The 137,798-nt window shown below is 42.6% G+C and overlaps 1 protein-coding gene across 2 annotated transcripts; it reads right to left on the minus strand.

The window, feature by feature from the left end:
- Positions 1-52,222: 52,222 nt before the first annotated feature.
- Positions 52,223-120,896, minus strand: TDRD3 (tudor domain containing 3). Of its 2 annotated transcripts, none has more exons than XM_087895555.1 (14): positions 120,580-120,896; positions 107,932-108,016; positions 102,531-102,596; positions 98,670-98,830; positions 95,624-95,765; positions 93,358-93,429; positions 92,907-93,056; positions 89,145-89,282; positions 88,207-88,363; positions 85,327-85,452; positions 76,800-77,626; positions 71,324-71,449; positions 54,363-54,488; positions 52,223-52,421 (listed from the first exon to the last, which is right to left on the minus strand). In XM_087895555.1, exons 1-13 carry the CDS (start codon positions 120,621-120,623, stop codon positions 54,369-54,371), a joined length of 2,214 nt encoding a protein of 737 aa, XP_087751681.1. In that variant the 5' UTR covers positions 120,624-120,896; the 3' UTR covers positions 52,223-52,421; positions 54,363-54,368. The 2 variants fall into 2 exon arrangements, with proteins under 2 accessions (XP_087751681.1, XP_087751682.1); XM_087895556.1 differs by having other exon boundaries at positions 102,531-102,592; positions 120,580-120,840.
- Between the last annotated feature and the right edge of the window lie 16,902 nt (positions 120,897-137,798).

Here is a 137,798-nt window from a genome sequence, read left to right on the forward strand (position 1 = left end):
TTGACTCTGTGCTAAGTTTGGCCTTGCCCTGTGTTTGGCAATTAGTTCTCTGGCAGCATTCCAAGGGAGATAAGGTGAGTGTTTGTAAACGCTCCCCTGATAGACTGTTTGAGAAGCCTTTCGGACTGGGAATGACAACAATTCACAGCCGTTTGAATTAAAGAGATTTGCTGGGACTACGTTTGCGCTGTATACTTTCTAAGGAAGCCTAGGTCAAAACAATAACAGATGGAAACTTATCATATGGAAAGTTAATAAACTTAATTTAAATTTAATAAAACATCAAACATCAAAGAAAGATCCAACCTGGAACAAAGAAGAAATTTCCTGATGTTGGGAATCAGTAGAACAGCTTGCCTTCAGAAGTTGTGGGTGCTCTATGACTGGAGATTTTTAACAAGAGACTGGGCATCCCAAAGGTGCTTTTTCAAGAGACAACTGGATTTTCTTCTTTTTTTCTTTTGAAGATGATTCACTTCTCATCCAAGTGGGGAATGGAAGGATTTATATTCCTTGCAGACAGCTGGTCATTTGCATCCTTTTAGAAGGTCGTTGAAACACTTGGAAGTTTATCTGTGTAGGAAGTTAGCACCCATCCCTTTCCTAGAGGAATGAAATATTTTGGGAAATATTAAAAAGGCAGTATATTATGTTTCCCTGGATGAGAAATGGAGAAGCATGTTTTAAAGATTAAGCAGCTCCCATCTTTCTGCCCCCACCCTTTGTCAATGGGTCAGAGGCAGAAACTCAATCTTTGTCAATGGACCATTATCTGCAACACACTAGGACCCATCTAGCAACATAAACTAACACAATAGGACCCATCTAGCAACAGAAACTAACACAATAGAACCCATCTAGCAACAGAAACTCACCACATGGCACCTGAGAAGATTACATCAGTTCAATTCTCACCAGGCTCAAGGTTGACTCAGCCTTCCATCCTTCCGAGGTAGGTAAAATGAGGACCCAATTTGTGGGGGCAATAAGCTAATTTATTGAAATTTATTCATTCAATAAGCTGACTTTGTATAAAAATACAAAAGTATGAAGGCTATTGCTTAACGCATTGTAAGATGCCCTGAGTCTTCGGAGAAGGGCGGCATATAAATCAATTTAAAAAAAAAAAAGATCTTATAAGGCATAATTAACAGCACAAATCTCGCCAGGCTCAAGGTTGACTCAGCCTTCCATCCTTTCTAAGGTAGGTAAATTGAGGACCCAGTTTGTGGGGGCAATAAGCTGACTTTAAAATATACAAAAGTATGACGGCGATTGCTTAACGTACTGTAAGCCGCCCTGAGTCTCTGGAGAAGGGCGGCATATAAATCAAATTTAAAAAAAAATAAAAATGGAGGTGGGGATGTCCACCTTGGAGGATGCCATCAGGATGCAGGAATGTAGGACAGAAACCAGAACAATTTATCTCAACAGAGACATGTGCAAAGTCCTTACATTTTTGGGTACAAAATGTCAGAAGCACCTCAGTGTAGGATTGGGGTGGGGGAAGACTAGTCTGAGCAGAATAGGGGGTCAACCTGTTTTCCAAAGCACCTGAAGGCCAGACAAGGAACAATGGATGGAAACTGATCAAGGAGAGATTCAACCTAGAAATAAGGAGGAATTTTCTGACAGTGAGAATCATCAACCGATGGAACAAAAGTTGCCTTCGGAAGTTGTGGGATATTGCCGGAGGCTTTCAAGAAGAGATTGTACTGCCATCTGCTAGAAATGGTGTAGGATCTCCTGCTTGCACAAGGGCTTTGTAGTAGATGACTTACAAGGTCCCTTCCAACTCTGTTAATCTGTATCAGAAGCAGTGGTGAAACCTAATTTTTTTTACTACCAGTTCTGTGGGTGTGGCTTGGTGGGAGTGGTGTGGCTTGGTGGGAGTGGCATGGGAAGGATACTGTAAAATCCGCATTCCCTCCCCACTCTAGGGGAAGGATACTGCAAAATCTCCATTCCTTCCCCCACTCCTGGGGGAAGGATATTGCAAAATCTCCATTCCCTCCCCACTCCTGGGGGAAGGATATTGCAAAATCTCCATTCCTACCCCACTCCAGGGGAAGGATACTGCAAAATCTCCATTCCCTCCCCCACTCCTGGGGGAAGGATACTGCAAAATCCCCATTCCCACCCCACTCTGGGGCCAGCCAGAGGTGGTATTTGCCGGTTCTCCGAACTACTCAAAATTTCCGCTACCGGTTCTCCGAACTGCTCAAAATTTCCGCTACCGGTTCTCCAGAACCTGTCAGAACCTGCTGGATTTCACCCCTGATCAGAAGTACATATGAAATGGATCAGAAAGTCCTGGTGGATCACAAAATGGACATGAATCAGCTGTTTGATGTAGCTGTGAAAACAGTGAATAGAACCCAAAGCTGCATCAACTGAAACACAATATCAACATCAAGAGAAATCATTGTTTCCCTCAATCCCGTGCCCAATTCTGCACACTGCATTTTAGGAAGGACATTTTCAAACTGGAGCACATCCAGAGGAGAATCCAGGCCAACGACTGGTCAAAATACTAATTAAAATTGATTGCCTGTAAAACAAGACACTTGAAATTAATTGATCAGTATGTGTATGGAGCAAGCCTTTTGATTTGAACACAAGAGACTCACAATCTCAGCATAAACAGGAGGAAGAGCAAGAGGAAGAATTAAGAAATGGAAATGCTACCCTGGGAAAGGAAGAGAAGAGAGAAAGAGGAACAAAAGTGAATGAACACAAGGAAAAAAATAAAAAAAGCTGGGTCGGGAGAACAAGTGAGCTAGTGGTAATTACAAGCATTCCCTCTAGGGCAGCCATTCTTACTCACACTACTCTCCAAAGAGATTTCGCTACTCTCCAGACTCTGCAACAACTGGTTTGTAGGCTTTGGTGCCTCTTGCTCAGCGTAAAGCTTTTAGAAATAAGATGCATGAAATCTTCCAAATTACCATTTGTTGTTTTGACGCAATTCTGTGTTTTTGGCTTCCCCCAAGCTAAAGGCAGGCTACGGAACATCACTCAGAAGTTAAACCATAAAAACATAAAATGCCAATATAAAATACAAAAACACCACCATGCACAGTAAGTAAACATAGATCAGCGCCTCCACACACTCAAAATAATAGTTGCCCCAAAGCGTCGCTAATCCATGGACTGCATAAAAAAAAAAAAAAACTTGGAAAACCAAATATATAGATATGTAGTGACACCGGAAAATAGAGCAATCAAATTCTAAGAAGAAATGGGCACGGGAGCATAACACCATTCCTAGATAAATGTCAAAATGGATAAATAAGCATTTAATATTTAGGTTGAAATGGTCTGTTTTTTCTGAAAGAGCATTTCAAATGGGGTAGGTCACCTTCTTTCTTTCTTTCTTTCTTTTTTTTTAATCTGCCATCAAGAGAAATTAAATCCAGGCACAGATTCTACAGACCTACCCACTGCAGGAGATGAAATCTTGACTTTCTAATGGTGTCAACCAGTGAGTTGGAAGATATAGATCAGGGCAGGAGTGCTATTCCGCAGGTTCTGACAGGTTCTGGAGAACCGGTAGGGGAAATTTTGAGTAGTTCAGAGAACCGGCAAATACCACCTCTGGCTGGCCCCAGAGTGAGGTGGGAAGGGAGATTTTGCAATATCCTTCCCCCAGGAGTGGAGAGGGAATGGGGATTTTGCAGTATCCTTCCCCTGGAGTGGGATGGGAATGGAGATTTTGCAGTATCCTTCCCCTGCCATGCCCACCAAGCCACACCATGCCCACCAAGCCACGCCCACAGAACCGGTAGTAAAAAAAAAATTGAATTCCACCACTGGATCAGGGGTGTCAAACTCAAGGCCCGCGATGTGGTTGGATCCGGCCGACAGGGCCATCCAGGTCTCCCCAGTGCGAAGAGGAAAGATCAGGCCATCCATCATTCCGAAGTCACCATTCAGAATCGAACTCCTGGAGTGAGCTGTGAGTTAGCCCTGCAGTACCGCATTCTAACCACTACACCACCACGGCTCTATGAGATAAGATGCAGTTTTAAGAGACGGGTCTGTTAGCGTGCATCTTATTCCTCAAAGGATGAATACCTTCTCTGATTCGGATCCCTCCTGGCATTTTTATTTATTGCGTCCCACTCAGCCTTTTTCATATACAGACTAGGATATATTATTGTCTATATTGGAGGCAAAAAAAAAAAATCAGGAATGTGGTGGAATCTATTAATAAAACAACATATTTTATTAAAAGGGATAAACATTTGTCAGCTGTAGCTCACTTCATTGAATGCACAAAGGGGATAGACTGGTGTAAGATTGAAATCTGTGTTAGATATTGAATTGTCTTATTAAATATCCATTTTGGATGGATCCAAATATCCATCCAAACCTTTTGATGTAAGCGTCTTCCACACTTTTTACCTTTTTTTTTTCCTGTTAAACACCTGTTTTTCCAAAGCAGTCACTCTGAGATCTGCTGAAATGCTCTGATATGTCCCCCACCCCTTTTGAATCCCAATATCAAATGGTGTTTATTAATTCTTTGGTACAAAATTTGTCCCATTGGCCTTATGCAGAATCCAGAGTGCCATTGCTAGCAGATGATTTTATATATCGCATTAGAGGAAAAGCATGTGAAAGCACTTCTAATCTTGTGTGCATTTGTTGTTGTGTGTACATTCAGAGTGCTATTGGTATAGAATAGAAAACAGAGTTGGAAGGGACCTTGGAGGTCTTCTAGTCCAACCCCCTGCTTACGCAGGATACCCTACACCACTTCAGACAAATGGTTATCCAATATTTTCTTAAAAACTTTCAGTGTTGGAGAATTCACAACTTCTGAAGGCAAGTTGTTCCACTGATTAATTGTTCTAGCTGTCAGGAAATTTCTCCTTAGTTCTAGGTTGCTTCTCTCCTTGATTAGTTTCCATCCGTTGCTTCTTGTCCTGCCCTCAGGTGCTTTGGAGAATAGCTTGACTCCCTCTTCTTTGTGGCAGCCCCTGAAATATTGGAACACTGGTATCATGTCTCCCCTAGTCTTCTTTTCATTAAACTAGACATACCCAGTTTCTGCAACCGTTCTTCATATGTTTTAGCCTCCAGTCCCCTAATCATCTTTGTTGCTCTTCTCTGCACTCTTTCTAGAGTCTCCACATGTTTTTTACACTGTGGCGACCAAAACTGGATGCAGGATTCCAAGTGTGATCTTACACTATACTATAGTGTGGCATTATAAAGTGGTATTAATACTTCATGTGTTCCATATTTTTTTGCAGATAAATTATAAGTCATTCCACCCACCTCCCGAAAAAAAGTTGCTAATGTTGAAAAAGGTTGTTTTTGTCTGAACTGCTGAACTCTGGGTCATCCCTTGGTTCTAGATTGCACAACAAGAATGGAATGTGACTCGAAGGAATATTTTCTTTACCGATGGTTTATGCATAATTTCAATTTCTAAAGTAGGAGTTGTGAATCTCTCTCTACAGAGATACTCAGTCATCCAGGTTATGGTTGTCTCAACCATGGTTGTTGTTGTGGCCCGTTAGCGGCCTCTGCAGATTGTAGCCAATTCCAACAACGAGGAGGCTAGTGTGGTGCTGCGCCAGCAGCCTATGCAGCTAGCGCTCAAGTCGGACAGTGAGAAGGCTGGAGAAGATGTGGTGCCAGAGGCAGGGATTCAGCCAGGGCCTTCAGAACCTCCAGAAGCTCCCTTAAGTGAAGAGGACAAAGAGGAGGAGTCTTTTCTCAATGCATGGGCGCGCAGAGCTGCCAAAAGGCAGGAGTGGCTCCTCAGGAGGAGGACTCCTTGAGAGTAAGGCTTGGGGCTAATTGGTCACTCCCTTAGCCTATTTAAGGAGGAATGCCGATTGCAGCAAGTTGTAGGGAACAACTTTAGTTCACTCTCCTTCACGTCTGGATTCTCTGCAAAATTGCTTCTGGGCTTTCTGCCAACTCTAGTAAAACTGTGATTACCTTACCTCAGAATTCTTGTAGGCTGTTAAGACAGTTTATTAACAGCCTTTGGTTGATAAAGACTGAATTATTTGAGTAAAATAAGCTTTGTATAGAGTTTGTGTGTGCTGCGTTCTTTGGGGTCCGTAGCTGGGGCAGAACAGTTGTTTTTTACTTTTATTGCAAAGATCACAACATAGAAGGAGTTGTTTGAGAAAACATGCCAGCAGTTTGGGGAATGGCGTCAAGCTGGTCATACCCACCCAGTTGGCCACACGTACCTGGCCCCCCGAGGTCAACCACATCCCTGATGTGGCTCAAGGTTGACTCAGCCTTCCATCCTTCCGAGGTCAGTAAAATGAGAACCCAGATTGTTGGGGGCAATGTGCTGACTCTGTAAACTGCTTAGAGAAGGCTGTCAAACACCGTGAAGCAGTATATAAATCTAAGTGTTATTGCTAGTGCTAATCCGCCTGTGTTTTCAGCTATCGCTTTGCTGGACAGCTCCTTTATGCCTGTGATATAAAAGAGAAAAGCTTTACATAAGTAATTTGAAGGCAGAATAGGGACAGGGAGGGGAGGGGAGGGGAGGGAGGGGAGGGGAGGAGAGGAGAGGAGAGGAGGGGAGGGGAGGGGAGGGGAGGGGAGGGGAGGGGAGGGAAGGGAAGGGAAGGGAAGGGAAGGGAAGGGAAGGGAAGAGAAGAGAAGAGAAGAGAAGAGAAGAGAAGAGAAGAGAAGAGAAGAGAAGAGAAGAGAAGAGAAGAGAAGAGAAGAGAAGAGAAGAGAAGAGAAGAGAAGAGAAGAGGTTTTATAGCAGGATTAGACACGCATATAACATGGCTAATCTCTGCAGCTGCAGAAAGAGTTATTTTAAGGAGTTGCAGACAAGTACTATCTGTTTTATGCCTCCACCTCTAAGTGATGCACAAGCCTAATGACTACTCTCTTAGACTCAGAGATGTGTCACTTCGCTACTCACTGGAGCAAGGCAAGTCTCCAGATTCATAATTTAATACATACCAGTATTTTCTGGTCTATACAGTCTTTTAGTCTACAGACCCCTTCCTAATTTTCACAAAGTGCCTAGTCTTCATTCAAAGTCCATAAACCATCATATTCCAATAGGACACGCAAGACCGCACAAAACACTTAGGCAACACCGGGCATCTAGTTTTCAAGCACCCCCCACCGCCTTCATTATCATATTCTTTCATTATGTAAAAAGCTTCCTTTGATGAGATAATTTGATCAAGTAAATTAAACCTATGCCTTTTAGTCGAGACAGCAAATCTTGGGTTGCAAGGATGAATCTATCAATCAAAAGTAGTTTCAAATTCCAAACCGGAATTTTTAAAGTTTTAAAGTCTTGCCTCAACCTTCCCCAAATCTGGTGTTCTCCAACCCGCAGATTTTCTCCTTGAAAGATTATTTATGGGTTTCAAACTCAAGTTAGTTGAAGTACTTGTTACACATTCTGTTACCTTCAAGCTTATGCTATCATTTTGCCTTGATTATGAATAGGGGTGGGTTTCACTTACCTATACCACCAGTTCATCCCATGGGCGCTGTCCGGCCTTGAAAATGTGCCTAAATAGCCCGACTTGGAGCTCACCTGTGATCGCCGCTACCAGTTCACACGAACCCATGCGAACTGGCTGAATACCATCTCTGATTATGAAGCCAAACAAGCTTTGAATTCATAAAAGATGAATCAAGAAAAGAATATATTTTGGAGGGAGGCTCTCAAGATATTTTAGTTTCACATCAATCCATTTTTGGATAGTATCCAAATGATTCATTTCACATCTGGAAATTGAATCATATTCATTCGCCATTGGAAGCATTTCCACTGACTGTTATAACCACCCACGATCTTAAATATTTTTGAGAGATGGTCTTTGATCCCCCCCAGGCTTAGGAACCTGTCCAGGATTGTCTCTTATAAATCTAAACAAAAATATACCCGCTGAGAGGAGTAAATGTCAGAAGACAGAAATAACAGGCGATGTAGATTTTTCTTTTTCATCTCCAGAAGGAAATCAATGCAAAATGCGTGAGAGTGAGAACATGTCTTTCGTAAAACCTTGGAAATATTTTTCAATTTATGATTTTTCTTAGGTTTTATTTTTTAAAAAAAAAAAAAAGAAACAACAACATATATACTGTAGCTCCAAATCTAGGTGTCATCCATTATTTCACAAAGCTGTCCAAGCAGAGTAGATATTGAATGTCACTAATCAGCTACAAACTAGTAAAACAACCTTAGAAAGAATAAATGTGCCTGCCACCGGTCTATGTCACCGGAAGAAATAATGTGGTAGCAGGGAACATTCCCTGCAAAAAGGGCATTTGATAAATCACTGACATAAAATCTGGCTGCTAACATGTCCAACTGAATTGTTGTCAAGTTATCTTTGCTTGTATCTTTCCAACATCTAAGCTTTTTGCATGAATTACACATTTCCTTGCTGTCTGAACTTGACAAGACAATGACATGGCCTATACAACAATATTTAGAGGTTACGCAAGGCTGATAGAAACATTTAAGGAGCATAATCATCCCCAAACGTTTATGGAACGAAAGATGAGAGATGCACTTAGACAAAGCAAATTATTACCAAGAAAGTCAGCACAGAAAGGTTTCCTGCAGACTTAAAGGAACTTAGCGCTTGACCTAAGGACATGATTAAGAATCAACAACTGTCATTTAAATAGGACGGAATGTATATCCTAGGCATAGAAAATAATCCAGTTAATAAAATCTCCTTTGAGTTAAGGTCAGACCCTGGGGTTTTCATGTGTTATAGTTCCCTTGGTCTTCTGACAACAACAGTGGCTTTATCATTGTCCCTCCTATGTATCCCAGCTGCTGAGATCTTGAGCTTCTTTCTAACTACTTTGACATATGCACGAGGGTGCAAACTTGAATCGGAAGTTGGCCAAGCTGCGTTAGCACTGTTGTTTTCTGCAACACCAGGTCCCCCTACTTGTAGGCTATTTGAAGTGTTTGCCTCCACTCCTACCTTGCTTCACACTACAGGAATAAAGCAGATGTGTGAACTTCCCTGTTACAGCAGGGTTGGCAATATTCAGTATAAGGTACTGCAGGCATTAATTAATTTGTCTGAAATGGTATAGGATTTCCTGCCTGAGCAGAGGGTTGGATTAGATCTCTTCCAACTCTTCTCTTCTCTTCTCTTCTCTTCTCTTCTCTTCTCTTCTCTTCTCTTCTCTTCTCTTCTCTTCTCTTCTCCTCTTCTCCTCTCCTCTCCTCTCCTCTCCTCCTCCCTTCCCTTCCCTTCCCTTCCCTTCTATTCCTTAGTCTATTCCTTAGTCTATTCCTTAGTCTATTCCTTAGTCTATTCCTTAGTCTATTCTCTTTTCATCTGTTCTATATTCTATTCTATATTCTATTCCTTATTCTCTTCTCCCTTCTCTCTTCTCTCTTCTGTTCTGTTCAGTGGTGGGATGCTGCCAGTTTAACAACTGGTTCGGTGAGCGCGCACATGTGTCTAAGGCGCTTGCGTGCAGCGCTGAAAATGGAGCATTTAGAAGCTCAGTTGCTTACCTTCCAAGTCAGCAATGGTAAGTAGAACAGTGAGGTGGGGGATCAACTATGCCACACAATTGAGATGAGATGCAAAGCAGGAGATAAAGGATAGGATAGAACGGGGTTGGGTGGGTGGGGCCAACTGATCGCTGGAGCTACCAGTTCACCCAAACCAGTCTGAACCGGCTGAATACCACCTCTGATTCTATTCTATTCTATTCTATTCTATTCTATTCTATTCTATTCTATTCTATTCTATTCTATTCTATTCTATTCTATTCTATTCCATTCCATTCCATTCCACTCCACTCCACTCCACTCCACTCCACTCCGCTCCACTCTACTCTACTCCATTCCACTTTCTATTTTCTATTTTCTATTTTCTATTCTATTCTATTCTATTCTATTCTATTCTATTCTATTCTATTCTATTCTATTCTATTCTATTCTATTCCATTCCATTCCATTCCATTCCATTCCATTCCATTCTATTCTTTCCAGTATCCAGAAGAGATAACCCTTCTGGTGATGAGGAACACGTTCCTAAAGACTTAATTTAATTATATTAATATTAAGTGGGTACAGAATACTCTTATGAAATCAAGAGACTGTAGTCAAACTACAGTCTGCAATTGTTATTGAAAATAATGGGGCTCGGGCTCACCTATCATAGACCCTGATTCCTCTGTGTTACTATATGTTTGAATGTCCTACCAAGAAGCAGGCAATTGGAGATAGCAGCCTTCTGCTACCTCCTCAAATTAAGACTTTTTGTTCCATTGTCCAAGCAGCCTAATGAGTTTCCTCTCTATGCCTCTGTGTTTCCTATAGCTTGTTTTAGAAGAAAGGCATAACTTCCTAAAAGTGCCTCCGGAGCTCCATGGATTGAAGGTCAACTCGAGATCATGTTATGCACCTTTGCATGCTCTAGTTCAATTGCCCAACATTTTATTACTATTTTGGACAGGTAATTAGGAAATGAGACTATACAGATTAAAAGCACTGAAATGACTCTTATGAATGTCCTTGTCGTTGAACTCTCTCAATTAGTCCTCATGTTTAAATAGTGCTGTTTCCATGTTCTGAAGTCTTGGTTCAGAGCATTTTTTTTTACTCAAAGCACCAGATTTAAAAATTTAAGCTAAAAAACGAAGAATCACTTTAGGAAAACAATAAAAATGTGATGCTGAAATTTCCAGTGCTATCCTAGCCATGGAAACTTCCCAGCCTTCCTGATCCTTTCTCTGCAGATCAAAATCCCATTTGTCCAATATTCCGATGGTTCAACTTGGTTTAGTTTAGTTGCAAGCATCTTCAGAACAATGAAGCCAATCAATGATTTCCTATGTTGTTGTTAGTAGCAAAGTCATGTCCGACCCATCGCGACCCCATGGAAAACGTTCCTCCAGGCCTTTCTGTACTCTACCATCCTCTGGAGTCCATTTAAACTCACGCCTACTGCTTCAGTGACTCCATCCAGCCACCTCTATCATCCCCTTCTTCTTTTGTCCTCAATCTTTCCCAACATTAGGCTCTTTTCCAATGAGTCCTTCCTTCTCATTAGGTGGCCAAAGTATTTGAGTTTCATCTTCAGGATCTGGCCTTCTAAAGAGCAGTCAGGGTTGATCTCCTCTAGGACTGACCGGTTTGATCGCCTTGCAGTCCAAGGGACTCGCAGGAATCTTCTCCAGTACCAATTCAAAGGCCTCAATTCTTTGACTCTCAGCCTTCCTTATGGTCCAGCTTTCACAGCCATACATTGCAACTGGGAAAACCATATCCTTAACTATACACTATTTCCTATCAGAACCAACCAAATATTTTTTAAAAATCCAAATATCAGAACAGGGACTATCCATATGACTATAATCAGGCAGAAACAACCTCTTATTTTCATTCCAAAAGGACAGTGATTAATGTTTTTGGTTCCTTAACTAAACAATGTCCATCTATTCAAAGATACGGTGGCAGGATTATAGTTCTACAAGTAATCATGATTTAAATGAGACCTTTCAGGAAAGGGCATCTTTTTAGCCAGCCATTCCACTTGAATTTGGTGCGGTAGCCTAGAGGTGGAACTCTCGCCTCACAATCAGGAGGCTGTGAGTTCAATCCTAGGTAGGGGCAGATATTTCTCTCTCTGGGCACAATGAGAATATATCTTCTGAACAACGCTCCACATTGGTGACAGGAAGGGCATCTGGCCATTAAATACTCAGCTCCATTCAGTTGCTAACAGTCCACCTCACAAGGGATTATGGGGTCATTAAAAGAAGATGATGATTCCGCTTAATTCTGCCAATGTGTGGAACTGCTTGTGAAAGTAATTATTGAGGAAGTAGTTTCATATGGAGATCCATCGTTCAAAATGAGTATTTAAAAAATCCCTGGTTCATACTGAAAATAAAGGAAAATGTATAGGCAGCTTGATAAAGCTTCTAAGAGGGCCCTCCAAAAAGAACAAGCAATCAGACAAAGATTTAAGAGAGGAATTTGGGAGGCAAGTCACACACACAAAAAAAGCATAGCAATTAAAGTATTGAAGCGCACTAGAGATGATGGATAGATGATTTTTTTTCTTCTTATTCTTGTTTTGATTTGCTTTTTTTCTTATCTTTCTTCTAAAGCATAACAACTAAAGTATTGAAGCGGGCAAGAGATGATGGATGGATGATTTCTGTTTTTTGTTGTTGTTCTAAGTTGCTTTTCCTTTTCTCTCTCTCTCTCTCTCTCTTTTCTTTTTTTAGGTAGGTGACATGATTAGAAGTTAAATAGGAAAGAAAGAAAAAGTCTCTTAACAAAGGGTGGTATGGTTAAAAGCTAGAATAAGTGAGAGAAATAACAGAAAGGGGGAATATTAGTGTATACATTTTTATATCATAAAATGAAAGTAATAACAAGAGAAAATGTGAAATAATTGAACAACGGTAGACTATAACTTAATACAAGTGTGTATTATTATTAGAAATACATAAGCGGATTGAATGTAATGATTATGATTAACCTGATTAGTTTTATTTGTCTTAGAATGTATGACACCCAGGTGCCACACTGTTCACGCATTGAGTTGATATTTTTATTTAAAAAAAAATAAAAAACTTAAGAACTAAAAAAAGAACAGGCAATCAACATATTATAATTCATCTGGAGACTATATGAACAACTACCTACAGCTACTTTGATTTCAGGAGAAGAAGGAAAAGGCAGAGGTTTCACCAATGGGAAATTTCCTGACTTATAATTTCAGAAGAGCCATGGAAGAAGTATCTTTGTAGTAGTGTTTCTTCTGAGGCAGCAGCTAAACTGGAAATGAATCCGTTCAGGTTGAAAGACTTCTGCAAGTGCTTTGGTATCATGGACCCAAAAGAGTTGATGCTAATCTTGTCTTAGCATTGCACTTATACGTAGAAAGGGCTTTAGTAGACAAAGGGTAAGTACTAGGCTCGTGATGGCGAACTATGGCACGTGTGCCACAGGTGGCACGCAGAGCCATATCTGTGGGCACACGAGCATTGCACTAGCTCAGCTCCAGCACACATGTGCGTGCCAGCCAGCTAATTTTGGGGCCTTCCGGGCCCACCGAAAGTTGGGAAATGGGCCGTTTCTGGCCTCCGGAAGGTCTCTTGGGGGGGGGAGGCCATTTTCGCCCTCCCCAGGCTCCTAGAAAGACTCTGGAGCCTGGGGAGGGTGAAAAATGGGCCTACTTGGCTCACCGCATGCCAAAAACAAGGGGAGCATGGGAGGTTGTGCACGCATGCGTGAGGCACATAGAATTATGGGTGTGGGCTCACGTGCACATGACACCCCCCCCCATGCTCCCCATGCTTTTGGCATGCGATGGCAAAAAGGTTAGCCATCACTGTACTAGGCCCTCTGGGGGAAATCGACCATGTAGTGGTAGCATTCTTGGAATTAAGGGATACTGAGTACAATGAAATGTGTACCTTGGATTTTTTTTTAAAAGAGCCATTTAAAACCATCTTAGAGCAATGGTGAGGATTCCATGGCAGGTTATGCTAATGAGAAAATGATTTTAGGATAGGTGGAGGTTTCTAATATTAAAATCACAAAGGCAAGCAATTTCAGTGAGGAACAGTCCATCATCCTCTTTTAATGACTCCATAATCCCTTGTGGGGTGGAGTCTTGGTAACTGAATGGAGCTGAGTGGTTACTGGCCGGATCCCTATCTTGCCACCAATGCGGAATTATATTCTCAGTGTGCCCAGAGAGAGAAATATCTGCCCTTACCTAGGATCGAACTCACAGCCTCCTGATTATGAGGCGAGTGCTCCACCTCTAAGCTACCACACCACTCAATGAGGAACAGTCCATCTGGAGTGAAAATTTAGAAATCCAAAAGGACACAGAATGGTGTAGAAAGAAGGAGAGGATGAAGTAGGCGTAGGCACAGGAGTGATGGAGATGGGAATTCAGATTGAGATAAGAATAGCAAAGGATGAAGAACCCCAAAAATGGGCTTATCCATACAAGTTTGACGTAAAAATAAGAGAAAGAAGAACACTATACCTGCCTTTCAGAGAAAGGCAAACAATTATGCTCCCAAGATCATTGTAGGAACTGGTGAAGAATCAGTAGATGCTAGTTCAAGCTACCCTGTTTCCCCGAAAATAAGACCCAACCAGAAAATAAGTCCTAGCATGATTTTTCAGGATGCTCGTAATATAAGCCCTACCCCCCAAAATAAGTCTCAGTTAAGATTGTCAGACAGATGGGTGCATTTAGTACCATATTTCTCTAAAAATAAGACCTAACCAGAAAATAAGCCCTAATGCATCTTTTGGAGCAAAAATTAATATAAGACCCGGTCTTATTTTCGGGGAAACACAGTAGATAGAATCATAGTGAAGGGTTAACTGCTAACCTTAAATGAATTCATGTCTCTAGAACAAGGGAGGTTGCATGCAAGGATATGAAAGGAATTAATTTATAGACTAGGAAAACCACCGTCTATTATCTTTGAGTAATACGGGAAAACGGGCGAGACTTCAGATAAGTGGTAAGAGAAAGTAGAGTTTGTATTCAGCTGAAATAAATTCCTCCTAGGAAAACATTACCAAAATGATAGGGATGGGATGGGAAATAGCTGTTTTGGTAAGAGACCAGGTGAAAATGCTATTATAAATAGAACTGATCACAAGCCAGGTATGACTCCGAAGTGTGATATGGATGATAAAACGTTTCACTTTTAGGCCTAAATATATACATTTGTTTTGAAGATGTATATCATTACCACCTGGCTCTATCAATGACTCTGTATAGTGTATGTTAATATCACCAATTGAAAAACCCGAAATGCAACAAATACCAACACTGTTAACATCAATGCATATTCTACTTTCCAAAAATATGATCATCTATCATTCTAAGAAGCACAATGGCTCAAGTGGTTGGGCCTCTGGGCAGGAGATTAGCAAATCCACATTCAAGACCCGTGTGCTGCCGTGGGGTGGAGCTGAGCTCTCGTCCTTCACTCCAGCTGCTGCCAGGGACATAAAAGGAGCCCCCAGGGCAACAGTGTTGTCACCAGTCACCTTTCACCTTTCACCACAGTGTTTCTGACATGAGTGATGATAGATAGATAGATAGATAGATAGATAGATAGATAGATAGATATAGATAGATGATAGATAGATAGATAGATAGATAGATAGATAGATAGATAGATAGATAGATAGATAGATAGATAGATAGATAGATAGATAGATAGATAGATAGATAGATAGATAGGTAAGTAGATATGTAGGTAGGTAGGTAGGTAGGTAGGTAGGTAGGTAGGTAGGTAGGTAGGTAGGTAGGTAGGTAGGTAGGTAGATGAGAGAGGTGATAGATAGATAGATAGATAGATAGATAGATAGATAGATAGATAGATAGATAGATAGATAGATGGATGGATGGATGGATGGATGGATGGATGGATGGATGGATGGATGGATGGATGGATGGATGGATGGATGGATGGAGGGAGGGAGGGAGGGAGGGAGGGATGGAGGGATGGAGGGATGGAGGGATGGAGGGATGGAGGGATGGAGGGATGGAGGGATGGATGATAGACGGCACGTGTTAGCCAGGGATCACTGAAGTGGCTGGTTGCCTCTGTGAAAGGAATTCTTTTCGGGTGGTGTTTTCTTACCCATGGGATGCCTGAATGCCAGTAGGCAATTGGGGAGGCTCCTTGCCTGTCCCTAAGCTGTTTATTTGCTCACAGGAATCGAACCGCCAAGCTGCCGACCTCATTGGACCGCAGGCTCAGCGTCTTACCACATGAGCCACCGCGGCTCCCAGATAGTTAGGTAGGTAGGTAGGTAGGTAGGTAGGTAGGTAGGTAGATAGATAGATAGATAGATAGATAGATAGATAGATAGATAGATAGATAGATAGATAGATAGATAGATAGATAGACAGACAGACAGACAGACAGACAGACAGACAGACAGACAGACAGACAGACAGACAGACAGACAGATATTCTTATCCAATATCTGGGTAGGATGAGATGGGACAAGTCTTTAAAGGTTCCTAAAGGCTAACAAGGTCAAAGCCAACCTGCACTTTGAGTAGGAGATCATTCCAGAGAATGATCCTGAGAGTTGTTTTGAAATCAAACATATTCCATTGTATTCTGCATTGACTAGGCACAATGTCCAATTCTAGGTGCCCTGTTTTAAGAAGTATCCACAGAAAGTAAACTTTGAGAAGAGGAGATGACAGAGGTGACAAAGGAAGTAAAAAGCAAAACAAGTCCTCGGAGAAAACACAAAGGGAATTGGATTTGTTTAGCCTCCAGAAAAGACTTTGGGCAGCTCTTGTTCCATCAAAGGTCACCAGTTGCTCCCAAGCCACCCAGAGTGCCAAAACAAGAGACTCTTAAGCTAAAAAGAGGGAGAGAGAAGAGTTTGCTCTTAGGGTTACAGTTATTGTTATTAAGAAGGCTAAACTGCTTAGACAGCTGAAGGGCCTTAGGAAGTACAAGTAGGAAAAAGGCAGCTTTGACTGCAAGGCAGGATGAAAAGCGAAAAGGAAGAATGTAAATGAAAATGTAAAAGAAAATATATCTCTCCCCTCCCTGCGGAGTATACTGTACAGCCAAGGATCTGCGAGAGGAGATAACACCAATATAAAATCCAAATCCATGTAAGAACTATCAATTTAAGTTTACAAGAACTCTTAGCAACGGCAACGAGACTTTAAAGGGTGTGCATTTATTCCCCAAGTAAATGGAGAAGGAATTATGTATGTCACCTCTGATCAAATGCACCCAATTTGGCCAAAGGCAAGTTCCTGAAGAGCGTTAGCAAAAAATTTGTTCAAAGGCTAAGCAATTTTGTAGCGGAATCAATTACAAAGGGAACTGAGGAATATATATAGGTGTAACACAGAGGTGGGTTCTACTTACCTTCACTACCAGTTCGCAACGGGATCGTGAACACCAGGTGTAACACCAGTGGTGGGATTCGAATAATTTAACAACCGGTTCTCTGCCCTAATGACCAGCTGGGTGGGCGTGGCCATGTTGGGCGTGGCCAGGGGGTATGACAGGCAGCATGCGGCCTCCTGCACCACCAACCTAGGAGCAAAAACATCCCGTGCCCCATTTTGGGCCTAGTAGGCCTCCCTGCAGCCTCCGGGGAATCAAAATGGGTCGTGGGGGGCCGCGCTGTACCCCCTCGCACCCCATTTTGGGCCTAGTAGGCCTCCCTGCACTTACCTGGGAGCCAAAACGGGGCACATGGGGACTCTTAGATGGGGCAGGGCAGGAAGGGGCGGGGCCAGCCAGCAATTTAACAACCAGTTCGCCCAAATTGGCATGAACTGACTGAATACCACCACTAAGTAACACATATACCTAGAGCTGAAAACCAGAGAAATTTTGCGCTCTCTTTTTTTTTTTTTTTTGGGGTCATATATTTAGGGTCCAGAAAGTTTGAATCAGTGGCATGACTTCTTGAATAAGAATTAGGATTACGTATTCCAAATTTCCAGAGATTTTGTCAGGGAGCAGTGTGGGAATAAAACCACCAACTAAATTGGCTGTGAAGTCTCCTTCTGTACCGATTTGATTAGAAAAAATAAGAACCCCATTAGAATCATTTCGGTTTTTCTTCACATATTTCCCTTCTCCTTTGTCCTGTCTCATATGGCTATTTTTTTTCCCCAGTTGGGAGAAAAAGCTGAAGCTGAAGAAAGAGCTGAAATTGCAGGGAAATTTGCTGAAAGCTTGGGAAATTATCTCCATTTTTTTCTGCAATAAAGGTGCATCAGAGATTCCTTCTAAATAAATCCTTAGGCAGCCGAACGAATAATTGTTTTTAAGTACACAAATACCCAATTTAGTGCTATCAGATCCCAGCCAACTGCCTCATTTTTCAGAGGCACATGATACTAATGGTTGCAAGGTGGGTTTTGAGAAAAACCTTGTTTTCTTCACTTTGGTGGCATCTGTTGGGGCCCGCCGACGGCCAGAGGAGCTGGCAGCAGAGCCGGAGGTTGAGGAGGTTGGGGAGGAACATGGGCCAGTCCTGGGGATGGGGGAAAACTCAGACGAGGGCTCTGCGTTAGAGGCAGAGAGGGAGCTAGACAGCAGTGAGGCAGAGGAACAGCTGGAGCCCGTTCCCAGTGTGTGCATGTGCAAAGCTGCCAGAAGACAAGAACAATTAAGAAAGCAGGATCAACTTGGCAGTAAAGCCACACCTTGGAGGTAAGGGTGGGTTCTACTTACCTTTACTACCGATTCGCAAAGGGATCGCGCGCATGCCTTGCTTCTGCGCATGCGAAGATTGCTGATGATGACATCCGGTGCGGTGAGTGGGGCCTCCCACCGGTTTTACTACCGCTTCTTGCAAACCGGTCCAAACCAGTGGCAACCCACTGTTCTGTCCCCGTCCCACACACGCACCCAACCAGCCAGCCGAGGATTAAATAAACTCTTCAAACACTCAACGTCAGTGATAAGGAACTTGGCAGCAACTCCGTGGCTGCCTGCCAAGAACTTTTACTCCGATAACACAGACAAAAATACACACAGTTTGAATAGTCCAGTTTGTAATTAAATCCACAGCAAATAGGCGTTGTGTCCAAAGGTGCAAAGTGACTCGCCAGAGATTAGCTTTGTCCATCACAGAGTCTGAAGGCCACCACACTCCCTTTTATAGCCTGTGGGGTGTGGTCCAGTGACTCAGCTTAATCTCTGACATGCCTCCTTTTCTGCTGCGCATGCTTGTCTCTCCGACGCTGGCGTGGGTCCAACCACAATGTTTCTTCTTCACTATCTGACAGCTCGGAAACACCTAGCTCCTGGCCAATCTCTTCTCCTTCGGGAGACACCTGAGGCATTGCCAGAGAGGAGGGTCCTGGAGAGGGAGGCCTGGCCGTCTCCTCTCCTTCATGTTCGGAGCCTTCTTCCTCCGATAAGATAGGCTCGGAGGACGGAGCCACAACACCCACCACTGCTTGGAGGTGATTGGTCCCTCCCATAGGAAACAAAAGAGGAGTGAACGGGGAGTGGGCTTTTGCAGGAAACAATTCAGTCGGTCGTTTCAAGAGTGGAAAGTTCTGTCCGTGAATCCCAGAGACTCTGTGTCAGAAGGTCGCCAATCACGTAACCATGGGACACTGCAACCGTCATAAATGTGAGTCAGTTGCCAAACCTCTGAATTTCGATCACAGGGCCATGGGGTCGTAAATGAGGAAAACGGTCTCAGTGAAAACTTTTTTCAGTGCCGTTGCAACAGGTCACTAAATGAACTGTCGTAGGAGTCAGCGTAACGTCAGCTATGCATTTTGTAGATTAACCCCGGAACAGATACACTTAACGACGGGGGAAAGAAAAGTCGTAAAATGGGACAAACTCGCTTAACAAATGTTACACTGAGCAACAAAAAAATTTTGGGCTCAATGGTGGTCGCAACTCGAGGACTTACCAGGACACCATTTGGTCTCTTCGCTGACCCTGAACGTTGCCTAAAATGGGAGCTTGTATTGTCCCCATTTATAATCTCAGGCATGAAATCAGATGTCAGCCTGGAGTTCAAAGAACGTCCTGGCCTAACACAGAAGCCCAGAAATCTTTGCAAGTAAATCGCAATGCTTAGAAGCCCTGGAAGAGGTGTGGGTGTGTCTGTGATTGAGGGACGGTTACTTCCCAAGTTAAATTGAGTGCTGTGGGAATTAACAGCCATCCTAGTATTTTTCATCATTAAAAGATTAAAAGCAAAACAAAAAAAAAAAATGATTGTTTTGGATCAGCCCAAGGCCTTACCGTGAAAAAGGGCATATTTAAAACTGATTTCTTTTTTCCTTTCTGGATAGAGCAAATCTCTATTGTAGTATGTGTGGAAATGTGTGAGCTGTCACTCTCGCACTCTCTCTCTTTCCCACCCTCCCTCCCTCCTTCCCTCTCTCTCCCTCCCCCCCTCTCTCTCCCTCCCTCCCTCTTTCTCACTCACTCACTCCCTCTCTCTCTCCCTCCCTCTCTCTCTCCCTTCCTCCCTCTCCCTTCCTCCCTCTCTCCCTCCCTTTCTCTCCCTCACTCCCTCTCACTTGCTCACTCACTCCCTCTCTCTCCCTCCCTCCCCCCCTCTCTCCCTCCCTCCCTCCCTCTCTCCCTCCCTTTCTCTCCCTCCCTCCCCCTCTCTCCCTCCCTCCCTCTCCCTCCCTCTCCTTCCCTCCCTCCCTCTCTCCCTCTCCCCCTCTCCCTCCCCCTCTCCCTCCCTCTCTCCCTCCCTCCCTCTCTCCCTCCCTCTCTCTCACTCCCTCCCTCTCGCTTGCTCACTCACTTCCTCTCTCTCCCTCCCCCCTCTCTCTCCCTCCCTCCCTCCCCCTCTCTCTCTCTCCCTCCCTCCCCCCTCCCTCCCTCTCTCTCTCTCTCCCTTTTGCCAGTTTCCCAGGTCAATATGAATTCTTAACTACATTTGTCTTTGAAAAATCTTTTCTTATTATTATTATTTTCGATCCTTCCGCAGAGATCATGCTGTTTTGACAGCTGCTCTTCTTTTGTCTCCATTGTACGGCGGGACGTCCAAGAGTTTGTTTTGAGGCTTCATTATCTCAGCTGCTTCTCTGGAAGAAACGCAAAGAAGATAGACACGCTGTCTTTCCTTCATTCTGTACAATAGGACGCCCACTATTGATGCGGGGATAAATGTTGTCATAAATGTTGTATTTAAAACTTTTACAAATAGTATAAAAACAAATGCAAAGTAATAAAACAGTAAAATAAAGGAAGGAGGGGGATGGAGGGATGGAGGAAAGAAAGAAAGAAAGAAAGAAAGAAAGAAAGAAAGAAAGAAAGAAAGAAAGAAAGAAAGAAAGAGGGAGAGAGAGAGAGAGGGAGAAGGAAGGAAGGAAGGAAGGAAGGAAGGAAGGAAGGAAGGAAGGAAGGAAGGAAGGAAGGAAGGAAGGAAGGAAGGAAGGAAGGAAGGAAGGAAGGTTGATTCTGGTTTCCTTTGCAGCAAATGTAAGTACAATTACAAAATTATCTCTTACTCTATCATTAGAAAAATACTTTCCTTTTTCCTATTATCTAGGGGTTTTTTTTTTCTCTTATTACTTGGGGAGGAGGGTTGCTGCCTCCTAATTCATGTCCAATGTTAGAAGGCAGAAACGTTTGAGATTTTATTTTGTTAGAAGTACAATCTATGTTTTCCTTCTCTTCTCTCAGCCTATATTCGTGCTATTCCATTTAAACATTCATTGTGCTGTCATGGATAATTCTACTGTGTATGATCTACTACCAGATGACAGTATCCTACAGGAAGAGTAATTTGCAATGTACCATATAATTACCCGAAACAGCAGAATGTACAGGAAGAAACAATTTCTCTGGCCCTTTTTAGAGGGAATGCAGCAATTTGATCAGTAGAGGAAAACGTAGAATAATGAAATGAACAGTTTATCAAGATTTGGATTAATTCAGCAAAAAACCTTGCAGACTTACCTGCTTTCTCCTTGTCTTTACTGCCCCGGTATTGGAAAAACTTCTGGGTCTTCCATAAAACTGTCCAAAAAAGATATCGCAGCTAACATCTTTTAAACATCCTGATATTCAACAGCGCTAACAAATCCTTGCTCCTTTCTGTCATGGACATTTAGAAAAACATTTTCTGTCCTCCCCTTTGACGTGATGTTGGTGACTTTTGTAGGGTAACTCAAGGTTTGATCAAATGATTTTCAAGAGAGCAGGTGAGGGACAGGCATTCATAGGAGGAGGATCCAGAGTTGTCAGTTACGACTTGGTAAGCTGAAAGACTCCACCTCATCTTTGATAAACCTTTTACACCAACCCCTAAAAACCTTGGGAAAAAAACCACTGTGTGACAAGCACTTGATGAATGGAAACAGCTCAGAGCTAAGAAAGTTTCAAGGCACCGAACTGGAAATCGTGAAAAAAGGAAAACACAACTCATCTTTCTTTTAACGTTGATGTAGAAATATCTCAAACACTTGCATGGCCAATAGAAAGATATCTAGAATTCTTAGAGACGTTTTGGTTGTGGTTCGCCAGCAGCCTGTGGAGCTGGCAGCGGAGTCGGATAGCAATGAGGCTGAGGAAGAACATGGGCCAGTCCTGAAGGCTGGGGAAGGCCCGGATGAGGACTCTGCGTCAGAGGCAGAGATGGGGTCAGGGCCATCTGGGAGTGATGTGCGGACTCCGGAGCCTCCAGAGTCGGACATCGGAGAGGCAGAGAAACAGGAGGAGCCTGTTCCTAGTGCATCTATGAGAAGAGCTGCCATAAGGCAAGAGCAGCTAAAGCAAAGAGGACGACTCAGGAGTAAGGCCAAGAGATGATTGGCCCCTCCCATAAGGCTTAAAAGACCAGCAACGGCTCTTGGCCTCTTTGTCGGAAAACAATGTTGATACTCTTGCTGCACTTATCTCTGGTCGGCGTCTTCTGCTTTTGAACTTTTGCCAAGAGAAGCCTTTGGCAGTTTGCCTAACTATACCAAGGTTGGTGATTAGACTGAAGAATTTATGTTATGAAGAGTTTGTTTTGATTTAGTTTGGACTACGCTGAGAATGAGTTAATTCTCAGCTGTTCTAATAAAGTCTGTTTGTTTTGGAACTGTTTGTGTCGATTACTACCTACTTGGGCCTGGGTCACAACAGTTTTGGCTTCTGGGATGTTCTCCAATATCAAGTCTGATCTCACCTGTGACTATTAGTCACTCTGACAGAGGTACTGTCAGAGTGACTAATACTCACAGGTGAGATCAGGTGAGAGACACTGGACTATTGCTTCCACACCTGACAAATGGCAGTCCAGTCTCTTCTTGAAAGCTTCCAGGGATGAAGCTCCCACAACTTCCGAAGGCAACTTCTGTTCTATGGGTTGATTGCTCTCACTGTCAGAAAATTTCTCCTTATTTCCAGGTTGAATCTCTCCTTCTTCAGTTTCCATCCATTACTCCTTGTCCAGCCTTTGGGTGCTTTGGAAAATAGCTTGACCCCCTTCCTCCTCTCTGTGGCGGCCCCTCAAATATCGGAAGACTGCTATCATGTCTCCCCTGGTCCTTCTCTTCACTAGACTAGCCATGCCCAGTTTCTGCAACCGTTCTTCGTATGTTTTAGTCTCCAGTCCCCTAATCATCCTGGTTGCTCTTCTCTGCACTTTTTCTAGAGTCTCAACATCTGTTTTTATAGTGTGGTAACCAAAACTGGATGCAGTATTCCAAGTGGGGTCTTACTAAGGCTTTATAGAGTGGTATTAGTACCTCACTTGATCTTGATTGTATCCCTCTGTTAATGCAGTTTAGGATTGCACTGGCTTTTTTGGTTGTCGCTGCACACTGCTGGCTCATATTTAGCTGGTTGTCCACTAAGACTCCAAGATCCCTCTTACCTGTTCCACACCTGGGCTAAAATCATGAAGAATTTGCTTTCAACTCCCCACTGCCAGCATTCTTATTTGCCTCTGCACTCTTCTATACCCATTGAGCAACAACATTTATCCACACGATTATTGTTTAAACTAAACTACCTTACAGAAACCGCAGGCCCAAGGTAGTTTAGGAAAACTGCATTTTCTCCAGTTGTACATTTTTGCACATTCGGACAAAGGAAATATAAGCGGGAAGAATTTCAGATAAAAATAAAGATCAGGGCCATCAAAGGAAGCTAAATTTGGATCAAGAAACATATCTCCAGAGAGACAATAATTAATTGCACAGTGATTTATTACTCATAGCACTGTCCAGCCTTCGCCATGACAATATATCATCCACGAAGACAGGTTGTGTATCTCCCCTGCAATCGCTGGCCAACATTGTGAGACACTATAAATCACTAGTGAGGAAATGGCCAATGATTGCTGTAAAAAACAAAATAAAAAAAATCCCAGTGTATTTTACCACAGGGTCATCATCTGAAGAAAAGAAAGCAGAGAATTTGGCAAAGACAAGTCCTTTACTAATTTGAGTAAATGGCCCTTTTTATTTTCTTAAGTCTGAACCTACCTATCTTCTAAGCACCCAAACTTTTCCTGACGGAACCTAACTCTGCTGAAAAAATACTAGAGGTTATGGTTCAGGACCAGAGGTGGTATTCAGCCAGTTCATACTGGTTCAGGCGAACCAGTAGCAGAGATCGTGGGTGGGCCCATACTCACCCATCCACCCACCCACCCACCCGCCGTGGCTCTATGCTGTCCTATATAGGCACAGTTTTGAGGCCGGGTCAGGGGTGGGTTCTACATTTTTTTACTACCGGTCCTGTGGCGTGGCTTATTTTGTGGGCGTGGCCTAGTGGGGGGTAATGTGACTGAGTGGGCGTGGCCAACTTTTTTTTTTTTACTTTTAAAAGCATTTTTTCTACAACCTTAAGAGGTTGCAGAAAACAATGCTTTGAAAAGCCTCTGCCTCTGATGAGGTGGGATAAGCGAGCGGCGACCGGGCCGGGGACCAGTTTGGGGGTGTGGCCAGCCAATGTAGTATTCTCTGAACTACTACAAATTTTTACTACCGGTTCTTGTGAACCAGTGTGAACTGGGAGGAACCCACCACTGGGCCAGACCTGTGCACAGAAGATGCGCGCGAGCTTGTGTGGAAGGCCGGGCAAATGCAAAGCGAGCATGAGCACAGTGAACCGGTAGCAACAAAATGTGAAACCCAGCGCTGTTCAGGACATCATTTGAATAACAGAATAACAGAGTTGGAAAGAATCTTGGAGGTCTTCGAGTCCAACCCCTTGCTCAAGCAGGAGACACTATACCATTCCAGACAAGTGGCTGTCTGGAATCGCTTCTTAAAAACCACCAGTGATGAAGAATCCATACCTTCTTCTCTTTTTTGCATGAAGTTCTTTTTATTTTATAATATATAAAAATTCCATTTTTGGTTAAACAGTGTGTTGTCTGGGTACAAATAGTTTCAGGAAATCATCATCAAAGTTTTTACAATGATGTTCGTGACATCGATATTCATTCTAGCATAATAATCATCATAATAATACTGATACTTGCATATCCATTTTTTTTTTAATTTGATTTATATGCCGCCCTTCTCCGGAGACTCAGGGCGGCTTACAGTGCGTTAAGCAACAGCCTTCATACTTTTGTATATTTTATACAAAGTCAGCTTATTGCCCCCACAAACTGGGTCCTCAATTTACCTACCTTAGAAAGGATGGAAGGCTGAATCAACCTTGAGCCTGGCGAGATTCGAACTTACTTTAATTGCAGACAGCTGATGTTAAATTACAGTGCTTTAGTCTGTAGATCTATCCAGGCTCCTTTTAACAACCCCCCCTTTTTTCATTGGTCCTTTTCTTATATTTCCATGTTTCTAACTTCTGTTTTTGTCAGCCAACCATTGCTAAAATAAGTCCCAAGTCAAAAAGTATTCCGTTTCTTTCTTTTCCTTAATTGTAAGTGTTACTCTATTGCTTCTCTCCTTGATTAGTTTCCATCCATTCTTTCTTTCCCTGCCCTCTGGTGCTTTTGAAAATAAGTTGACCTCCTCCTCTTTGTGGCAGCCTCTCAAATACTGGAAGACGGCTATCATGTCCTCTCAGTCCCCTCTTTTCTCTAGATTAGCCAACCCAAATCCTGCATCCTTCATATGTTTTTGTCTCATTGCTTTGGAGAATAAACTGATCCACTCTTCTTTGTGGCAACCCTTTGGCTATTGAGAAACATTGTTATCATATCACCCGGGTCCTTTTCATTAAACTAGACATACCCAATTCCTGAAAATGCTCTATATAGATTTTAGCTTCCAGTGCCCTACCAGAGGTGGGATTCAAAAATTTTAGCAACTGGTTCTCTGCCTGGTTCCTGGGTGGGCGTGGCCTATTTGGCCTCCTGCACCACGGCGGGGGAACGTTTTCACTCTCCTGGAGTGCCGGAGGCTTTCCTTGAGCCTCCGGGAGGAGGAAAATGGGCTCCCCTGGACTCCAGAGGCCCTCCTGAGGCCAGAAATTGGCCCATTTCCCAACTTCCAGGAGGCCCGTTTTTCACCCTCCCAGAACCTCCGCACAGGCGCTGTACTCACCTGGCATCCAAAATGGGCTGTGTGGAGATTCCTGGGAGGGGAGGGGCAGGGACAAGTGGGTGGGATCTATTCGGCCTCCTGCACCATGGCGGAGAAGTGTTTTCACTCTCCCCAAGTGCCGGAGGTTTTCTTTGAGCCTCCGGGAGGGGGAAAATGGCCTCCCTGGGCTCCGGAGGCCCCCCAGAGGCTGGAAACGGGCCCATTTCTGGACTTCCAGAACTTCTGGGGTGCCTATTTTTTGCCCTCCTAGAGCCTCCGCGCAGGCGCTGTACTTACCTGGCATCCAAAATGGGCTGTGTGGAGACTCCTGGGAGGGAAGGGGAAGATAGGGGTGGGCGGAGCCAACCAGTCCTTGCAACTACCGATTCGGCGAACCAGATGTAAAATTAGCATCCAGTTCCGTTGAATTGGTTCAAACCGGCTGAATCCCACCCCTGCCTAATCCTCTTTGTTGCTTTTCTTGATATAACATATGATACTGATATGGAAGGAGTAACTCTGTATAGAATGAGTAAATGGCAGAGACGGTTACTGGCTTTTCACAGAAACAAACTGTTAGTTGATCATTCAAACAGTCTGGTGGGGAGGGAGCAAAAGCATTAGAAAGAGACATTCCTAAAGAAAAGTTGGAGGCATCCTATCTTAGTAGTCAAGATTCTGCAATCGAACTCCAATTCTTGGCATTAAAATCTTGAAAAGACCATGTGAAATTTGCCTGATGGATTGTACACTACAGTTAAGGGGCATGATAAACAGAGAATCTCCAATGAGCCTTTGTAATGAAGCAATGACTCCTAATTAGACGAATTCATGGACTGTTGAAGCTCTCCTACAATTTAGTGTTTAGGTCAATTTCACTGAAGTTGGTTGATTGAGAAAACTTGGAAATTAAACAAATTACTGTCAACGTTCAAAATTTGGAATGCTGTCCTTTATGGAGTGCCTGCCAAAGGATTGGGTATTCTAGTTACTGCATATTATCCTCTCCCCAAAAGGACATTCAATGCAGCAAAGGGGCAATTTAGAACAAACCAGATGCTTTAAAACAATATGAATAGCCTATATACTGTAGCTCGCAGCCCACATTTCGTTTACATTGGGAATAAGGATTTATTCAGCTATCCTATAAATCAGCGGAATTATAAAGTAAGTTTTAACATTGGTCTGATAACATTGTTCTTGGCTGGGTTTTTTATTTATTTATTTATTTGCAGATGTTTTATTACCCAAACTTTGTAACATCATCAGTTCACTAGTTTGGATAATAAAATGTCTTGTGGCCTATCAGCCGCCAGCCCTTCCAGCAGCAGAATCAGAAGAGGAGGAGATGTGGGAGGCAGGGTCCTCATCAAAGCAATCTGAGAGCTTCGAGGGGGAAGAGGGAATGGAGCTGGCAGGAAGAGAGAGACAGAGGCGGAGCCTGGGCTGTCCATCAGTCCTCAGATGGAAAATTAACAGCCCTCAGGTCTGGAGGTGGCTGATGTTGTGACCTAGGCCCAAGTAGTTATTACCAGACACAATCAGTCCTAAACAAACATATTTTATTAGAACAGCTGAAAATTACTTCATTCTTAGCTTAGTCCAAATTAATTCCAAAACAAATTCTTCATAAACAGTCCTTCGGCCTTATCACCAACCTTTGTCTTCTTTGGCACCCTGCCAAAGGCTTTTCTTGGCAAAACCCCACAAAGTTCAGAAGCAAGAGACACCGACAAGAAACAAATGTAGCAATGTTGCTTTCCTACGAACATCCCAAGAGCCATTGCTGCTCTTTAAAGCCTTCGGGGAGGGGCCAATCATCTCCTGGCCTTACTCCCGAGTCGTCCTTTTTGCTTTAGCTGCTCTTGCCTTCTGGCAACTCTTCGCATGCGTGCACTAGGAACAGGCTCCTCCTGTTCCTTTGCCTCTCCGCTATCTGCTTCTGGAGGCTTCGGAGTCCGTGCATCGCTCCCAGATGGCCCTGGCCCCATCTCTGTCTCTGACGCAGTCCCCTCATCTGGATTTTCCCCTGACTCCAGGACTGGCCCATTGTCCTCCCCAGCCTCCTCACTTTCAGACTCTGCTGCCAGCTTTGCAGGCTGCTGGTGGACCACAACAGCTGATGAGGAAGAGGAGGAGCAGCTGGGTCCAGTGCCTGATGTGTGGATGTGCAGAACGCAGAGGAGATGAGAACAGTGGAAATCTATGGGCCAATCCTTGCGACAGAAGAGCCACTGTTAGTGAAGCCCCACCCTAGCTCTGGGGATAAAAGGCAGGGAGCGGAAATGAATAGATGTGGCAGATAACTATTCATCTCCCTGCCGGACAGACTTGTTAGCCTGCGTTGAGAAAGAAACTTTTGGCCAGGGCTGCTGGTGCCCCTAATAAAGGAATTATTGATTTAACTACAGAGGGTTTGCCATGTTCGGGGAGCTGAGTCAGAACATGTCTGCAAGAATACAACCAAGGACTCCGAAAGCACCAAGGACCCCCTCATTCCAAACCCTGGGCTACAAATATTGTCCTTTACAGTGGCTTTTATTTTGATAAACATTATCTTAGAATTAACTGAATTAAAAGGCACTCAAAACAGATTAGGCCTGCACTCCATGAGAATGTATGAATCATGAATAAATGCTTGAGACAGATGGACCAGTTGCTTCGACTAATGCTTGAAAAGATGTTTGGAAGAATTAGAGCCACAAGGATGCAAGAGATGACAACGAGAAAAAAGTTATGAAGTGCAGTGTAGATTTATGATAAGCAGGCAATGTGCAAGACAAACATTTTGCATTCAACCAATCATTGAGAAATATATGCATGTGAGAACATTCCTTGGTCCTTTGATTTAAAGGAAATGCATGATATATTATGTGGGTTTCAATTATAGGAAGTTTTACATGAATATAGAGTTAAGACTGGTTGCTGAGGGCAATAAGAATATGATATATGAGGAAAGTTTTTTTTTTTAAGTATCAGAAGATATCTGGTGGCCTTTTTTCAAATTAACCAATTTTATTAGAAACTTTGATGACCTATAGTCAATTACAGTACTGGGAAAGCAAGTGGGAAAATAAACACATACCGTATTTTTTGGAGTATAAGACACAACTTTTCCCCCCAAAAAAGAGGGTGAAAATCTGGGTGTGTCTTATACTCCGAATGTAGCCCCGTCCAGCTTCTCAAACAGAGGTTTCAGAGGCTGAAAAAAACATCAGAAATGAAGCTTCAGAAAAGAAGCCTCCAAACAGTTTCAGAGGCTTTTTTTTTCTGAAGCTCTGTTTTGGAGGCTTTCAGAGGCAGGAAAAAAGTTTTTTCTGAAATGGAGTTTCAAAAAAAAGCAAGGCACAGAGCTGACAACCAAGGAACCTGTTGCTAAAATTCACCTCTGGGAACAGCTGATTGGGGGTATTCCGGGAGGCCGATCCACCTGCCAATCAGCTTTTTTTCTTATTTTCCTCCCCAAAAACTAAGGTGTGTCTTATACTCCAGTGCGTCTTATACTCTGAAAAATACGGTAGTTAACAACAACTAGGACAAGGTTGTATGTATGATGTCTCCTTGGTTGTTTAATATATTAATAGATAACTGTATAATGAATTATTAGAGATATGCTGGAAAGGATAGAAAAGAATAGAGAAGAATAATGGTGTTACTATAAGCTAGATTTAGTTAGATTTTTTTCTCTTTATTTCACTTATTTTGCTAACTATATCTCACTCCTTTATTTTCAAGGGAAAAGCATCTGTATGTAGGTCGGTGATGGCTAACCTTTTCGGCACCGAGTGCCAAAAGCACGCACACGTGCACACCCATAATAGAATACGCATGTGACACTCCCCCCCCCGTGTGCATGCAACCCCACTGCATGCACCCTGCCCCAATGCATGCATGTGCACCCCCCGTGCACCCCGCCCCCTACGCATGTGCACATAACCCCCTGCATTTGCCCTGCGCTTGTGTGCGCATCGCCCACATGGGTTGCGCCCCCTGCACATACACGGCAGAGACCCAAAAAGCAGCTGGCCGGTGGCAGGCACGTGCGCATGCGTAGCAGAGCTGAGTTGGGGCGATGGTTCATGTGCCAGCAGAGAGGGCTTTGCGTGCCATCACCATCACGGATGTAAGATTGTCTGAATCTAGTCACTGTGGTTTGTAAACCCACAGACTGCCTGCTATGAAAAACTAGACCAGGGGTGCCTTTGTGTTCTGCCCCAGCTACGGACCCCAAAGAACGCAGCATACACAAAGTCCATACAAACCTTAATTTACTAATTAAAGACTACTAATAAGCTTTCTTAGTAGTTGTTCGAACACAAGTACAATAAATCAGTCTTTTCTGAACAAGGGCTGTCAATTTAACTTCATTAACAGCCGACAAGAATTCAAAGAATAATAACTCAATTCTGAGGCACAGTATTTCAGATAACCATAATCTTACTGTGGTTGGCAGAATGCCCAGAAGCAATTTGCAGGAAAATTGATAGGAGAGAAACAAGAGCCAAATCAAACGTTTTCTACAATCAAGACGCGAAGGAATTTGAACGAAGTTGTTTCCTGCAAATTGCATCAGTCGTCGTCCTTCCTTAAATAGGCTAGGGGAGTGGCCAATTAGCCCCAAGTCTTACTCGTGAGGAGACCTCCTCATGAGGAGCCACTCCTGCCTTTTCACAGCTTTGCGTGCTTGTGCATCGAGAAGAGGCTCCTCCTCTTCGTCCTCTTCACTTATGGGAGCTTCTGGAGGTTCTGAAGGCCCTGGCTGAATCCCTGCCTCTGGCACCACATCTTCTCCAGCCTCCTCATTTTCCGACTCGAGTGCCAGCTGCACAGGCTGCTGGAGCAGCACCACACCAGCCTCCTCGCTGTCAGAATCAGCTACTAACTGCACAGGCCGCTGACAGGCCACAACATTTTGGCAACCTTAAGAATTATGCCAAAAGTGCTTTTTTCAAGAGGCAACTGGACTTTCTGGTTTTTCTTTGAAGAAGTTTCGCTTCTTATCCAAGAAGCTTCTTCTGTTCTGACTGGATGGTGTGGAGAATGGAAGGATTTATACTTCTTGCAGACAGCTGGTCATTTGCATTCTTTTAGAGAGCCATTGAGGCCACTTGGAGATTTATTTATGTCTTCTGGGTCACCTGAGTGGTGCAAATAGGTGTGGAACCTCCTTGGAACTGTTGAAAGGACTGTATTGCATACTGGAGATAGATGGTGTGGCCTTAACTACTCTACCGTTCTTCGTATATTTTAGTCTCCAGTCCTCTAATCATCTTAGTTGCTCTTTTGTCTCAGAATATTTTTATCTCAGAATATTCTCATAGCCCGCAGTCTTACAGGCAAACATTCACTCCGTAGTAAGTGAAGCTGCCTTGAATGTTGCATGATCTAATGCTTTTTGATCTGATGCATCGCTAGCCATTACTTCTACCGCAGTGAAGGATGTAAGCGTAAAATGAAACCTATGGTGCCTTTGCGAGAGCAATTTTGTATTATTTAGACTTGAAAGATATGTGGGGAAGAATATCAATGGGCTGCTTAAGATGTAACCGAAGACAGTTTTATTTAGGATTGTGGTTCAAAACACAATCCACGGCGACAGAGAATGCCATGAATGCGGCAGGATATTTAAAAAGCTAATAACATGCCATAGATTCGTAGTGTAAGATGCTGGTCAATATTAATTGGCATACATAGACATTTAAACTAAGCATGCTGGGGACAGTCTTCACACATACTCAGTGATCGAATACACCACTGCATTGTGCAAGATAACAACAGTAAATAAAAGGACACTAAATATATCTACCCTGAAGAAATGTAAGAATTAATCAAATCGTCTTCTATAATGTCATGCAGTCTTTGGTGGGAAATTACTGTACCTCTCACAAGAGCAGGGGTGTCAAACTCAATTTCATTTCAGGGTTGTGTTTGACCTTGGGGGGTTGAGATAAGCATGGCCAGGGTGGGCATGGCCAGCCTGATGTCACCCGTGTGGGGGGCACCTGTGGGGGCCCAAGCGTTCGGCCACTGAAAATGGGCTCCCAATCTCCGTTTTCGGCTGGGACAGCCTCCTGCAACCCTCTGCCAGTGAAAATGGAGGTTGTGAGGGCCGCTTGTGGCCCTCCTGAGCTCCATTTTCACTGGAAGAACAGGGGTGAAATGCTCCCGGTTTGCACCAGATCGGCCGATCCGTTAGCAATGAAGGCGAGTAGTTCGGAGAACCAGTAGCAAAAATCCCTGCCCCCCACCCCAGCCATGCCCACCCAATCGCCGGGTCGCCCACTTGCCTGCTTGGCCGCTCGCTGCTTCTTTCGGGCTCACTCGCTTTTCCTGCCTTGCTTCGGCTGCTGCAATCCCTGCAATCAATTGCATCAGCTAGCAACTGAATCTGCCTGCCTGCAATCAATCTCATCGGTGAGCAACTGAATCTGCCTGCCTTGTGCCTTCAATTGGGTGAGTAACTGGCTGTTTTTTTGGGGGGGAGCTTAAAAAAAATAGTTAATTCGGGGTTGTTTTAGGAGTTTAATTTTTTTTTTTTTAGACATAGCAATTTAAAGTTAAGGAAGTTTTAAATTTAGCTGCTTTTATCTAAAAATGCAGATAAAATAAAATAATAAAATAAAATATTTGTACAGCTTTCTGAGATTTGGTGCGTTTCTGTAATGTTTCACTCTAACTACACAAACACACAAAATCTCACAAAGCTGTATGTGGCATTTTGTGTGGAAAAAGTGTGAAAGTTGGTTTTTGAGCTTTTTGTGGCTGTGTGAGGTTCCTGCTTGTTGCAGGGGCCATTTTGGGTCAAGTGCAGCTGCTTTTACATTGTGTGTGAGTCAGTTGTGTTGTGTTGTGTGTGTGTAAAGTGTGAAAGTTGGTTTTTGGTACCTCTTATTGTTTTGCGCACTTTGTTTATTATTTTTATTATTCATTATTATTGGCCACGCCTACCCGGTCACCTGACCACCAAGCCACGCCCACCAATTAAGCCACGCCCACCAGAACCAAATTTAGAGTTCACCCCTGTGGCAGAGGCACTGCAGACTGGCCCTTCACTGTTTCCAGGGTGGGCCAGATCCAGCCCGCGGGCCTTGAGTTTGAAACCCCTACACTAGGGGTACAAAACTGAGCTGCAAACATTGAGATTACCATTAGAGAGCAGAGAAGGATGAAAGGGGCTCTCTGCTGCCATCTGGAGGGTATCTCTCATTTTGCAGTTGGGTTACTGCCTATCAAGGATGAAACAGTACAATGTTTTCCATCCAGACCTGTCAGCCTCTTGTTAACACAATGGCAGCAGCAGTAACTGTCTTTAATTTGGCACACGTCATACCTTTTCTCTGGAATAAATCGAACAAGCACATTAGCTACATTAAAATGATGTGAAATGGAGTTTAACCAGAATGCCTGCAGATCTAAAATACAGAGGCATGAGAAATCACATTTCACAGATTGCATTCCCCCACTGTTGAATGTTTGGTTCCCAGTCTTGACTAAGGTATCTTCACAATTCTGTGACTGGCGCTAATCATCATTTAATATCCCGCAGTGCATTTATATCCCCACCTTCCTGGAACACCAAGCAAGCACAAATCTAACTCTGGCCGCCTTCGTATGAGGCGTAAAACTATGGCTGACTTTGCATAAGGGATTAAGCCTATGAATGAGGTTATTCACTGAATGACTGAATTCAGCCAGGGAGCACTTTTAATGTAGTCCAGAAAGCTTCAGAAAAAAAGCTGCCAAACAGAGCTTCAGAAAAGAAGCCCCCAAACAGAGCTTCAGAGGCTTTCTTTCTGAAGCTCTGTTTCGGAGGCTTTCAGAGGCAGGAAAAAAAGCAAGGCACAGAGCTCACAACCATGGAACCTGTCGCTAAAATTCACCTCTGGGAACAGCTGATTGGGAGTATTCTGGGAGGCTGAGCCACCTGCCAATCAGCTTTTTTCTTATTTTCCTCCCCAAAAACTAAGGTGCGTCTTATACTCCGGTGCATCTTATACTCTGAAAAATACGGTAAGTGGAACCCATTACGGGACCACACAGAACTCATTACACTCCATGTAAATGTCTCCTTCAAGCAAGGCAAGCTTCCCTCATCCAACTTCAATGCAGAAACTAAGGAAGGTTCCATCTGGAGAAAGTTAGTACCCGCCCCTCTCCTAGAAGAATGAAATATTTTGAGAAATATTTTTTTAGAAGGCAGAATATTATATTTCCCTGGATGAGAAATGGAGAAACATGCTCTTGGAAACATGCTCTTTCTTAATAGCCCTCAGCAGATGTCAGCACTGAAGAGATAAAGAGATAGGTAGCTCTAGTCATAGGCAAATACCCTCACTCAAGATACAGCAAAGGTAGGATTGGCCTTAAGCCACAACAGGAATTGCCCAACACTCCTTCACTGCATCACCCTCAGAAACTTCAACCAAACTTAGCTCAGACAAAATCCTAGGATTTGTATATAGCCCCATGGGAGTCTGACAACAGCCAATAGAATACATATTCTTCAGCAGTGGGTTTCAGAAATGCTTACCACCAGTTCACCATGTGTGCGCACATTCACGTGCGTGCCTTCCGTGCATGCATTTTGCTTCCACGCATGCCTTCCACGCATGCACCCAGCTTCGAAAACGTGGCTAAATAGGACTGTCAACTTGCAAAGCTTTCAAGTTGCCATGAGCAGGAGGGAGGGAGAACTGATAGAGCTGATTGATTTCCCTAACTGAAGCTACATTCCATACATTCTTCCTGACCGCAATCAGAAGGAGGGTGTTGGATTTCACAGCCAGCCAAAGTGGTTAATTGGAGAATGTGATTTATGACATGGCCAGAGAGGAGGGGAGAGGCAGGGTCATAGGGGAATGTAAATCTACGTGGGATTAGTTCTAACTGCATCTGAATATTGCCGAAATGGTGCTCCGAATAAATGACTGTATTTCTTTTGAAGTTCGGCTCATGGCTCATGAATTAATTAGGGCATCTTTCGGAAACTTCACAAGGACATCTTTACGCCGCTACCAGTTTTCCCGAACCGGTCCAAATACCACCTCTGATGTTCTTGCACAGGAACAGGAAGTTCAAGTGCAAAGCCCAAGAGAAGGTATAAATACCTCCCCCACTCTCAACTCTATGTGTTCAGCTGCACCAGAGAACCATGTGCTTCATGGTTCTGCTTCATCATTAAACCATCTTTCCAACCAGCCTCCATGTTTCCAGTGTCTTTCTCCCAGCTTGGAACTGAACCAGATGGATATTTCTTCCAACACATCTAAGCCTATTACCCCATCTGTTATCCAGCTGTGGGCTATGCTGTCTCTTATCTAACCATTTCCTCGGCAGAATTTCTTCACCCCCACCTCCTGAGGTTTTCCCCCCATCCCATTAAAGTCTCCGGCTCTTATTATAAATCAATCCAGTGCAATTACATTTCTTGCAATGGACAAATATTTCATTAAATCAGGCTGGTATTTGCTTGATATTGGCTTAACCTCCTACCAATAGCTATGTACATATAACCTGTATTTGGGGCCTCACATCAATTTTGCAGAATGCAAATAAGGTGGCAGCTATTCTTATAAGCAAAAAAACGGGTTCTTATGAAAGATTATCATCCTTTAGCCGACGTTAGTAATAGGTAAGTCGAGTTTTTTTTTTTTAAAGAAAAATGGTTATAGCTGTAGAATAGAAGATTCAGTGGCATCCTTGAGGTGAGCGAAATCAATTAGAATGGAAACCAAGGAGTGAATTTAAGGGGAAATATTTTTCACTCAGAGTTTAACCTTGACGAAATTAAATAAAAGCAAAATGGGGGATGCTTGATTAATATTTGTTAAAGCGGTTAGAACTGAGCTGCAAAAAAACCCCAAACATCTGTGATACAGAAAGCTTTCTTGCCTGCCTCTTAGGGATGGTTGATTCACCTTAAACTTGGTTAACTGGTTAAAAAAAAATCCTTGAATTCTCATCTTTAATTCATGATGATCTGAACCAAAAGATTGAATGGACCACGCTAGGGATATATGCAGGTCTTCCCATTTCCGTGGATTTTAGAAACGTGGTAGGATGTTGATGTTTGACTCGATCAATTAAATTTGTATATTTCATATATCAATAAAACAAATTGGTACAAAGTAAAGATTTCAAAATTTCGTTCGAAGAATAGTAAACATGGTCCTCCGGAGGGACAAGCACCTTCCTACAGAGGCATTCTGAAGTGTAGCAGAAAAGGCTCTTGATGGAACTCAAATCAATCAATCAATCAATCAATCAATCAATCAATCAATCAGAATAGAGCTGGAAGAGACCTTCGAGGTCTTCTAGTCCAACCCCCTGCTCAAGCAGGAGATCCTATACCAGTGATGGCTAACCTTTTTGCCATCGCGTGCCAGGAGTGGGGGGAGCAAGGGGGGGTCGCGTGCACACGTGCCCACACCCATAATTCTATGGAAGTTGGCAAATGGGCCATTTTCGGCCTCCGGAGGACCTCCAGGGGGGAAGCCATTTTCGCCCTCCCCAGACTCCTAGAAAGGCTCTGGAGCCTGGGGAGAGATAAATACGGGCCTTCCCCACTCCCACAAGGCCCTCTGGAGGCAGGAAACAACCTGTTTCCCAACTTCCCCACAGAATCGGTAGTAAAACCAGCAGGAGGCTCCGTCACTGACCCGGACGTCATCAGAAGCGATCTGCGCATGTGCAGAATAGCGTGGGCATGATGCGAACTGGTAGTAAAGGTAAGTAGAATTCACCCCTGGAGCAGGGGTATCAAACTCAAAGCCTGAGGGCTGGATCTGGCCCATGGGGTGCTTAGATCAGGCCCGTGGGGCTGCCCTAGAAACAGTGAAGGCCTGGCCTGTGGTGCCTCTGCCAATGAAAAGGGAGCTCAGGAGGGCCGCACACAGCCCTCCCGAGCTCCATTTTTGCTGGCAGAGGGTTGCAGGAGGCCGTCGCAGCTGAAAACGGAGCTCGGGAGCCCGTTTTCACTGGCAGAGTGCTCGGGCCACCACAGGTGCTCCCAATATGAGTGACATCAAGCTGGCCACCCACACACTGGCCACGCCTCCCCAACACCCCCCCTCCCCGAGGTCAAACACAACCCTGACGCAGCCGTCAATGAAATCGAGTTTGACACCCCTTGGCCTAGAGACTGGAAATAGATGAGTTATTTGCACTCAGTTAAATCAAAATATTTGCACGGTGACATAAGAAATAAGGGACATACCTGTTTTTGTTTTATTAATAAGAGGGGCTAGATTACAAGAAGTTGATTCATATGGGCTTAAATTATACAGAGGCGATTATGGAATTTGCCAGGTTTAATTAATGGATTCGGAATTAGCATACTCTACAAGGGCTCCTTTGGTTATTGCTGCCAGTCTCTGGCAACAAATCTGATCGCTACAGCAGTGAATTCTAATGAAGCCGAGCGCTGCGATCCATCAGCAGGGGAGACGTAGAATAAAAGGTGAGAAAGTAGACAAGTATAAAAACAAGACTTGGCAAACAAAACACACCGTCTTTTCCTCCTTATGCAGGTTAGGTGTCAGTAGGTAGAATTGTGTTTTCCTTCTTATTTAGGAACGTTAAAAGGCAGAAACAGTTGATTGAAACTTAATAAGCTTGCGTTGACCAAAAAAACCCTGGGAACTGGGTATGTTTAATTTGATGAAAAGAAGGACTAGGGGAGACATGATAGCAGTGTTCCAATATCTCAGGGGCTGCCACAAAGAAGAGGGAGTCAAGCTATTCTCCAAAGCACCTGAAGGCAGGACAAGAAGCAATAGTTGAAAACTAATCAAGGAGAGAAGCAACCTAGAACTAAGGAGAAATTTCCTGACAGTTACAACAATTAATCAGTGGAACAACTTGCCTCCAAAAGTTGTAAATGCTACAACACTGGAAGTTTTTAAGAAGAGATTGGACAACCATTATCTGAAATGATATAGGGCTTCCTGCCTAAGCAGGGGGTTGGATTAGAAGACCTCCAAGGTCCCTTCCAACTCTGTTACATTCTATTCTGTTATATTCTATATATAAATCGCAATAAATAAATAAATAAATAAATAAATAAATAAATAAATAAATAAATAAATAAATAAATATAATATTCTATTCTATTCTATTCTATTCTATTCTATTCTATTCTATTCTATTCTACTCTACTCTACTCTACTCTACTCTACCCTATCCTATCCTATCCTATCCTATCCTATCCTTCATTCCAATATTCTATTCTATTCTATTCTATTCTATTCTAGTCTAGTCTAGTCTAGTCTAGTCTAGTCTAGTCTAGTCTAGTCTAGTCTATCCTATCCTATCCTATCCTATCCTTCATTCCAATATTCTATTCTATTCTATTCTATTCTATTCTATTCTATTCTATTCTATTCTATTCTATCCTATCCTATCCTATCCTATCCTATCCTATCCTATCCTATCCTATCCTATCCTTCATTCCAATATTCTATTCTATTCTATTCCCCAGTTGTTTATCCTGCTCTTTGATTTATGTGGTCTAGTTCCATATTATTATTTTTTCCTTTTGAGTTCCTTCTTTCCAAACACAGCTCCATCCTTTCCGAGCCGTTAACACAGAGTGGATAGAGCTGGGGAGGACAATCATTAAAAAAAAAAAAAAAAAGAGTCACTTTGGAGAACAAGATATTTCTTGGATCCGCCATATAAGGTACGGTACTCCAAACTTCTCTCTTAGGATGTCCTTTAAAGACATCGGAGGGATTTAGCAGCTGACAGCGGGATGATTTACTGGCAGTAGCCTCCAACTATGTTCTGTTGGAGCCTTGGGTAAATTTTCTGCGGCTGACAATTTGAACGGAATGAAAGATGGCATTTTGTTTGTGATTCATTAAGTACCCTCAAGAAAAGTTCTGGAAATCAGCAACTAAATGTTGCATTCCCCGCCCCCCCGCCCCCCCCAAAAAATGCATCTCCAGCTTTTAGTGCAAACTAATTGGGAGAGAGAAAACAGCTTGAAATGGGGCGAGATGAATCATTGCCAATCATCTTTTTGGCAGAGACAAAGAGTCTGTTGGAATGACAGTTTGTCTCCTCTGGACTCTTGCTGAGTGTTTGCCTCCGTTTATTACATCAATGCAAGTGTCAGGTTTCTCATTGGCCATCTTCCAAGTCAGTCTCCCCAGCTTCTGACCTCACCCCACAGGAATGTTCCCCCCTCCCATCCCATCTCCTAGGGGATATTATCTACAGAGAAAATAAGTAGGTGGAAAGTCAAGCCTCGTCTTTTTATGGCAGCATCAGAATGCTGGCATCAAGTTTCAGTGCCACCTGCATTGACTGTGTGAAGAACAGCTGGTAGCCTCTGAGTTATGACACAGATAACATCCGAGAAGAGAGGAGGAAGGATACACCGTGGTAGAAAATGGGTGGGATTAGTTATGGCAGCAAATTTAAATTCTTTGCCTGTGATCAAAGTTTTTTTGGGGGGAAGGATGGACAAAGCAGAAGTGTACACAAGTGTCCCCATCAATTTCGTTCTACTCAGGTAAAAATGAACCCCAATGAAGGGTTGAAGTCACCACCCCTAAATAATCAAGTTCATATTCTAGGTTCATATCAAGTTCATATCTATTACAGGACTGGAGGCTAAAACATATAAAGAAAGGTTGCTGGAATTAGGTATGTCTAGTCTAATGAAAAGAAGGGGAGACATGATAGCAGTGTTCCAATATCTCAGGGGCTGCCACAAAGAAGAGGGAGTCAGGCTATTCTCCAAAGCACCGGAGGGTAGAACAAGAAGCAATGGGTAGAAACTAATCAAGAGATTTTGCAATATCCTTCCCCCAGGAGTGGGGAGGGAATGGAGATTTTGCAGTATCCTTCCCCTGCCACGCCCACCAAGCCATGCCCACAGAACCGGTAGTAAAAAAAAATTGAATCCCACCAGTGTGGTATAGGATCTCCTGCTTGAGCAGGTGGTTGGACTAGAAGACCTTCAATGTCCCTTCCATCTGTATTCTGATTAATGCTTTTTTCCTCCCACTTTATCTAACCTAATGTGGCCTTGAACAAGGGATTAATACATTTTTGCATCTTAACATACTTTGGGTTGACTTCTGGTGACTAAACAAATCCCTGAAGTTTTCTTGGCATTTTTATTTAGAAGTGGCTTGTTGTTGCCGCCTTCCAAAGGCTAAGAGTGAGGGACTGGCCCAAGGTAACACACTAGGTTTTGCACCTAACGTGGGACTAGAACTCACCATCTCCCAGTTTCTAGCCAATTGTTGTGGCCGGTCAGTGGCCTCTGCAGCTAGTAGCTGATTCCGACAATGAGGAGGCTGGTGTGGTACTGCGCCAACAGCCTGTGCAGCTGGCACTCGAGTCAGACAATGAGGAGGCTGAGAAGATGTGGTGCCAGAGGTGGGGATTCATCCAGGGCCTTCAGAACCTCCAGAAGCTCCCATAAGTGAAGAGGAAGAAGAGGAGAAGCTTCTTCTCGATGCACGGGCACGCAGAGCTGCCAAAAGGCAGGAGTGGTTCCTCAGGAGGAGGTCTCCTCGAGAGTAAGGCTTGGGGCTAATTGACCACTCCCTTAGCCTATTTAAGGAAGGACGATGACTGAGGCAATTTGCAGGGAACAACTTCATTCACTCTCCTTCACATCCTGATCTTAGTTCTCTTATCAGCTTCCTGCAAATTGCTTCTGGGCTTTCTGCCAACCATAGTAAGATTACGATTATTTATTCTTTGGATTCTTGTAGGCTGTTAAGAAAGTTAATTAACAGCTTTTATTTGAAAAAGACTGATTTAATTTAGTAAACTAAGGTTTGTACAGACTTTGTGTGTGCTGTGTTCTTTGGGGTCCATAGCTGGGGAAGAACACAAATGTCCTTAATGACTACACCAAGCTCTCTAATATTATTAGAACTTGCTTCAACTCACCAAGTATTCGTTATTAAGATCCGGCACAGAAAACTCGGTAGCCTTTTTCTAAACCACCTCCTCAAAAACGAAGTTATGGACTTCATCATTCCAAAGTAGACTTGATTACTTTGACTGTTCACAAACTCAGCTGCCAGCACTTCCAGTTCTCAATTTTGTGGGTCATGGGAAAAAATGGACCGGTTATCCTGTCCTGCTGTCTATAACCGAGGCCGGTCTTCTAAACTTGCATTTTTATTGTCTCGGTGGTAATTACAAGTTGCAATTATGCAAGCATAATTGGCCACCTTTGCAAGACAATTACACCCTACCAGTCTTTCGGTGGGAAAGGAAATGCTGAATTTTAGACTTCGGAGGACGTGCAAGGGCAGAATGGATACAGTTGACTAACCTGTTAAAATTGACTTTTTGACTGGGGTTCACGCTGTGCTATATATTGAACGTGATAATTTTTGCTACTTCTTCTGTACAGGACCTGCTTATTCTTTGTGTGGAAGTGAATTAAGACTCCACCTTTGGCCTTAATAGAACTGGACATCTTCTCTACCATGGTAGAGTCACTCTTTGGAAAAGAATCACATCGGAAGGTTGGAATTCAGAGACAAGGGTGGCCTTAATTTCTACTGCAAAGAATCAATGAAAGTCTGCCATCTGGAAAAATGGCGAGCTCAAGTTGAGACTATTTGCTGACAAAGTCTTCATTCTCAGCCCCGGCTCAAATCTTACCCTTGAGCTTCTTTTCTTACGGACAGACTTCTTTTTTCTGATGATGAATGGTATTTTGTTACAGAAACTCTAGTGTAATGGCCACGACCTAGGAAGTTTTTCAGCCACCGCTATGTTTTTCTTCGTAATTACACAGCAGAATAGAATAGAATAGAATTCTTTATTGGCCAAGTGTGATGGGACATACGAGGAATTTGTCTTTGGTGCATACGCTCTCAGTGTACATAAAAGAAAAGATACGTTCGTCGAGAATCATAAAGTACAACACTTAATGATAGTCATAGGGAACAAATAAGCAATCAAATCATACTAGGAAACAATCAATATACAAGCAACAAAGTTACAATCATACAGTCATAAGTGGCTTGGTAGCTCAGCAGACTAAAAAGCATTGTGATTAACACCAGCTGTCTGCAATTACTGTAAGTTTGAATCTCACCAGGCTCAAGGTTGACTCAGCCTTCCATCCTTTCTAAGGTAGGTTAAATGAGGACCCAGTTTGTGGGGAGCAATAAGCTGACTTTGTATAAATATAAAAAAGTATGAAGGCTATTGCTTAATGCATTGTAAGCCGCCCTGAGTTTCCAGAGAAGGGCGGCATATAAATCAAATTTAAAAAAAAAAAAAAGTGGGAGGAGATGGGTGATAGGAACGATGAGAAGGTTAATAGTAATAGTAATGCAGACTTAGTGAATAGTTTGACAGTGTTGAGGGAATTATTTGTTTAGCAGAGTGATGGCATTCGGGGAAAAACTGTTCTTCTTACAGTTACAATTACACAGCAGGAAAAACATCTCTATACAACATGTTCCAGCAAAAGGTCCCTGTTCACTCAACCCAATACAGCACAACCAGCAGAAACCCTAAAAAGAGTTACACGGCCATACATCAAGTATAGCTCAGAAACCACCAACAGACTACTACCATCACACGGAATCAGTGTAGCACAAAAGTCAACTAAAACCCTTCAAAATATCCTAAGCCAGGGGTGTCAAACTTAAGGCCCGGGGGCCAGATCTGGGCCACGGGATGCTTAGATCTGGTCCGTGGGGCTGCTGTGCAAACAGTGAAGGACCGGTCCACGGTGCCTCTGCCAGCAAAACCGGAACTCGGGAGGTCTGTGTGTGGCCCTCCCAAGCTACGTTTTTGGCTGCAGCGGCCTCCTGCATCCCTCTGCCAGTGAAAATGAAGCCCAGGGAGGCCATGCATGGCCTGCCCAGGCTCCATTTTCACTGGTAGAGGGTTGCAGGAGGCCATCATGGCCGACAAAAGAGCCTTGATGAGTGACATCAAGCTGGCCAGCCCCCTCCAGCTCCCCAAGGTCAAACACAACCCTCATTGCAGCCCTTAATGAAATTAAGTTTGACACCCCTGTCCGAAGCAAACCAAAAGACACAGCAACCCCATTAAACAAAACAGAGGAGACATCTACAACATACAAGGTAAGAACTGCAGCAACCACTGTGTAGGATGAACTGGCAGAAGACTGGCAGAACCAGAGATGGTATTTAGCTGGTTCGGACCGGTTCGGGTAAACCGGTAGCGGAAATCATGGGTGGGCCCACCCACCTGCCCATCACAGCTCTATGCTGTCCTATTGAGGACACGTTTTTGAGGCCGGGCACATGCACGGAAGGTGGATGTGAGAGCAAAGCATATGCACAGAAGGCTGGGCACATGCGTGCACACGCTCACATTTTTGGTGCTGGACAAACCGGTAGGTAAACTATATGAATCCCACCTCTGGGCAGAATGCATCCATGAACGCCAACTGCCAATCAGAAGCCATGATGAAAATGCATAGCATGCTTTGAAGTTTCAAGCAATAAGAATTCATAGTCTGGAGCAGGGGTTGGCAACCTTAAATACTCAAAGAGCCACAAAAGTCCTAACCGGAAGCCCCCATTCAATTCTGGAGCTGACTGGAAGTCTGGTTTCCCGCCACCATAGAGTCTCCTCTTAGCATGGTATCCTTTTTCCTCTACCTATCGTAACCGAAAGCCCTATCAATTGTGGAGCTGACCAGCAACACGGAGCCGCAGCAGAGGGATGAAAGAGCCACATGCGGCTCCAGAGCCGCGGGTTGCTGACCCCTGATCTGGAGCTTGCTCCTACTACTCCATGTCTCTGAATGGTGTAAATAACACATTTTGGGAGAAATAGGCCTCCCTTTTCTGCTCATTAGTACTTTAAGAATCTGCAGCTAAGGCAGGTGTGGCTCCAGGGCAAGAATTAACCTTTTCCTTGCTGGTTTGGGCCACTGCCTTCCCCCTGCTCCTTTCAGATAGTCCTTGACTTACAACAGCTCATTTAGTGACCATTCAAAGTTACAACGGGGAGAAGTAGTAGGACTGAAGATAAACAGAGGGGAAAAAACTAAAGTTATAGTCAAAAACCTCACACAGAAACAGAAAGAACAACTGGCAGAGAAAGTGGACTTTCAAATAGTTAAGAAAGTTAAATATCTGGGACTATACTTAACAGCAAAATGTGCAACGATAAAAGAAGATAATTATATAAAATTAATCCACCAAATGAAATTAGTTTTGGAAAAATGGGAAAAAAAATCTATGTCTATCAATGTTGGGAAGGATTGCTACTGTAAAAATGAATATCCTACCAAAACTGCTTTTCCTGTTCCAAACAGTACCTGTAAAAATAGAAAAGAAATTCTTTGAAGATTTGAATACATCAAATCTTGAACTTTATTTATTCATTTATTCAAGGCAGAGTCACAACGGGACATTTAAAACCATTTGCAGTGTCTAACACACACGGGAACACTTTTTGTGACGGTTTCACTTAAAAGCTGTCGTTCACTTTGGGCTTTGGCAAAACCAGCCCTTTTGAACCATTGATTCGCTTAAGGACCACGGCATTCACTTTTCAATTCTGGTGTTCACTTAGCAACCGGTGTGGGGGAAAAGAAGTCAGACAATCAGGTCAGTCACAAACAGTGGTGGGTTCCTCCTGGTTCAGTCCGGTTCGCCGAGCTGGTAGCGGTGACGATATGACGTCACCGAACCGGTTCTCCCTCCCCCCCGCCCTCCCACCCCCCCACCCACGTTATTCTTACCTTTTATTTGGTCCCACCCCCAATCTATTGCTGCCTCCTAAGTCCCAGCTGATGATTAGAGGGAAAAAAACTGTTTAAACTCTTGCCGTGGGGCTTCAAAGGGCCGTCCTACAGCTGATCAGTGTTAAAAGCAAACAAATGAGTCGGGTCGTAAGTGCGAGGACTGGTCGTACGTGCGAGGACCTTCCAGAAATGACTCTGACCAGCTAGCCACGCCCACCTAGTCACATGATCTCCAAGTCACATCCACAAAATAAGCCACACCCACAGAACCGGTAGTAAAAAAAATTAGAACCCACCCCTGGTCACAAACCTGCGTTTGCAAATATCGTGACTTATTTTCTCTTTTATTTTGTTTTATTTTTTTGCTTTTATTTATTTATTTCATAGATAAAACACAAAGAAAAATAGAAATAGACAATTAAGGGAAGGAAAAGGAGAGGGGGGGAAAAACAAAGTGTGAGGTACAAGGGAAAAAAGGAGACTCTTTTTAGCACAGTACAAGATAAAAACACTCCAGCCTCAACTTTTTGCTTTCACACATTAATATATAACTAGCCATTTCCATAACGACAAATCTGATTGACAAAACCAAAGTTTCATCTTTTTTTTTTTTTATCGCAAGCACAAAATCCAGAATTGGTATCCAAGTGAAAAACATACTCCAATATAGTCTCCTCTTTAAATAAAACGATCAATTTAACCGTTCCTGTTTTATCTTCCTTGCTATGGAAATAGCATGTATTTCTATTTGCACCCAATAATCTTTGTGAACTGTCACCACTTTTATTAACAAAGCTGACTATATTCTTTCAAATTCTTTGAGCATACCGGGAAAAATACTCTTTTTCCCGTCCACCATAATGGGCAGGCTCCATTATGGTTATAACTTGAGGACTACTGAAAGAGAGAGTTGAGCTGTTAAACAGAAAGTTGAAATCAAGGTAGGTTGTGTTGTGGCCCGTCGGCCGCCAGCCCCTCCAGCAGCCAAATCAGAGGAGGAGGAGGAGGTGTGGGAGTCAGGATCAGCATCAAGGCAACCTGAGAGCTCTGAGGGGGAAGAGGAAAGGACCTGGCAGAGAGAGAGAGAGAGAGAGAGAGAGAGAGAGAGAGAGAGAGAGAGAGGGAGAGAGAGGGAGAAAGAGAGAGGGAGGGAGGGAGGGAGGGAGAGAGAGAGAGAGAGAGAGAGAGAGAGAGAGAGAGAGAGAGAGAGAGGGAGAGAGAGGGAGAAAGAGAGAGGGAGGGAGGGAGGGAGGGAGAGAGAGAGAGAGAGAGAGAGAGAGAGAGAGAGAGAGAGAGAGAGAGAGAGAGAGAGAGAGAGACTAAGCCATTGTGTGCCAAAAGCGGGGGGGAGTGTGGGGGATTGAGCCACCCATAATTCAATGTAACACACACACACCCCGTGCATGCACGCGCGACCCTCCCGCGCTCCCACCACTTTTGGCCCGGTAGGCCTGGTTTTTGCCCTCCTCAGGCTCCAGAGGCTTTTTAGGAGCCTGGGGAGGGTGAAAACAGCCTTCCCCAACACCCCCGGAGGCCAGAAATGGCCTGTTTCCCTATTTCTGGTGGGCCCAAAAGGCCTGAAAATCAGCTGGCTGGCATACGCAGGCACTCTGGAGCTGAGCTAGGACAATGCTCGCATGCCCACAAATATGGCTCCGCGTGCCACGTGTGGCACGTGTGCCATAGGTTCGCCATCACGGGCCTAGGCCCTCAAATGGAGAGTCAACAGCCTCCAGGTCTGGAGGTGCTGATGAGGAAGAGGAGGAACAGCTGGGTCCAGTGCCTGATATGTGGATGCGCAGAAGGCAGAGGAGAGGAGAGCAGTGGAAATCTATGGGCCAGTCCTTGGGACAGAAGAGCCAATGCTGCTAGTGAAGCCCACTCTTAGCTCTGGGGATAAAAGGCAGGGGGCAGAGATGAATAGATGTGGCAAACAACTATTCATCTTCCAACCGGATGGACTTCTTAGTCTTCACTGAAGAGAAACTTTTTGCCGGGGCTGCCGGCACTCCTAAATAAAGGAATCTTTGAGTTCACTGGAGAGGGTTTGCCATGTTTGGGGAGCTGGCTCAGAACAGGTTGCTTCATAACTGCCTCCAGCAAAGTTGGTCACCTTGTTCTTCCGTGTCACTCCAGGGAATATTTCAAGAGATGGAGATCCAGGTGCATTTCAGCGTTTCCTGAAAACAATCAATGATAGGCAATATTCTGCTGTAGAAGTGAGGTGCCATCTTAGCCATGCTTTTAATGTAATGAAGGCTCACCTTTGCAGAGCAGGTGTTTATAAGCAAAATTACTGGGGTGTTTTTTTTTTTTTTTAATTTCATTCACCGCCCAGAATGTCTTTGAGGTAAAGAAAGCAATATGAAAACAGACTTCTAATTCATTTCACTGCATATCCCTGAAAAGCCAGTGGCATTCATCTTACTAATTGGGATGTCAAAGAACATTATTTTTCATTATGCCACTGCCCTTCACATTATGTAACCACTCCAAGGCTCAGAAAAAAAAAAATCAATGCACTGTTATGGCAAGTAAGGCAGGGGCGAAATTAAAAAATAGTTTAGAGATTCTCTAGTTTCTCCTCTTCTTCCTCCTCTTCCTCCTCCTCCTTTCCCACTTATTGCAAGTTTAAGATCTGGGAAAGTTTAAAATGGGAAGGAAGGAAGGAAGGAAGGAAGGAAGGAAGGAAGGAAGGAAGGAAGGAAGGAAGGATAGGAAGGATAGGAAGGGAGCAATAAGGAAGAGGAAAACTGGAAGGAAGGAAGGAAGGAAGGAAAAATAGGAAGAAAGAAGTAAAAATAGGAAGGGAGCAATAAGGAAGAGGAAAACTGGAAGGAAGGAAGGAAGGAAGGAAGGAAGGAAAGAAGGAAGGAAGGAAGGAAGGAAGGAAGGAAGGAAGGAAGGAAGGAAGGAAGGAAGGAAAAATAGGAAGAAAGAAGTAAAAATAGGAAGGGAACAATAAGGAAGAGGAAAACTGGAAGGAAGGAGGGAGGGAAGGAAGGAAGGAGGGAAGGAAGGAAGGAAGGAAGAAATAGGAAGGGCACAATAAGGAAGAGGAAAACTAGAAGGGAGGGAGGGAAGAAGAAAGGAAGAAAGAAAGAAAAAGAAAGAAAGAAGAAAGAAAGAAAGAAAGAAAAAGAAGAGAGAGAGAGAGAAATAGGAAGGAAGCAATAAAGAAGAGGAAAACTGGAAAGAAGGAAGGAAGGAAGGAAGGAAGGAAGGAAGGAAGGAAGGAAGGAAGGAAGGAAGGAAGGAAGGAAGGAAGGAAGGAGTAATAACCCAATTTAGTTAAAAGAGCAATGCAAGAATTATAAAGTTATGTAATAGTAAAGCACAAATTATTGAGCTCATTGATCTATTATATTGAGCAAGTATTTTGCAATGTGGCAAAATCGAGGAACAGGAAAAACGTAGCCACTGGGAAATTTTGCACAAGACGTGGTGAATAAACAGTGTTGGTTTTTTTTTTAACAAAACCGGTTATATTTCCATAGCAGCTGAGTCCAGTCAAAAAAAAAAAAAAAAAAAAATCTGGGAACACCTGTTTTAGAAATACAAATACATCTTCAGTCTAAGAGCACTTTGGAACCTTCCGTGTCCGTTTAAATCGTGGGCTTCAAGTCAACCGTAATGTAGCTGCTGTTTTCCTCACCTTCAGGGCATCTCCCATTTGTGTCACGTTTATGCAAATGCTTTTCTCGGGTATCAGTCAGAGATGCGTGATTCCTCACTCCTTTCAAGCCTTGTGAGACATCTGAGCCGTGTTCAGATTTGTGTAGAAATGAAACTGTCCGAGACCAAAGATCTCCTTATATCATTCCAAGTAGTTTTGAGCATGGAATTGAAGGGGTTGTAGGAAGCCTTCCCCTCTCCCGCCAAGAGAATGAAATATTTTGGGGAATATTAAGAGGCAGAATGTCCTCACTACATCTTACTCTGTGTGCAGCTCGACATGCAGCTAAACCCACTTATCCTCCAATAAAACAGACCGTGTGAGTAGATCTGGATGCTTTACTGAAAGAACAGGATATGGTGAAACTGGGGAAAATAGGGATACATGCAATGAGAACTAAATACAAGATAGGCAGTATTGGGTTAGTGCTGAACATAACAAGGAAATGGAGTCTGGATTCCCAGAATGCACTTGGTTTGAGAGTGCAGGCTAATGGTGAGGTCAGCTTCAAACAATATATTTGGTATTTGTCCCTCTGGCCACTAGTTGGGGCTAGAGAATAGCAACAGTATATAAAGATCATATGTTGGGGCATATTTGTCCCTCCAGCCACTAGATGGGGATACAGAGCAACTGAACAGTATATAAAGATCATATGTTGGGGCATATTTGTCCCTCCAGCCACTATTTATTTATTTATTTATTTATTTATTTATTTATTTATTTATTTATTTATTTATTTATTATATTTCTATACCGCCTTTCTCCCGTAGGACTCAAGGCGGTGTACAGTCAAGAAAAATATAGACACACAAACATCATAAAATTGCTAATTAAAATTATTACTTAGTTTGGTCAATTAAATAAAACCCAGAATTAGATAACATTTAAAAAATCATTCACATGTTCATATGTTTAGCCCCGCCTGTTGGAACATCAGGGTCTTGAGGGCACGGCGGAAAGCACGGAGATCAGGGATATTCCGTATCTCCGGGGGCAGTTCATTCCAAAGGGTTGGAGCCCCCACAGAGAAGGCCCTCCCCCTGGGAGTCGCCAGTCGACATAATTTGACTGACGGTACCCTGAGTAGTCCCTCCCTGTGAGAACGAACTGGTCGGTGGGAGGCTATTGGTGGCAAAAGACGGTCTCGTAGGTACCCAGGTCCTAAGCCATGGAGCGCTTTAAAGGTGATAACTAACACCTTGAATCCCCACTAGATGGGGATACAGAGCAACAACAGTATATAAAGATCATATGTTGGGGCATATTTGTCCCTATTCTATTCTATTCTATTTTATTTTTATTCTTAGAAAAATGTGTATAATTTTCCTTCTTTTTCTCTCTTTTTCCATTGGATTAGATCTGGGGCTGTAAAATTTCTGGGGCAAGAATCTTGTATAGTAAATATAATCCATGCTAACAGAGCCTTAGGTAATTTAGCAGTACCATAACTGGAGCAGCACTAATAGCAATAACAATAGCACTTAGACTCATATACCGCTTTACGGTGCTTTACAGCCCTCTCTCAGCGGTTTACAGAGTCAGCCTATCGCCCCCAACAATCTCATTTTACCCACCTCGGAAGGCTGGAAGGCTGAGTCAACTTTGAGCCTTGTGAGATTCGAACTGCCAAATTGCAGGCAGCCGGCAGTCAGCAGAAGTAGCCTGCAATACTGCACTCTAATCACTGCGCCACCGAGGTTTTAAATAAGTATACTGCCCCTAAAACATGTACAAATTCATTTCAATAACTTTGCTAGAGTTTGCTTTTCGTTCATAACATTTGCATGGGGGAAAAAATCCAGCCGAGCTAATTAAGGATTAAAATTAAAAAATATATTTGCACACTCCACACCATTTCTTATTTTCATTTCAAAGCTGAGCCTCCCTTGGCATGATAGAAAGCACACCAACTGTTCTCCTTTACTTTCCTGATACCTTCTGAAAAATAAATGAACCAAAAAAAAAAAAAAACCAACAACCCACAATTCACCCAGAAATTACATACACCATTCTAACAGCGGTTATCTTACATTTTTAATATTTAGGTTGAAATTTCAGACATCCAATCTGTTTCCTCCATTTTTTTTTTTCAATTGTATTTCAAATTCCAGTTAGAAAAGGCTAAAAGTCAAGAAAATTTGGAAGGCACGAGAAGCTAGAAACATACCAATCAGGGACCAATTCCTGAGAATTAATCCTCTTTGGGGACTTAATTTTAATAGGATCAACAAATGGTAAGTCAACACTTTTAATCTTATCCTTTTTCTCATTGAATTGTGAGGCACTGATCTTTTCTCAAATTATCTACTGCACAACTATTATTTCATCTAAATAGAAACGCTAACTGAATTGGAAATAAAGACTCCTTTCAGTTTAGTTCAATTCCTGGGTGGACACGTTTCTTGGCTACAGGATAAAATAGGCTGGATTTTGTTTTTTGTTTCATAAACTTGCTATGAACTCTGGTATTCTAGAGACCTTAGAGGTCTTCTAGTCCAACCCCCTACTCAGGCAGGAAATCCTACACCACTTCAGACAAATGGTTATCCAAAGATCTTCTTAAAAACTTCCAGTGTTGGAGCATTCACAACTTTTGGAGGCAAGTTGTTCCACTGATTAATTGTTCTAACTGTCAGGAAATTTCTCCTTAGTTCTAAGTTGCTTTTCTCTTTTATGAGTTTCCACCCATTGCTTCTTGTCCTGCCCTCAGGTGCTTTGGAGAATAGCTTGACTCCCTCTTCTTTGTGGCAGCCCCTGAGATATTGGAACACTGCATTCATGTCACCCCTAGTCCTTCTTTTCATCAAAATAACATATCCAGTTCCTGCAACCGTTCTTCTCAGGCTTCTCCTATTCAGGTACTAACCAGGTTTCATCTTCTCAGCATCTGAAGATCAGCCAAGATCAATTAGATCAGGGGTGTCAAACTCAAGGCCCGTGGGGTACTTAGATCTGGCCCATGATCTAAGAAACAGCGAAGGACTGGCCTGCAGTGCTTCTGCCAGTGAAAATGGAGCTCAGGAGAGCCCTCGGGATCCTGTTTTTGCTGGCAGAGCATTTGGGCCATCACAGGTGCCCCCAGCAGGATTGACGTCAAGGTGGCCACGATCCCCCCTCCCAAGGTCAAACACAACCCTGATGCGGCCCTCAATGAAATTGAGTTTGACAACTCTGAGTGTTGTGGCCCATCAGCGGCCGGTGCAGCTGGTGGCTGATTCCAACAGCGAGGAGGCTGGTGTGGTGCTGGCACTCGAGTCGGACAATGAGGAGGCTGGAGAAGATGTGGTGCCAAAGGCGGAGATTCAGTCAGGGCCTTCAGAAGCTCCAGAAGCTCCAGAACCTCCCTTAAGTGAAGAGGACGAAGAGGAGGAGCCTCCTCAGGAGGAGGTCTCCTTGAGAGTAAGGCTTGGGGCTAATTGGCCACTCCCTTAGCCTATTTAAGGAGGAATGTCGACTGATGCAATTTGCAGGGAACAACTCCATTCACATACCTTCGTGTCTTGTCTTGCTTATCTTATCAGCTTCCTGCAAATTGCTTCTGGGCATTCTGCCAACCACAGGAAGCTTTCAGTATTATTCTTTGAATTCTTGCAGTTAATTAACAGCCGTTGTTGTAAAACACTGGTTTATTTCGTAAACTAAGGTTTGAACGGACTTTGTGCGTGCTGCGTTCTTTGGGGTCCGTAGCTGGGGCAGAACACTGAGTTAGATGCTGCAAAAACCCAGGGCCTTTTCAGTTCTCAACTTTTCAAGTCTGACTTTTTAATACAGTCCATCATTTTTTTTGATATGAAAGAGATCAGGGCCACACTTAATAACAGTTCATGCGAGCAGGAAAACACAAAGCAAGGACAATGCTGAGCATGGTGGCTTTTATTGATGTCAGTATTAACAAGGTTTTTTTTTTATATATATGTAAAAAGTTTAGCTTCACAGCATTAACTTAAAAAAAAACAAAGTCATTGGTGGGTAGATTTTTACACTCCCCGTCTGGATCTTTCGAAAACGTTCTTCTTCCGGAAGAAATGCAGAACGATCTCGTCACAATGAATATCTGAAGTGGGGGAAAAAAGAGAATGTGGGATAAATTTCACCGCTTTTACTCTCTCTCTCTGTTCTTCAGGATGTTCCGTAGGTGCTTTTTTCAGGAGGCAACTGGATTTTCTTGCTTTTTTTTTCTTTGAAGAGTTTTGCATCTCATCCAACAAGCTTGTTCAGCTCTGATAGGATAGTGGGGAATGGAAGGATTTATATTCCTTGCACCACAGCTGGTCCTTTGCATCCTTTTAGAGCAGTGTTTCTCAACCTTGGAAGCTTGAAGATGGGTGGACTTCAACTCCCAGAATCCCCCAGCCAGCGCTGCTGGCTGGGGGATTCTGGGAGTTGAAGTCCATCCATCTTCAAGCTACCAAGGTTGAGAAACACTGTTTTAGAGGGTCGTTGAAGCCCTTGGAGGTTTATCTGCGTCCTCAGGGTCACCTGAGAATTGCTCCGGGTTCCTGTAGTCTGCAATTTTCTCTCTGGAAATCCATTCCTACTCCCACACCCTTCAAAGGCTGTTCAACCCAAATTGTATAGCTAAAAGTCTTTGAAGGGTGTGGGAGTAGGAATGGATTTCCAGGGGAAAAAATGGCAGTCTACATTAGCACTACTCAGGTGACCCTGAGGACACAGATAAACCTCCAAGTGCTTCAATGACCATCTAAAAGGTTTCAAAGGACCAGCTGTCTACAAGGAATATAAATCCTTCCATTCCCCACCATCGAGTCAGAGCTGAAGAAGCTTCTTGGATGAGAAGCGAAAAGACTTCAAAGAAAAAAAAAAAGAAAGTCCAGTTGCCTCCTGGAAAAGCACCGTTGGGATAACCAGGAACTGGATGACTGAGAATCTTTACAGACGTTTATCAGGATAATTTGCACGCATTATGACCATATACAGAACATTTGGAAAAAAAGAGACTGAACAAGACATACAATGTTTACACACACACATGCACACATAGATATACACAGAACTTTAATATATGTCTTAAGCAGTGGTGAAATGTAAAATTTGTTACTACCGGTTCTGTGGGCGTGGCTTGGTGTGGGGGGGTAATGTGACTGGGTGGGCGTGGCCAACTCTTGGCCGAAGAGGTTGCAGAAAAAATGCTTTTAAAAGTAAAAAAAAAAAAATTGGCCACGTCCACCCAGTCATATTACCCCCCCCCCACCAAGCCACGCCCACAGAACCGGTAGTAACAAATTTTAGATTTCACCACTGATTCATTGTATTTATCACCCAATTATGAACCAGGCTGGACAAAGGTACCAAAGATACTTGATATTAAAGGTATCAAAAGGCATATGCACATTCCTTTTTCAGAGTTATTTGGAATGTCAAGGGAATCCCCTCACATCCTGGACATAAACTGTTTCCACTCCTACCCTCAAAACGATGCTATAGAGCACTGCACACCAGAACAATTGGACACAAGAACAGTTTTTTCCCCGAATGCCATCACTCTGCTAAATAAATAATTTCCTCAACACTGTCAAACTATTCACTAAGTCTGCATTACTATTAATCTTCTCATTGTTCCCATCACCCATCTCCTTCCACTTATGACTGTATGACTGTAACTTTGCTGCTTGTATCCTTACGATTTATATTGATATTGTTTCCTGACTGCTTATTTGTTCCCTATGACTATCATTAAGTGTTGTACCTTATGATTCTTGATGAATGTATCTTTTCTTTTATGTACACTGAGAGCATATGCACCAAAGACAAATTCCTTGTGTGTCCAATCACACTTGGCCAATAAAGAATTCTATTCTATTCTATTCTATTCTATTCTATTCTATTCTATTCTATTCTATTCTATTCTATTCTATTCTATTCTATTCTATTCTATTCTACTCTACTCTACTCTACTCTACTCTACTCTACTCTACTCTATTCCAGATGAATACAACTAGTTGTTTTTTTTTAATTGTAAGAAGTAATGATTTACCTTTGATCAGTTTCTAGCTCTTGGAGGTTGGTAAAACTGTTGAGTGGGTCGTGTTGAGCGCCTGGGCTGCCCATCACCCCCTCTGCGGAATTCTAAAGTTTGCTCGTAAGTCATTTCTTCCTCCTCCTGCAAGTAAACAGCATGATTTAGAAAGGCTCACGATCGTAAGGATATTCTTCTATGTATACAGAATTATCTTTCTTTTAAAAAAAGAAGAAGAATGAAGGAAACACAGAGACAGTTTACAAATTGGGGGGGGGGGTTTCCCCCCCGAAAACACAGATCCAATATCCTAAAGGTGCTTTTTCAAGAGGCAACTGGACTGTCAGGTTTTTCTTTGAAGACGTTTCGCTTCTCCTCCAAGAAGCTTCTTCAGCTCAAATATATATATATATATTCGCTGAAAGGCGAAAGGGAAGCAGTATGCTCCCTCCCACATGTTGAGGTAGACCAGGTGCCTTGACAGAAAAACATTTAATCTCTCTCCTGGCTCAAGCTGATGAAGGGAGGAGAACTTGTGGCTCAGAGGTTCATACAACTGCCTAATATGCAGGCAGCCCAAGTTCGAATCAGAGTAAGGGTATGGCTAGCTGATGAGAGCTAAATAGCTTGAAATAGATCTATACTAGTCTCCCTTTATTTCTTTATCAGCAGAATATATATATATATATATGTGTGTGTGTGTGTGTGTGTGTGTGTGTGTGTGTACAGTTAATATTTCGGGTTTCTTCCCGTGTAATTGTGAACATATCCCTAAAAGGGTAGAAGCGACGTTTCGACGCTTCTACCCTTTTAGAGATATGTTCACAATTACACGGGAAGAAACCCGAAATATTAACTGTACACACATATATACCCGTGAAAACTTACATAGATATATAGATATATAGATATATAGATATATAGATATATATTTGTTTTCTCAGGTTTTCACGGGTGTTTGTATGTAGGTCTTTGGTTATTCGGGTCTTCTCCCACGTAAAATTGGAAGTGTCTTGGTGACGTTGTGTCTTGCTCCTGGAAGCACGAAGCCGAGAACGCCAGCCTGAAGATGACGAATGAGACTTCGTTGAAACGTCACCAAGACACTTCCAATTTTACGTGGGAGAAGACCCGAATAACCAAAGACCTACATATATATATATATATATATATATATATATATATATATATATATATATATATATATATATATATATATATATATTGTTATATACAGTATATGTATGTATTTCTCTTTAGCCAGGTTCTTCCTATGTAAACCAAGATTTTTATGCAGCCCTAGTTCATAAAAATCTTGGTTTACGTAGGAAGAACCTAGCTAAAGAAAAATACACATGGAGGCCTACGAAAGGAAAGGAAAAATACACACACACACACACACACACACACACACACACACACACACACACACACACACACACACACATATATATATATATATATATATATATATATATATATATATATATATAGTTGTATTTTTCCCATTTCTTCTCTCCATACCTAAATGTGACAGGTAGAGCACAAACACAAGATTCTGTCATACATCAATGACACATCGGATTGAATGGTTGATCATTATAGTTTTCTGCCAGCCCTTCCCCATGGTTTGCTAAAAACAAGGCAGCCACATTATCGCTCGATGTTATGCACAGCGTGGTACATACAGAGCAATCGAACATGTCATCTCCAAGAACATCTGAGACAGTGTGAGATAAATTGAAGTTGAAATACAACTGTTCTTTTAACTGTCCAATTATAACCCATCACAAATATTTGGGAATTTAAGGTATCGCTTATATCCCCGGTATTTACATCACAAGAAGCAAACATTTCAAGAGATGGAGATCAGTTTTATGTACGAATTCATTTCAGAGAGTTTGCTAGAGTTGGGCAGACTTTTCGTTCATAACATTTGCAGGGGGAAAAAAAAAATCCAGCCGAGCTAATTAAGGCTAAGGATTTAAATAAAAAATGTATATTTTTATAGTCCACGGCATTTCTTATTTTCATCTCAAAGCTGAGCCTCCCTTGGCACGATAGAAAGCACACCAACTGTTCTCCTTTACTTTCCTGATACCTTCCGAAAAACAAATGAACAAAACAACAACACAAAATTCACCCAGAAATAACATACACTATTTCAACAGTGGTTATCTTACATTTTAATATTTAGGTTTTAATTTGAGATATCTGTTTCCTCCACTTTTTTTTTTTTTTTTTTTGCAATTGTAATTCAAACTCTAGAAAGAGCTAAAAGTCAAGAAAATTGGGGAGGAATGAGAAGTTAGAAACCTGCAACCCAGCAGTATCAGGGACCAATTCCTGAGAATTAATCCTCTTTGGGGACTTAATTTTAATAGGATCAACAAATCGTAAGTCAACACTTTTAATCTTATCCTTTTTCTCATTGATTTGTGAGGCACTGATCTTTCCTCAAATTATCTACTGCACAACTATTATTTCATCTAAATAGAAACGCTAACTGAATTGGAAATAAAATTGGACTCCTTTCAGTTTAGTTCAACTCCTGGTGGACACATCTCGGAGGCTTTCTTGGCTACAGGATAAAATAAGCTGGTTTTTGGGTTTTTTTATTTCATAAGTTTGATATTTCTCTGTCTGGGCACAATGAGACAATATCTGCTGCCAACTCCACACTGGCAACAGGAAGGGCATCCGGCTAGTAAATACTCAGATCCATTCTGTTGCCCCAATTCCACCTCGGTGCAAGGAATTACGGGGTCATTGAAAGCAAAAAATAAAAAAATTAAAATGTCAGCTCTGGTATTCTCAAGCTTCTCCTATTCAGGTACTAATCAGGTTTGAGCTTCTTAGCATCTGAAGATCAGCCAAGCTCAGTTAGATGCTGCAATGGAGCGAGGCTTTCAGTGGGGGGGCTGGGGGGGGATGGAATGGTTTTATCTAAAAGGGCAGGCCTGTGTGAGGATGAATAATATTAATATTGTAAGCCGCCAAGAGTTACTGTGTTGTAAGATGGATGGCTAATAAATTTTACCAAATATGTAAATAAATCAAACTTCAACATCTAATTTTTTAAAAAGGAAGTGAGGTGGGGAATCCGACCTAAAGTCCCCCCAAATGTTTGAAAGTACTTTGTTGGAACTGTGTCCATGAGGAAGGAAGGAAAGAAAGAAAGGAAGGAAGGAAAGAGGGAAAGAAAGAAAGGAGGGAGGGAGGGAGGAAGGAAAGAGGGAAAGAAAGAAAGAGGAAGGGAGGGAAGGAAGGAGGGAAGAAGGGAGGGAGGGAGGAAGAGGGAGGGAAGAGGGGAGGAGGGAAGGAAGGGAGGAAGGAAAGAGGGAGGGAGGAAGGGAGGGAGGGAGGAAGGAAAGAGGGAAAGAAGGAAAGAGGGAGGGAGTGAAGGAAGGAAGAGGGAGGGGGAGGGAAGGGAATGGAGGGAGGGAGGGAGGGAGGAAGGAAAGAAGGAAAGGAGGGAGGGAGGATGGAAGGAAAGAGGGAAAGAAGGAAAGAGGGAGGGAGGGAGTGAAGGAAGGAAGGAAGGAAGGAAGGAAGGAAGGAAGGAAGGAAGGGGGAGGGGAGGGGGAGGGAAGGGAATGGAGGGAGGGAGGAAAGGGAAAGAAGGAAAGAGAGAGGGAGGGATGGAGGGAAGGAAGGAAGGAAGGAAGGAAGGAAGGAAGGAAGGAAGGAAGGAAGGAAGGAAGGAAGGAAGGAAGGAAGGAAGGAAGGAAGGAAGGAAGGAAGGAAGGAAGGCTGGTTCATGATGGCAATGATCCTGCAGAGGACAAAGGAAATTTAATCTTTTAAAAACATTATTGGAGGTATATTAGGTTTGTTGTAGAGTATGTTTTGCCTGGGAATTTGTGGTGTCCCTTGAGTAGGCTTAGTGCAGTGTATCTGTAGGTGCGAGTTTCCATCTGTTATACTTGAATTTTTTCCCCTCATTATTGGAGTATGAAATGAGCTCACATCTTATTTTATTCTAGAGCGAGATTTCAGTTGTTGGGTTCCCTGGCTAAATATGGATGCTTCTGTCATCTGCCATACCAGGAGGAGACATTTATATGCGGTAAAACCAACCATTGAAAATATTGCTGGTGTGTGACAATCAATTTTAAGCCCTTTTTAAATTTAAGTATTTCACATCTTTCCTTCAAACCACATTCCACTGGAATCTGAATCGCAGAATTTAGAACTGCTAAGTTTATAATCAAGGCAGCTCAAGCTAACAATCCATTCCATCGAACACATCAGGGTGTCATATAAAGGTGTGGTATTTATCCAAATGCTGATCAATTTGTATTTACCAATTACAGGTAGTCCTCGACTTACGGCCACAACGGAGCCCAAAACGTCTGTTAAGTGAGACATTTGTTAAGTGAGTTTTGGCCCGTTTTACAATCTTCCTTGCCTTCGGTTGTTAAGTGAACAGTGGATAAGTTAGTAACCCGGTTGTTAAATGAATCCGGTTTCTAGTGAAGAGAAGGACCGGGGGAGACATGACAGCATCTTCCAATATTTGAGGGGCTCCCAGAGAGAGGAGGGGGTTAAGCTATTTTCCAACGCACCCGAAGACCAGACAAGGAATAATGGATGGAAACTCAACAAGGAGAGATTCAACCTGGAAATAAGGAGAAATTTTCTGACAGAAAAATCAACCAATGGAACAAAAGTTGCCTTCAGAAGTTGTGGGGGCTTCATCACTGGAGGCTTTCAAGAAGAGATTGGGTTGATCTCTTGATTTGATTTGGTTGATGCATCCGCATGCCAGTGGTGGGTTGATCCCGGTTCTGTCCGGTTCTATAGAAACGGGAGTAAAACCGGTGGGAGGCTCTGCCCACTCGCCTCGATGTCATCATGGGTGATCTGCACATGCACAGAAGCTTCTGCACATGAGCAGAAACACTAGCGAAGCAAGCGCGCATGCGTGCTCCCGCTGTGAACTGGTTGTAATGGTAAGTGGAGCTCACCCCTGGCGTGCGTGTGCCCAAACCCCCAAAATGCAATGTGAGCGCCCCCGCGCATGTGCCCATGGTCATGCGCACACGTCCCCCGCGAATGCGCCCCATCCTCCCGCACTCTATTTTGGCTTCCATGTTGGTGCAGGAGGCTTTCCAGGCCCAAAATGGGGCGCAGGGGGGTCTCAGGCGGCCCCCCCATGCTCCGTTTTGACTTCCAGGTTGGTGCAGGCAGCAGAAATGGAGTAGAAAGGTGGGGTGCACGGGGGGGAACCTGCGGAGATCGGGGAAGGCCCCTCCCGTGCATGCACGGCAGACACCCAAAGACCAGCTGGCTGGTGGGAGGTGTGCACACATGCGTGGTGAAGATGGGCTGGAGCGATGGCTGGCGTGCCCACAGAGAGGGTTCTGAATGCCTATGGCACGCGTGCCACAGGTTCGCCATCACAGACCTACAAGGTCCCTTCCAACTCTGCTAATCTATCTCTGTTGACTTTGCTCATCAGAAGGTCGCCAAAGGGGAACCACGCGACAGCCAACGGTCACAAATAGGAACCAGTTGACAAGCGTCTGGATTTTAATCATGTGACCGTGGGGAGGTTGCAAAAGTCGTGTGAAAAACGGTCCTGTTCTAAGACACATTTTTCCAGTGGCGTTGTAACTTTGGACGGTCACTAAATGAATTGTTGTAAGTCGAGGGCTGCCTGGGTGCCAGCCAGCAGTGGATGATCTGTCTTCACTCCTGAGAGTTGAAAATCTTGATAATTCTCGGAGAAAATATCTAATCTCTGTAGGACAGCTATGGTTCTCCAGTCTGTGAAGACAGGATGAGAATATGGTTCAACTTGTTTATTTTTGGGGGATTCCTTTTTTTCACAGGTTAAGGGCAAAGAGTTTATTGAAGAAAATAAATTTGGATCTTATGTTTTCTTCAAAAGCTGATCCTTTTAACCGATGTCTACTAAAACACGGGTTTCCAACCTTGGCAACTTTAAGCCTGGCGGACTTCAACTCCTAGAATTCCCCGGCCAGCTTTGGGAGTTGAAGTCCGCCAGACTTATGTCAGGGTTCCGACGGATGCCCTAATTAAATCACGAGCCTCGAGCCAAGCTTCAAAAGAAATCCAGTTATTTATTAGGAGCTTCATATCGGCACGTTCCAAGTGAAGCCAATTCTGATCCCATGTAATTTACAGCCCAGACCTGATCCTGTTTCCCCCCTCCCCCCAGGGTGTGTCATCAGTCACATTTGCCAATGGAGCAATTTCGCGGGTTGTAGAGATCATTCCCCTCCAGCCGCTGTGGGTAAGCCTGGGAGACAGCCTTGAAAGAGGTATGTCTGGAATGTGCTTTTGTTTTTGGCTGCTGCGCTGCTTCACCATTTTCCCATTCCCCCTTGCCTATGGCAACTCGAGAGCAGGCCAGGGATGCTTTGCAAGTTGACAGCTTAAAGTTGCCATGGTTGGAGACCCCTGTACTAAAAGGTACATCTGTTTATACCAGTTTTGTGCCGTTTTGTTTCATCATGAGATTTTTGCACTCGACGGACAATTCAGTTTGGACTGTACATTAATCCTCAATGTACAACCACAATGGAGCCCAAAATTGAGGTTGCTAAGCGAGAAAAATTGCTATGGGAGCTTGGCCCCCATACCAACGTAAACCGCTTAGAGAGGGCTGTAAAGCACTGTGAAGTACTATATAAATCTGAGTGCTATTGCTTTTCCCCTCCCTCCCTCCCTTCCATGGTGCACAGTGGTTAGTGTGCAGTATTGCAGGCTAATTCTGCCCAATGCCAGCAGTTCGATCCTGGCCATCTCAAGGTTGACTTTTCCTTCCATCCTTCCAAGGTGGGTCAAATGAGGAGCCAGATTATTGGGGACAAGAGGCTGACTCTGTAAACCGCTTAGAGAGGGCTGTAAAGCACTGTAAAGCGGTATATAAGTCACAATCATCATCATGAATGAAGATGAGAATTAGATCCCTTATGGACACAATCCAGGAAATAGTGTCCCACTTGCCTAATTATAGGCAGTTTTTAATGTTATCCCTTGAAAGATGCACAGACCAACACAAAGACTGCTGTATAATTTAACAAAAAGGAAGCTAAAAATATATCAATATTACTTTTTTTTTAATCCGTGGGCTGTCAGTCTCCTGAATGAAAAATAACTCCAACAACATAGTACGATTGACTTGCGGGGACGGTGCGACGTGCAATAAGTTCTCACATGGTGCAATAGGACTGGGTGATTGTTAGCAGGATTCACTGGGATAGGGATTTATTTCTTCTTTGGTCTTTCATTGTGAGTTGTATTCAGTGGTGGGATTCAAATAACTTAACAACCGGCTGGGTGGGCGTGGCCATGTGGGCGTGGCCATGGGGTGTGACAAGCAGCACTCAGCCTCCTGCAGCCTCCTGGGAGAAAAAACAGGTCACGGGGGGGCGCACTGCACCCCCCTGTGCCCCATTTTGGGCCTAGTAGGCCTCCCTGCAGCCTCCTGGGAGCAAAAATGGGCTGCGGGGGGGGGGTCAAACCGCACCCCCTGTGCCCTGTTTTGGGCCTAGTATACCCCCCTGCAGCCTTCTAGGAGCAAAATCATGGGGGGGCCACACACCCCCGTGCCCAGTTTTGGGCCTAGTAGGCCTCCCTGCCCTTACCTGGGAGCCAAAACGGGGCACGTGGGGGCTCCTGGAAGGGGAGGGGAGGGGCCAGCCAGCAATTTAACAACCGGTTCTCCCAAACCGGCCCAAACCGTCTGAATCCCACCACTGGTTGTATTGTGTTGGGGGCAGAGGTGAGATTCTACTAGTTCGGACCGGTTCAGGCGAACCGGAAGCTCCAATGATCATCTGGGATCGAACCGGTTCGATCTGATGATCAGGTGGGCCCACCTGCGCTTTACTGACCTATATCTTCTCAGCTGATTTGCATGGCACAGCGGATTGCCTTGCCTCAGCTGTGTTACTCCCCAGCGGTAAGGCAGAAGGTAAGTTTTCGTAAAACTCGCATGAAGCGCACGATCACCAAACCGATCACCAAACCGGTTGTTAAACCGGCAGAACCCCACCACTAGTTGGGGGAGGGGGTGCATGAAGGGAGGCTCAGCCAATCTCATAGTACACATGTTGTACTCTCTGACAATAAAGGTTTGAATTTGAATTTGAATTGAATTGACTAGACAGCATCACCAAGGAACCTGTCATAAAACCTTCAGCGTCCAGAAAAATTACTTGAAAGACAAAAATCACAATCGATGTCCCTTGGAGAGCCACTTGTCTTCTCCCTAACAGTTTTCTTTTTAAAATTCCCAAGCTCTGGCTTTACACAGTCTTTACACAGCATGTGTGCTACTAAATCATTCTGATCACTAACTGTCCTTTTCGCTATTCGTTCTAGGTGAATTGGACAGCCTCTGGAGGGGGAAAAAAAATACAAATCCTAAAAGCCGGTAATTAATCATTCTCCTGATTAATCAAAGTGACATTTCACAAGTGAAAGAAAATATGAAAAGCGTCTTGCTCTTCATTCCGCGAGGTTATAATTATAAAACAGAAACTTAGAAAGCGTCAATCGGATGTATCAAGAAGATGCCACCTGTCTGCTCCTTAAAGTAACCCCATCTGGAAATATGAACATTAGAAAAGACAGAATATTTCTTTTTAAAAAGTGATAGAATGCCGAAACGGATTATTTAGATGAGTTAACGGATTTCTCATTAGTGCAACTTTTAAAGAATTTTAACAGTTTAAGCCAACGTTTTCTGGTGCGCTGGTCTAAAAGAAAAAAAGACTGGAAGATATTGAAAGATCCATTTCAATTCTAGTAGTAAATACAAGTTTAGTTCTTGGATTGATGGCCTGGTCTTCACATAACCATGCGTGCCAGAAACCGGAAGACCAGGTTCTGTATGCATGTGCGTGTTGGGAAGATTATCTCCTGGTTTCCGGTGCATGCATGCACACCAGAAACCAGAAGACCAGATAGATAGAGAGATATGAGAGGGAGGGCTATTAAGTGGCATGACACACTGCACAACGCAAGTAGAGTGCAAAATTATCCAAAATTCAGGTAGTCCTCGACTTACAAGTTCATTTCGTGACCATTCAAAGTTACAACGGAACTGAAAAAAAGTGACTTGTGAGCATTTTTCACACTTACGACATGATCAGGTGATCAAAATTTGGATGCTTGGCAACTGAGTCATATTTATGACCTGGGGGGTCATGTGATCCCCTTTTGCAATCTTCTGACGAGCCAAGTCAATGGCCAGATTCATTTAATGACCACATGGCTCACTTAACAACTGCCGTGATTTACTCAACAACCGTGGCAAGAAAGGTCGTAAAATGGGGGCAAAAATTCACTTCACCCATGTTCCACTTAGCAACAGAAATGTTGGGCTCGGAAGTGCGGTCGTAAATTGAGGGGTACCATATAGATTTGCAATCTTCCCATTAAAATTTCCGATTTTATATTCCGCGTTTTGTATTTTACCCGTGTTCCCTTTTTTACTGAAATGAGCACGGACAATGTTGCGTTTATTATCGGATCCAAGTATTCTTTCCATGAAAAATATGGACTTCTGCCAAGATGAACTTAGTAGTAACCTCTTTTACGGAAAGACAAAAGCTTGTCAAATATCAGACAAATTGGTACAAGTGGGGATTTTTGTGCTGGTAATGACTGAAAAAACAAAACTGATAAGGCCTTTGACAGAACTGGGAAAAATCGCATTAGAGGTCAGTGGTGAAATATAAAATTTGTTACTACTGGTTCTGTGGGCGTGGCTTGGTGGGGAGGTAATATGACTGAGTGGGTGTGGCCAACTTTTTTTTTTTTTTACTTTTAAAACCATTTTTTTCTACAATCTCTTCGGCTGAAGAGGTTGTTAAAAAATGCTTTTAAAGCCTCTGACGATCCCAGCTGAGCAGCGTGATCATCAGAGGCTTTTTTAAAAAAACTTTTAAAAGCATTTTTTCGGACAAAGAGGTTGTAGAAAAAATGCTCTGAAAAGCCTCTAATGATCCCAGCTGAGCCGCGCAATCATCAGAGGCTTTTTTTTTTTTTTTACTTTTAAAAGCATTTTTTCGGACAAAGAGAGTCTAGCTCGTTTGCTTTCATGAGTAGGCCACACCCATATCTTATGTATCCTCCCTGTAAAGGTATAGTATCTATTTTCTTACTTCTTCGTAGGGTTTATGTGTGTTTTTCTTCTAGCCTTTCTTAAACCCTACGAAGAAGTAAGAAAATAGATACTATACCTTTATAGGGAGGATACATAAGATATGGGTGTGGCCTACTCATGAAAGCAAACGAGCAAGAAATAGATCTATATAGGTCTCCCACCTAGCAGGAAGAGCTTGCTAGCTGTTAGAAAAGAAAAAAGCCCAGAATCGAGTGGATGTGATTCTACTGAGCTGGGGCTGCAGAAAAACCTTGGTTATGTAGGGAAAACCTGGCTAGAAGAAAAACACACATAAACCCTATGAAGAAGTAAGAAAATAGATATCTATATCTATCTATATATCTATATCTATATCTATATCTATATCTATATCTATATCTATATCTATATCCATCCATCCATCCATCTATCTATCTATCTATCTATCTATCATTATATACTGTGTTTCCCCCAAAATAAGACCCTGTCTTATATTCTTTTGAACCCTGAAATAAGCGCTTGGCCTTATTGCCATGCACTCAAAAGCCCGATTGGGCTTATTATCAGGGGATGTCTTATTTTACGGGAAACAGGACATTGGTGAAATGTAAAATTTGTTACTACCGGTTCTGTGGGTGTGGCTTGGTGGTGGTGGAGGTAATGTGACTGGGTGGGCGTGGCCAACCTTTTTTAAAAAACGTTTAAAACCATTTTTTCTACAACCTCTTCCGAAGAGGTTGTAAAAAAATGCTTTTAAAAGCCTCTGACGATCCCAGCTGAGCCGCACAATCCTCAGAGGCTTTTTTTTACTTTTAAAAACATTTTTTCAGCGGAAGAGGTTGTAGAAAAAATGCTTTTAAAAATTAAAAAAAGCCTCTGATGATCGCACGGCTCAGCTGGGCATCGGGGGGGGGCAGGGATGTTTGCTACTGGTTCTCTGAATCACCCGCCGCCATTGTTACCGGATTGGGCGATCCGGTCTGAACCGGGAGCATTTCACCCCTGAAACAGGGTATATATATTCTTATATATATCTATACATCTATACCTTCCCAAAACTGGATTTCTTGTAGATATTTTCCATGGGTTTCCAAGTAGACATTCTATCTTTTGAGAGAGAGAGAAAGAGAGAGAGAGAAGGAGGGATGGAGGTATATATAGAGAGAAAGATGGAATATCTACTTGGGAAGCCATGGAAAAATATCTACAAGAAATCTAGTTTATTGAAACGGTAACTATGATCAGGAGGAATCAAGTTAAGAGTACGGGTAGTCCTTGACTTACGGCAGTTCATTTACTGACCATTCAAAGTTGCAAAAAGTGACTTACGACCGTTTTTCAGACTTACAACCGTTGTGGCATTCCCACGGTTACATGATCAAAATTCAGACGCTTGGAAATCGATTCATACTTTTGACAGTTGCAGTGTCCCGAGGTCACTTGATCCCCTTTTTCGACCTTCTGGCAAGCAAAGTCAACAGGGAAGTCGGATTCATTTAATGACCGGGTTACTAAGGGAACAACCGCAGCAATTCCCTTAACAACTGTGGCATGAAAGGTTACGAAATGGGACTAAATTCACTTAACACATGTTTCACTTAGCAACAGAAATGTTGGGCTCCGTTGCGGTCGTAAGTCAAGGACCACCTGTAAAAGGATGCAGAGCAGCTTATTTTTATATCTGTGACTTCAGTCAAATGTCTGTGGATGGCAGATCAGTACGCAAAGAGCCTTTAGGTCAGTGTTTCTCAACCTTGGAAGCTTGAAGATGGGTGGACTTCAACTCCCAGAATCCCCCAGCCAGCAGCGCTGGCTGGGGGATTCTGGGAGTTGAAGTCCACCCATCTTCAAGCTACCAAGGTTGAGAAACACTGCTTTAGGTACATGTGTATTTCAAATTTAGCCTGTGAATAAACCACGTTTTTAAAACTTATTTTGTACAGATAGTCCTCGACTTACAACCAAGGGCACTGAAAAACTGACTTACGACCATTGCTCACACTTATGACCATTGCAGCATCCCCGTGACGACGTGATCAAAATTCAAACGCTTGGAAACTGGCATGTACTTATGACAGTTGCAGTATCCCGGGGTCATGCGATCCTGTTTTGCGACCTTCTGACAAGCAAAGGCAATGGGGAAGCCAGATTGACTTTAACAACCATGTTACTAACTCAAGAACTGCGGTGATTCATTTAACAACGGTGGGCCAAAGGTCGCAAAGGGAGAAAAACTCACTTAACAACTGCCTGGCTTAGCAAACAGAAACGTTGGGCTCAACGTTGTGGTTGTAAATCTATATATCCTTTTGTCATTTAACATGGTTTCCACCCAAGCTCTTTTTAAAACTAATTTTATTGCAGTTTTTACTTTTCACCCAAAACTTTCTTCCCTTGTAATGAAATCTGACAGCTGTCACGGCTCGTGGGAAGTGAATCATAAATCACAAGGAAAAAAAGTCGACAGGGTTTACTTAAGTCAAATTTAATTGAAATAACGTTTTCTGTTCGTTCGCGTTACGCTATCAAGTTATCGTGATCCGTGGATCTTCCCAAACGCTGAATTAGAATCGCACAGAAACTTTTGAGAAGCCGGTTTTTGGGATTCTACATTTCTTAGCTGTTTTATTCGGTCGGAGAGAAAGATATTCTAGTGAAAAAGCTGGTAATCACCGTAGAGCAATTGCATATAAATTGTTTTCTGTTATTCTTTCTTCCAATGAAGCTAGAATGTTATCGCATGCAACCTCCCGGGAAGCAAAACCCATCATGTCACTGTAGTATAGATAGCATAGATGGGTCTAGTAATTGTGGAGTAATGTTGGACCCTGAGACAGAACTCGCATCTGTGCAGTATCACAGTAGGTGACCTTCCTCCTAGGAATGAAATCAATTCACCTTTAGTTTCCTGGAAATGTTACGTTACTGTAAAGTTAAGTGTTTTGGAAGTGGCCCTGGAGAGAGGTACAGGGGAAATACTTAGCATTGGGTTTTATGAAACAGCTCAACACTTAACACATAGATCAGTCTCTAACCAACTTTAACTATTAGAAGTGTCCCTTCGAGGTTAAATTCAACGTAGAGAGGGGCAGTGATATGATGAAGTTGGAAGACGCCTCTAGAATTATCTTCTTTTAATGACCCCATAATCCCTTACAGGGGGAGGGGGAGTCTGGGCAACTGAATAGAGTCGAGTATTTACTGGCCGGATGCCTTTCTTGTTGCCAATGCAGAGTTATATTCAGCAGATATATTCTCAGTGTGCCCAGAGAGAGAGAAATATCTGCCTCCACGTAGGATAGAACTCACGGCCTCCTGATTGTGAGGCAGGAGCTCCAGCTCTAGGCCACCGCACCTCTCGTGCCCCAAAAGGTAATTTCTACAATACAGGCAGTCCTCGACGTACGACCACAATTGAGCCCCAAATTTCTGAGAGACATTTGTTACGTGAATTTTGCCCAATTTTACGAGTTTCTCACCACCGTTGTTAAGGGAATCGTCGCAGTTCTTAAGTCAGGAACATGGTTGTTAAGTGAATCTGGCTTCCCCGTTGACTTGGCTTGTCAGAAGGTCACAAAAGGGGGATCATGTGACCCGGGGACACTGCAACTGTCATTAAGTACATGCCAGTTGCCTCCCAGGCACGTGAATTTTGATCACGTGCCGGGGAGGGGGGATGCTGCAAGGGTCGTAAGTGTGAAAAACAGTCATAGATCACTTTTCTCAGTACTGAATTTTGAACAGTCACTAAACGAATTATTGTAAGTCAAGATTTACCTGTAAAAAGAAGACCCATACGAAGATTGTCAATTTGACAAGTGTTCTATGAAAGGAAGCTAAAATCGCCTAGCCCAGGGATCTGCAACCTTAAACACTCAAAGAGCCATTTGGACTCATTTCCCACAGAAAAGAAAACACCGGGAACCACAAAACCCTTCCCGTGCCTGACTATTTCTTGAGCAGCCACAAAACTGGCATATGTAGTTGAATTAAACGTTCTGTTTTCTTCTGAAACTTTCTTTTCTTGGATTTCTCCATGGTTGGCCTGCCGGGGGGGTTGAAAAGCTAAATAAATCGCATGCCGGAAGGTGTCGCACTTTGGCGGTTATCATATTTTGAGTGACAGGGAGTCACAGCAGAGGGGTGAAAGAGCCACATGTGGCTCCAGAGCCGCAGGTTGCGGACTCCTGACCTAGCCAATTGGAAAATGGCATCTGTTTTTTTAAAACAGTTTCTCTCTGAATTATCTCAACATCTTTCAGGAACAGAGGAAGCCACAATAATCTATTGCAGTGCTGGCAAATCTTTTTGGCACCAAGTGCCAAAACAGGGGTGTGCGTGTGCCGAAAACCGGAAGAGCAGCCACCCGGTGCACATGCGCACCAAGCAGCTGCTCTTCCGGTTTCCGGAGCGCGCATGCACACCCACCACCTGGTCTTCTGGTTTCCGGCACTCCCGCGTGCGTGAAGAGCAGCTGGCTAGCGTGCTGGAACCCGGAAGAGCAACAGGCAAGGGCTCGCGTGCCCGGACAGATGGCTCTGCATGCCACTTTTGGCACGTGTGCCATAGGTTCACCATCACGGGTCTATTGTCACCAGATGCTGAAGATCTACTTTTGTAAAATAAAGTCAAACTACTGCAAAGTACAAAGGTATCTGCAAGTAAGGAGGAGAAAGTATACTGAGAATAAAATGAGCTCCTGATAAATATGTACTCGTTGGTGTCACTTCTAAATCTGAGAAAATAACATAGAACACTTTGGGTTTAACTTATTTGTGTTTATTTTATATTTCTACAGCACAGACTTAATTTCGTCTGAACAATGCATGCTTTTTGATATTTATTTTAAATATTGCAAGAGGAAAAAAAAAAGTTTATTACGGTGATGGCCTTTAAGCCTGAGCTGATATGTTGCAAACATATAACTTTATTCTGTGATCACTGCCACATTTAGCATAACAGTGGATTACATATATATATGTATATATATATATGGGTACATTCTCTAGTCAAGTGTAAAAGGTTAAACAATCCTTCAACAAATGGAAATGCAAACTGCTTTCTTGTCCACATTTTCTAATGAAAACTCCGTAATGCCTACATAGGAAAAGCTAATTCAACACTCCCATATTTATTGCTCTATGAGGGGAAAAAAATACAGAATTCGTGTAGCCGTTCATTTAGGTTTAATCAAACTAAAATGTATTTGCTTGCTTAATTCGTTCCTGCCTTCTGCACCATGTACTTGGCTGTTATTAAGTGAATTGCTATTTATCCACCACGACGCGAGAAGTCATAGAAAAGACTTGTTCAATGATCATTCGAGAAACCTTATTTATTTTATTAATATTTTTTTTTTGCTGGTTTGCTAACAAAAATGAATTTAAGAGGATCAAAAGAAATCAGAACGGTGCGCCTTTCCAAAAATGAAGTCCAACTTCAGAAAAAGGAAATATTTAATTGGACAGACCACAATAGAAACGTTCCGGAGATATACAGGAACTAAAATCTCGTCGTTCTACCCAAACCCATGAAATCCAGTGAGAACCTTTCATCTTAGTCCGGTCTCTTGTTTATTTCAAGCCTGACTGCATGTACTTGGCCTATTTGTATTGCGTATAATTTACCGCCAAGAGATGAAAGCAATGGCCGTGATGATGACTATAAAACATTCAACGGGTAACCCTGAAAATTTCTGTAGATGAACTGATGATGCTTTCAATTAGGTAGCTGATTTGCTTCTTTTCTTCAAGAAACCTACTAGATATTTAGTATCTATCCTTGCCTGTGCCCTAATCTCGAAATCACGGTATTTCTCTCGTCATTCGATGAAAATTGGCACCGAGAGATGCAAAACCTCGAGTAAGTGCCAAAGTATGTTTAAAAGCTATATATATAAAAAAAATTAAACTTGGGTTTCTGAAGTAAAACACACAAGCGAACATTTTAAAGAGTCAAAAATGCGGGATACAACGCGGCATTTTCAAACTTTAAAAAAAAATTATAGAAGCTAACTTGGTATGCTCCGTCTTCCGTGTATCGTTAATATGAAATAATGAATAATGATGGGAGCTAAACAAAAATGGCTAAACGCAAATACGTTTTGAGAAAGAACATTAATTTCTTGTTCTTGCCACACAATAACCCCACTGAAGAGGGAGGGAGGGAAAAAATGTCAATCGAATGAGAAGTTTTCTTTCTGTTTGTTTTTTTAACCACCCTTCAGAAAAATAACCCCTGTTTCTATTATTTGGCACCCTTCTAGAAACTCATTGTGTTGGGATGTTGGATGTTCCACAAAGCCTTTTAAACCCTTATGGCTAGACCATCCCTCAAATATCTTTAATGTTTGTCCAAGGAACACAATACAATTAGAGAAACAATGATAAGCTCAGGCATACATACAGTGAACATGGGACATTTAGGGGAGGGAAAAGACATTTAAACTCTGGAGTTTAAATTTTGCGAACTCCTCTGCTTTCTAAATTAAAGCAAACCACATGGGAAACCCATCAATTAGAAACTACAGCCTGGCAGAATACATTTCAAAACCATTAAATTCTTCTTCTTCATCGTCAATCATTATTTGCTTGAAAAGCCAAGAATATATTGCTCAATTTACAAACGTTATTAGGTAAAGTTAAGGCTACATGCTTCTTAAGGCATAGTTATAGATGGAGATGCAGTTAAAAAAAAACAAAAAACAAAAAAAAAACCACCTTAACCAGTTTTAGAATTCTTGTCTTCAGGTTTTTATTCGAAAACCCTCTGCAATCAGTCATCTGTTTATGGCTTCCATGTTCATAAGAAATACTGTACTTTATCTCTTTGTATACAATTTATTATCACGTACCCAGGTGTCAGCTTGAACAGGCCTGATGTTGCATAATAACACTTCTTCATAGTTTCCATAGTCACAAAATTTAACAACAGCAGTTGTCCCAGAAGAATGGAGAGCTTCGATTTCTGCCCGATAAAACTGGGGAGGGGGAGAAAAGGGGGGGGGAGAAATGTAATTTATTTTTTTTGACATTTTACAAAACAAGCGATTGCCTATTTCAACCACTAAATTACAATCTACGCACAGCGTGTCGTTTTTCCCCAGCGATACGGGTAGTCGTCGACTTACGCTACAATGAACCCGAAAATTTTGGTTTGCTAAACGAGATGCTGGCCGTGTGAATTTTGCCCCATTGGACGATCTGTTGCTAAGTGAAACACTACAGTCGTTAATTTAGTAACACGGTTGTTAAGTGAATTTGGCTTCCCCCCACTGATTTGATTGTCAGAAGGTCGCAAAAAGGGAATCATGTGATTCCGGGAGATCTATGGAGATTCTCAGTCCTCCGGGTCATGATTGTCCCAAAGGTGCTTTTTCAAGAGGCCACTGGACTTTCTGGTTTTTCTTTGAAGACGTTTCGCTTCTCATCCAAGAAGCTTCTTCAGCTCTGACTGGATGGTGGGGAATGGAAGGATTTATACTCCTTGCAGAGAGTTGCTCATTTGCATCCTTTTAGAGAGTGATTGAGGCCAGTTGGAGGTTTATCTGTGTCCTCAGGGTCATCTACGTCAAAATTAAGCAGCCCTCTCTCAACAGAGGGGGAGGGATACAATATCATCTATCGCCAATCTACCACACAGTCCTTTCAACAGTTCCAAGAAGGCTCCACACCCATGTGCACACCTCAGGTGATCCTGACGGCAAAGGTAAATCTTCAGGTGGCCTAAACGACTCTCTAAAAGGATGCAAATGACCAGCTGTTTGCAAGGAGTATAAATCCTTCCCTTACCACCATGCAGTCAGAGCTGAAGAAGCTTCTTGGATGAGAAGCAAAATGACTTCAAAGAAAAAAAAAGAAAGTCCAGCTGCCTCTTGAAAAAAAGCACCTTTGGGATTACTCCCTGTTGTGGCCCGCCAGCGGCCTGCGCAGATCGTGGCTGATCCCGACGATGAGGAGGCTGGTGTGGTGTCGCGCCAGCAGCCTGCGCAGCCGGCGCTCGCGTCGGACAGCGAGGAGGCTGAAGAGGATGTGGTGCCAGAGGCAGAGACTCAGCCTGGGCCTCCAGAACCTCCAGAGGCTCCTTCAAGTGGAGAGAGTGAAGAGGAGGAGTCTCTTCTCAATGCTCGAGCACGCAGGGCTGCCAAAAGGCAGGAGTGGCTGCTCAGGAGGAGGAGGTCTACTTTAGAGTAGGGCTTGAGGATAATTGGCCACTCCCTTAGCCTATTTAAGTCACACGCCGTTAGTAAGTTTCTTGCTGGAAACAACTTGTAATTATCATCAGAGCATTTTTGGAAAAGTCTTATCGTATTTTGTTTTCTGGGCTGGTTGCCAACCTTTGCCGGACTTTGGTTTATTCTTGCTACTTAATAAATTTGATAAGGACCATTGGTGTGTGTCAACATCCTCGGGAATCCCGAACTGGGACAGAACACTCCCGAGCGTCGTAAATGCATGCCAGTTGCTGGACTAGAAGACCTCCAAGGTCCCTTCCAACTCTGTTATTCTGTTATATCAGGAATGATGTCCATTTTTCAAACATCAGTTTAACAAACCGAGCCACTACAGGTAGCCCTCGGCTTACAACATTCACTTGGTGACCGTTCGAAGTTACAACGGCACCGAAGAAAGTGACTTATGACCCATGTTTCACCCTTATGACTGTCACAGCATCCCCGTGGTCATGTGACCAACGTTCAGATACTTGGCAACGGACTCGTATTTATGACGGTTGCAGTGTACATAGTACATGGTTACAAAGAGTTTTGCATGGTTTCCAGAAAGAAAGTTGTCCCTTTATCACATGCTTCACTATGGAACTTGGCGAGACTCCTTCATTAAGTCAAGTATCTGAATTTTGATCAAGTCACCCTGGGATGACCCTGCAACTGTCATTAAGTGCAAAAAAAACCCCGGTTATAAGTCACTTTTTTTCCAGTGATGTTTCTAACGGTCACTAAATGAACTGTTGTAAGTCGAAGATTACTTGTCTATGGAGATTCTCAGACATTTAAATCATTTTTAAAGAGCAACTGTCATCTCTGCTACTCCTTTGACCCACTGTTGACTCACTGATAGTCCCAGTGTTGCAGAATATACAGCCTCATGCTACATATGCTACATAACTAAGCTCCATTTCATACTGAATAAACTAATTTATTTATGTATCTTAAATAGAAAACTATCTTACGATAGATTTTTACCCCAAAAGTTTTTTATTAAAATAAATTCGATAAAAATCAAAAAAATCCGATTTAAATTAAAAAAATCTGATTTTTTTTATTTTTTTAAAAAAAAACATTGATTTTTATCCACCCTGCCACTTTCCCAAGAAGAACAATAACGTGCATTTCTAACATGCAGCAAACTCAAAGCAGAAATTGTGAGGCCTTTTGCCTGCAGTATCGTACCGAAATGACCTGCTTGATTCAGGAAAAGGAATGAGGGCTTGGAATAAATAACATATATCTAATTGTAGTCGATGTAGCAATCAACCTATTTGGCTTAATGAAGGAGTCTAGCCAAGTTCCATTATGAAGCATGAGATAAGGGGATCATTTTCTTTCTGTAAACAATGCAAAACACTTTGTAACCAGGTGTTGGTTTGGTTCGTTAAACTGATTACTGAAAATGGAAATAAGTCCTGTTATAACAAAGGGTTGGAAGGGACTTTGGAGGTCTTCTAGTCCAACCCCCTGCTTAGGCAGGAAACCCTACACCACTTCAGACAAATGGTAATCCAACATCTTCTTAAAAATTTCCAGTGTTGGAGCATTCACAATTTCTGGTGGCAAGTTGTTCCACTGGTTAATTGTTCTAATTGTCAAGAAACTTCTCCTTAGTTCTAAGTTGCTTCTCTCCTTGGTGAGTTTCCACCCATTGCTTCTTGTCCTGCCCTCAGGTGCTTTGGAGAGTAGCTTGACTCCCTCTTCTTTGTGGCAGCCCCTGAGATATTTGGACACTGCTATCATGTCACCCCTAGTCCTTCTTTTCATTAAACTAGATATACCCAGTTCCTGCAACCGTTCTTCATGTTTTAGCCTCCAGCCCCCTAATCATCTTTGTTGCTTTGTGATATAGCAGTGTTGGCAAACCTTGTCGGCACCGATGATCTTCCAGTTTCCGGCACGCGCATGTGCACCAGCCATCTGATCTTCTGGTTTCTGGTGTGCATGCATGTGCGAAGACCAGCTGGCCGGTGCACATGCGCGCGCCAGAAACCGGAAGTTCCTGGCATGTGCACCAGGTGGCTGCTCTTTCAGTTTCTGGCACCCCGCGCATGTGAAGACCAGCTGGCCAGCGCGCCGGAAACTGGAAGAGCAACAGGCAATGGCTTGTGCGCCTGGAGAGATGGGTCTGTGTGCCATTTCCGGCACGCGTGCCATAGGTTCGCCATCACGGTTATATAGCTTTGTTGGATATGCCTCAGCATGATTCTTTGCCTTGTTTTTTAAGCTCAACCTACCCTTTGTCAAAAAATTTAGAAAACGTAGGTCCAGCATGACAAAACAAAGATCTTTAATAAGCTTACGGGTCCTTTCTTATTGCAGCTGTCACCAACACCTAGAACAGTGATGCCTAACCTTTTTGCCATCACGTGCCAAAAGTGGGGGGAGCGCGGGGGGAGTCGCATGCGCGTGTGCCCACACCCATAATTCTAAGCCCCCAGCCCCCGTGCATGTGTGCATGACCTCCCCCCTGTGCTTCCCCCGTTTTTGGCCCATTTTTCGCCCTACCCAGGCTCCAGAGCCTTTCTAGGAGCCTGGGGAGGGCGAAAACGGCCTTCCCCACCCACTCCCGGAGGTCGTCCGGAGGCTGGAAACAGCCTGCTTGCCGACTTCCAGTGGGCTCAGAAGGCCCGAAAATCAGCTGGCCGGCGCGCGCATGTTCGCCGAAACTGAACTCGCGTCCCCACTGATATGGCTCCGCATGCCACCTGTGGCACGCGTGCCATAGGTTCGCCATCACGGACCTAGAAGAATCCCAATTTCTGATCTGTGTTAGTACCGAATTACTTTCTTAGAAGTCCTGGAATCTGTATCATTGCTTGTTTTAAAAAGAAAGATGGGCTAAAACATCTGTCTTGCTTAAGGTTTTATCTCCATCTCTTAAGGACACCCGGGGCCATAAAGCCTTGAGAAGTGAATCACTTTTTAGAGGCCGACTATCTTTTTACAAGTCTATCACTAATCAATTTGTCATCCCCGGAACGCAACAGCTTTTAAGCGGGATTGTCTGCAGCTACCAATGTGAACTCCGTGGCTCACAAAAATACTTCTGCATATGCTAGCTTCAAAGAGCTGATTTGTTTTTATAGGGCAGAAGAGGATAGGACAGGTTTTACTACAAAGCTAATGTCCCTTGACCCCAATTCAACTTTATAACCTTACAAAAAAAACATGATATACAACGGGGGTGTCAAACTCAAGGCCCACGGGCCAGATCTGGCCTGCGGGGTGCTTAAATCTGGCCCATGGACCCAGCCTGGAAATAGCAAAGGACTGGCTCGCAGTGCCTCTGGCAGCCAAAATGGGGCACGGGAGGAGGGGGCCGCGTGCAGACCCCCGTGCCCCATTTTCATCCTGGATGGCCTCTTGAAGCACTCTGCCGGCCAAAATGGGGCATGGGGGGACCGTACGAGCCCCCCCTCTATGCCCCGTTTTGGCCGGCAGGGTAGTGCAGGAGGCCGTCCAAGCCGAAAATGGGGCACGGAGGGACTCGCACAGTCCCCCATGCTCCTTTAGGCCAGCAGGGTGCTGCAGGTGGTGTCCGTCTTGTCTACCCCCTCCCCAAGCCGGCCCGTGGAGAACTACAATGCTAATCCAGCCATCGAAGAAATCAAGTTTGACACCCTGATATACAAGCTTATTTTGTTATATCTGTGACTTCAGTCAAACGTCTGTGGATGGCAGATCACTTGATCGGCACCCAAAGAGCCTTTAGGCACACAGGTATATTTCAAAATTTAGCCTGTGAATAGACCATGCTGCCTTTTTAAAAAATCATTCTGTACAGATAGTCCTTTGACTTAAAACCATCTGCTTAGTGACCGTTTTCTGAGGTTCCAATGGCACTGAAAAAAGCGACCTTTACCAGTTTTTACACATACGACCGTTGCAACCTCTCCATGGTCACGTGATCAAAAATTCAAACGCTTGGCAACTGGCATGTACTTGTGACGGTTGCAGTGTCCCGGGGCACATACTAATAATCCCCTTTTGTAATCTTCTGACACAACTAAGTGTCCCTTTTCCCCCGGTTCAACTTTATAACTTTACAAAAAAAAAAAAAAAAGACGACATTAGCTTTGGCTTGGAACAAAAAGCATACCTTGTTGTCTTCCCAATAAAGAGCGAAACATTCATCGCCCGGTTGCCAACTTTTCTCGTATTCTCCCGAAACAGGTGGCTCCAACGTTTTTTCCGGCTTGATGGGCCCAGATCGCTTTTTGGGACCGGAATCATAGTACATTTTGACATCAAAGGGCATGGCCATGTTTTGGGGAGGCATTTTAATAGGTCCGACCCGCCTCCCTTTGGGGAAATGTTCCAAATCGCCATTGGGTACGGAACAAAAGGGATCAGTCCTAACCGGATTCGGATAGTCTACGGACATACCGAACGGCTGCTCGTTTTTTAAGCCGGTATACGAATCATTCGCTAGGATCAACGTTTTCCTATCGCAGAAATTGTTGGGGTGATGTATCTGACTTCCTTGTTTCTGGTTGTTGTTGTCGGTCGGATCGTGGCCGGCAGAGTTCTCTTTCATTTCCATGAGCGACCCGATTTTTCCCGGCCTGTTTTGCACGGGGGGCTCCCTCCTCTTGAAAGGAAGGTCCTCCGAATGACCGGCCGTAGGGTATCCAAAATCTTTCCGTGGGTAAAGTCTATCGCACTTATTTTTCTCTTCGGACCACTGATCAGGGCCCAGGGAATTCTGCCTTTCGGAAGGCCTGGTCCTCGGCAATCCGCTTCCGTCCGTGTGGTGTCTCGAGTTTTGACTATCTCTTTGAAAGCGCGGCGGCTTCTCGTTCCTCGGCTGCCGGGGTTCGTTTCGAGACACGTATCTTGGATGGTTATGTATTTTTACGCCGTTCTGCTCAGCGTTGGGCACTCTCTGGTGTCCGTGATGCTGCAATGCCACCCGTGCCTTTGGTTCTGCAAAAGAAGACACACCTTCTGACACAACTAATTTTTGACATTTATTTCACAAACAAGAGGGCAAGCTTTCAAAATCCTGCCGCTATTCAACAACAAGGGTCTCAACCTTTTCTATATCCCACACCCCTAGAACGCTTCTGATATATATTCTCGCACCCCTTACAAAAATAAATAATTATATGCATATAATTATGCATATACACTATAATTTTTAAAACTTCTAAACCCAAGTTTTTGCACCCCCTGGAACATCGTTTCGCACCCCAGTTGGGAACACCTGTTCAATAGGAACACAAGAAAGACAAAAAATTATTTCTTAACTGGGGTAAATCATTGGCTAGAACAGAAGATACCATGTCTGCACCGTGACAGGTATATTTAAATTTTCATGCTTCTTCCTGCTATTCATTCCTTATTGGATGTTCTCCCTACTCCACCGTAAATTTGCATTAAACATTTTCTTCTTTTCCTCATCTATAACACTATAGCACAACAAAGAATGTTCTTTCTGCGCCAACTCAGAACTCGCCAACTCAGAAAGAGACCAAGGAGCTGCTGATCCAGTTCTACAGAAGAATTATTGAGTCTGTCATCTGCACCTCTATAACTGTCTGGTTTGGTTCTGCAACCCAACAAGACAGACACAGACTGCAGAGGATAATTAGAACTGTAGAAAAAACAATGGCTACCAACCTGCCTTCCATTGAGGACCTGTATACTGCAGGAGTCAAAAAGAGGGCTGTGAAAATATTTACAGATCCCTCGCATCCTGGACATAAACTGTTGCAACTCCTACCCTCAAAACGACGCTATAGAGCACTGCACACCAGAACAATGACACATGAAATTTTTTCCCGAACGCCATCACTTTGCTAAACAAATCATTCCCTCAACACTGTCAAACTATTCACTAAGTCTGCATTACTATTAATCTTCTCATTGTTCCTATCACCCATCTCCTTCCACTTATGACTTCATGACTGTAACTTTGCTGCTTGTATCCTTACGATTTATATTGATTATTTCCTAGTATGATTTGATTCAGTGGTGAAATCCAAATTTTTTTATTACCAGTTCTGTGGCTGTGGCTTGGTGGGCGTGGCAGGGGAAGGATACTGCAAAATCTCCATTCCCATCCCACTCCAGGGGAAGGATACTGCAAAATCCCCATTCCCTCCCTACCCCTGGGGGAAGGATATTGCAAAATCTCCATTCCCACCCCACTCTCGGGCCAGCTAGAGGTGGTATTTGCTGGTTCTCCGAACTACTCATAATTTCCGCTACCGGTTCTCCGAATTGCTCAAAATTTCCACTACTGGTTCTCTGAATTGCTCAAAATTTCTGCTACCTGTTCTCCAGAACCTGCTGGATTTCACCCAATTTGATTGCTTATTTGTACCCTATGACTATCACTAAGTGTTGTACCTTATGATTCTTGAGGAGTGTATCTTGTCTTTTTATATACACTGAGAGCATATGCACAAGACAAATTCCTTGTATGTCCAATCACACTTGGCCAATAAAGAATTCTATTCTATTCTATTCTATTCTATTCTATTCTATTCTATTCTATTCTATTCTATTCTATTCTATTCTATTCTATTCTATTCTATTCCATTCCATTCCATTCCATTCCATTCTATTCCATTCCATTCCATTCCATTCCATTCCATTCCATTCCATTCCATTCCATTCCATTCCATTCTCCTCTTTGCCTCCAAGTGTATTCTCTTTTCTTCCCTCCTTATTTTCTAGCTCAGCTTTCTGAACCTGTCCAAATCTCATTCCATCTCCCCAGTTCTCTCTCTACCCATAATCAGGTAACCTCACCTCAGTTCCCTCTCTTATTTTCTTCTTCTACCTTTTGCAAGAAAAAATTGGTTTTCTGCCAATTTTTTCTCTAATCTTAGCAGGGTTGGAGAAGAACTGCAGAATCCGTCATACTTTCCGTGTTTCACACAGTGAAGGGGTTAATCGTGAAGGTGAACCATACAAGAGGCTGGGAGGATTGGCTCTAGCTATCATTCGCCTTCCAGGAAGTTAAGAGTGAGCAGGAAAGGTGTAAGTGATTCTTAGTATGTCTGTCCAAATCTGTCACAGATTCCTTTCCAAGTGAAATCCACCAGATCAGAATCTGCCAAGATTCAAACAGCAGCAGCAGCGAGGGGCCAAATAAACAAATGTAAAACGAATAGCAAAATGAAACCGAGCACCATAAAATTAGCTCTGAACATAAATTCCTGAAGTGGTTGGAGATTTTAAAAAGTGTCCAAAGGTATATTGCATAGCCGCATGAGCTTTTCTTGGGGGAATATTTAATATCTGAGACATATCATCCTCATAATTAGCTATCACCTACCCCTCTTTTTTTTTTTAAATTTGATTTATATGCCGCCCTTCTCCGGAGACTCAGGGCGGCTTACAATGCGCTAAGCAATAGCCTTCATCCTTTTGTATATTTATACAAAGTCAGCTTATTGCCCCCACAAACTGGGTCCTCAATTTACCTACCTTAGAAAGGATGGAAGGCTGAGTCAACCTTGAGCCTGGCGAGATTCGATCTTACTTTAATTGCAGATAGCTGGTGTTAAATTACAGTGCCTTTGTCTGCAGAGCTATCCAGGCCCTCTAATTCCTTTCTGTAGCCTAGGGGTTGAACAATCACCAAAGTGTCCAGGCTAGATATGGGATTGCAAGTCAAAATACAATTTGAAACAACAGAGCTGCTGCTAATTCTGAAGGCTGAACTTCAGGATTTAGGAGATCTATCTATTCTGGACTTGTTATGGTCCATCAGCGGTCTGTGCAGTTAGTAGCTGATTCTGACAGCGAGGAACCTGGTGTGGTGCTGTGCCAGCAGCCTGTGCAGTTGGCACTCGAGTCGGACAATGAGGAGGCTGGAGGAGATGTGGTGCCAGAGACGGGGATTCAGCCAGGGTCTTCAGAACCTCCAGAAGCTCCCATAAGTGAAGAGGACGAAGAGGAGGAGCCTCTTCTCGATGCACGAGCACGCAGAGCTGTGAAAAGGGAGGAGTGGCTCCTCAGGAGGAGGTCTCCTCGAGAGTAAGGCTTGGGGCTAATTGGTCACTCCCCTAGCCTATTTAAGGAAGGACGACAACTGATGCAATTTGCAGGAAACAACTTCGTTCAAATTCCTTCGTGTCTTGATTACAGAAAACGTTTGATTTGGCTCGTTTCTCTCTTATCAGTTTTCCTGCAAATTGCTTCTGGGCATTCTGCCAACCACAGTAAGATTACAGTTATCTGAAATACTGTGCCTCAGAACTGAGTTATTATTCTTTGAATTCTCGTCGGCTGTTAATGAAGTTAAATTAACAGCCCTTGTTCAGAAAAGACTGATTTATTGTACTTGTGTTCAAACAACTACTAAGAAAGCTCATTAGTAGTCTTTAATTAGTAAATTAAGGTTTGTACGGACTTTGTGTGTGCTGCATTCTTTGGGGTCCGTAGCTGGACAAATTGGAAAAGAACAATCAAATTGTCAGTCAAAGCATGTCGAACATAAAACCTGAATCTAAATAGTGGTTTCATGAAGTCAAAATAAATACTATATATATGTTTTGATAGCCCCTATCAAATTGTAATGAAGTCAGGAGTTACTTTAGATCTAGTGGCTTATTTTCCACAATATGTTCCTCCATCCATGAAGAAAACCAAATTGAAGTCAGGCATGATAATAGGGTTGTTTGATATATAGAATAATAAAGTTGGAAGAAACCTTGGAGGTCTTTCTAGTCCAACCTCTGCTCGAGCAGGAGACCCTATACCCGTGATAGTGAACCTATGGCACACAATCAGTGGGCACACAAGCATTGCCCTAGCTCATCTTCGGCGTGCACATGCGCGCCAGCCAGCTGATTTTCAGGCCTTCTGGGCCCTCTGGAAGTTGGGAAACGGGCTGTTTCCAGCCTCCAGAGGGCCTCTGGGGGGTGGGGAAGGCCGTTTTTGCCCTCCCCAGGCTCCTAGAAAGGCTCTGGAGCCTGGGGTGGACGAAAAACTGGCCTACCAGGCCCACCATGCCATCATGTGCCAAAAGTGGAAGGAGCTTGGGGGGGGGTTGAGCTGACTCTGTAAACCGCTCTGTAAAGCGGTATATAAGTCTAAGTGCTATTGCTATTCCAAAAAAGTAGGAGGAGTCATAAATCTCTCCTCCAATCATGTGGAAAACCAAAAGGGTTTGTTGTGACTCCGGCTCCCGAGCCTGTCCTCACGGAGGAAGATGACTCTGAAAGTGATGGGGAGGAACTGACAAGGCCTCCCTCTCCAGGACCCTCCTTCCTGGCAACGCCTCAGGTTCCAGCTGAAGGCCAGGAGGAAAGCATGTCGGGGCACCCACTAATAGGGGGCGATGAAGATCAATCTTGGATTGATCCCAGGCAGCGTTGGAGGGAGAGGCGTGCACAGCAAAGGAAGAGGTGGGGAAGGGCCAGAGATTGCCGAGTCACTGAGCCACGCCCCACAGGGGAGAAAAGTGGGTGGGGTTGCTCTGCAGGCTCTGTGACGGACAAAAACTGCATATCGTGAGCTTCGGATGGGATATTGTTCGGAATTAAGGCTTGGACTTTGTGAATGACTTCTGACTACTCTTTGAACTCTTGGTTGCCCCAGCAACGGACTACAGATACGTTGATTCCTGTTTCTAGAGGTGATAAGAAACTTGGCAGGCATTCGGAAAGTAGCTGCCAGAATTTGCATCTGCCAAAGGGATTCAGGTCGGCTTGTGGAAATAAATTACTGTAGACGTCTTTTGCTCGTCTGTCTGCCTATGTGAGGTGGGGGGACAGAACAGGGTTACTTTTTCATTTGGGAAGTGGGGGGAAAAAAGAGCTTTTATTACATAAAAGAGAAATGGAAGAAAGTGGATTTGAAGATCTGTTTTTGCTAGCTGGGCATGTCAAATCTTCCCATCAAATTTTCTTTTGTGTGGCCAAATGATCAAGGTAGTAATTATCTTAATTTTTATTCAAAGAGGAGACTTAGCAGAAGTTAGCAGAAGACGTCAATAGTAGGACAAAATGAAGAGAGCAAGAAGCATTTGTTGCAATTACGTTGGTGCAATTCTGATACTCCATCACGTCAGATAATTTGACTGACAATAACCTGGGATTTTGAAAACCACCATCCATTAAATAAATTTAAATTGTGTTAATCATCTCAGGCTAATGTATCCTTCCTAGTGAATTTCTAAGGCTTCCTTTAAAGGGAGAAAAATTGGTTTGGCGTGATTATTTCAAGGTCACAAATTCGCAGGCGAGGAAATGAATAAAATGATTGAATGACAGTTTAAAAGGAAAAGAAGGCTTGTCAACTTGAAACCACCTAACTGAAGACAAAAGGTTTCCTGACTTGCAATTAAGGCAAATGCTAAAGCATTTTCCAAGCCATTTTCTTCCACTTTTTACCATAATGGCCAATGGACTGTCTGGGCTATATAGAATAAAATAAAATAAAATAAAATAAGATGCCTTGATTTAAAACGTCAAATTTCGTTTTGTTACAACTATATCCAGCAAAAAATTGGCCTTTTGAGAATTTTCGGCTAATGGATCATTGGGTAAGGAATAATCTAAAGGAAAAAAAAAGAAAAAAAATGTAATCTTGTTCTAAAAATAAACTGTTTATCACCTTCTAGAAGAATTAACCCATGATGCAATGTCCATTTAGAAGGCATTTTGTGACAACCTCCTAGGGGCTGCCTAAGTTTTCTAACGCTTCAAAAATTTCTGGCACAGTTTAAGTCATGGGTGTCAAACTCGATTTTATTCAGGGCCACATCAGGTTTGTGTTTGACCTCGGGGGGCCACAGTGGGCCCCCCGAGCCAGCTTGACATCACTCGTGTCCGGGGGGGGGGGGACCTGTGGTGGCCAAGTGCTAAGGCAGGACTTCCCTCAGACTCTCCCACACTCTCATTATAATCTCCTTCCTTCCTTTTCCTTCTCTCTTCCTTCTTTCTTCTTCCTTCCCCTCTTTCCTTATTTTTCCTTCCTTGCTCTCTTCCCATCTTTCCTTCTTTGTCTTTCCTCTTTTCCTTTCCTGTCCCTTCTTGCATGCTCAAATGCAAAAGGGGAAACATTTCTCCTTTAGTTTTGTTATTAGTTTGTTTTGCTAGCCCTCTTGCCAGCAAACTTGGAGGGGGGTGCACGTGGGCCCCCTGGGACTCGTTTTCGGGCGCAACGGCCTCCTGTAGCCCTCTGCCAGTGAAAATAGGGCCCGGATGCAGCCCTCCCGAGGTCTGTTTTCACTGGCAGAGGCACCGTGGGCCAGTCCTTTGCTGTTTCCAGGACAGCCCCGCGGGCCAGATCTAAGCACCCCGTGGGCCGAATTCGGCCCACAGACCTTGAGTTTGACACCCCTGGTTTAAGTGGTTATTAATGGGTGGGATGTAATTCACAACTTTGAGCAGTGTTGGTTTCACCAGCTGCTAATCTGTTGTTTGTTCTTTGGTAAGACTCTTGAGTGCTTTTTAGCATTGTTCTTTTTAACTCTCTTTTGTGCAGAAAAGATACAATAGTTTATACAATTGTATAAAGGTCATTTTGCCCTCGTTAACAATGACTTGGGAGTTCCCCTTTCCTGATATTTATCTGGTGCTATCTTCCTTTACTGGTTTTGACGTGTCAAGGATTCAACATTCTCTCCAATTGGGAAAAGTTCAACAGTCAAGGCAGATGCTTGGAAAAACATGCACACCCTTTTTCCAGCAACAAAAGAAGTAAAATCTCTGCATTTGTTTGATCCTTCCCTTCTTCCCCTTCCCGTGGATTGCAAATGGGTTTTGTTGTGTGATTATTTCCTTTTCATTTAACGACCCTGTAACTTCTTGCAGTGGGGTGGGGTCGGGCCGACTGAACGGAGCTCCAGCCTTTACTGGCCGGATGCCCTTCCTGACGCCTATGTGGAGTTCGCAGCAGACAATAATTCATTGCACCCAGAGAGAAAAGTATCTGTCACTACCCTAGGAGCAAACTCACAGCCTCCTGATTGTGAGGAGATCTCCACCTCTAGAAAACCGTGCTGCTCTGTTGTGTGATTAAATATTTGCCCTAAATACAAAACTGTTGTTGTGGTCTGTCAGCCGCCGGCCTCTCTAACAGCCAAATCAGAGGAGGAGGAGGCCTGGGAGTCAAGGTCAGCATCAAGGCAACCTGAGAACTCTGAGGGGGAAGAGGGAATGGAGCTGACAGAGAGAGAAACAGAGGCAGAGCCTGGGCCATCCGTCAGCTCTCAGATGGAGAGTCAACAGCCACCAGGTCTACATGTGGCTGATGAGGAAGAGGAACAGCTGGGTCCAGTGCCTGACGCACAGATGCGCAGAAGGCAGAGGAGAGGAGAGTAGTGGAAATCTATGGGCCAGTCCTTGGGACGGAAGAGCCACCATTGCTAGCGATGGGATAAAAGGCGGCCGGGGTGGTGGGGAGATGAATAGATGTGGCAGACAATTATTCATCTCCCGGCCGGATGGACTTGTTAGCTTGCATTGAGAAACTTTTTTCCGGGGCTGCTGACGCTCCTAATAAAGGAATCTCTGAGTTAACTTCAGAGGGTTTGTCGTGTTTGGGGAGCTGGATCAGAACAGCCGTGTTATTTAATGAAAGAGCAACAACCCACATGCAATTTTGTACAAGTAGGTTTTCATAAAAGACGAAACCAGGCAACTCCTGATTTTCCTACCTACCTTCTACCGTGAGAGTACCCATTTTTGACTCGAGAAAGTCAAACAAAGTGCTTGGAGCAGATGGCCTCGCGTTTCCAAGTTCTTCCTCATCTTCAGGTCTTATTCGGCCTCTCCCCTTTCCTTTTCCTAAAGATAAGCCACACAGCCTAGTTAGACAGGGGAAAGAAACCGAGTCTATGTTGTAAAGCATTTAAAAATCATTATTTTACATTTCCTTAAAAAATACAGTTAAGACCTATGCCATTAAAGTACACCTCAAAGCACAGTACAGAGCCCATTTAATCTGAAATTCTACTTAAAATGGAAAACAGGTAAATGGAAAACAGCATTTTGAATGGAAATAGTATTATAAATGGAAAATAGTTAGAATGCAGTATTTGCAGGCTAACTCTGCCCACAGTTAGGAGTTCGATCCTGACCGGCTCAAGGTTGACTCAGCCTTCCATCCTTCTGAGGCTGGTAAAATGAGGACCCAGATTGTTGGAGGCAAGAGGCTTGAATTTGTAAACTATTCTGAAAGTGCTGGGAAGCACTATGGAAGGGTGTATAAGTGCTATTTATCAGAAGAATAGCTACACATATAAGGGCCAAAATCTGTAACTCCTAATACAAACTTGTTAGTGACGATATTTTATGCAAAAGCATTATTTAAAATAGCAAAGGTTTTGCAGCTAAACATGTGGCACGTTTCAAACATTAAGACTTCAAATTAGGCTTGAATTTAAGCTCTTAATTACATGCACCTCTGTTCTCCACAATCTCTTCCAAATTTTTCAATCGGTGGACCGGATTTTTTTTTTTCCTTCCTCCTTTCATATTTTCTATCTTCCCCCACATCTATTATAGCTCCTCTTTCGAATTCTCATCTCATCTCATTTCTTTTTTTTTTTTAAAGTATTCACACAACCACACACACCCCTTCGCTTCGTGGCGAAGGTTGCCGAGAGTGTGGTGGCGAGGCAACTTCCTCAATTCCTGGATGAAGCTGTCTATCTAGATCTGTGCCAGCCGGGCTTCAAGACAGGTTACAGCACGGAAACGGCATTGATCGTATTGGTTGATGATCTCTGGAGGACTCGGGACAGGGGTTGCTGCTCTTCTGTTCTGGTCCTCCTAGACCTCTCAGCGGCTTTTGATACCATCGACCATGGTATCATGCTGCGTCGGCTAGAGGGGTTGGGAGTGGGGGGCACCGTTTTATGGTGGTTCTCCTCCTTCCTCTCTGACCGTACACAGTCTGTGTTGACGGGAGGGCAGAGGTTGACCTCGAGGTTCCTCACTTGTGGGGTTCCGCAGGGATCGGTTCTCTCACCCCTCCTGTTCAACATTTATGTGAAGCCGCTGGGCGAGATCATCTGTGGCTTTGGGGTGAAGTGTCAACTGTATGCCGATGACACACAGTTGTACATTTCAACCCCAGGCCACCCCAATGATGCCCTTGACGTGATGTCCCGTTGCCTGGAGGCCGTGCGGATCTGGATGGGGAGGAACAGGCTCAGACTCAACCCCTCCAAGACTGAGTGGCTGTGGTTTCCAGCGTCCCGATATAGCCAGCTCACACCATCGCTGACTATTGGGGATGAGTTCTTACCCCCCTCAGAGAGGGCTCGCAACTTGGGCGTCCTCCTGGACTCAGGGGCTGTCTTTGGATGATCATATGATGGCCTTGGCCAGGGGGGCTTTTTATCAGGTTCGCCTGATTTCCCAGTTGCGCCCCTTTCTGGATAGGGACACCTTGCGCACAGTCACTCACGCTTCGTCACTTCCCGTCTGGACTATTGTAACGCTCTCTACATGGGGCTCCCCTTGAGGAGCACCTGGAGGCTCCAACTGGTCCAGAATACGGCCGCGCGAGTAATAATGGGGGCGACCCGTCGCTCCCATGTAACACCCCTCCTGCGCGAGCTGCACTGACTCTCGGTGGTCTTCCGGGTGCGCTTCAAGGTGTTGGTTACCATCTTTAAAGCGCTCCATGGCTTAGGACCTGGCTAGCTACAAGACTGCATTCTGCCACCGATTGCCTCCCACCGACCGGTACGCTCACACAGAGAGGGCTTCCTCAGGGTGCCGTCAGCCAAACAATGTAGACTGGCGACCCCCAGGGGGAAAGCCTTCTCTGTGGGGGGCCCTGCCCTCTGGAATGAATTACCCCCGGACATACGAAGGATCCCCAACCTCCGTGCCTTCCGTCGTGCAGTGAAGACCCTGTTATTCCAGCAAGCCGCTCTGATGGGATAAATGATTTTAATTTGGTTTTAATGGGGTTTTAAAATTGGATTTAAAATGAGAGTTTTAAATTCGGCCTATGATTTAATTATTTTAATCTGCTTTTAAATTCTATTTTGTACATTGTTTTTATTATGGCTGTTCACCGCCCTGTGTTCTTCGGGAGAAGGGCAGTATATAAATAAAATAAAATAAAAATAAAATAAATAAATAAAATTACTCCTTAAATAGGCTAAGGGAGTGGCCAATTAGCCCCAAGCCTTACTCTCAAGGAGACCTCCTCCTGAGGAGCCACTCCTGCCTTTTGGCAGCTCTGCGCGCCCGTCCATTGAGAAGAGGCTCCTCCTCTTTGTCCTCTTCACTTAAAGGAGCCTCTGGAGGTTTTGAAGGCCCTGGCTGAATCCCTGCCTCTGGCACCACATCCTCTTCAGCCTCCTCGCTGTCTGACTTGAGCGCCAGCTGAACAGGCTGCTGGTGCAGCACCACACCAGCCTCCTTGTTGTCGGAATCAGCTACAATCTGCACAGGCCGCTGACGGGCCACAACACTAAGTGAGTAAATAAATCTATACTGTAAGTTAATAAATCTGTACTCCCCCAAAAAATCAGATCCTACAAAAATCCTTTTCTGTCTGATAGATAAATGAAATTATACCTCTAGCGGCTGGTCCTTGAGCGGTGGCTTGTTTATTGCTGTTGAGGAGGAAATTTAATGAAGCTTCAAGGTTGTTGCTATTATCCATGAGAGCCTGCCGGGCGGCCTCCTTGCTAAAGCCCATTTCTGTTATGTGTTTGAGCGCCTTTTCATCAACCTGCGAGAGAAATGAGCAAAAAAAGTCAATTTGAAGATGAAACAAAACAAAACCCTTACATTTAAAAACGGAAATAAAGAGGGGTGTTTTTTTTTTAACTATTGTTCGGTGTGATTGATTTCCTTTTTCTGAATATAACTGAATATCTGCTTTTTGTAAAAGACTCTATTGTGGGGTTTTTTTGGGGGGTAGAACTCTATCATCATCCTCTTTTAACGATCCCATAATCCCTTGCAGGGTGGAATCTGGACAACTGGTTGGAGATAGCAATGTGTTGTAATGGCCGGATGTCCTTCCTGTCGCCAGTGCGGAGTTTTGTTCAGAAGATATATTCTCATTGTGCTCAGAGAGAGAGAAATATCTGCCTCTACCTAGGATCGAATTCACAGACTCCTGATTGTGAGGCAAGAGCTCCAACTCTAGGCCACCGCACCACTCACCACCGCTCGGGTAGAACTCTATGACCTGGCTTAAACCCCAAACCCCAAACCCCATTCCATTCCATTCCATTCCATTCTTCATTTTAATTACTCTATTCTATGCCACTCTACTCTAATTCTATTCTGTTCTATTTTTCATTCCAAGTACTCTACTCTACTCTACTCTATTCCACTCAACTCTACTATATTTTAATTCTATTCTAGTCTTCATTCCAATTACTCTACTCTACTTTATTCTTACTCTTCTTTCCAATACTCTACTCTATTCCACTCTAATTTAATTCTACTCTAATTCTATTCTATTCTGTTTTTATTTATTTTTTTAGAGATGTGTATCTTACCAATTCACGATAGACACCTTCATTTTTTCCTTCAGGCTTCGTCTTCTCTTTCTGGAATACGTCTCTGCTCCGATTCCCTCCTGCATTCAAACTGAGGTTGCTTCGAGTATTACTTCCACCGCCTCCAAAAGTCTTGGTCTTTAAGGAAGAGAACCATGCTTTAGCAATGCCACCGCTACGTCTTTCTAAAGTGAAAGACTTGAGAAGCACAAGTTGATCACAAGCATTCTTCGATTTACGACCACAATCGAGCCCCAAATTTCCATTGCTAAGTGAGGCAGTGAGTTGAGTTCTGCCCCGTTTTACAATTTTTCTTGCCACGGCTGTTCAGCGAATCACCACAGTTAACACAGTTAGTTAAGGGAATCTGGCTCCCCCATTGAATTTTAAATGGGTGTATGTGTGTTTTTAAATTGAGGGCCAATTTTATATATTCGATTTTAATTGGTTTAAAATTTTATAAATCTATGTGTTTTAATATGGCTGTACACAGCCCTGAATCCTTCGGGAGAAGGCGGTATAGAAATCTAATAAACTTTCAAACTTTCCATTGTCAGAAGGTCGTAAAAAGTGATCAGATCACCCCAGAATGAATACACACAGCTGAATTTTGATCACGTGCCTAAGGGAATGCAACGGTCGTTAAGTATGAAAACGGTCATAAAGTCACTTTTTCTCAATGCCGTTGAAACTTCGAATGGTGGTTATCTTCGAAATGAATGGTTTTAAGTCAAGGACTATCAACGTTTAACATTTTGGGTGGGAAACAGGACTACCAACCACCTGATTTGCACGAGTTAAAAAGTACAGCTGGTATAGTAGTCCTTAACTTTCAACAGTTCATTTAGTGACTGTTTGAAGTTACAGCGGCACTGATAAAGACTGAATTTTGCATATGGGGAGTCCTCGACTTACAAGCACAACTGAGCCCAGAATTTATGTTGCTAAAGTGAGACATTTGTTAAGTGAGTTTTGCCCCATTTTACGACTTTTCTCGCCACCGTTAAGCAGACGACCGCAGCTGTTAAATTAGTAACCCGGTTGTAAAGTGAATCCGATTTCCCCTTTGACTTTGTTCGTCAGAAGGTCACAAAAAGATGAACCTGTGACCCAGGGATCTTGCAACTGTCATAAATATGAGTCTGTTGTCAAGCATCTGCATTTAAGTTCTGTGACCATGAGGTTGCTACGATGGTCATTACCGTATTTTTCGGAGTATAAGACACTCTGGAGTATAAGATGCACATTGGTTTTTGGGGAGGGAAACGAGAAAAAAAAAATTCTGCCTCTGCCTACTAGCATTCATCGGTATTCATCTGGCTAGCGTCTTCACAGCAAACAGCAAACTGCCTGGTCAGTTTCAGCATGTTACTGCAGCCTGATTTAGCACGAACAGCTGATTGGCGGTTGGATCGGCCTCCGAGAATACACCCAACTGGCTCTTCCAGGCTGCAGAGATCGTCTCAGCCCATCACCACCTCTGTGCATTGCGTTTTTGGCTTCCGCGTGTCGCAGGTTTGGCCTCCACGGATTGCATTTTCAGCCTCTGCATGCTCCATTTTAGACCTGTTCCAGGCTGCAGGGATTGCCACAGTATATCACTGCCAATTGCCGCCTCCGTGCGTCGCGTTTTTGGTCTCCATGCATTGCATTTTCGGCCGATCCCCACCGCCTGGAACTGTCCAAAAATGCAACGCACGGAGGCCAAAAACGGGGCATGCGGAAGCGGAAAACACAACACGCGAAAGCGGCGATCGGCAGCGATGTGCTGTGGCGCTCCATCTAAAATGGAGCGTGCAGAGGCTGAAAAAAGAACACACGGAGGCTGAATATGGCCAAAGGGTGGGGGCCAGTGGGCGGGCGGGGTTTCAGCAACATTATGTGTATAATTAAATTGGCACCTAGTATAGTTTATTGAATAGCCCGAAGGCCTTTTCAAACAAAACAGAAAAGAAAAAGGGAAAAAGATAAAACAGTTACAAAAATAGCAATCTAAAAATATATGATAGATGACATTAAAATTTTACCATATCAAATTTCAATAGCTAAGTTGCCAAGACTAGAAGACTAGATAACCCAAATAGGATAGCTCCTCTCTAACTGAGCTCATCTTTCTTACAATCGATAAAATTTTCCTTGATATAACTGGCTCGTATTGCCGTCAACCTTTTAAGGTATCGAGTGATCGCTCTTACCAGGGGAGGAGAGTCAGCCCTCAACAGAAATGCTAATTTTTGGCTTATATTCCAATGGGGATTATGTGTATAAGACGTAACTGAATTTTCACCCACTTGGGGGGGGGGAGGGCGTCTTATACTCCAAAAAGTACAGTAAGTGTGAAAAATGGTCATAACTCACATTTTTTTCAGTGCCGCTGTAATTTCGTACAGTCACTAAACAAAACTGTTTGTAAGCACTATCTGTATTCCAAGGTTTTATTCTTCACACTTCACGACTTAAATCCTGTACTTTGGAAATTCCCTGTTCTTGATGGATCACAGCAAACGGCTTTTCGTTGGCTTTTCCTCAAAGTTCTATCCAGAGATCATTCATGCACAGATAGTCCTCGACTTACGACCACAACTGAGCCCAAAATTTCTGTTCTTACGGGAGACATCTGTGAAGTGAATTTTGTCCCATTGGATGACTTTTCTTGCCACAGTGAATCACTGCAGTGGGGATGCTGGAGATGTCGTAACTGTGAAAAAACAGTCCTCAGTCCCCTTTTTCAGTGCCGACATAACTTTGAACGGTCACTAAGCGAATACTGTAAGTCGTGGACTGCCTGCTTGGTTCATTAAACTGATTATTGAAAATGGAAATAATTCCTGATATAACAATCCATCAACTTTGGGAAGAAATCCAATGTTTGAATGGAGATACGAAACTGGTGAAAGGTGAGAGTGGATCTTATGGAGCATAAATTGGAGAAGACATTCTCTATGTGAAGCTGAATTGGAAGAGATAACAATTCTGGAAGCTCCAATTAAAGAATTCTAATTAAGATTTCGAGGAATTCCTGAACAACCAGGAGAACATATTAAACTAAGGATGGTGAAGGCTTTGGCTCAGTTAATTAATAGAGGAAAAAGATTTTGATGGAGATATGGACAAGTAAACTCCAGATCTGCCGCCACAAGCAAATTACCGAGGGACATTGTAGTCCACTTCGCAAGAAGAATAACAAGGGACCAGGTTTTGGATTGCCATTTCAAATATAAGCTGAGAATGGAGAATGTTGATATTATTGTTCTGAGGGAAATTTCAGTTAGAATTTTGAGGAAAAGGAAAGCTTATGCTTTCCTCACTGACATTCTGAAGCAGAAAAAACATTAATTCCGTTGGGATAAATTGGAAGGGGTGATAATTACTTACTGTGAGCAAAGATTTAGCCCAGGTGTCGGCAACCTGCAGAGGCTCTTTTAAAAATTGTGGTATAAAATAATAAATAACAACTAAAATCTATAATAAAACCCAGTCTGTCAATTACACGTGGTCTAACTATACTACAATCACAATCCATAAACTATGTGGCCTGTTGTAGGTTCAATGCTAAAAGAGAAATTGATTGATTGATTGATATAACAGAACAACAGAGTTGGAAGAGACCTTAGAAGTCTTCTAGTCCAGCAACTGGCATGAATTTATGACAGTTGCAATGTCCCGGAGTCGAACTTCAAACACTCACTAAACGAACTGTCGTAAGTCGAGGACTACCTTGTATTGTTTCAAAACAAAAAGACAAGAGGCATTCGTACTCACCTCCTTGCTTTTTGCAACTTCGGCAATAGCAGCCGTCCGCTGTTTTTCAAATTCATCGTTGTCGCCCATCGGCTTCACCACGTTCGTCACCTGCAGGGTTTTTCGGCGGTCCAATTCCTTGCTGTCCACTTGAAGCTGAGATACGCATCTCTGGCGGCGCAAAAGCACACTTAAGCAAGAGATAAACCTACGGCTACAAATATTCTCTTGTCCTGGCTTCAACGTATTTATTGAGCAGGGTGTTTGTAAATATTACATGCTTTTAAATGTTAACTTCCCCCCCCCAAAAAAATTCCAATAATTTAACATTGCAGGAGATTAAAAAAAAACTGTTGAAATGATAGAGAAGTTATTTTTCACACAAGACTATTGCGAACAGATATTTCAAATACAAGACAACAGAGTGTGAAGAAGGCAATGAAGATGTCCAAGGCCAGAAAGCATATCATACCTGTCCAAAAGGGAGAAAGGGAGGAGGCCCTCCTTCTGTTCCTATGTTGCTTCTGTTGTGCTTTGATAAACTCTGAAAAATTAAAGCAGCTTTCATTAACTGATAAGGGTGGGAAACACAGAGTAGCATGTAAATTACTGACATTGTTTAATGCTGTTGCCTGAAAGCGTCTCGCTGCATGAATGCTATAGATGTTCTAAAGATTCTACTCAGAATCTGTTAATTAAAAAGAGAGGAAGGCTTGAAATCACTGAACACACGTGTGCATACAAAAACACACACACACACACACCCTAAGAGGAAAAAATGGCTGTTCATAATGGGATGGATGGATGGATGGCTGGATGGATGGATGGATGGAATAATATAATGATAGATAGGTAGGTAGGTAGGTAGGTAGGTAGGTAGATAGACAGACAGACAGACAGGGAGGGAGGGAGGGAGGGAGGGAGGGAGGGAGGGAGGGAGATGGATATATGGGTGGATGGACGGAATAGAGATGGATATATGGATGGAGAGAGAGAGAGAGAGAGAGAGAGAGACAGGGAGGAAGGGAAGGGAAGGGAAGGAAGGGAGGGAGGGAGGAAGGAAGGGAGGGAGGGAGATGGATATATGGGTGGATGGATGGAATAGAGATGGATATATGGATGGAGATAGATAGATAGATAGATAGAGAGAGAGAGAGAGAGAGAGAGAGAGAGAGAGAGAGACGGAGAAAGAGAGAGAGATGGAATAGAGATGAATATATGGATGGATGGATATGGATATAGATATAGATAGACTACCTGTAAAAAATTTGAATTTGTGTTATCTAATTCCCAGGTTGAGGTTAGCTGTTACGTTCCATTTGATTTCCAAATATAAATATGAAGGATTTTATATTCAGCCGCAACAGATTCATCTTCCTGTTTGCTTATCAACCCATATATTGTATCAAGTTCTATGCCCGTGATGACGAACCTATGGCATGCGTGCCACAGGTGGCCTGCAGCACCCTCTCTGTGGGAACGCAAGCTGTCTCCCCAGTTCAGCTCTGCCGCGCATGCGTGCACGCCTCCCGCCAGCCAGCTGGTCGTCGGGTCTCTGCCGCACATGCGCGGGGCGCGTGCAGGGGGGGCCCGTGCATATGTAGGGGTGGAGCACGTAGCATGTAGGGGGGGTGCATGTGCATTGCATTTGGGGGGGTTCGCACGCATGCACTTTAGGCACTCAATCCGGAACAGGTTCGCCATCACAGTTCTATGCTGTTAAATCTTTTGGTTACAATAAACAACTCCTTAAGGATATTCATCAAGTCAATGCTTCACGAGGTGTAACTGTCAGCCCTATAAAATAGACCCGATCTAAAAACAGACACCGTGTAGACCTAAAGCTACTTTCATTAGAATAGCTGTAGTAACATAAACTTTGCAATGAATATACTTCCTCTTTTATCACCTTATGTGAATTAAGGTGTTTGGGTGGTATTGGAACTGTTACTTCTTATGACTGCAAGCCACTGTTGCCTGATTCGTTGCCTTTGTAATGGAGCTTCCCTCTGTCCATCTGTTTCTCAAACTTGGCAATTTTAAGACCTATGGACTTCAACTTTCAGAACTGGCTGGGGAATTCTGGAGGCTGAAGTCCACATGTTCTTAAAGTTGCCAAGCTTGAGAAAGACTGCTCTCCCCTCTCTACAGTTATAGGATAAGAACCAAGTTCAGTAAAGAATTTAGTTAACGAAGTTGGTTATTTCTGCTCTAATTACTCATCACCAAAAATAAGATGCTGGCATTCATCTGCTAACATATTTGCATATCCCCCCCCCCCCCCGTAACATCCTTAGGAGGTAGGATTTAAACAAACTAAAGGATCTAGCTGCAAAGACTCTAGGATACCATGCCCAAGAAATAATTAAGAGGAGACAAGCAACTGTTGCTTATAAAGAGAAGAATGACATGAAGGTTAATCCATTTTCTCAGGCATTTTTATCTGATGCTTCGGGATGTCAATAAAATTGACCTGACCCCTAAATTATCCAGATTGAAATACTGCCTTTTTCAAATACTGGAATGCTGCTATCGTGTCACCCCCTAGTCCTTCTTTTCTCTGGAACAGAATATATCTACATAATATATCTGGATATCTAGATATAATCTAGATAAAATAGGGCAAGTCCCCATAGTAAAACAAAGCAAAAATACATCATCCTTAAATGTGTCCAACAAGCCAGCTGGAGTTTTAACGTTTTTGGTTTAAGGTGGGAAAATGCACCATGTTACCTCACCCTTTGCAACTCCCATTTTTCTATCAGATGCTCCACTTCCCCTCCAAGAACCACCGTGTTGCTGTCATCCAGAAGGAGAAAGCCATTTTTCACTTCCACGATTCCCAGCAGCTTAATTTTTGTTCCAGGAGGTGTGTTCAGACTACAGGAAAAAAAAAAAAAAGGGGGGGGGGAAGAAAAATACAAGTGTTAGGACGAGATGGCGTTATTCAAGTTACGTTGCTCTAATTCAGGGGTGTCAAACTCAAGGCCCGGGGGCCACATCCGGCCCAGGGGGTACTTAGAACTGGCCCACAGGGCCACCCTAGAAACAACGAAGGACCAGCCCGTGATGCCTCTGCCAGTGAAAAGGGAGCCGTCCCCTCGAGCTCAGTTTTCACTGACAGAGGGTTGCAGGAGGCTGTCCCAGCCGAAAACGGAGCTCGAGAGCCCATTTTAACTGGCAGAGTGCTTGGGCCACAAGCGCCCCCAACACGAGTGACATCAAGCTGGCCATGCTCACCATTGTCATGCGCACCAGAGATCAAACACAACTCTGGTGAGGCCCTCAATGAAACTCAATGACACTCCTGCTCTAATTCAACTCAAGTGCGACAATTCAAATTATTTTATACACGTTTGTGTTAGTTCGAACCCAGCACGGTGAAAACCAAACTGCGTTGTTTTAATGATGCGATAAAAATAACACCCTCTCTGCAAGCAAGTAACTCGTCTGCATTTTACAAGATAGCGGACAGCCATGGAAAAGATGTGGGCCATCATTATCACTTCATCCACAAAATGTCAGAATCCATCTCTGTCCTTCTTCTGACAGCGGTCTTTGAAAGCCTGGCTTGCTGAACAATTTCCATCGAGTGTATCCATTGTTCATCGTCAAAGCAGGGAAACTCAAAATACGATTTCAAAGCCACAAAGAACATCAATCATTTTCGGCCGCCAAGCCCATCCATCAAACGGACAGAATATTGAGGAAATCAGATCCCAATAACTTCAACGATCTAGTTGAGGTGATGGGAACTTGGGCAAGAATGAAGCCAATTTAGGGGAACAGAAGAATCGCATCTGTAGCCACAATCCAAAAGATAGAAGATGGCAGCAAAATTCTCCAGAAAAATAAAATTGCCTTCTCTTCCAAGATCAACGCCCTAAAGAATTTCCTTGGTAACTGTAAGCAATGGATTTGGAATTGCCTTCTTCCAGGATGTTTTTCCAGCTTACTTTACAATTTAAATATTTGGGGGGGGGGGGGCTCCCATCCAACTACTAACCTTGCTGGACACTGCTTAGCTTCTCATGTGACAGAAGGAAGGTCAGTCAGAGAAGCAATCCTAAGGTTTACAAGCTCCTAAACTTTGTAAAATCTTCTTTTACAAATCTTGTTTAACCTTTGTTAGAGCTGCAATAAGATTTTAGATGATATGGCTTTGGTATGATCTTGAGAATTATAGCATAGGCCTTCCCTCCATAAACCCAGGTCTATAGAAAACAAGTGGTTTTTTTTTTTAAATTATTGAAAAGAAGTAGAATTCATCAAATACACAAGCACCGCCCTCAACAAGCATCATAGATTTAATTTTTTTGACTTCACAGTCTCATGTTCAGCCTGGAACTCTCTTGACAAACTGCCCAGCTAAGCAAGAGACAGGCTTAACTCTGATGAGTATCCAGACAAGGCCGGGGAGAACATTTCACATAATATGCTATAATATACAGAAGCCTATTTTGAATTGCAGAAAAGATAATAAGCGTGTTGTAGGGGGAAAAAAAAATAGATAATAAGGGTAGATAATAAACGTGCTGTAGGAGAAGATAATAGAGTTGGAAGCTTGAGAGCTGTTTTTTTAAACAACTATTTCATCTATGCATGTAATACGTTAATAGTGTTTTCACAGCGTCGGTAAAATTACATTGGAAAGTGTGCAAACTCCTCCTTGAGATAATGTAATTTTCTCGGTAGTAAAACTACAGAACTACCAACTTGCCTCTAGCAGCAACTGTCGCTACTTTTGCCTAAAAATAGCTTATGAATAAAGGTGGGAAAATCCTTTGTTCAAAATATTAGTAATGTTACTTCCCTCGGACAGACTTTATAATGAAAATTGGCAGCACATCAGTAATGAACTTCAGTTCGTTGAGACAAACCAGTCAATGAAATCTGGCCTACAAATGTTGTTTTCTCTCTGTGGCCCAAATTCCAGCCTACTAATGAGATAGCAATAGCACTTAGATTTATATACCGCTTCTCTAAGTGGTTTACAGAGTCAGCATGTCGCCCCCCCAATAATCTGGGTCCACTGCGGCCAAGCTTGACCGCTTATGAAAGCTGAATTAGGTGCAACATTATAATAATTAAAGTTTCTCCTTCGGGTTTCTTGGGTAGCTCTGTGTGCATTTATGGTACCCATTAAGCCATGGTGGCTTAGTGGTTAGAGTGCAGTACTGCAGGCTACTTCTGCTGACTGCCAGCTGCCTGCAATTTGGCAGTTCAAATCTCACCAGGCTCAAGGCTGACTCAGCCTTCCATCCTTCCGAGGTGGGTAAAATGAGGACCCAGATTGTTGGGGGCAATAGGCTGACTCTGTAAACCGCTTAGAGAGGGCTGTAAAAGCACTGTGAAGCGGTATATAAATCTTATTGCTATTGCTACTGGCAGTATTCTCCACACAGAAATAACAATAGCACTTAAGACTTATATAAGGCTTCACAGTGCTTTGCAGACCTCTTTAAGCGGTTTACAGAGTCAGTATGTTGCCCCCAACAATCTGGATCCTCATTTTACCGACCTCGGAAGGATGAAAAGTAAATCTTGAGCCACTCAGAACCGAACTCCTGGAGTGAGGAGTTAGCCTGCAGCACTGCATTCTAACCACTGCGCAATCTTATAAAATGTTTCATCTTAACTTGGAACTCAGCTCTTTGTCTTTTTTTTTTTTTTTTAAATGTCGACAAATAATTTGTTTCTTAGAGATAATTCTTCAGCACCGGAAAGATGTGATGTGTTAAAAGCTGCAAGAGTCATCATAAAGCACAAACAAGCTTTGTTTACCTTATTTTCGACATGTAAGTATATTCTATCGCCGTGCAGCTTGTGTGCCCATCGGTCATCTGCAAACGCAGCATTCTGGGAGCCACCGAAGATTCTTCATTGTCCTTCGGCGCAGCTATATTGCGGATTTTTTGAATCTGCAGAACACAGGGGCCTTCTAGCTGTGATGACAAAGGGGGGAAAAATAACTATAAAAATGTTGGACTGATACCCCAAATAGGCATGGGGAAAACGCTTTTTTTTTAACTCGTTCCCAAGTACTTCAGTCAAAACAAAGCACATTCCAGCCGGCCACGTCAAGGTCATATCCACGTAGACCCACAGTGGCTGGAGGGAGGGACCTCTTACAAGCCATGAAATTGCTTCATTGGAGAATGTGACTGATGACACACCTTGGGGGGGGGGAAGGGGGAAACAGGGTCAGAGCCAGGATGCAAATTAAGTGAGGTCAGAGTTGGCTTCACTTGGTCCGTGCCGACATGAAGCTCTTAATAAATAACTGGATTTCTTTTGAAGCTTGGCTTGAGGCTCATGATTTAATTAGGGCATCGGTAGGAAACTCTGATAAAGGGCACAATTGTCAAGGACGGGAAAATCAGAAAGTCCAGGCAGTTCAAAAGAATATAAAGGTTTATTGGAAGCTTGTGTTCGCTACAAGAATCTGAACTACTAACAGTCAAAGCAAATAGGTGGTAGATAAGAGTCAATGGAATTAAAGGTGGGCTGGACTTAGATCCCTTGTGGGTACGAAGAGATTCGAGGCTGATGACAGGCTTGACTCCTCCTTCTGGCTCAGCCTCGGCATCCCCCACAATAGTCTGTCTATTGTCTATAGTCTGTCTACTGTATATTATTTCAAGGTCCCAAAGGTGCTTTTTTCAAGAGGCAACTGGAATTTCTGGTACCAGAATGGTACCATACCAGAAAGTCCAGCTGCCTCTTGAAAAAACACCTTTTGGACAACCATGACTTGAATGACTGAGAATCTCCATAGTCATACTATGCCAAGTAATGCAGCGGTGAAATCCACTTACCTTCGCTACTGGTTTGGGAACGGGAGTGTGCGGGAGTGCATGCATAGCACCCACGCGCCACTTCTGCACATACGCAGAATTTTCTGCGCATGTGCAGATGGTAAAAAACTGGGATGTAATGACATCCCGGTGGGTGGGTGGAGCCTCCCGCCGCTGGCGCTACCGGTTTGGCGAGCCGGATAGAACTGGGGAGATTTCACCGCTGAAGTAATGTATTTAAGCTATTTTATGAAGAAGGTCTCCTACTTAATCTTAAAGCTCTAGAGTTATGATTTATTAGAGGTAAAAAAAGCAACCCATCATTTATAACTGAGTATTGTGAGCTTGTATCCAGCTATTCTTGGGTCTACTAATTGGAATTTTTAACACTTTTCCACCGGTGGATCATTTTAGCCAGAAGTTATCTGCTTCTGCTTCGTGCCTCTATATTCACCGAAACCCAAGACAGGTTTATAATCTAGGAGAGACAGAAACATCTCTGTGAAAAAAAAAAAAACCTGTCAAATTGTGTATTGTATTATCGCTTCAGGAAAGTTTTCCATGCTGAGTATAGTCGCTTTAATGCACCAAGGAAGATAAAAGTGTGACTGAATTTCTTCTCTTGTTGCTTAAGTGAGAGATTTAAAAAAACATGTCCAATTATTTGTGAATGCATGGCGGTTCTGGTTTTTGTTCGTGCTTTCAAATGCCAGCGTCCTCCTGTACAGTATAAGCAAAGAGACTTCGGATTTCTATAGCAGTCTGAAGAACATGCTCAGCAACCATAAATATACTACAGGTAATCCTTGACTTACAACAGTACGTTTAGTGACTGTTCGAAGTTATAACAGCACTGAAAAAAGCGACTTACGACCGTTTTTCACACTTACAACCATTGCAGTACCCCCATAACCATGTGATCAAAATTCAGATGCTTGGCAACTGGCATGTGCTTAATGACGGTTGCCATGTCAATGGGGAAGCCTGATTCACTTAGTAGCCATGTTCTTAACAACTGCAGTGATTCACTTAACAACGGTGGCAAGAAGCGTCATAAAATGGGGCAAAACCCACTTAACAAATGTCTCGCTTAACAACAGAAATCTTAGGCTCAATTGTAACAGTAACAGAGTTGGAAGGGACCTTGGAGGTCATCTAGTCCAACCCCCTGCTCATGCAGGAGACCTGTACTAGGGATTCGAACTGCTGAACTGCCGAACAAGCTCAGTGTCTTAGCCACTGAGCCACCTAGTGAAGCAAACACTTATTGTGTTTGTAAGTCAAGGACTACCTGTATACCCATACAAATACCTGCATATTAAGATATGTTTAAAGAAGCTTTTTTTTATGTTAAATAGGCTGGACTCTAAGTTATTTCTGAAATACTATATCCAGGGAGAAAGCAAAATCATCTTAATACTTCAAGCTAAAAAATATTAGATCTGACCTTCAGTATAATGCAAGCAACAAGAAGAAGCAGAAAAAAAACACCGCCAGGTACCCATGTTTCAAGCACATACCTTATTTTTCGGAGTATAAGATGCACCTTTTTCCCCCAAAAAGGAGGGTGAAAATCTGAGTGCGTCTTATACTCCCAATGTAGCCCTGCCCAGCTTCTCAAACGGAGGTTTCAGAGGCTGAAAAAACATCAGTAACGAAGCTTCAGGAAAAGAAGCCCCCAACAGAGCTTCAGAAAAAAAAGCCCCCAAACAGAGCTTCAGAAAGAAAGCCCCCAAACAGAGCTTCAGGAAAAGAAGCCCCAAACAGAGCTTCAGAAAAAAAAGCCTCCAAACAGAGCTTCAGAGGCTTTCTTTCTGAAGCTCTGTTTCGGAGGCTTTCAGAGGCAGGAAAAAAAGCAAGGCACAGAGCTCACAACTAAGGAACCTGTTGCTAAAATTCACCTCTGGGAACAGCTGATTGGGTGTATTCCGGGAGGCCGATCCACCTGCCAATCAGCTTTTTTCTTATTTTCCTCCCCAAAAACTAAGGTGCGCCTTATACTCCGAAAAGTACGGTAACTAAGATTTTTAAAAGATGTTTGCAAAAAACATCCAACTTCCTAACTTAGAATGTCCAAAGTCATCCAACAAGCTTTAATCAGGAGAGGGGGAAATAGTGTTTTCCTTGTTTTAGCTTTAAATTGGTACAACCTGTTCAAAAACAGTGTTGAAAAATCAAGCAGGACAGTCTTGGGAAAAAAATCAACCTTCCTTTTATACCCACAATGATCATGACTGACCAGTCTGAACTATATTTTAACTCTACAATAAAAAAGAAAGAAAAAAACCCTGTCACAGAGCACGTTTAACATTATTTTCTTCAAGTTTAATCAAATACAGCCATCTTGTGGCTGAACCGTGTTTTTACAGTCTATGGAGAATTTCTACATTTGCTCTTTTACAACTTTTGTTCTTCGGAGAAAAACAGCAACGTTTATAAGAAATAACACACACAAACACACACTTTTTTTCAAACTTTTGCACAAGCTTACTAAAGACAGAACGAGGATATTATTATTATTATTATTATTATTGGTTAATCTTTAGTGAGATTCACAGCCTTTGAGGCTGGTTAATAGCTCAGCAGCTCGAGTCCTAACCAAGGACCTAGGAACTGTTAAGGTATCGTCGGAGGATGTAAGCTGTTCTGAGTAAGGTGGTTTTTTGTAGAGTCAAAATGTTCAAGTCCGGCAAATTTAGAATTTCTAAATAGCGGGGTAGCCCTTTGGGTATTGCTCCAAGGGCTCCAATTATTATTATTATTATTATTATTATTATTATTATTATTATTATTATTATTATTATTATTATTATTATTATTATTATTATTATTATTATTATTATTTTACCTTTTCAACTTTTCCGCCATTGATGTCAGTTGGGAGAAACTTCTTGCCGATGGCTCTCAAGTCTGTCTAAAGTTGAAAGAAACATTAAAGGTGAAACGTTGCTTTTCGAAAGGCAGAAGACGACGAAGAAAAGGGAAGCAACCTTTGCAATAAAGATGATTTGACCACAGACCACGATGATCAATGTAGGTTTAGGATTTTTTTTTTTTCCAGATCTTATATACTGCATTTTCTTTCTTTCTTTTTGGAAACTTAAGGCACTCTTCAAAAATTAAAATACAACTTTGTAAAGCGCCCGATGAGCAGAGAGGAGCTACCAAAAGCAAATTGCTTTTCCCTAATTTTATTTTTTACTTTTGGTAATAGTTTGAACAGTGTTGTTTACCATTAATATCAAGCAAATCATCAGACTCCAGATAGAGTTCCTTTGATTTTATAAGCCATGAAGGGTTGCAGTTTAAATCAGGGTGGATTTGATTTAAATCGAGTTGATTTAAATCACAATTTAAATCATGATTTAAATCACTAGTAAAAAGCCTTGATTTAAATCAACTCGATTTAAATCATAATTGTTAAAGAGCAACTGTCATCTCTGCTACTCCTTTGACCCACTGTTGACTCACCGATAGTCCCAGTGTTGCAGAATATACAGCCTCCTGCTACAGAACTAAGCTCCATTTCATACTGAATAAACTAAATTATTTATGTATCTTAAATAGAAAACTATCTTACGATAGATTTTTACCCCAAAAGTTTTTTATTAAAATAAATCCGATTTAAATCCAAAAAATCCGATTTTTTTGATTTTTTTAAAAAAATCATTGATTTTTATCCACCCTGGTTTAAATGCTGGTACTTGCTTACTCACCCACCTCGCTATTTCCATTAAGATTCATTGTGGACTATTAAAAAAAGACAATGAATGTTCTAACTCCTTTCCATTTGGTTCGGTGTCTCAAAACACATACAGGTAATCCCGTATTTGAGACGCTGCCACAAAGAAGAAGGGGTCAATTTAATTTTCCAAAGCACCAGAGGGCAGGCCAAGAAACAACGGATGGAAACTAATCCAGGAGACAAGCAACCTGGAATTAAGGAGAAACTTCCTAACGGTGTCGATCAAAAGGTCGGCAGTTCAGCGGTTCAAATCCCTAGTGCCGTGTTAACGGGGTGACCTCCCGTTACTTGTCCCAGCTTCTGCCAACCTAACAGTTCGAAAGCACGTAAAAAAAAAAAATGCAAGTAGAAAAATAAGGACCACCTTTGGTGGGAAGGGAACAGCGTTTTGTGCGCCTTTGGCGTTGAGTCATGCCGGCCACATGACCACGGAGACGTCTTTGGACAGCGCTGGCTCTTCGGCTTTGAAACTGAGATCAGCACTGCCCCCTAGAGTCGGGAACTACTGGAACATATGTGCGAGGGGAACCTTTACCTTTTATCTTATCTTCCTAACAGTGAGGACAATTAACCAGTGGAACGGCATGCCACCAGACGTTGTGGGTGCTTCATCACTGGAGGTTTTTAAGAAAGGACTGGACAGCCACCTGTCTGAAATGGTATAGGGTCTCCTGCTTCAGCAGGGGGTTGGACTAGAAGACCTCCAAGGTCCCTTCCAGGATCTATTCTGATTGAGTTATGATCGTAACTGAACCACACAATTGCAGCTATAAGTCATTGTTACCACCTTTCTTAAGGGAACGTGGCAGTTGTAAAGGAAACACGGTGATTGTAAAGGGAACCTCTTGTTTGCTAGGGGGCTCTTTTTGTAGGGAACCAGAAGCAAAAACTGGTTTTGAGCAAAAAAAACACCATCATTTGTGTTCAGCTGACTACAAATGGGTGTGAGTGCAGGCTGGCTGCTAAACATCCATAATGCTGCCATGTCACCACGCTGAGGCAAATGTTGGAACGTCAAAACCAGCTTGTAAGTCTCTTTTTTGGCGTCAGATGGTCACTTAACAACCAGTCGTAAGTTGAAGAGTATCTTATTTGTATATAAGGTTGGGGACTAAAAGACCCATGGGCATGGAAGCCAGTTTAGGAGACCTGGGTCCAATCATTGTCTCTCAGCCCAGATCAGCATCTGCAATAAACTGGCTGATAAACCAAGATCTTTATAACCTCGTGAATCAGATACTTAACAGATTAACAGAGTTGGAAGGGACCTTGTAGGTCATCTAGTCCAACCCCCCCGCCCAAGCAGGAGACCCTACACCATTTCTGACAGATGGCTGTCCAGTCTCTTCTTGAAAGCTTCCAGTGATGAAGCTCCCACAACTTCCGAAGGCAACTTCAGTTCCATGGGTTGACTGTTCTCACTGTCAGAAAGTTCCTCCTTATTTCCAGGTTGAATCCCTCCTTGTTCAGTTTACATCCATTATTCCTTGTCTGGCCTTCAGGTGCTTTGGAAAATAGCTTGACCCCCTTCCTCCTCTCTGTGGCAGCCCCTCAAATATTGGAAGATTATTATCCTGTATGCCCTGGTCCTTCTCTTCACTGGACCAGCCATGCTAAGTTCCTTCAATTCTTCATTTTATGTTTTAGCCTCCAGTTCTCTAATCATCTTGGTTGCTCTTCTCTGCACTTTTTCTAGAGTCTCAACATCTATTTTAACATCTTCTAATTTCAGAAGAAGACAGAGAACATTTTACAAGGGGAGATGGTCAGCAAGAAATGAGAAGGAAACCTATTGGATAGAACATCTCAGATAATTCTGAATTGAGGAATAATACTACTACTACTAAAGGATCTAAGGATACCGCTCTTCTCCTCTTTTAATTTTCCGCATAGTGACAAGTAAGTTAATAAATATATATCCCCCTCATTTCGCCTGGTCTTCTGTCAAAACAAGACAGTAAACAATTTTGAAGGTTTTAAGGGTCTCTGGATGAAAATATGCTTTGAATAATGGATATTTCCTCCGAGCCCTTCAAAAATAGGCAAAAGAAATATTGAAGGAACTTGCATTATAATAATAAAAAAAAACATGAAAATAAATCTTCAGCTAAACTTAACAGATCAAATTTGAATCTGTAAACCAAGAAAGCCATGGTTTATTGCCTTATTTCTAAAGACATATAAATCAGAAATAGGTTCAGTTCGTCCCGTTAGCTGCACATTTGTTATTGCAAACCAGTGACCAATTAAAAACACATTTTTCATAAGATACGTGGTTTTTAAAAGTTTAGGAAATCCTTCTAGATGAAAAGTTGACAATGAAGAGTTTTGAAAAACTCAATAATGAAGGAGAAATGGATTCAAACTTGGTCAATATTTAATAAATTATTATTTTTTCCTAACAGATCACTTTCAACCATGTAAGCATCATGTGGGACAGAAAATTGTAAATGTTCTGAGCATATAGATGATTTTTAAAAATTCAAACTTTTTTTTTTGTTACAGTATTTTTATTCTGTATTTTTTAGTGCTAAACATTTTTTTTTTAGGAAAAACATTCAGGAAGTACTAGATAACACAATGCTCAGGATGTGCAATGGCTAGTAACATGAAAGTTGAAAATATATACAGTAAATCCAGTTCTTTTACCAAGAAAATGTCAGTTTTTACTTACATACACAATTAAATTTTTAATGGTGTCAAATTTGCGTGTCAAATTTTTCAACTTTCAATTCCCAAACATTAAAGGCGGTCAAAAGTTGTGACATGCCTTGGGGATTGTACAGATATTTTGGTTACTTTAATATAATTTAGATGTGCTTGGTAAGTAACTACATGAATATCATAACTTTTTAGCATTTTGTTTGTTTCATACCTATCATCAGTTATTTTACTGTGTTCCACCAGCTTTCATATCATCCTACGTTTTATCCACTTTCCATTTGGAAGTCTATCTTGTCACTTTTTTTTCAAATAGGAATTTCTCTTCTTGCAATAATTCTACTTCGAGCTAGGCTTTTATTTTCATTTTTTAAAAAACCAATAAGCTTCTTTCTTTGCCTTCGTAGTCTATTTCCCCCCACTTCCGACACTATCAAAGAATGGTGCTTCAGATACTGAACTTCTCATGGTCCTTGTAATTCCTGTATTCTTAAGCAATCAAACCACTCGTGCTTTTAAATGAATATTCATTCGTCTGCCACTTCGGTATAAGAAATGGATTTAATTATAATTAAACCACCACTTTCAGTTCTATGTGTGTCTCAATAAAATTCACTCCAGAAGATCTTTATTCTGTTCTATTACATACTTTCCGTTTCTCTTAAATTCACAGAATTTACAAAAAACGTTTCTACTTTTCTCTTTTCCGTGTCATTTGCTAATTCGTTTTTTAAAAATAATTTACTCCTCTTACAGTCGACAATCGAATCATCCAGATATCAAGAATGTCACCAGATGGCCCCATATTCTCTTCTGCTGTCTCTTATGGTTTTGGGCAATCAAGGATCCATAAAACATTTTAATAAGTAGAAAACTTACTAAAGGATTTGTTACCCTGAGCTGCCCTCATTCTACAGGCATCCTCCTTACTAATAAAGACAGTAGCAGTTTTGATGTGGACAATTTAGGCCAATATGACAGAAGTAAAACTAAAGTATAACCAGTTTTATCCTAATATTACTGCCATTCTAGGCAAATTATAATCTCTAACCTAGAAACCTCCTTGCAATCTAACCGACTATTATTTGCACCTTCTACTAAACACAGAAGGAGGAAAATTAAGTACACTGACATATACATAACCTTTAAACTCTCCCAAGACCAAGCAAAATTTCAGTATGTACTTCTAAAGAAATTCTAAACAGAAATCAGATTTGGACTGTGTTTCCTTCCTTCCTTCCTTCCTCTTCCTTATTGCTCCTTTCCTATTCTCCCTCTCGCTCCCTCCCTCCCTCCTTCCTTCCTGTTTTCCTCTTCCTTATTGCTCCCTTCCTATTCTCCCTCTCCCTCCCTCTCTCCTTCCTTCCTGTTTTCCTCTTATTGCTCCTTTCCTATTCTCCCTCTCCCTCCCTCCCTCCTTCTTTCCTGTTTTCCTCTTATTGCTCCCTTCCTATTCTCCCTCTCCCTCCCTCCCTTCTTTCCTTGAGGTTTTTAATAAGAGACTAGACAGTCACTTGTCTGAAATGGTATAGGGTCCCCTTCTCAAGGTTAGACTAGAATGCCTCCAACGTCCCTTCCAGCTCTATTCTGATTATTTCCTCCCTCCCTCTTTAAAAATATATCTTTATTATTTAACGACAAACAATACATGACTGACCAGAAGGTATAAATTTGAACAACATAAAACAGAAGGCTAATAAATATTTGTCGAAGGAAAAATAAAATAACCAGCCTAGAACATTTTCATTTCTAGAGCTAGCTAGGGTATTTTAAAAATCTAACTAACAAATGACCACAGGACCCGAGTGGATATACATTTTAAAAGTTCGCAAATTGTACCTACATTAAGTGCAATCAGGATAATATCGTTGATGTTGACTTTTTCAGGTGAGTTTGTGCAAGCCTCGATCCCTTCATCTGACAGGTACCTATTTAAAGGGGGGAGAAAAAAACCAGAACTTCAGTTAGGTTAATTAGAATTTTTTTTTTCATTTTTTTTAAAATTTGATTTATATGCCGCCCTTCTCCGGAGACTCAGGGCGGCTTACAGTGCGTTAAGCAATAGCCTTCATACTTTTTTATATTTATACAAAGTCAGCTTATTGCCCCCACAAACTGGGTCCTCAATTTACCTACCTTAGAAAGGATGGAAGGCTGAGTCAACCTTGAGCCTGGGGAGATTCGAACTTACAGTAATTGCAGACAGCTGGTGTTAATCACAATGCTATCAGTCTGCTGAGCCACCAAGCCCAAAATTCAGACAATGAATATGATAATGTGTGTTCAATACGTTATGTTTTGACGTGTTTTTTTAATATGTGTGTGATTGTTTTTTGTGTTATTTTTTAAAGACAAACTGTTTAATAAAAATTATTTTTTAAAAAAAGAAAAGAAATTCAGACTAATAACAATCCAGCTAATTGCAAAATGCTGTTTTAATCAGAGACGTATGTTAGATAATAATGATTCAATAGACAATGGAGAGCAGGAATTATCTAATGCAGCACAATTTTCCATTTCTAAAGTTTTGAACACTTCCCAAAGAGCCTCTTTTTAACCCACCTCTCCGTTCCGTAAGATATCAGGATCTTATGAATACAGAAACTCCCAATTTTTTTAAAAAGAACTATGTATGTACAGTTTTTATAGCTTTAGTAATTATTAGCTTTTGAAATTATGGAATTGGGTTTTTTTTTAAAAAAAAAATGGTTATAGTTCAAGAAAAGAAAAACCATGGCAGTGAAGGTGCAGATACAATCCTATACAACAAGGATGACTTGTACCTAACAGGAAAATAGGCACTTTTAATCATCTTCTTTTAATGACCCCATTAATGCAGGACCGCCTTCTGCCGCCGATAGCCTCCCACCGACCAGTACGCGCCCACAGAGAGGGACTCCTCAGGGTGCCGTCAGCCAGGCAATGTCGGCTGGCGACCCCCAGGGGGAGGGCCTTCTCTGTGGCAGCTCCTTCCCTCTGGAACGATTTGCCCCCGGAGATACGAAGGATATCAGATCTCCGGGTCTTTCGCCGTGCCCTGAAAACTTTTCTTTTCCATCAAGCAGGGCTGGCGTGAACCCCCTCCCCCCTTTTTTAGTCTTTTTAGTTTTAAATTGTCATGGGGTTTTAAATTGAACTGTTTTAAATTGGGCCAGTTATATAATTCTTTTAACAATTTTAAATTTTGTATCTGCATGTGTTTTAGTTCTGGCTGTTCACCGCCCTGAGTCCACTAGAAGGGCGGTATACAAATTGAAATAAATAAATAAATAAATAAATAAATCCTTTGCAGGGTGGAGTCTGGGCAACTGAATGGAGCTGAGTGTTTACTGGCTGGATGCCCTTCCTGTTGCCAATGCGGAGTTATTTCCAGCAGATATATCCTCATTGTGCCCAGAGAGAGAAATATCTGCCTCTACCTAGGATCGAAACTCACAGCCTCCCGATTGTGAGGCGAGAGCTCCACCTCTAGGCCACCGCACCACTCAAAATAGTCAACTTTAAGAGTGCGGAAAATATACAGTTCTGCAAAGGCGAATTGATACAGCATAAAAACTATTTAAAATATTTGCTCCATTGCTTCTCACCTTATCATTTAGATATAGAGGAGCTCAAAAACTGAATGGATTAATATGAGGATGTTTGGATGTCGAATATATACAATTTTACGCTCATACAGGTACGTTAAGTTGAGAGAATGGACGGCCAAACACGTCTATTCGGCGTGGTTTATGGATAAAAGTGTACATGAAGTCACTTTGATGCACAACTTAGGGTGCTAGAGAGAATGATTTTTTTCCCCTTTAGGTATAGCTGGTGAGGTGGGACACGGTGGCTCAATGGCTAAGACACTGAGTTTGTTGATCGAAAGGTTTGTGTATTACTAGGTTTTATGTTATGTTTATTCAAATAAAGCAAATTAAATATTAAACTATTGACAAACAATATTCAAATGCCTTATTGGTATAGAATGAAGCCGTATGGAATAGATTTTAATCTAAGTCCAAGTGTTTGGTTTTTTTTAATTTGACGGGTTGATATTTCAGCCTGCTTGAAATGATGCTAAACTTAATAGTAATCTTTCTTATTTAATGATAAAAAAAATCTCAACCTTTAAAACATGTATTCTTATTTTACATCTAATAGTAGTCCATACACACACACACGATGGCTCAGTGGTTAAGACGCTGAGTTTGTCAATCGAAAGGTCGGCAGCTCAGCGGTTCGAATCCCTAGTGCCACGTAACGGATGAGCTCCCGTTACTTGTCCCAGCTTCTGCCAACCTAGCAGTTCGAAAGCACATAAAAAATGCAAGTAGAAAAACAGGGACCACCTTTGGTGGGAAGGCAACAGCGTTCCGTGCACCTTTGGCATTTAGTCATGCTGGCCCCATGACCATGGAGACATCTTTGGGCAGCGCTAGCTCTTCCAAAGTTTTACACTGGGTCAGTTTGTTCCATTCCCTTCAGATTATGCCTTAAAACTAGTTATTGGCAATTAACAAGAGAAAGGAGAAAGCGGGTAAATGAGTTATAGATTTAGACCAAAGTTAACACTAGATTTCTCATCTCAGCCATAGAATATGTCAATCATTAATAGGAAGGCAGAAAATGAAGTTATCTCAAAGCCTGAATGAAAATGGAAGCTCATTTATTTACTGAGAGAATAACTAGCACAAAGGCACCCAGTCGGGTTTCATGCTTGAGGTGAGACTAGAACACACCGTCTCCTAGTGATTGGCCCAGTCTCCCAGCTGGCTTTCCTGCCCTAAGGTAGGACTAGAACTCACCATCCCCTAGTGACTGACCCAAAGTCACCCAGCTAGCTTTCATACCTAAAGTGGGACTAGAACTCACCGTCTCCTAGTGATTGGCCCAAAGTCACCCAGCTAGCTTTCATGCCTAAAGTGGGACTAGAACTCACTGTCTCCTAGTGATTGGCCCAGTCACCCAGCTGGCTTTCCTGCCCTAAGGTAGGACTAGAACTCACCATCCCCTAGTGACTGACCCAAAGTCACCCAGCTAGCTTTCATGCCTAGAGTGGGACTAGAACTCACCGTCTCCTAGTGATTGGCCCAAAGTCACCCAGCTAGCTTTCATGCCTAAAGTGGAGCTAGAACTCACCGTCTCCTAGTGATTGGCCCAGTCACCCAGCTGGCTTTCATGCCCTAAGGTAGGACTAGAACTCACCATCCCCTAGTGACTGACCCAAAGTCACCCAGCTAGCTTTCATGCCTAAAGTGGGACTAGAACTCGTCTTCTCCTGGTGATTGGCCCAAAGTCACCCAGATAGCTTATTATCCAAGAATAAATGCTTCGTTTTTAACTGCTGGCTATTTTCTCTGCTCTCAGTTTCGATTTAAATTTGATTTAAATTTAAATTTACTGATTTAAATTTAGAGCAGATAACAGATGAGATACAGCTTTAAATCAGAAACGGGCTGATGTAAATGTAGTCGGCAATTCATCAACACTGTTAACGGTAAAGCCAGTACTGTTAGATTTATACAATTGTTAAGGGCCAACAATGCTGAGCTATTGTAACACAAGTGGCACTTTATAAATATGTTTTGTATAGCATACAGCTTTTTTAGTAAAAGCTGAAAAACAGTAATAGCTCCAACAGGAATAATGACATTTGCCAATTTGTTCAACCCCAGATGAGGACAAGCAATAGTGGGAAAATATAAGAAGCTTCAAATTAAGTTCCCAGACATATAAATAGCATATTGCATGACCTATAATTTAAGCTGTAACAGTTTAAAAGCTAAAAGAGTGGTCAGTAAAAAAAAAAGAAAAGCAACAGCATGCAGAAAAACTGAGTGTAAACATGAAAATGTCTTTTATCCAAGTGCCTGTAACTGGAAACTAGAAATTATTAGCCATCATCACAAAGAGAAGATTATGAAGGAAAAGGGTTTGGTACAAGTTACCTAATTAATTTGAGTTAAGATTGAGTAGGTTTGGTTACTTCTACCCACTTCTAAGGAACATAAGCATAGAGTGCTCTAAGGATGGGAGAAATTAAGACGAACTCAGCTCTTTTCCTTATTAAGAATAAGGTAAAAAGGTTGAGAGAGGGAAAAATCCATAAAATTAAAAAGGACAATGGAAAGAAACAAAGATCAGAATAACAGAGTTGGAAGAGACCTTGTAGGTTTTCTAGCCCAATCTACTCAAGCAAGAAATCCTATATCATTTTAGATAAATGCTTAGGCTGTTGGTTTGAGCTCTGATCTTGGCAATTTGGCTGCAAACATTTCGTCACCATTCGAGGAGACGCCGTCAGTGCGTTTTGAGTTGGGCTCGTCGTCAGAACACAGGTCTCTAGCTATCTTTTTATGGGATGAAAATTAGTCTGAATGTTGTTTGTTGGCTCAGAAATATCCGAACCAACAAGAAAATAAGAGGAGGAAGAAATATCAGGCATGTTTGCTGCCTTATTTATAAAAATAAAGGTGGGATAACAACAAATACATAATAGTCCTGTAATAGTGTGGACTAAAAGGTAACGGTAAAGGTTCCCCTCGCACATACGTGCTAGTCGTTCCCAACTCTAGGGAGCGGTGCTTATCTCCGTTTCAAAGCCGAAGAGCCAGCGCTGTATGAAGATGTCTCCGTGGTCATGTGGCCGGCATGACTAAATGCCAAAGGCGCACAGAACGCTGTTACCTTCCCACCAAAGGTGGTCCCTATTTTTCTATTTGCATTTTTTACGTGCTTTCGAACTGCTAGGTTGGCAGAAGCTGGGACAAGTAACGGGAGCTCATCTGTTACGTGGCACTAGGGATTCGAACCGTTGAACTGCCGACCTTTCGATCGACAAACTCAGCATCTTAGCCACTGAGCCACCGTATTTATTTATTTATTTATTGGTTCGATTTATATGCCGCCCTTTTCCGGAGACTCAGGGCAGCTTACAATGCGTTAAGCAATAGCCTTCATACTTTTGTATATACCTGCTTAGTAGGGCTTTCGCCCCCCCCCAGCGGTGTTTTTTTTTTTTACACAAAGTCAGTTTATTGCCCCCACAATCTGGGTCCTCATTTTACCTACCTCGAAAGGATGGAAGGCTGAATCAACCCTGAGCCTGGTGAGATTTGAACTTGCAGTAATTGCAGGCAGCTGGTGTTACTTAACAGTGCTTTAGTCTGCTGCGCCACCAAGGCTCTTAATAGTATGGACTACTATTAGATGTCAAATAAGAATACATGTTTTAAAGATTGAGATTTTTTTTTATCATTAAATAAGAAAGATTACCTATAAATTTAGCATCATTTTAAGCAGGCCGAAATATCAACCCGTCAAAGTAAAAAAAAAGCACTTGGATTTAGATTAAAATCTATTCCATACGGCTTCATTCTATACTAATAAGGCATTTGAATATTGTTTGTCAATAGTTTCATATTTAATTTGCTTTATTTGAATAAACACAACATAAAACCTAGTAATACACAATACTCTGGTGTATTAACTTTTCCAAGAACATTAATTTATTTTTCAGCCATGTTATGTTTTGTACTATGTTTGAGGTTCTGACCACAATATACCCTCTAATTTTGTTAGAAAATATGATGGCTACGCAAAGCTTAAAATATATTAAAACAAATGTTACAGATATAGCCACAGAAAATACCAAATACATCTCACCGCTGATTTCCATTAATGTTATAAATGAAGATCAACAATACATTTAAATATGATAATTATTACAGATATAAAAATATGCCATGCAGTGGTGGGTTTCAAAAATTTTTTACTACCGGTTCTGTGAGTGTGGCTTGGTGGGTGTGGCATGGCTTGGTGGGCGTGGTAGGGGAAGGATGCTGTAAAATCTCCATTCCCACTCCACTCCAGGGGAAGGATACTGTAAAATCTCCATTCCCTCCCCAATCCAGGGGAAGATTATTGCAAAATCCCCATTTCCTCCCAATCAGCTGGGACTTGGGAGGCAGAGAACTACTCAAAATTTCCGCTACCGGTTCTCCAGAACTGGTCAGAACCTACTGAAACCCACCTCTGACGCCATGGTTTTCAATGCCTAAAACTTTCACTGATTTGCTGTTTGTGAGATGGTTTTCTATCACATACTAATTTAGGTTAAAATGGCATTACGTAGTCTGTTGATTGTGGTAGGATTTGAATCACGATCTTGGCATGTATGAATCAAGCTGAATATAAGCTTATTAATCGAGCTGAATAAAAGCTTATTAATCAAGCTGAATAAAAGCGTATTTGTCTGGACAGCGCATGTAATGAGAGAAACCAGCAATTGTCCTTTGCTAATTTGATTTTAGGATTTTAGCATGAAGGATCAACCCAGCCGAATAATAAAAATAGTAAAGAGAGATTTCTCTTCTAGACTAACAATCTTCTTTCTTAAATACAATCTTCCCTGTTTTTTTTTCTTTTTGTTTTTTTTTCAGATCCCAAGGCTTTGTACAACTGTACAACTTAATCTTCTACTTTATTTTTTTTTATATCCACCTATTAACTTCATTCTTTTTGCCTAAGGTGTTAACCATTTAAACTTTTCCAGCCTTTTTTCCTTTCCAACCCAACACCTGGAGCAATCTTATGTAGATCTAATCGAATAGAAGTGACGCTGATCAGTTCACACTTAGAGTCAATTACAAGTAAAGCAGCAAATAAGCCTGATAAATCAAATTACTGGGGTTTGGGGGCTCCCTGAGCGCCATTGAGATACTCAACAATCCTATAGTTGAACCATGCATTACATATATTCAATAATATTGATATAAAGTGACCACTAAAGAAGATTGACATCACAACGTTTCTAATATTCCCAATTTTTGCCAACTCCCTTCTAGCACTGCTGATGTTACCTAGTTTGGTAATGAAAACGTCTGCAAGGAAAATAACCAAGGTCAGAGAGAGTCAAAGATCCCACATTCCAGTGGTGAAATCCATTTACTACCGGTTCGGTGGGCATGGTGTGGCGTGGCTTGGTGGGCGTGGCAGGGGAAGGATGCTGCAAAATCCCCATTCCCTCCCTACTCCTGGGGGAAGGATATTGCAAAATCTCCATTCCCACCCCACTCCAGGGGAAGGATACTGCAAAATCCCCATTCTCTCCCCACTCCTGGGGGAAGGATATTGCAGAATCTCCATTCCTACCCCACTCTGGAGCGAGCCAGAAGTGGTATTTGCCGGTTCTCTGAACTACTCAAAATTTCCACTACTGGATCTCCAGAACCTGTCAGAACTTGCTGGATTTCACCCCTGCCACACTCCCAACTCTATTCTTGGTCCATGCAGGGATCAAAAAAAGAAACACCAAAGAGGTGAGTAAGACTTCTATTTCTCCACCTTGTCCACAGAGGCATTTATTTATACTACTTAGCCAGACGCTCTCTACAGATAGTCCCCAACTTACAACTCGTTGTAAGTGACCGTTCAAAAATCACAACGGCACTGAAAAAAAATGTTCTTCATACTTCCGACCACTGCAGCCGCCCCGTGGTCACGTGATCAAAATTCAGACACTTGGCAACTGACTCGTATTTATGACAGTTAACGTGTCCTAGGGTCATGTGATCTCCTTTTGCGGCCTTCTGACAAGCAAAAGTCCAAGGGGAAAGCCCGATTCACTTAACAACGGTGCTACTAAGGTAACAACTGCAGAGGATTCAGTGAGCAACTGCAGCAAGGAAGGTTATAAAATGAAGCAAAACTCGCTGAACAACTGTCCTGCTTAGCAACAGAAGTTTTGGGCTCACTTGTGGTCGTAAGTTGAGGACTACTTTAGCATCTCCTGCTGGATGCTGTCCAAGATTCTGATAAGCCCTCAAATGGACTCTACCCCAAAAGATTCAATAAATGTATATTTATTACAATCTGGATTTCTGGTCAAGTTTTTAGATTTTATAGATAACACAATCCTAGTCGAATGAGGCAGAACCCTTAAAACCAACTCAACCTTCATTCTCACCAATTAGTATATATACTCCTGATCAAACAGATTACATTTAATCCATTACTATGAAAGACGGTTCTGCATAACGTCTCATTCATCCAGGTCATGGTTGTCCCAAAAATGCTTTCATTTTCAAGGCCACTGGGCTTTTGTGATTTTTTTTTAAAGACATTTCACTTCTCAGCCAAGAAGCTTCTTCCGTTCCAACTAACTGGTGGGGAATGGAAGGGATTTATACTCTGCAATCAGCCAGCTGTTAGTATTCTGAAACTACTACCTTAGTGGCTAATCTACCTATTAACTCTATCTATCAAGCACATCTGGAGCCTTTCCTACAAGAAAGGATTGGAGTCAGTATGAAGTCCAGCAACTTACAAAGAGTGAAATTACAGCGATTTCACCCAGAAAGGTATTAAAAGGTATTTCAAACAGTTGTTCCCCATCAAAGTAATCTACAATCAAGACCACATCAAAAGCAAAGCTAATTAAAATACATCTAATCAGAATCGTCAACAGGTGAGCATTAAGTCCAGCCGTAAGTTGTCTAAATAACGTATTATTGTGGTGTTATGTGGATGCCATTTAAATCTACATTCACTTAAAGTTAAGCCATGCCTAATAGGATATAAATTGCAAGGATATGAAAATCACAAGAACTACAGTACAAGGACAAAGAGTTGGAGCCAGTGGAATAAATATTTTTTTTAAAAAAAATAATCTTCTTTCTTAATCCAAGAAGACAGTTAAAAACTAGTTTATGTTTCAGTGTTAGAGCTATATATTGCTCAAACAAAAATATGATTTGTTCTACTATTTCTGAGCCATTTATGGATAATATTTATATATTTAATAACATTTTATATAATAATTTGACAGCTATTTAGCTATAACAAATAATGCCACGTGAAATGGAGTTGCACTGCTGGATTTAAAGTTCCGCATAAAAATATAAGCAGTTATAAATGGAAGATACTAATATCTACTGATTATCAAGTGAGGTACTAATACCACTCTATAAAGCTTTAGTAAGATCACACCTAGAATACTGCATCCAGTTTTGATCACCACACTATAAAAAAGATGTTGAAACTCTGGAAAAAGTGCAGAGAAGAGCAACCAGGAAGATTAGGGGACTGGAGACTAAAACATAGGAAGAACGGTTACAGGAACTGGGCATGGCTAGTCTAGTGAAGATAAGGACCAGGGGAGACATGAGAACAGTCTTTCAATATTTGAGGGGCTGCCCCAGAGAGGAAGGGGTCAAGCTATTTTCCAAAGCACCCTAAGGCAAGAAAAGAAACAATCAATGGAAATTGATCAAGGAGAGATTCAACCTAGAAATAAGGAAAAATTTCTGATGGTGAGAACAATCAACCCATGGAACAGAAGTTGCCTTCAGAAGTTGTGGGAGCTTCATTACTGGAAGCTTTAAAGAAGAGACTGGACTGCCATCTGTCAGAAGTGGCGTAGGGTCTCCTGCTTGGGCGGGGGTTGGACTAGATGACCTACAAGGTCCCTTCCAACTCTATTAATGTGTAATCTAGTGTAACTTCACTAATGTCTTTGTTTCTGGGGAAGATATTTAATCCAGAGAAGCTACACAGCTTTTTCTGACATATTACCCATTTATAGTTACTTTGCCAAACTGATCAGGTTCACCGTTTGTATGAGGAGGGGTTTAGCCAACTCTGCCCCAAAAAGGAGAAAAATGAGATGAAACCGGCAAAATTTAATACTTATAAATGCCCCGAAGCCAATAAAAACTGAAGAGCATCTGATTTTGGCAGCACTGATGACAACAATTTTTTTTAAAAAATCATTGTGAAGATTCCAAGTTCATCGGAGAAAACGTAGACAGAACCATATATCTAATTTTTTAAAAAAAATTTAAAAATGTACACCAGGCTTCAAAAGTAAGGGTCTCTCAAGGTGATGTACACCACAGTTAAATTTTGTTTTGACTTTTAAAAGTTTATAAAACTGTTATAGTGTGAGCATTACTTCTGGCACTTATTTTTTAAAAAAGAGGTGGTTGTCCGAGATATCAAAAAAGAGATGTCTACTGTATATTACACATACACATACACACAAACACTAAAGCAGAGGTTTATACTCTGCTTTATATACTGATGCACTGATCGTATTTGTATGTGTGTCCATATTTATATACAGTATATATACACACATATACAATCAGTGCATTGGTTGCTTGATAACTGTAGTACATTATAACACAACTGGAAAGCATGCAACCTACATTAACCTGCATTTGGCTCTGGTATTATTTATTGTTTGTTTGATTGATTTATATGCCGCCCTTCTCCGGAGACTCAGGGCGGCTCACAATGCATTAAGCAATAGCCTTCATACTTTTATATATACCTGCTTAGTAGGGCTTTCGGTCCCCCTTAAGCAGTGTTCTTTTTTATATAAAGTCAGCTTATTGCCCCCACAATCCGGGTCCTCATTTTACCTACCTCGGAAGGATGGAAGGCTGAGTCAACCTTGAGCCTGGTGAGATTTGAACTCGCAGTAATTGCAGGCAGCTGGCAACTTAAGTGCTACTTTAACAGCACTTTAGTCCACTGTTCCACCAGGCTCTTATATTATATTTGATTATCCTGTCCCGTCTTCTTCTGAGAATCCTTTTTTCTTTTTAAAAGTTCCCCTGGCATCTCCCCCCTTGGTCTCCCATCCCAGCTCCGGGATACAAAAATATATGGATTTTTAAAGACACCCAAGCCAATAAACACGTTTTCTCCATCATTGAAAGACGTGTTGCTTTTCCCAGGACGGCCGCTCCCTTCCTTGCCATCCCAGGAAAAGATGCATTCGGTTGAAAGCTTTCAGTTTACGTAGCCGTTTAGAGTACGTCCTGAAAGCTTTTAGCAATTTGGTGAGTCCCAGAGGCTGGATGCAGGCCTGGTGCATCAGGGCCTCTGGTTTGGCTCCATTATCGCAAATCCTCACCCGTAAATCAAAAGCCATTTTGACAAGGAGGCTAACGTTTAAAACGTTGTTTAAAAATGCGTAGCACCGGGGGGCTCTGAAATTGAAAACACAACACAAACAGAAAGGACGCAACAAACATCAACCTGCATTTGGCTCAGTTATTGTGTTATATAAAATGCAACACAACTTGAAAGGGTGCAACACATACATCAACATGCATTTGACTCTATTATTTTATTTATTTATTTATTTATTCATTCAATTTGTATGCCGCCCGTCTCCGAAGACTCAGGGCGGCTCACAATGCATTTAAAATCATTATAAAAAACATTTAAAAATTAAAAACATTAAAACTCATTCATGGCCAGATCTCGCCGGATCACAAGAGCAAGATCAACGGCCCCAGGCCTGCCGGAAAAGCCAGGTCTTCACCGCTTTTCAGAAGGCCAATATTATATAAAATGCAACACAAGTTGAAAGGGTGCAACATACATCAACATGCATTTGGCTCTGTTATTATATAAAACGTAACACAATTTGAAAGGGTGCAACAGACATTAACGTGCATTTGGCTCATATTATATTCTAGAAAATGCAACACAACTGGAAAGGGTGCAACACACACTAACATGCACTTGGCTCTGTTGTATTGTATAAAATGCAACACAATTTGAAAGAGCGCAACCCACATTAACATGCATTTGGCTCTAGTATATTATATTATATTGTATGGTATTACATATTATATTCTAGAAAATGCAACACAACTGGAAAGGGTGCAACCCATATTAACATTTATTTGGCTATATTATATTAAATATTATATTATATTATATATTATTATATATTATATTATATTGTATTGTATTGTATTATATATTATATTGTATTATTGCATTACTGTATTACTGTATTATATATTAAAATGCAACACAACTGGAAAGGGTGCAACCCACATTAACATTTATTTGGTTATGTTATATTATTATATTATATTATATTGTAGTATTATTATATTATTATATTATATATTAAAATGCAACACAACTGGAAAGGGTGCGACCCACAATAACAACACGCATTTGGCCCTGTCATTATATTTTATTTTCTCATCCTGCCTTCTTCAGAGAATCCTTTTTTTTCTTTTTATAAATCCCCTCCCCCCTGCATCTCCCCGTGGTCTCCCATCCCCACAGTCCCAGGATGCAACTGATGGCTTATCCTGCTAGCAACCATGTGTACTGCAAGACTTTCTGGGATGCAACTATGGGAGAAACCAGAAACGGCCCAGAAACACAACACATTGGGGAGGGGGGGGTGTTTGTGTGTGTGTCTAAAACCACAACACGGTTTCATCCTCATCAGCGAGGAAGGCGGCCTTTCGGGGTGGTCGCCCATCCAAGGACGCACCAGGGCCGACCCTGCTTAGCTTCGCTGACCTCCCGCTCGCGCAGAGGAAGGAGCCACCCGCTCCCTCCCCCTCCAGCGGGCGGCGGCCCTCGCGGCCACGGAGCCAGGACACCGGCCGTCCGGAGAGCGAACCGTCCCGGCAGACAACCTCCCCAGCCGGGCACGGAGACCTCCCGGCCTCAGGAAACTTACCAGCCGGACTCGGAGAGGGTCGCGGCCGCCGCCGCGTCAGCCATGGCGCCGCCGCCGCCGCCTCCCGCTCCCCCCACCCCGCGTAGGGAAACCGAGGCACGGCGGCCGGAGAGGGTCAATCCCGAAAGCGTTTCCTCTTCTCCGCAAGTTATTTATTTCAAAAAAAAAAAAAAAGAGCGGGGAGGGTGAGGGAAGAGACCCTGCCCCCTCGGCCTCGCTCCGGCTGCCGGAAGTCCGAGGAACCCGACGCCAGCCTGCGCAAGCGCACGCGCTCACCGTCTCCCTTTTTACGGCGTCCGCCCGGAGCCTAGAGAGTCTCCTCTTCCGGCCGGGAGGGCGGGTGGGACTTCCTGGAGCGCGGATGCCCCTGGCGGATCCTAGCGGAACGGCGCCTGTCTTGGAGCATGGAAGAGCATGCAGAGGGAATCCTGAAGGCAGCAAATAAGTGGGAAAAGCAACCAGCACATACACAAAAAAAAGAGAGGCTGATTTCAAGTTTTTTTTTTCTGCGGACCCAGCAAATAATGGAAAAAGGAAGCAGAACCAGAAGCTGGGTTCGCAGGAAAAACCTTGAAATCAGTTTTTATTTTCGTGGTTCTATCTAGTTTTTTTCCAGTATTTGCTGCATGCAGGATTTTTTTAAAAACCCTCTTTGTCTTCTTTCAAAACTTGCAGCAAAGTTTTGACAGCTAACAGAAGCAGAATGGTACGATTAGAACAAGCAGCCCCTCACCCAAGATCCGACACAGGACGAAAGACCATTAGCCACACTAGGAATTGGCCGACATCCTTTTAGAAACACAAAGCCCCTATTGCACAAATCCCAAACTTCGAAGTTACGGAAACTATAAAGATCCAACAAGACAGACCCAGACTTCAGAGGATAATTAGAACTGCAGAAAAAACAATGGCTACCAACCTGTCTTCCATTGAGGACCAGTATACTGCACGAGTCAAAAAGAGGGCTGTGGAAATATCTACAGACCCCTCACATCCTGGTCATAAACTGTTTCTACTCCTACCCTCAAAACGACACTATGGAGCACTGCACACCAGAACAATTAGACACAAAGAACAGTTTTTTCCCGAATGCCATCACTCTGCTAAACAAATAATTCCCTCAACACTGTCAAATTAGTTACTAAGTCTGCAGTAATATTAATCTTCTCATCGTTCCTATCACCCATCTCCTTCCACTTATGACTGCATAACTGTAACCTTGTTGCTAGTGTAGGAAGTTAGCACCCACCCCTTTCCTGGAAGAGTGAAATGTTTTAGGAAATATGAAAAAGGCAGAATATTATATTTCCCTGGATAAGAAATGGAGAAGCATATTTTACAGACAAAGCAGCTCCCACCTTCCTGCCCCCCCACCCTTTGTCAATGAGCCATTAAGATCTGGGCCAGTCTATTCTATATAACAAAGATCTACCTCCTTCAGGCAGAGCCATACTAGGAATTGCCAAAGATCCAACAAAGATAGGATTAGCCCTCTACACAATAGCAGCAGAAACTCACCACATGTGACCTGGGAAGCACATGTGACCATCAGCCAGCAAGGCCCCCACCCCCTGGGAGTCTGACATCCAATCAGGATACTCTTTCGGGGCCCCAAGAAATGCAGAGCCAGAGAGAGCATAAAAACCCGAGGATCTACTGTATCTGCCCTTTTCTGTTCAGGAACTCAAGCCATGTGATCCTGTCCACCACTAAACCATCTTTCCAAGCAGTCTCCATGTCTCCAGTGTCTGTTTCCCCACTTGGAGCAGAACCCAGAAGGATGTTTCTTCCAACACTAGTATCCTTAAGATTTATATTGACTGTTTCCCTATGACTATCATTAAGTGTTGTACCTTAGGATTCTTGACGAATGTATCTTTTATGTACACTGAGAACATATGCACCAAGACAAATTCCTTGTGTGTCCAATCACACTTGGCCAATAAAGAATTCAATCTATCTATCTATCTATCTATCTATCTATCTATCTATCTATCTATCTATCTATCTATCTATCTATCTATCTATCTATCTATTCAGCCATTTGGTCAGCTGCCCCAGAACCACAAATCTTGGTGGTTCTGCTTCATCAAGAAATGGACTCTCTTTCCAATCAGCCTCCAGCCTCCATTTTATTTCCAGTGTCTTTCTCCCAGCTTGGAACTGAACCAGATGGATTTGCCTTCCAGTAGTGGCAAGCATCAACTACATTCCATTATTGCATTGTTGGAAGTTAAAACCCACTCCTCTCCTACGAAAATGAAATATTTTAGGATATACTAAAAAGGCAGAATATTTCCCTTAAAGGAGAAGTAGAAACTTAGAGAAGCAGAAACTGGGGTCTCAGCTAGGCTTGCTGGCTGATGTAAACTTCCCAGGTGCCATGTGGTGAGTTTCTGTTGCTAGATGGGTCCTATTGTGTTAGTTTCTGTTGCTAGATGGGTCCTATTATGTGTGCAGATGATGGTCCATTGACAAAGATGGGAGGGAATTGAGTTTCTGCCTCTGGCCCATTGACAAAGGGTGGGGGGGCAAGAAGGTGGGAGCTGCTTCGTCTTTAAAACATGCTTCTCCATTTCTCATCCAGAGAAACATAATATTCTGCCTTTTTAATATTTCCTAAAATATTTCATTCTTCTAGGAAAGGGGTGGGTGCTAACTTCCTACACTAGCAACAGATAGGATAGGATCTAGCAATAGGATCTAGCAACAGAAACTCCCCACATGGGCACCTGGGAATTTACATCAGCCAGCAAGTCTAGCTATGACCTCTGACAGCAACTAATCAGGATACTCTTCCTGTGCCCCATGAAGTTCAAAGCCAGAAAGGGTATAAAACCCAGGGACTCTCTGGCTTTTGGAGCATCCCTGCCCTTTTTCTGCTCAGAAACTCAAGCCATGTAATTCCTGTCCACCATTAAACCATCTTTCCAAGCAGTCTCCATGTTTCCAGTGTCTTTTTTCCCCACTTGGAACTGAACCCAGAAGGATATGTCTTCCAACAGCATTAAAAGGGGGAAAACTTTCCCAAAAATTGTAGGGCGAAACAATGAAGTTGCTGATGAGAACCAGCCAAACTTGAATCCAGTCTCAGCCAGCAGATTGGACCATTTGGTGTGATTCTCTTTTCATCAAGCTTGGTGGGGGGGGGGGGTTGGAATTGGTGGAGAAAGTGTTAAATCTGTCGCCTGGCATCTCTGAAGGAAAACCATCAAGATCAAGGGAGGTATTAATACCACTCTGTAAAGCCCTAGTAAGACCACACCTAGAGTACTGCATCCAGTTTTGGTCACCACGCTATAAAAAAGATGTTGAGACTCTAGAAAGAGTGCAGAGAAGAGCAACCAAGTTGATTAGGGGGTTGGAGGATAAAACATACGATGAACGGTTGCAGGAATTGAGCATGGCTAGTCTAGTGAAGAGAAGAGAAGGACCAGGGGAGATATGATAGCAGTCTTCCAATATTTGAGGGGCTGCCACAGAGAGGAGGGGATCAAGCTATTTTCCAAGGCACCTGAAGGCCAGACAAGGAATAATGGATGGAAACTGACCAAGGAGAGATTCAACCTAGAAATAAGAAGGAACTTTATGACAGTGAGAGCAGTCAACCCATGGAACAGAAGTGGCCTTCAGAAGTTGTGGGAGCTTCATCACTGGAAGCTTTCAAGAAGAGACTGGACTGCCATCTGTCAGAAATGGTGTAGGTCTCTAGCTTGGGCAAGGGGGGTTGGACTGGATAACCTACATGGTCCCTTCCAACCAGTGGTGGGATTTTAAAAAATTTACTACCAGTTCTCCAGAACTGGTCAGAATCTGTTGAAACCCACCTCTGCTTCCAACTCTGTTAATCTGTTAAAAAAAAACAAGATATGAATCAAATGGAAGAGCCTGGTGGCGCAGCAGACTAATAACCTGTTATTAACATTCAGCTGCCTGCAATTACTGCTAGTTCGAATCTCACCAGGCTCAAGGTTGACTCAGCCTTCCATCTTTTCTAAGGTAGGTAAATTGAGGACCCAGTTTGTGGGGGCAATAAGCTGACTTTGTATAAATATACAAAAGTATGAAGGCTATTGCTTAACGCATTGTAAGCTGCCCTGAGTCTCCGGAGAAGGGCGGCATATAAATCAAATTTTAAAAAAAATAAAATAAGTAAACTTTTATTCAGTTGCAACGAAAGAAGGCCCTTGCAAAATGCATGAGCCGGGAGCGAAGCATTAGCCCTTCGAATGCGTAAGCAGGGACTTTGCTCTTCTCTGCTGGGGCTCCCATCTGTCCTGGCGGGTGTGTGCCTTCATCCATGGACTGCCGAGAACCCCTTTTGAAGCCATAGGTGGCCTTCAGAAAGACACCATCGCTTCAGTACTTTGAGGAGAGATTGCTGCACCCCTACTGTGCTTTGCAAATTGCAGCTTTCGGGAAAACCTCTTTGCACAGGTCTCAGGCAATCAGGCCTTAGATATATTATTTAGTCTGTATTCCACCGCTTCCCTATGCGACATTAAGGGATCTTTTTAAAAAATATATTATTATGACTTTTTTTGACTGTTGTGGTATCTGAACAGCTAAATATCCATGCACAGAGAACTTTTATTTTGATATTTATTCCTAATTTAATGTAGATAAAAGAAATAATGTGAATAAAATAGGAATCATACAGAGTCAGATATATGGGCTCTGGAGGACCCTCTCTATTCACATTATTATAAGGGGAAGACGTGCTTGGATACATGAACTCTGAGAAAACCTCTCTATTCACATTATTATAAGATAGGAAAGTGCTTGTTGGAAATTACATTAACAATCAGTTAAACCCCATTAAGTGGTAATATATCTTCTGAGACCTAGATGTCACGAAAGGACAGCCATATGGAAAACATCTGAGTGACCTCACTATGAATGACACAAAAACATATATGTTACAAAGAGTTACTTAATCCAATAAATTTACCCAAGGACAGCAGTAACTCTCCCATTAACAACTACGAGCACTTAAGGAAAAGTTGTGTGGCTAAAATAATTTTATAAACTAAAATTAATGGTTTAAATAATTAGATGAACATATTATCCAATGTATATAACCATATAGGGAAAATCGGATGTATGATCTCATGTTAACCATATATGGAAAATGTATGATCTCACTGAATCCTTTGTCTTAGAAATGTATAAAACCAGTTGTATCAGAGTTCTCTCCTTGTTCAAAGCTTCAGGTACAAAACTGGCTCTGAACCTTGCAAAATAAAACTGTCTCTGGCTGACCCAGGAATGTTGTTTGGTCTCATCATTCCACAACAAATTCATAATCAAGTTTCTCTGATTACGGCATGTGCATTAAATCTGTCCTCAAACATCTGCAAAATATGGATCAGTTATTTGCCTCTGTATTCACAAATGTGTGCAAAGCCCAATAATTTCTTACATCCATCCAAAACCTGACGATAATCTACTAGTCCACATGGAATATTTCATCCATGGTCTGGGTGCAATATATCCATCCGTCAGATGAGAATCTCCGAACGTCATCCACAGATTCCTTTTGTAAGTTTGTTTTCAAAATCATTTTTCCCCCAATTTTCTATTTAATAAGCAGAATTGCCAAGCTTGTACTGCTTCTGCCTCTCCCATATTTTGAGTTAAATCACAAAAGATCTTTCACCTGATTTCTTTTTCTTTGATTTTTTTTAAAAAAATGGAAATTAGGGAAGCTGAAACTGGGAGGGTATCAGGTCGATATCAAGGGTGTACAGTCACTCTTCTACTTATTTAGGTCTAATTAAACATGTCAAATGCATATTAATAAAAATGTGTGCCTCAATGAGTCGGAGCAGGGAGCAGAGAGAATTAGCACACAGTGGGTCATTTATGTTAATAATTTTGATATTAAGTAGAATAAGTGATTGTGTTTATTCTATTGGTGTATAGAATTAAAAAAACAAACTCTGAAAATAGCAAAGAAGCAAAGAACATGCCCAATATTACAAGAGCCAGCATTCTCTATAATCCCAAAGGTGCTTTTTCAAGAGGCAACTGGACTTTCTGATTTTTCTTTGAAGACCTTTCGCTTCTCATCCAAGAAGCTTCTTCAGCTCTAAAGCTTCTTGGATGAGAAGCCAAACATCTTCAAAGAAAAAAACCCGAAAGTCCAGTTGCCTCTTCAAAAAAAGGACCTTTGGGACAACCCAAAGAGCCTTGATGGTACAGTGGTCTAAGCACCCTGTTATTAACACAGCTGCCTGCAATTACTGCTGGTTCGAATCTCTCCAAGGCTCAAGGTTGACTCAGTCTTCCATCCTTTCTAAGATGGGTAAATTGAGGACCCAGTTTGTGGGGGCAATAAGCTGACTTTGTATAAAATATACAAAAGTATGAAGGCTATTGCTTAACGCATTGTAAGCCGCCCTGAGTCTCCGGAGAAGGGTGGCATATAAATCAAATTAAAAAAAACAAAAAAAACACCCATGGCTTAGGACCTGGTTATCTACGGGACCGCCTGCTACCACCAATAGCCTCCCACCGGCCGGTACGCTCTCATAGAGAGGGGCTCCTCCGGGTGCCGTCGGCCAAACAATGTCGACTGGCGGCCCCTAGTGGGAGAGCCTTCTCTGTGGGGGCACCTACGATCTGGAACGAGCTCCCCCCGGAGATACGGAGGATCCCGGATCTGCGCACCTTCCGTCGCGCGCTTAAGACTTTTTTATTTCATCAAACTGGCCTGGCCTAAATCTTCTCCCCTTTTTTAAATGTTAATTTTAATTTGTAAATTTTAATTTGTTTTAAATTATGGGGTATTTTAAATTCAGCCAAATTTTTTAATTTGTTTTTAATTTATTTTAAATTTTTGTATTTATGTATTTTATCTTGTGGCTGTTCACCGCCCTGAGTCCTTCGGGAGAAGGGCGGTGTAGAAATTTAATAAAATAAAATAAAAAATTAAATAAACCCTGACCTGGATGACGGAGAATCTCCATAGACATTTACATTCTCTATAGCGCTCTTTCTTATTTCGACTTTTTGATTAAATCTGATATCTACTTCTCAGGATTTTCTCCAAGTTTAATAGTCTTTCTCTCACCTCAAATAACCTTTGTCATTAGAGTGTTATTAAAACGTCTGTTCCCCCTCCAAGAGATGTCACTGAATGACATTTTCTAAAATTCTGAGGAACAAGTTTATTCTTGCTCCCTTCTAGATCTACACTGTAATTTTTTCTGCATTTCTTCCCTCATCAATAGGATTTGTTTCAAGCAGCAAAGTTTTCTGCTTAAGAAAAGGGGAGAGGAGGAGGAGAAGAAGGAGAAGGAGAAGGAGAAGAAGGAGAAGGACGAGAGGCAGAGACAGAGAGAATTTAGGTATGAAGTGGTAAACAAAAAGTGAATTGTGACACATTATAAAACAAGAGTCTCAAAAAATCAATTGGTAAACAGACTTTTTCTGCCCAGCAGTCTTTGCAAATTAATGGTAATTGAAAAGGATTGATTTATTTGAGGCAGCCTCTGTGAGAAACAGATTCATTTGAGGACTTAATTGATTTAGGCTAGTTTGGATGAAAAATGGTTGTCTGTTGTTGTTGTTTTTTTGGGTTGGGGGGGACAGGGCTTGTCAAACCGAAAATCATAATCATTATTTCCAAACGTGCCTATTATAAGGTATTTTGTATTTTTGTGGCCTTTTGCCACAAAATCTCTTTAATTGCCTTACATTTCTCCTCCGGAATTAACTAATTGGTAGGTTTATAAATACGACAATAATCCTTTGACAAGGTACTCTGCAGTTGGAATAAAAACCAAGTTCCAATTTATCCTATTAATGTGTTGTACAGTAGGTTAGATTTTAGAGGGTTTTTTTTAATCCCTTTACTCCTTTTATAAGTAAGTGAAAGCAGCAAACATCCATAATTCTCCTCCTATTTTCCCCCCACAGTAACAACCTTTTGAAGTGGGCTGACAGTGTATGATTAGCTCAAAATCAGCCAGCCAATCTTCATGTCTTAAGACAAGATTCTAACTCATCGTCTCTTGGTTTTTATAGACTTTTGACAATATTCCTGAAGTTTAACAATCTTTTCTAACCAAGTAATGAAATTAATTTATAACGGATACTTCCGAAGAGCAACACAGCAAACATAGGAAATAAAAATCCTGGTTGAATTATATACACCGGGAGATTGCATGAAAGAGAACAATATTTATAATCTAGTCGCTTGGCAGTGTCTGCGTGTCACGGAAAGATTTTAGATCTCTTCTACAGCTACCACATGCGGTTTTTAAGTGTAATTGCTGAATATTTGTCAACGCGCTAAGACAGGTTTTGACAGGTTAAGCCGAGGAAAGCAATAAAATTAATTTAGGAAGTGAAAATAAGATTTGCCTCTGATTTTATTTGTTGCTGTAGGCATTGCAGCTTCTGTCAAATGTGGTCAGGTTAGAAATAAATTTATTTATTTGTTTGTTCGTTTGTTTGTTTGTTTAATTTATATGCCGCCTTCCTCCGAAGACTCAGGGCAGCTTACAATGCACTTATAGCAATAGCCTTCATTCTTCTGTATATATCTGCTTATTAGGGCTTTTGGCCCCCCATAAGCGGTGTTTCTACAAAGTCATCTTATTGCCCCCACAATCCGGGTCCTCAATTTACCTACCTCGGAAGGATGGAAGGCTGAGTCAACCTTGAGCCTGGTGAGATTTGAACTCGCACTAATTGGAGGCAGCTGGCAACTTAAGTGCTACCTTAACAGCGCTTAGTCCTCTGTACCACCAAGGATCTCCAAGAAATGTAGGTGGTCAGACATATTTGCTGATAAGTGAATTAGGCAAATGCACCAAGGTTTTGAAAGTCAGCTCAGACAAGATGCTAGATGCGGAGAACTTAATTCTGGATACTAGTGCCTAAGATTTGGTTGTAAATAAAGTGAAGAACAAATGAAACTCTGGCCCTTCCTTTTCATAGCAGATACGAACATTTCCATTCAAGTAATGTTTGGGTTCATTCTACATTTGGGAACCCAAAGATGCGTTTTCAGGAGGCAACTGGACTTCCTGGTTTTTCTTTGAAGACGTTTCGCTTCTCATCCAAGAAGCATCTTCAGCTCTGACTGGATGGTTGGGAAGCGAAGGATTTATACTCCTTGCAGACAGCTGGTGATTTGCATCCTTTTCGAGAGACGTTGAGGCCACTTGGATGTTTATCTGTGTCCTCAGTGGTGCTACTGGTTCCTATAGCTTGCAATCCCTCTGGAAATCCGTTCATACTCCCACACCATTCGAAGGGTGTTCATCCCAAATTGCATAGCTAGACGTCTGTAGACATTCTCAGTCATCCAGGTCAGTGGTGAAATGTAAAATTTGTTACAACCGATTCTGTGGGCGTGGCTTGGTGGGGAGGGTAATATGACTGAGTGGGCGTGGCCAACTTTTTTTTTTTTTTACTTTTAAAACCATTTTTTCTGCAATCTCTTCCGCCGAAGAGGTTGTAAAAAATGCTTTAAAAACCCTCTGACGATTCCCAGCTGACTTGCCTGATCTGCAGAGGCTTTTTCTATTTTTTTTAAGCCTCTGACGATCCCAGCTGAGTTGTCTGATGGCAGAGGCTTTTTTTTCTTTTAAAAACATTTTTTTCTACAACCTCTTCATCCAAAGAGGTTGTAGAAAAAAATGCTTTTAAAAGCCTCTGACGATCCCAGCTGAGCCGCACGATCATCAGAGGCTTTTTTTTTTTTTTTACTTTTAAAAGCATTTTTTCGGCCAAAGAGGTTGTAGAAAAAATGCTTTTAAAAATTAAAAAAAAAGCCTCTGATGATTGTGCGGCTCAGCAGGGCATGGGGGGGGGGCAGGGATTTTTGCTACCGGTTCTCCGAACCACCCACCGCCATCGCTGCAAAAGGAGAAAAGAACCATTAAGAAGGGATTTGGAGAAACTATTACTCAGTCCTGAGATTGAAAGAAGCGGGCAAAAGAATCTCAAAATTGACCCTGCCTTGATTTTGTTTAGAATAAGAGGAGATGCAGAGAAACTTACACAGACTTTCAAGATTTTCAAGTCCTGGGAAAGTAGAAAACAAGACAAGGGTGCTTAAGATAATCTCCAAGTACTGCAATAGTATGATGACCAGTAACCATGCATCCATTGCAGTGGTGAAATTCAAATTTTTTTACTACCAGTTTTATGGGCATGGCTTGGTGGGCATGGCAGGGGAAAGATACTGCAAAATCCCCATTCCCTCCCCACTCCAGGGGAAAGATATTGCAAAATCTCCATTCCCACCCCACTCTGGGGCCAGCCAGAGGTGGCATTTGCCGGTTCTCCAAACTACTCAAAATTTGCGCTACCGGTTCTCCAGAACCTGTCAGAACCTGCTGGATTTCACCCCTGGCCCATTGTCTAATCTTCCAAGTAGATTACTACCCATTTGGGATTTTTCCTTTTTAAATTCTTTGGAAATACCTAGTTTAAGAAGATACGAGAGCTGAAATCCGCATTCCCAAAGGGAAACTTTATCCTGAGTGTGAATATAGAGATGTATTGTGTGATTGTTATTTTTATCACTCTTTTATCACTCTAATCATAAAAATTATTATTTCTATCAGTCTTACTACTGCTGACAACAGCATCACCTTACAGCGGTGAAATAACATGGTAATTACTCTTGTAAGCGTGAAGATCAGTTGTAAGATACCAAGATACCTTGCCCCGAGTGACATTAATAATAATAACAACAACCTAAAACCAACTTAGCCAACAACTTACAGAAGTATAGACCCCCTGCTTTAGAGCTATCACAACAAATTGCTGGCACTTCCTTTTGGGTTACTCAATAGCACTGTGCACCCCGAGGTGGGTTTCACTTACCCTTACCACCGGTTCGCCACATGCCTGCTCGCTTGCTTCGTGGGTGTGCACCCTATCCACGCATGTGCCCGGCCTTCCACGCAGGAACTTTGCTCCCTCGCATGCCTTCTGCGCATGTGGCCAGCCTCAAAAATGTGCCTAAATAGCACGACTTGGAACCGGGGCTGGTGGGCAGCCCCCCCCCCCCCCGATCACTGCTACTGGGTCACTTGAACTGGTGCGAACTGGCTGAATACCACCTCTGGGAGCACCAATTCTCTGTATAAAAGATTTCCAAAGAAAAACAGCAACATGTGCCAATAATTGTAGAAGTAGTCAGCTGAGTAGGTATTTTTTTTTGGCACCTGTCAGTATATAAATTAGAAGGAATGTGTTAGCACCTTTTGAGATTAACACATTTTATTCAAAGGCGTAAACTTTTGTGAGGAACAGCTCACGTCACTCAGACCCTTCCGATGTTTGGCTCCGACAGACTAACACAGGTCTCCTCCTACAGTATCTATCAGGACAGAGATATCTTGATATCAGGTGTCCAATCATCAGCAAACCAACACCCTTGGTTGAATGAGGATGAGGCTATATTGAAGGTGAAAATCAAGGAAAAAAAATAGGCAGAAATGATTGACCAGGGGCAGGAAAGAAACGGGAGGAGGGGAGAATATACCACAATGGTTGCTCTCCGAATCAGAAATCATTAAAGATATAAATATAAACCTTTCATGAGATCAAAAGAAGCATTCAGCGCTTTGACTTGTTTTCCATGACATGAATCACAGTCTTTCATTCCGGTTTCTTAGCAACAGGTATGAGAAGCATTTCAAAATGGCCGTGTGTTTGTGTGTGTGTGCTGAGCTAAAAGCAAAACACTCAACTTTCCATAAAGGGAGCATTTTAGGCGTATAGGTATTCCTTGTTGACCTTGGTCCTTTGGTTGCTGGTGTTAAGAAAAGAGTTCAGATCTAGTTATCTAGGGAAACATTTTTCACCTTCCTCTAGTTTGTGGCTTGCTTTTCTTTTGGCATTTTAGTCATGTGTCAAATGGCTGACAGGTGTTTGTGTCCATGGTGGGTTTCAAATTTTCTTACTTCCGGTTCTGTGGGTGTGGCTTGGTGGGCATGGCATGGCATGGCATGGCTTGGTGGGCGTGGCTTGGTGGGCATGGCAGGGGAAGGTTACTGCAAAATCCCCATTTCCTCCCAATCAGCTGGGACTTGGGAGGCAGAGAATAGATGGGGGTGCGGCAGAAGTGAGTTTCAGCAGGTTCTGACCAGTTTTGGAGAACCGGTAGTAGAAATTTTGAGTAGTTCGGAGAACCGGTAGTAAAAATTCTGACTGGCCCCACTCCCATCTATTCTCGGCCTCCCAAGTGCCAGCTGATCGGAAGGAAATGGGGATTTTGCAGTAACCTTCCCCTGGATTGGGGTGGGAATGGACATTTTACAGTATCCTTCCTCTGCCACGCCCACCAAGCCATGCCACATCCATCAAGACACACCCACAGAACCAGTAGTAAAATTTTTTGAAACCCACCACTGTGGTGCGGCCAGTCAGAACTACTCAAAATTTCTGCTACCGGTTCTCCAGAACTGGTCAGAACCTGCTGAAACCCACCTCTGGTTTGTGTGCGTATCAAATACTTTTTTCCAAGGTTACTACATGAGGTTTCATTATCTGTTTTTCCTAGGCTGGAGCAAACCAAGCTACTCGTGGGACGAGAAAGAGGTGCAGTCATGAAATGTTTATTTCAAACTTGAATAGCAGAGGGATGAATGACAAACACTGACAATGAATTCTGAAGAGCCAATTCCGAGTTCTATACCTGAAGTGTTAGGTAACTCAATCAGCAAGCAAATCTGCTTGTTCCACCAGGAACTGAGGAAGAGAGAAAAAAGAACTCTTGCAACTAAGACACTGAGACATCACAGGTCTTATTTCTTCCAGCCTTGAATATGAGTTGATACTAGAAGACCCAGCTTGGACCACTACGTCATATGAAACCCACAGATAAGCTCCTTCTTTCATAGCCATTCCCTACATGTTGAGTTCAAGCAGTTTTCAACTTCCCTGGAATTTGTAGAAAATGATATCTGTATGAAAGCTATGGAAGGCTGAGCACCAAAGAATTGAGGCCTTTGAACTCTGGTGCTGGAGAAGACTCCTGCGAGTCCCTTGGACTGCAAGGCGATCCAACCGGTCAGTCCTAGAGGAGATCAACCCTGACTGCTCTTTAGAAGGCCAGATCCTGAAGATGAAACTCAAATATTTTGGCCACCTAAGGAGAAGGAAGGACTCCCTGGAGAAGAGCCTAATGCTGGGAACGATTGAGGGCAAAAGAAGAATGGGATGAAAGAGAACGCGATGGCTGGATGGAGTCACTGAAGCAGTCAGCGTGAGATTAAATGGACTCTGGGGGATGGTAGAGGACAGGAAGGCCTGGAGGAATGTTGTCCATGGGGTCGTGATAGGTCAGACAGGCCTTCGCGACTAACAACAACAATATGAGATAAGATAAGATAAGATAAGATAAGATAAGATGATAAGATAAGATAAGATAAGATAAGATAAGATAAGATAAGATAAGATAAGATAATTTTAATTTCTATACCGCCCCTCTCCCGAAGGACTCGGGGCGGTGCACAGCCAAGTAAAAACACAATACAAACATCACAATTAAATTTAAAAATTGTTAATTGTTAAATTAACTAGTATCCCCACTGACAATCCCTGTTCCGCCTCTTTCAAATCATTGTTGTTCATCTGAAGTCCTTCCAAAGCAAAAGGTAACAAGCCAACAGTTTTACCTGCTGAAGATGCTTTTAATACACCTAAGAAGGATATAAGGTTGACTCATTCACAGGATGGCAATTAAGGCAAAGGCAGAAAGAAGAGGGTGCATTGAAGTGTTGCACCCTATGGTGCCCTAGATTTGTTACACACAGTGTGTACTTTTCACATTTGCATGCATCCAATGCCAAGCATGCAGTAAATCACTCGATTGATCGATCAGAATAGAACTGGAAGGGATCTTGGAGGTCTTCTACTCCAACGTCCTGCTCAAGCATGAGACCCTATAAATCCTTCCATTCCCCACCATCCAGTCAGAGCTGAAGAAACTTCTTGGATGAGAAGTGAAACATCTTCAAAGAAAAACTGGACAGTCCAATTGCCTCTTGAAAAATCACCTTTGGGACAACCATGACCTGGAAGACTGAGAATCTCTATAGACAGGAGACTCTATACCATTTCACATAGATTGGCTGTTCAGTCTTTTCTTAAAAACTTCCAGTGATGAAGCACCTACAACTTCTGGAGGCAAGCCATTCCACTGGTTAATTGTCTTCACTGTTATGAAGTTTCTCCTTCATTCCAGGTTGCTTCTCTCCTTGATTAGTTTCCATCTATTACATCTCATCCTCAGGTGCTTTGGAGAATAGCTTGACTCCCTCTTCCTTGTGGCAGCCCCTCAAATACTGAAATACTGCTATCATGTCACCCCTAGTCCTTCTTTTCTCTAGACTGGCCATACCCAATTACTGCAAACTTTCTTCATATAAATTTTAGCCTCCAGGCCTTTAATCTTTTTAGTTGCTCTTCTTTGCACTTTTTCCAAAGTCTCAGCATCTTTTTTTGTAACGTGGTGACCAAAACTGGATGCAGTATTCCAGGGGTGGCTTTAGTAAGGCTTTATAAAGTGGTAGTAATACTTCACATGATTTTGATGCTATGCCTCTGTTTATACAACCAAGGATTGTGTTGATTCACAGCTCTAGCGAAGTTTTATTTCCTGTTTTATTGCTTGCCTTCTTTGGCTGCACATGTGTATATTTCACTATTATAAGGCAGTAATTCGAATGAAAAAATATTGTATTTATGTATTTATTCAAAAGTGCGCTACAAATAAAAATTTTAAAACAGGAAAAGTTGTAAATCGTGCTTTATCTTAGAGTCGTATTAAATTTAATTTTCCAGAAGGTTACATCCCATGTTTATAAAGTGTTCTTTACATTTGGTAACAGATGGTACACAAGCGTTTTCGATGTTTCTGCTAAACAGCAAGCAAGTGGTATCGTAACATAAACACAATATTGTAGGAAGTTATTAACATTTCTGCAATCTGGCAGCTAGTTTGCACATTTAAAGCCGTCTTATTCCGACACCACCAACAACAACAACTGAAATTACACTTCTACATACCGATTCAAGGACTTACGGATATTTTTAATACCTAAATTCATTGTTCCAAATGTGCCCTTTAATCTTGCTTGAAGGATGCTCATCTCTAAACAAATATAGCAGTAATAATGTTAACAAACTTCACTTTAGGGGGTGAAATCCAGCAGGTTCTGACAAGTTCTGGAGAACCGGTAGCGGAAATTTTGAGTAGTTCGAAGAACCGGTGGCAGAAATTTTGAGTAGTTCGGAGAACTGGCAAATACCACCACTGGCTGGCCCCAGAGTGGGGTGGGAATGGAGATTTTGCAATATCCTTCCCCCAGGAGTGGGGAGAGAATGGAGATTTTGCAATATCCTTCCCCTGCCACGCCCACCAAGCCACACTCACAGAACTGGTAGTAAAATAATTTGAATTTCACCACTGCTCCACTTGCTAAGGAAAACAGGTGGGTATGGAACGGTGCAATTACACCAGATAGTTGAAGAAGACAAAGGGGCATCGGAAGAATATCTGAAGGACGGTGAAGAAGTTGGTACATTGAAGCTACTATACCATGAAAGCTAACAGAATGCCGTAGAGATCAAAATGGACTGCAAGATCGATCAAATAAAGAACGGAAATGAGACATTACAAGGCAAAGAATTACCTGGCCAGGAGATTTTTTTTAAAAAAAATAGCAAGCAAGGAGAATAACAAGACTTGCCAAGAGCAGTAAAGTTGAAGAAAAAGAGAGAAGGGCTCATTTTTCCTGCCCAAGACCAAGCCTTGAGAACAAACACATACAAAGCCAGAATTTAGAAGATGGCAACATACAGATAGTACAACAAGAGTTGGAAGGTACCTTGGAGGTCTTCAACTCCAACCCCCTGCTTAGGCAGGAAACCCTACACCAGGGGTGTGGATTCAGCTTGTGGGGTGCTTAGATCTGGCCTGCAGGGCTGACCCAGAAACAGTGAAGGATTGGCCCGTGGTGGCTCTGGCAGTGAAAATGGAGCTCAGGAATGCCGCACGTGGCCCTCCTGAACTCCATTTTTGCTGGCAGAGGGTTTCAGGAAGCCGTCACAGCCGAAAATGGAGCTCGGGAGCCCGTTTTTGCTAGCAGAGCACTTGGGCCACCACAGGCACTCCCGACACAAGTGATGTTGAGCTGGCCACACCACCTTGGCTATGCCCCCGCCTCCGGCCCCTCTGAGATCAAACACAATGCTGATGTGGCCCTCAATGAAATCGAGTTTGACACCCCTGCCCTGTACCATTTCAGACAAATGGTTGTCCAATCTTTTCTTTAAAAACTTCCAGTGTTGGAGCATTCACAACTTCTAGAGGCAAGTTGTTCCACTGATTACTTGTTCTCACTGTCAGGAAATTTCTCCTTAGTTCTACGTTGCTTCTCTCCTTGATTACTTTCCACCCGTTGCTTCTTGTCCTGCCCTCAGGTGCTTTGGAGAATAGCTTGACTCTCTCTTCTTTGTGGCAACCCCTGAGATATTGGAAGACTGCTATCATGTCACCCCTTTTCCTTCTTTTCATTAAACTAGACATACCCAGTTCCTGCAACCATTCTTTAGATGTTTTAGCCTCCAATCCCCTAATCACCTTTGTTCTCTGTAGCAAATGCCACCTCTGCAAAGAAGGTGAAGAAAATAGTGGGGCACCTAGTTAGTTGCTACAAGATTGCACGGACTAAGTAGCAACAACGGTGTGTCAGAATATCTGCAAGAAATACCATTTGCCTGCAAGCAAAAACTGACGGCACTGCAAAGAAGACAATGGTGGCAAAAGAAAGCAAATGTAATAATAGGTGCCTAGGATGAAATCCCCAAACAATTGGAGCATCTCTCAAACACCATCGGCATGGAGAAAATTGCCATCAGTCAACTGCAAAAGGCAGCTTTACTTGAAACAGCTTACATCCTGTGGCAATAACTTTTAACACCATGAAATAATAATATACCCCAGATTCTTGGAAAGGACTGAATAGGTAAATAAAACTGGCCTCCTTTTATTATCTGTCCATGGATGAGCGTCAAAAATTTTAGCAAGGGGTTCTCTGCCCGGTTACTGGGTGGGTGTGGCCATGGTGGGTGTGGCCTAGTCAGCCTCCTGTACCATGGTGGGGAGGGGCTTTTTGCCTTCCCCGGGTTCCGGAGGCTTTCCTCGAGCCTCCGGGAAAGTGAAAACGGCCTCCCCAGGCTCC

Source organism: Pantherophis guttatus, chromosome 5 (genome assembly GCF_059756535.1).
Source record: "Pantherophis guttatus breed Tessera chromosome 5, ASM5975653v1, whole genome shotgun sequence".
NCBI classification, from domain to species: domain Eukaryota; kingdom Metazoa; phylum Chordata; class Lepidosauria; order Squamata; family Colubridae; genus Pantherophis; species Pantherophis guttatus.

Excerpts from the sequence above, each read along its gene's own strand:
- TDRD3 (XM_087895555.1), bottom strand. The coding sequence starts at position 120,623 with ATGGCTGACGCGGCGGCGGCCGCGACCCTCTCCGAGTCCGGCTG. Across the intron at positions 108,017-120,579 it reads ACCCTCTCCGAGTCCGGCTG|GTACCTGTCAGATGAAGGGA; the intron begins GTAAGTTTCCTG and ends CCCTTTAAATAG. Across the intron at positions 95,766-98,669 it reads ACTTACATGTCGAAAATAAG|TCTGAACACACCTCCTGGAA; the intron begins GTAAACAAAGCT and ends TTTTTCCTGTAG.